The sequence below is a fragment of the Odocoileus virginianus genome, chromosome 11 (genome assembly GCF_023699985.2).
Source record: "Odocoileus virginianus isolate 20LAN1187 ecotype Illinois chromosome 11, Ovbor_1.2, whole genome shotgun sequence".
NCBI classification, from domain to species: Eukaryota; Metazoa; Chordata; class Mammalia; order Artiodactyla; family Cervidae; genus Odocoileus; species Odocoileus virginianus.
The window spans coordinates 40098068-40242246 of record NC_069684.1 but is presented as its reverse complement, the minus strand read 5'-3'; the positions used below and the strand labels follow the sequence as shown (position 1 = coordinate 40242246).

Below are 144179 nucleotides of genomic sequence, written 5' to 3'. Positions count from 1 at the left end.
GCTGGATGAGACTGAGAAGAATCCACTCTGCTTACACAGCCAGCTGGAACCTATACATCTCTTGTCCAAAAAGCCCAAAGAGGCATCTCCACAAGCGAACACAGCCCTGGGGAGCAAAGCACGGTGACTGGAAGGTGCCCTGTGGAAATCAGAATAAGACACTTTCTCCAAGTGGATGGAGCCCAGGACAAGGTCCCCAGAGACACCCACAAGCCCTGCCTGTTCAGCTCCTGATGGTTCACTCTTTCTAGTCTCTTAAGTTACCAAGATCTGTTGCTTCCCTCAAGTCTCTATAAATATCTCCTCAGACTCAGTGACATTAGACAATCTTTTTGACAGAAATTTTTAAATACAAATAGTCACAGGTGGTCTGTTGCTAATGAGGTCCTATATTTGCTCAAGATTACCAGGACAACTTTCCCTCTCCTTCCTATCTGCTGACCAACATCACAAGGGAAAAAATGTTACAGAGTTGTTGTTCTAAAACACAGCTGCTTAAATTTCCATCTTTCCTGGCCCCTAAGACCAGAGATACTGTACTTAATGCAAACAACAATCTTGCCTCTATCTTTGCTTTTGGAAAAACTTTTGCTTTGGAGTTCGATGGTGGCCCAGCAGTTAAGAATCCTCCTGCCAATGCAGGGGACACAGGTTTGATCCCTGGTCCGGGAAGATCCCACATGCCATGGGGCAACTAAGCCCATGTATTACAACTACTGAGCCCCTGAGCCCTAGAGCCTGTGCTCTGCAACAAGACAAGACACCGCAGTGAGAAGCCCATGCACCCCAATTAGAGAGTAGCCCCCACTCACTGTAACCAGAGAAAGCCCACATGCTGCCACAAAGACACAGTGCAGCCAAAAAAAAATATATGATTTTTTAAACTTTTGCTTTAAAACACACACACACACAGTGTGCCAAGTCTGTGCTTTACTAAAGTGCTGGTGGAATGTTAGAGGAAGTAAGAGGATCATGGAAGTCCTTTCAGACCAGTGAGAAATAAGTCGCATTTTTATAGGTAAATAAGGAGGGGAAAGCATCCTAAGTCAGGGAACAGCAGGAGAAAAGTGAAAAAAAGTCTGGGATGCCTGGAGCACAGAAGAATTAAGAGTTAACACAAAAGGTAGACATGAAACTCTGGCAAATTCTTGATCTTTATATGCCATGCCAAGTCCCTTCAGGGCTAAAGCTATTTAATGCATCCCTTTTCTTTAATGGTTCTAATACAGTGCTTTGCACATAACAGCAGATTATTAAATATTTGCTACATGAAAGAGCAAATGTGTGAAATTACATTTACTCACACATAGCTGAGTCAGGTAGTCTGACAAAGTATGAGAAGTCCCAGCAGATGGAGCAAGCTGACAGTCGAGCTAAGAAGTCTGCATATGAGTTATCCTTTCTTACTTGATGAGCTCATCAGATGAGTCAGAAGCCATTTTCCCAACGTTACTGTACAGTCAGATGGCAAATGCAAACTTTATTTGCTTCCAACAACTTTTCAAAAGAAAAAAAAAGTGCAAAAGTAAAGCCTGTTCATTTTAGAAAATTTACGACATACTCAGAAACACATAATACAGACAATTTATCCCTACAGTGTCACTGACTAATGATGTAATATTTAGCAAGAACATTTTTTCATGTCATTAAAGATTCTTTGAAAGTATGGTGTTCTGTTTTGGGGGTTTTTTTTTACAACACAATCTTTTTATTCAATTGTCGACCAGTAGCAGTTTTTTTAATTAATTTATTTTTTATTGAAGAATAATTGCTTTACATAAAACAGCAAAATTCTGTAAAGTATGGTTTTTATTGATGTAATTTTCTATGAATGAACACATTAAACTATTTTCCATGTATTTAACCATTCCTCTACTATTGAACATGTAGTTTTTAAATACTCACCACACTTGTGTAAATATATCTTTAACTACGTCTCTAATGAATTCCATACCCAAGAGTCCTAAAAATGTCCTACAAATCCTATTAAAGCATAAAAGGCCAGAAAAGAAAGAATACAATGTTCATAAAGAACAGTTCACCAGTAAAAATGTGTAAGTTCTTCTAAAAATTACATATACATTTCATATATTTTCAGTCAAAATTTCCAGCACAATTTTGAGAGGAATGTGACAAATTGATTCTAAAAAAGTACAAAGAATAGCTAAGACACAAGTAGCTATGGCAATTTTGAAAAAGAAAAAGATGGAGGACCTCTCTTACCAGATACTGACATATTACAAAGCCACAGCAACAAAAATAATGTAATACTGGCATAAGAATAGACAAATGGATCAATGGAATAAAACAGAAATCCAGAAACAGACGCACATGTATATGGAAACTTTCTATATGATAGTAGTAATATCTCTAACCAACAAAGAAAAGATAAATTATTTAGAAAATCATTCTAGGAGAGCTGACTCACTATAGGGATAAAAATTCAGTCAGATTCATACCTCATACTACATAGAAATGCTAACTGTAGTAGATTAGATACTTTAATCTGAAATGGAAACCAATAAAGATAGAAAATTATAGAATAATGTTTTTCTGACCTTGAAATGAGGGAGTTAGTAAGAAAACTCTAAAAACCACAAATCATCAAGGATGGGGGAGAATCTGTGGATTTCAGTATATAAAAATAGAATTTCTTTTCAAATAAGGGCATTATTGACAAAATTAATGGACAAATGTCAGCCTAGAAGAATATGTTTGCCACCTCTAAAACGCAAGGAATTGGGACTTCCCTGCTGGTCCAGTGGCTAAGACTATGAACTCTCAATGTCAGGGGCCCAGGTTCGATTCCTGGTCAGGGAACTAGATCCCGCATGCCACAGCTAAAAGATTTCATGTGCCGCAACTAAGACCCTGTGCAGCTAAATAAGGTAAATAAATAAAAATAAATATTAAAAAAATAATAAAACACAAGGAATTAGTATGTAGGAAGATAGAGAATTTCTGTATATCAACAAGTAAGAAGCAGGAAATTCAATAGCAAATTGGAGGAAGAATTAGAATAGGCAAATCACAAAAGAAGGAATCATAATGTCTAAAAAAAAAATCTATGAAAAGGTGCTCAAACTCTCTATTAATTGAAAATGCAAGTTAAAATAACAATGAGATAGCAGTTTTTAAAAAATTTTAAACTTAATATCAAGAATTGATAGGAATTTCCTGACAGTCCAGTAGTTAGGACTCCACACTCTCTCTGCCGAGGGCTTGGGTTCAATCTCTGGTCGAGGAATGGAAATCCCACAAGCCGCGCATGGTGTGGCCAAAAAAAGAAAAAGCTGGTAAGAATGCAGGGGAAGGTTACTCTCAAATGTTGTGTGTTGTGCTGTGCTAGATTGCTTCAGTCGTGTCTGACTCTTTGTGACCCTATGGACTCTAGCCTGCCAGGCTCCTCTGTCCATGGGATTTTCCAGGAAAGAATACTGAAGTGGGTTGCCATGCCCTCCTCCAGGGGATCTTCCTGACCCAAGAATCAAACTTGCATCTCTTGCATTGGCAGGCAGTTTTTTTTAACCACTAGCACTATCTGGAAAGCCCCACTCTCAAATGCTACTACAACTATTAGCTGATGCAGCCACACTGGAGAGTTTATTACCAGTAGTTACACAACTAAATATATCCCAGCAACACACTCCTGGGAATATACCCGGCGGAACATGCAAGCAGGTCTTTATGTGGGAATCTGTAAGAGGATGTGCATCTCAGCATTGTTTGCAACAGCACAGAGTTGGAAGCCACCTGGTGGCTAGTAGACAAGGAGCTAACTCTATCAGGTGTGATGTTTTCATTCAGCAGAAAACTAGGCAGCAGTCAGAATTAATAAACCAGATATATTCAGCTGTATGGTAAGCTCTTAAGACATAGTGTCTATCAAGAAACAGGTAAAAAACAGAGTAAAACTGACAGTGCTGTAACAATATAAATTTAAAACACTCATAATATTTAAGCCTCAAGCATACTGGCGGATGCCAATGAGAGATATAGAAGTAATGAGAATGGAGAGCAGGAAGAAAAGAAGTCCTGGTGTGGACCTAAAATGACTGACTGATGTCATTCTTTCAGTTGCTTAGGGAAAAAAACAAAACAAACTTGGAACTGTTAAAATAACCAAACAATAAGTCTAAGGTGAAGCTAATGCCTGGACAGCCTGTGCAAGCAAACCTAATCAAGAGTCAATCTTGTAAATGCCTCAGGGCTAAGAACAACCACCAATCGCAAACTGCCAACTAGCTGTTTCCCAAATAATACATCCCTTAAGTCAAAGCCGGGCTTCCCTGGTGGTTCAGAGGGTAAAGTGTCTGCATACAATGCGGGAGACCTGGGTTTGATCCCTGGGTTGGGAAGATCCCCTGCAGAAGGAAATGGCAACCCACTCTAGTATTCTTCCCTGGAGAACCCCATGGACAGAGGATCCTGGTAGGCTACAGTCCATGGGGGCGCAAAGAGTCAGACACGACTGAGCGATTTCACTTTCACTTTAAGTCAAAGTCATTCAAATCATTCCCTTGCTTTGCTTCCTTGTTGCCTCTGTAAAAAACCTTGCCCCTAATTCTTGCTGGTGGAGCACTCCTAACCACTTCCCATTCGGCGCTGCCTGATTAAAATCAGTGTTTGCTCAGATAAACATAAATATTTTAATATGTCATAGTTTATCTTTTAACAGAACTATCCCTGATCTCCTTTGTTCTTTCGCACATCCAATCCTTTAATAAATCCCTTATTTTCCAAATATATGCAGCATCCAATATTGTCATTCTTTCCATCAATAGCACCCTGGGCTTAGTCACCATCACCTCCCAACTAATTTTGGCAACAGTCTCTTAACTAGTCTCTTTGCTTTTGCATCTGACGGCCTTTGGTCTGTTTTCACCATGGCAACCAGAATGATCCAATTAAACAAGTCAGATCTCATCAATTTCTGCTCAAGATCCTCTGATTTTCCATTTCACTCAGAATAAAAAAGCAAAGTACTAACGATGCACAAAACCACATGAGCTGGATGCCCCCCTCCATACCACTCGTATATATCTGCCTCTTTGGCCATATGGCCTCATCTCTCCCCTGGGCCACTCCCTAATGCCACACTGGCCTCCTGCTCTTCTAGTACATACCAAGCACACCCTTTATTTAGGGCCCTTGTAGGTAGGTGTTTATCCTGCTTCCTGTAATGATCTTTCTTTAGAATTACAAACAACTCATGCCCTCACCTCTTTCAGATCTTTATTTAGAAGTCTTAGTGAAACCTTCTCCAACCACAGCATTTAAAACTTCAGCCCTCAAGTGAACAAAATATCTGAACAAAGTGGGCAAAAGATCTGAACAGACACCTTTCCAAAGAAGATACACAAATGGCACACAAGAAAATGAAAAGATGCTCAATATCATATGTCAAAAGGGAAATGCAAATTACAACAGTGAGATACTATGACACATCTGCTAAAATCCTAAAAAACTACCACCACCAAATGCTGGTGAGGAAGAAGAACTCTCATTCATTGCTGGTAGAAATGTAAGATGATACAGCCACTTGGGAAGACAGTTTGGCAGCTTCTTACAAAGCTAAACTTACAGTGACAGTGTTAGTTGCTCACTTGTGTCCGATTCTTTTCGACCCTATGGACTGTAGCCCACCAGGAATTCCGTCCATGGAATTCTCCAGGTGAGAATATTGGAGTGGGTTGCGATTTCCTTCTCCAAGGGATCTTCCCAACCCAGAAATTGAACCTGGGTCTTCCCCATTGCAGGCAGATTCTTTACTGTCTGAGCTACCATGGAAGCCCCAAAGCTAAACACAGACTTAAACAACACCAGCAAATACCCAAATGAATGAATGAGTTGAAAACTTCTGTCCACATAAAAACCTGCTCATGGATATTTATAACAGCTTTATTCATATTGACCAAAATTGGAAGCAACCAAGACATTCTTCAGTAGGTGACTGGATAAATTTATAGTATATGGGTACAATGAATTAGTATTCAATGAAAAAAAGAAATGAGATATCAAACCACATAAAATCATGAAGCAAATTTAAATGCATATTTCTAAGTGAAAGAAGCTAGTTTGAAAAAACTACATATGGCATAATTCTAACTATACGTCATTCTGGAAAAAGCAAATAATCTGTAGTTGTCGGAAGTTAAAGGGTATCCGACACAGCACCCCACCTCACCCACCCACTTACACACAAAGGTAAGTTCCACCAGACCAGGAAATTTAAGTTCTGTGATATGCTTAGTCGCTATGTCATGTCCAACTCTTTGTGATCCCATGGACTGCAGCCTGCCAGGTTCCCCTGTCCATGGGAAAGGCCAGAATACTGGAGTGGGCTGCCATGTCCTCCTCCAGGGGCTCTTCCCAACCCAGGGATCAAACCCAGGGCTCCGGCATTGCAGGCGGGCTCTTTACTGTCTGAGCCACCAGGGAAGCCCATTATTTTGATAAAACTTAAGTTTATAGAAAAGTTGCAAGGATAGATTGAGAAATTCTAGTATATTATTTACCTAATTTCACCAGTTATTTATATTTATCCCTTTGATCCCATTGTCTTCACCTTTCTCTTGCTCTTGCTCACATATGTGCATCTATATACATATTTATATACATATATAAATTTAAAGAATACTCTATATGATATATAGAAAATACATGTTAAATATATATTTAGCTATATATCATGTGTTATTATATATATTTTGTATACATATATAGAACTATAATACATGTAAGTACTCAAATCTCAAAACTAAACATTTATGCAATACTATTGTCCAATTCTGTCTTTTCATACAGTTCATGAGCTTCTCATGGCAAATATACTGGGGTGGTTTGCCATTCCCCCTCCAGTGGATCACTATTTGTCAGAACTCTCCACTATGATCTGTCCATCTTAGGTGGTTCTACACAGCACAGCTCATAGCTTCATTGAGTTACCCAAGCCCCTTCGCAACAATAAGACAGTGATCTGTAAAGGAGTTTATGGATCATAACAAACTGTGGAAAGCTCCTAGAGAGATGGAAATACCAGACCATCTTACCTGCCTCCTGAGAAACCTGTATGTGGGTCAAGAAGCAGCAGTTAGAACCCAGTATGGAACAACTGATTGGTTCAGGATTGGGAAAGGAGTACAACAGGGCTGTTTGCTGTCAACCTGTTTGTTTAACCTATATGCTGAGCAAATCATGAGAAGTGCTGGGCTGGATGAGTTACAGGAAGGAATCAAGATAGGCAGAAGAAACATCAACAACCTCAGATATGCAAATGATAACACTCTAATGGCAGAAAGCAAAAAGAAACTTAAAAGAGCCTCTTGATAACAGTGAAGGAAGAGAGTGGAAGAGTCGACTTAAAACTAAATATTAAAAAAACTAAGATCATGGCATCTGGCCCCATTACACCCATAGTAAATAGAGGGCGGGAAAGGTGGAAGTATTGACAGATTTCCTCTTCTTGGGCTCTAAAATCACTGCAGATGGTGACTGCAGCCATGAAATCAGAAGACAACTGCATCTTGGCAGGAAAGCTATTATAAACCTAGACAGTGTGTTGAAAAGCAGAGACATTACTCTGCTGACAAAGGTCCATATAGTCAAGGTTATGGTCTTCCCAGTGGTCACATATGGCTGTGAGAGCTGGACCGTAAAGAGGCAGAGCGCCAAAGAACTGATGCCTTCAAACTGTGGTGCTGGAGAAGACTCCTGAGAGGCCCCTGGACAGAAAGATCAAACCAGTCAATCCTAAGGGAAATCAACTCTGAATATTCATTGGAAGGACTGATGCTGAAGCTGAAGCTCCACTATTTTGGTCACCTGAGATGAACAGCCAACTCATGGGGAAAAGTCCCTGATGCTGGGAAAGATTGAGGGCAGAAGGAGAAGAGGGCACCAGAGGATGAGATGGCTGGATGGCATCACCGATGCAATGGACATGAACTTGGGCAAACTCTGGGAGATGGTGAGGGACAGGGAAGACTGGCATGCCGCAGCCCATGCGGTTGCAAAGAGTCGGACATGACTGGGTAACTGAACAACAACTGTCTAATTCACAGTCCATATTCAAGTAGCATCAATTATTCCAATACTGTTTTCTCTAACTTTTTTTTTTCCTAATCCAGGACTCAATCCAGGTTTACGCATTGCATTTAGGAGTCATGTAGCTTTAGTCCCCTTTAATCTGGAACAGCTCCTCAGTCTTTTTTTTTTGCCTTTCTTTACCTTGACATCTCTTAAGAGCTCAGGCCACTTATTTATAGTTGTCCCAAAGTTATCAATGCTATCTCCTGCCTTGTAAATTTCATTCACAGCTGTATCTCCAAAGCCTAGAATGGTGCCTGACACAAAGAGACTCAAAAAGAACATGCTGAACGAATGACTAAATGATTTCAACGCTGTGGAGTTGAGAAGACAAAAGAGGAAGTAGAAGAGAAAGGAAGGGAAAAAGAGAAGAAGTGGGGTCGGGAAAGCCGTAGACTTACAGAGTATATCATCAGTATGCACATTCTAGGTTCATAATTATTCAAAAGATTTCCAGGACATTTGTATTAACAATCATGCCATCAAAATTATGAGATTTCCATACTCATTATACTCTTCCTAGTATACCAAACATTATTTTCTAATTATTTCTTAATGATATAATTTTGTCCCCAGTAATGACCCATTTTAAGAATATCCCAATTCTTAAAAGTATTCTCAACTCTTTTAGGAGGAAAATCTCCAAAGTAATATAGTAGAGAATCCTCAGAGCACTGTTTCATAGATTATAAACTTCTGTTATAATAAGCAATCTATCCCTTATATAAATATAATTTACTATTTACCTCAAGACATCTCTAATTTGGTTTATTGTCTTGTGATTATAAAACAACTAGTGAAAAAGCAAAGATTACATGTTCAAGCAATGTGCTAACGGTATTGAAGGATATAACACAATTTCAAAAAAGTTAATTTTATTAATTTTTATCAACTAAAGAAGCAAAAGTCAATTTTGATTAGCTCAATGTCCACCAGCACTTACAAATAAGTGAAAAGAAAAACTGTATGAACCAATTTTTTAAAATCATATTTTAAAAGCTATGTTGAAAGTGAAAATTTTAAGCTTGATTTTTAACTATCAACATAATTAATAGGCTTTAGTCTGTGTAAAGAAGGATTCTTTATTTTTTAAAAAATTGACTGAAAAACTTTAATCATCTCTGCTGTCAACAGCTTTTCCCAGGTCCCCTCAATGGAAAAAAAAAGTCCTTATAAACAAGTCTGTGAAGTAGTCCTAAAATAGTTTTCAGACTAATTGCTTCAGTCCATCAAGGACAGAAATTCGTGTACAGTTATTTGCCTTATGCTTTTGGGACTTCATGATATAGACAGATAATGACACACTCACCAGACAATACTTAGCTGAATAATAGGTATGCTTTCTCTTATTTGTAAATTCTTTCATAAGAAAAGCGAGATTCTTTTTCTTTGACATAAAATTGGGCACCATAAAAGTGAAGTCTATTTGCTAATTTGGATATAGTTTCCTATTTTCTAAACGCTTCTTCAGAAAGGGAGCCAACTTGGAAGTGACACATCTATTTTTTAAAAAATTGAAATTCCAAATATTAGACATGGACATAATTAAAAGAGGCATTTCATTCATGTTCAAAAGTCACTGAGAGAGAAAAAAATCACCTATACATGAATAGTCTAGACTCAATGGTGACATCTCACCTAATTTAATGATTTTATGCTTTGATACACACCAATTTAATTTCTTATGCTTCTAATCTGTAGTGATGAGTCCCTTTCTAATCTTTCAGGCAGTGTTCCTGAACATTAACCATTCCTTCAACTTAAATATTTCAGGAAAGTAATTTGCGCAGAATTATCAAAAAGAATTAAAACACATTCAGAGTCAGAATGACCAGTGTTTCAATCCTGATGGGGTCTGTCAAATCCCAGAGTAGCATTACAGTTTTCCACTAAAGGGTAAGGACATCAAGGCAACCTAATATCAAGGGATCTTTCTTTCTACATTTTCCTCAAAAAAAAAAAAAAAAAAATTCAACCACTGCCATCCCCAGTTAGACACAACAAGCACTACCCTAACAATTTCAGCATGCCATTTTTATATACATACAGCCCACAGGGAGCGGTACATAATAACATCATCCACCTCCTCTCACCTCCCACTCCCTTCTGAGGGAAAATACTGAAGAAAGTGAACAAGTGGATAAGCCAATTTAAGAAATTGTGGGTGAAGTTAGAAACCTGCTTGAGGACGCAAAAGCTTCCAAACTGTGAGACTCCAAAACCAAGGAAAACCTTGGTGCTTATCTGAAATGTCTTGGCACTTGGAATCTGTACTAGCCAGTTTGCACTTAACCCCATTATTAACTGATATGGTTAGCTCTCTTTACATATAAATCTTCATGTTTTCTCAGTCATTAAGAAAGAGGAAGATCTTACTTTGCAAAGTAATTTTTTTCAGGAACATTTGTTTCTAAATTAGATTGTTCCCTGGTTGCTCCAATGGTTAAGTCTGCCTGCAATGCGGGAGACCTGGGTTCGATCTATGGATCTGGAAGATCCCCTGGAAAAGGAAATGGCAACTTACTCCAGTATTCTTGCCTGGAAAATCCCATGGACGGAGGAGCCTGGCAGGCTACAGGCCATGGGGTCACAAAGAGTCGGACACAACTGAGCGACTTCACTTTCTTTTTTTGTTTGTAAATTATATACATAAAACATAATTGAAATAAACTATTGGACCTACAGTTTAAGGATTCTTGCAATATCTTTAATCAATCCCTATTAAGTATTTAATTAGGTCCACTGGGTGCTTTGTACTCTACTGTCTGAAAACCTCTTTATATTTGTTCCCTTGTTTATTATCTGTTTCCCACACCAGAATAAAAGCTCAGGAGCATTTTTTTCATCATTTCCTCTGCTTTATCTACTGCACCTAAAACATAACAGGAGCTCAATAAATATTTGCTGAGTAAGTAAAAATATGTCAGCAACTAGTGAAATGTTTTTTCTCCCTCTAGAAAGCCACCTGAGTGTCTCCCTGCCGGCCATAAAATCCCAAACTGCTTTTACCTGAGTCGCTACCACATTGGTTTATGGAGTTTGAACAGCAGTTCACTAACAACTGCTTCAGAGATACTCCCAAGACTACAAATTGCTTACATCATCAAGGTTTTCCCTTGGGGGACTCATAATATTCTTTCTGTGCAAATCTGAAAGATACACAAGAGTGAGTTCAGGGTAGATGCTAACTCTTGGAAAACTTCACAAGTTTTTTAATTATGATGTTAAAACTAAGAACCAACAGTTACTCTGACATAGACTGGATTACCTCCAGTCCAAAATATAAGCGTCAGCAGATGTACAGCGGAAGTGCTGAGCTAAGCTTGGCATTCTTGAAAGCAAAGCCAAATAGGGATTTTCCGTAGGTACAGTCAGCCCGGAAATGGAATTGGGCAATTTTAATCCATCTATCTCACCCTCTCTCTGCTTGCTTAGGGACTCACAGAAGCAGGAGCTGCCCCGGCGGACAGTGCTTGATAGGAACAATTGGTTTCTCTGCATGGAGCCCGCTCACAAGCACCAGTCCTCTCTCTTGCCATCAATGCTTCTTCTGTTCCCAATCTCACCCAAATTTCTGAGTGTTCCTTCTCTTCTCAGAGACTATCCCTGATATTATTTTTGTTTCATTTCATTCAGATGGAAATGGTAAAAGCATGCCTGATCATATCTGAAATATTTATCTTTAAGTGTAGCTTCCAAGTGAAGTGAAAGTCACTCAGTCATATCCGACTCTTTGTGACCCCATGGACTATAAGTCCATGGAATTCTCCAGGCCAGAATACTGGGTGGGTAGCCTCTCCTTCTCCAGGTGATCTTCCAAATCCAGGGATCAAACCCAGGTCTCCCTCATTGCAGGCAGACTCTTTAGCACCTGAGCCACAAGAGAAGCCCAACTGTAGCTTCCAAGAGACTTCCAGAATAATCATAGCTGTGTAAATTAGCATCCTAAACCTCCTGGAAAACATACCGAAAAAAAAGAAAACAATAATAAAACATAAAAACTAATACATAATTTGTATACACAGATGTTCATTTCACTTTCATGCACTGGAGAAGGAAATGGCAACCCACTCCAATGTTCTTGCCTGGAGAATCCCGGGGGACGGCAGAGCCTGGTGGGCTGCCGTCTACGGGGTCGCACAGAATCGGACACGACTGAAGCAACTTAGCAGCAGCAGATGTTCATAGCAGCATTATCCACAGTGCCCCAAATTGGAAACAACCCAAATATCTGTCAAAGAATGAATGGATTAACAGAATGTGGCATATACACACAATGAAATATTATTCAGCCTTAAAAAGAAATGAACTTGATATATGCTACAAGATGGCAGAAACAAGTCAGACACAGAAGAACAAATACTGTATGATTTCACTTATTACCCAGGGTAGTCAACTTTAGAGACAGTAAGTAGAACAGTAGAACATCTTCCTTTGGGGCAATAGGAAGATGGAGAACTAGTGTTTAACAGGTTAACAGAGATGAAGCCTAGGAGGATGAAAAAGTTCTGCAGTGGATAGCTGCACAGACCCTTATAAGAGAGTTCAGAAAACTGCAGGGAAAAAAATTAACTTTCTGGACTTCCCTAGTAGTCGAGCGGATAACAATCTGCCTGCAAATGCAGGGAACACAGGTTCTACCCCCGATCTGGAAAAGATTCCACAAACTAAGAAGCAACTAAAGCCCATGCTCTGCAATTACTAAACCCAAGTGCCTAGAGCCTGTGCTTCACAACAAAAGAAGCCACCGCAGTGAGAAGCCCGTGCAATTCAACTAGAGAACAGCCTTCGTGAGCTGCAACTAGAGAAAGCCCATGTGAAGCAACAAAGACCCAGCACAATCAACAAGTAAAAAAAAAAAAAAATCACTTTCTGAAGGACTCACTTTGCAGCTTAGAGGCAATATCACTTCTTTGCAAAAAGAGTTGTGGAAATCTGGATGATCGAGGCTCTAATAGAAGCCCTCCTGGACACCATATGGTCCAGAGAAGTAGAGGTGGAGGGACTACCCAGAAATCACACAGCTAATTCAAATCTTTGGGAGCAGTATGTTTTTGTACCAACAGAGGAGGAAAGAACCTTTGGTTATAAAGCATGAAAGACCACCCTGACCTACTTCTCTTGCTGTGCAATAGTATGCAAAAAGATGATTTAAGAAAACCTAACTCATTCATTATTAGGCAATAAAAAATTTTCTGGCCCAGCACTGATACAAATAATTTTTTTAATATAAAAACATTACAAACTTATCAATGGGCAAATCATACCAACCAGGAGAAAAATAGCTATCGAGAAACATGAAACTAACCAAAACTTTCACCATTAACTTAAGAAATCTTAACGAAGTAATTGCATCTCTGGAAGACACAAAGTAGAAAAACAAGAATTCTGGAAAGAGATGATGAGACTATAATAGGAGATAAAATATGAACTGAAAGAAGTACAGGAAAAAAGTAAACCCAAAAGAGATGAGGACAATATAGAGCAACCAAAAAAAGAGTAGACACAGAAGGAAAACTAAGTACCACAGAGTATAACAATAAGAAAAGTTGCACTGGGTCTTTGTTGCTTCACAACAATAAAGGGACGTCCCTGGTGGTCCAGTGGATAGGACTCTGTGCTCCCAATGTTGGGGACCTGGGTTTAATCCCTGGTCAGGAAACTAGATCCCACATGTCACAACTAAAACCCAGCACAGCCAAATAAATACTGAATTTTTTTTTAAGCGAAATAAAGATTTTAAAGGAAGGCGAATTATACAGGAAACAAAGAAGCATCAACATACACATAATTTAAAACCTTGAAGAAGAGAATCAAAATAATGTTATAAAAAATAAAGATATCCAAGAAAACTTTACACATGGGAACATGGATGTACATTTTGGAAGAACATACAAAATACCAGAGAAAATTCATCCAAAAAAGCTGGTGATAAAAAATAAATCAGTCAATCTAAAAAAGAAATGGAAAATATTATTTGAGTCAAAGTTGAGGAGTATAACCTAGGAAGAACATATCAGAAAGCTCTGAGAACTCTGCCCATTAGAAGTCATAGTATAGTTAAAAAAGTCTTTTGAGATGGGGGCTGTACATCAAATGATGTATTATAGAGAGTCTGCATAACCCAGATTTAAGCACCATGTAAGTAATGTTTAAGGAGATGCCTTATTTTTTAAAGAAAATTTTTATTTTGTATTTGAGTATAGCCACAATATTGTGATAGTTTCAGTGGACAGTAGAGGGGCTCAGCCACACATACACACACATATCCATTCTCCCCCAAATCCCCTCCTATCCAGGCTCCACATGACACAAAGCAGAGTTCCCTGTGCTATACAGTAGGTCCTTGCTGGTTAGCCATTTCAAATATAACACTGTTTACCTGTCTATCTCAAACTCCCTCACTATCCCTTCCCCATATTCCTCCGCTCCTCCCCCCGGCAACCATAAGTTTGTTCTCTGAGTTTGTTTCTGTTTTGTAAGTAGCTCATTTATATCATGTCTTTTTAGATTACACGTCATACAATGTTTCTGCTTCTCTGTTTAATGTACTTCAGTATGACAATCTCTGGGTCCATCCATGTTGCTGCAAATGACATTTCTTTAATGGCTGTGCAATATTCTTTATTCATTTTTCAGTTGGTGGGCATTTAGGTTGCTTTCATGTATTAGCTACTGTAAACAGTGCTGCAGCCAACACTGGGATGCATGTATCCTTTTAGGCCATGTTTTTCTCCATATACATGCCCAGGAGTATATGCCCATGCATATACATGCAGGCCATATCGTGGCTTTATTTTAAGCTTTTTTTAAGGAAACTCCATAGAATTCTTCATAGTGGCTGAACCAATTCACATTCCCACCAACAACATAGGACAGTTCCCTTCAAGGAGATGCCTTATTGATGATAAAAGAATACTGTTCTCTGATAGATGAGCAGGTATTCCCGCTGCTGATGGGGAAGTGAGGTTGATGTTGCTTAATACAGACACACAATGCACAGTGAGAGAAGAGAGAAGGCCAAAGGGCAGGTAAATTTTTTTTCTTTACATTTTTCTTGTCTTGCTATGAAATACAGATTTTATTTCACAAGTATATCCTAGTAAAGTTACTGGGCTGAAAATATAAATTAAAATACTCTTTCTACAGTGAGGCAAAAGATTAAACCATTTGTAAAGGAGAAACAAGTCAGGGTAGCCCCAGACTCAGTTCAGTTCAGTCACTCAGTCATGTCCGACTCTTTGCGACCCCATGAACTGCAGCACGCCAGGCCTTCCTGTCCATCACCAACTCCCAGAGTTTACTCACACTCATGTCCATTGAGTGGGTGATGCCATCCAGCCATCTCACCCTCTGTCGTCCCCTTCTCCTCATGCCCCAATCCCTCCCAGCATCAGGGTCTTTTCCAATGAGTCAACTCTTTGCATGAGGTGGCCAAAGTATTGGAGTTTCAGCCTCAGCATCAGTCCTTCCAATGAACACCCAGGACTGATCTCCTTCAGAATGGACTGGCTGGATCTCCTTGCAGTCCAAGGGACTCTCAAGAGTCTTCTCCAACACCACAGTTCAAAAGCCTCAATTTTTTGGCTCTCAGCTTTCATCACAGTCCAACTCTCACATCCATACACGACCACTAGAAAAACCATACCTTGACAAGACGGACCTTGGTTGGCAAAGTAATGTCTCTGCTTTTTAATATGCTATCTAGGTTGGTCATCACTTTCCTTCCAAGGAGTGTCTTTTAATTTCATGGCTGCAGTCACCATCTGCATTCATTTTGGAGCCCCCCAAAATAAAGTCTGACACTGTTTCTACTATCTCCCCATCTATTCCCCATGAGGTGATGGGACCAGATGCCATGATCTTAGTTTTCTGAATGTTAAGCTTTAAGCCAACTTTTTCACTCTCCTCTTTCACTTTCATCAAGAGCCTTTTTAGTTTCTCTTCACTTTCTGCCATAAGGGTGGTATCATCTGCATATCTGAGGTCATTGATCTTTCTCCCGGCAACCTTGATTCCAGCTTGTGCTTCTTCCAGCCCAGCATTTCTCATGATGCATATAAGTTAAATAAGCAGGGTGACAATATACAGCCTTGACATACTCCTTTTCCTATTTGGAACCAGTCTGTTGTTCCATGTCCAGTTCTAACTGTTGCTTCCTGACCTGCATACAGGTTTCTCAAGAGGCAGGTCAGGTGGTCTGGTACTCCCATCTCCTTCAGAATTTTCCACAGTTTATTGTGATCCACATAGTCGATGGCTTTGCTGTAGTCAATAAAGCAGAAACAGATGTTTTTCTGGAACTCTCTCGCTTTTTCGATGATCCAGCAGATGTTGGCAATTTGATCTCTGGTTCCTCTGCCTTTTCTAAAACCAGCTTGAACATCTGGACGTTCTCGGTTCACGTTTTGTGAAACCTGGCTTGGGGAATTTTGAGCATTACTTTACTAGCATGTGAGATGAGTGCAATTGTGGGGTAGTTTGAGCGGTTTTTGGGATTGCCTTTCTTAGGGATTGGAATGAAAATGGACCTTTTCCAGTCCTGTGGCCACTGCTGAGTTTTCCAAATTTGCTGGCATATTGAGTGCAGCACTTTCACAGCATCATCTTTCAGGATTTGAAATACCTCCACTGGAATTCCATCACATCCACTAGCTTTGTTCGTAGTAATGCTTTCTAAGGCCCCACGTCCAAGGTAAGAGAAACCCAAGTAAGACGGTAGGTGTTGTGAGAAGGCATCAGAGGGCAGACACACTAAAACCATAATCACAGAAAACTAGCCAATCTGATCACACGGACCACAGCCTTGTCTAACTCAGTGAAACTAAGCCATGCTGTGTGGGGCCACCCAAGACGGTCAGGTCATGGTGGAGAGGTCTGACAGAATGTGGTCTACTGGAGAAGCGAATGGCGAACCACTTCAGTATTCTTGCCTTGAGAACCCCATGAACAGCATAAGAAGGCAAAATGATAGGATACTGAAAAAGGAACTCCCCAGGTCAGTAGGTACCCAATATGCTACTGGAGATCAGTGGACAAATAACTCCAGAAAGAATGAAGGGATGGAGCCAAAGCAAAAACAATACCCAGTTGTGGATGTGACTGGTGATAGAAGCAAGGTCCAATGCTATAAAGAGCAATATTGCATAGGAACCTGGAATGTTAGGTCCACGAATCAAGGCAAATTGGATGTGGTCAAACAAGAGATGGCAAGAGTGAATGTCAACATTCTAGGAATCAGCGAACTAAAATGGACTGGAATGGGTGAATTTAACTCAGATGACCATTATATCTACTACTGTGGGCAGGAATCCCTTAGAAGAAATGGCATAGCCATCATGGTCAACAAGAGAGTCCAAAATGCAGTACTTGGATGCAATCTCAAAAATGACAGAAAGATCTCTGTTCATTTCCAAGACAAACCATTCAATATCACAGTAATCCAAGCCTATGCCCCAACCAGTAACGCTGAAGAAGCTGAAGTTGAACGGTTCTATGAAAACCTACAAAACCTTTTAGAACTAACACCCAAAAAAGATGTCCTTTTCATTATAGGGGACTGGAATGCAAAAGTGGGAAGTCAAGAAACACCTGGAGTAACAGGCAAATTTGGCCTTGGAGTATGGAATGAAGCAGGGCAAAGGCTAATAGAGTTTTGCCAAGAGAACGCACGCAAGAGATGAGTGCAATCGTGCGGTCATAGCATCCATCCATAGTCCATTCTTTTATATGGTGTTAGGTGAAAGTAGGTTTTAATTTTCCCCATATAATGAGCCAATTTCCCCCAAATTATCTTTTTAACAGTCCATTCTTTCTCTTATTGGAAGCAAAACAGATTGGTTTTTTTTTTGTTTGTTTGTTTGTTTTGAAGTTAACTGGCAGTTCTGCAGGGAATAGAGATTAGAAGCAGGGATGTCCAGGTAAGAAATACTGCCACAGTCCAGACAGAAATAAGGATGTAACCAAGACAGTAGTGTGAGGGTTGCGGGTGGGGGTAGAGAGGAGTATCAGATTTGAAAGATGTTATCGGAGGTTGGAAATGTGGAATGAAAGAGAAAAAGGAGCCAGAAACAACTTCAGTTTTTAATCCAGCACATTCTGTGGCAAGAGGTGCCATTACGGAGATAAGGACAGGAGCATGAACAGGTTGTGAAGAGATGCATACAGCTGCAGAAATGTTGAGGCTTCAATGCCTGTAGACATATTTTGACCCTCACATTATTTTAAATGTGTGTAATTAAATAACATTATTTGATAGCTGGGAGGTCTTTTTTTTTTTTTTTTTAAGATCTACATTCAGCTTGTTTCAAAAGATCAGGATGACTGTAACATCAAAACTACATTTCTGTCTGGCCTCAGTTGAATAGAACCCATCAACAGCTCCCACTACTTAATGTAGCAGGAGTTCCCCAACTCTCCACCGTCTGAACTGGACCCTCATTCTCACAGACATCTGGGATTGGGATCCTGGTAAAAGCAGAGTGATGATGGAAAAAAAGCATGGATGCTTGCCATCAAACAAACTTAATTTGAATCCAAGGTTCAGCCATTTACTTTACTGTTCTAAACCTTTATTTTCTTATCACAAAGCAGGGAGAACTCATCTTAATTGTTTCTTAGGAGAATTTAAAGAGAAAATGTACATAAAGCTCAATATTAATTGCTAGCAATCACTAGCTAGAAAAATATCCAAATAAAAATTGGAAATACAATTACAGAACTGAGGAGAGAAACAGAACTATGAGCCGCTGATTGGAAAGGTAGTGGTACACAGCTCTGTCTTACAATTCATGGCTTTTTTTTTTTTTTTTTTTGCTGCATCTCTGGGCATGTAGAATCTTAGTTCCCTGATTAGAGACCAAACCTGTGCCCCCTGCAGTGGAACTGCGGAGTCTTAACCACTGGCCCATCAGGGAAGTCCTATAGCTTTCTTCATGACTGGAATGTCAGAACTTCCTCTCTACCACAACCCCATCTTCACTTCTTTAAATCCCTAAAACTTGACACATAGAAAGAATTTCATAAATATTTGCAGAAAAAAAGGAACAATGGGTGAAGGATCTATAAAAATAAACAAACAGGCATTTTCTTTCATTTGTAAAACAGAAAAATGAAGTTACCAACTTACCTAAGTTTATTCCTGTCAGCCCAGCTGCACATTTCCTGCAAATAAAAATGTTAACTAAGGCATACAGTTGCATTCTGTATTCCTAGTTCCCAGAAAAAGATTGTAAAAGGACATATACTTAGTCATGTTGGTTGCAAAATATATCTCTAATCCTCTCCAGTAAAATACTATTTGGAGAATATTTAAAAGAAGTATTTATTATATGTAATAATACCAACAAAACCCAACCAAAGAATACAAAGACAAACAATTCTGATTTACTGTGGAAAACTTCAAAGAAAAGATGGTTTGGGGGAATTGGTTTATCTTTTTCTGTGGTGACAAATACATACACACACATATATATATATAGTTAACTTCTGAATTCTCCATAGAGACTTTTGACTCTTGAGAGAGTTAATTCCTAGGCAGGTTGATAAGAAGTCCAGAGTCCCCAAGGAGGAGGAGAAAGGGGCCTGGGGTTCTCGAGGAGACGGGTCTGGAATTCTCAATGAGAAAGAAAGGACAAAGGTGGTTGTTGTTGTTTTCTCTACATTCCTAGTCACATAAAAGGGTATTTTTTTTTAAAAGCCTGGAACTGATGATTACACAACAAACAACTCAGATTAAACTCTGTACTAAGGATTATATAACAACAATGTAACCTGCTTGAGGACAGTTTCTCCTTCCTGGAAACCTTCTGGCTAATCCTGTTATCTTAAAATGTAAGTTATGGGAGGGTCTAGTAAGATCTTTACAACCTTGAGACATTCTTTTGATTTATTGTAATAACTAATTTAAAAAGTATATAACTCCCTTGCTAACACTAGCGAGGGGGGCACTCTCCATCCCCCTTTTTATGTCTATGTCAGAAGCTTTCTCTGCCCTTTTTTCTTTTTTTTCTTTTTTTTTTTTCCATTTATTTTTATTAGTTGGAGGCTAATTACTTTACAACATTGAAGTGGTTTTTGTCATATATTGAAATGAATTAGCCATGGATTTACATGTATTCCCCATCCCGGTCCCCCCTCCCACATCCCTCTCCACCCGATCCCTCTGGGTCTTCCCAGTGCACCAGGCTCGAGCACTTGTCTCATGCATCCAACCTGGGCTGGTGATCTGTTTCACTATAGATAATATACATGTTTTGATGCTGTTCTCTCAAAACATCCCACCCTCGCCTTCTCACACAGGAGTCCAAAAGTCTGTTCTGTACATCTGTGTCTCTTTTTCACTTTAATAAAACTCTGCTACACAAAAGCTCTTGAGTGATCAATCCTGGTCCCTGGTCCAGAAGCTAAATCTTCTTCAGAGATCATGAATCCAACATTGTTCACCATAAACTATCACCCTGTAAACCACATGCTTCTGCTAAACACATTTTCCACACTTACTGTGAATTCATTTCTTCAGGATACCCTTGTTATTTGTTCTTTTCATAGTATGTAAAATTGAAGTTTTAAGTTTTCCCAATGTCCTAATACCAGGATGTTACTGCATCCTGATCTCACTCTTTGCAGGTAAGGAAAATAATCATATTAAGTTTGAGAAAGTGTTAACCCTTATTAAAAAAAAAAAAAACTTGGCTAAATTTAATTATAAAAAGTTTTAATATATTTTAGAATGTCATGAATTTTGGAAGCTAGAACATAAATTATGTGGCAACAACTAGGTCATCTTCTACTATAAATAAATATTTATTGCCAGCTAATTCCAAAGATTCATCTAAGTAACATAAATATTGTAGGGTAGGTTCTTGAATGCTGAAAAACCCATATTATCCTCGAAAAGAAATGAGTATCAGAAGAGAAAATAAAGGGTGATTGGCAGGCAAAGGACTGCTATGAAGGGTATCCTATCACTAGATGAAGGATCAGGCACCTGGTTCCAAATCACCTTTATTAAGTGCAGATGTATATGAAGTCTAATTGTTTACACTGTCTCAACCAAAAGATCACTAGGGTCATTATTCCCAAGAAGCTAGATTCAAAGACACTTAGAAATGGAAGGAGATTATTGTGATCATCCAGTTTAGTTTGCTCATTTTCCAAAAATGAAACTGAAGATCAGAAATGTGATTTGCTCTCAGTAGCCAGATCACGTGCTCCTTTTGAATCCCCTAACCTCAGCAACAACTGCGCCAAGCATTAAGTTATCCAGTAAATGTGCTAAATTTATATTCATGAAAAAAAGGATGTGAAGGGTCATTCTCTTGATGTTTATATTCTAGCTGTTCTTTTGGAAGAAGGTTTGCCAAAAGAAAGATTTCTAAAATAAGGAAAAGCAAGAATATGACATAGAATGTGTCACTGAGAAAAACCTTAAAAAAATTTTTATTGTGGAAATTTTTAAAAATTAATGAAAAGAGAATACAATGTATGTCTATGTATCCATCACCACCTTAAATAATTATTGACATTCTGCCATTCTTATTACAATATGTATTGTTTTTTTTTTTCTTTTGCTTTGTTTGGCTAGAATATTTTTAAAGCAAAACTGAGACATTGTATCATTCTATTTGTAAGTATTTCTATATGTATCTATAACAGATGAGGATTTTTGAACAACATAACCACAACTGAAACAGAAGGTGGCTTCCTTGGTGGCTCATTGTTAAAGAATCCACCTGCCAAGGCAGGAGACACGGGTTTGACCCCTAGTCTGGGAAGATCCCATACGCCACAGGGCAACTAAGCCCCCTGAGCCACAACTATTGGGTCTGGGCTCTAGAGCCCAGGAGCTGCAACTACTGAAGCCCATGCGCCCTAGAGCCCATACTCTGCAAAAAGAGAAGCCCTCATATAGCAGTTAGAGTAGCCCCCACTCTCTTCAACTAGAGAAAAGCCCTTGAAGCAATGAAGACCCAGTGCAGCCAAAAATAAATACATAAATAAATAAATTTTTTTTTTAAAGAAAAGAAACAGGAAAGAAGGGGGCAAGGAACAACCTTTAAAGAATGACATAAAAATGCATGCATGCGGGCTAAGTCACTTCAGTCATGTCGGACTCTTTGCAACCCTATGGGCTACAGCCCGCCAGACTCCTCTGTCCGTGGGATTCTCCAAGCAAGAATACTTAAGTGGGTTGCCATGCCCTACTCCAGGGGATCTTCCCAACCCAGGAATCAAACTGGAATCTCCTGCAGTTCCTGCATTGCAGGCAGATTCATTACCCCTGAGCCACCAGGGAAGCCCGACATAAACACAGGACATGAAAAAAACTGGTTAGAACCAACTAGGTCCAAAATGGCAGAAAATCTGACTTGCAGTGGACCTTGAGCCTCATTATAAACTCATTAAAATACATTAGCATAAGTTAAGTGACACACCCACCATTGCCAAGACATTCCAAGTATAACCATCAGAGATCAAAAAACCAGTGATAAAAAAAAAATGCATGGCAGCCTAATTCCTGTAAATCTCTGCCCCTCCCCCAAAACAGTTGGAATAACCCTCCCATCATTAACCTATGAAATTACCCAGTCCATAAAAACTAACAAAGCCATATTTCGAGACCTCTCACTTTCTGAGATGGCCCACACTCTACGGAGTGTGTTTCTCTCTAAATAAATCCATTTCTTACTTATCACTTAGTCTCTCACTGAATTCTTTCTGCGATGAGACATCAACTGAGCTTTAAGTCATGAAACCAGGTGTGTGATCTCAGTTAAAAAACCATGGGTTCAGGTCCCAATTTGAATTGCATGGTTTCACAGTAATATCATCATACCCCTTAAAATTAACAATAAACCCTTAAAAGGCTAACATCTAGTCCAGGAGAAATTTAGCTGTATGGAAGTTTTCAAGAATGAATCAAGATTGCAAGTCTTTCAATAAGGCTTGATAAGCTTTCAATAAGGCTAAGAATTCAGCAGAAAAGAACTTCAAAACTAAAGATTGCAATCTCATTTTTTTTTTCTTGTGCTGCTCTGCAAATATAAATCTGGACACTCAGATTCCAGAAGAAGATAAAAATAGTCTATGAATCAAAACCATTAATCATATCCTGTTATTTTTAGTTATGCTTCTTCCTGATATTTTAACTCAAAATCAGTTTAATATGTTTAATCACACTTTTATTTCAGGGAAAAAATATTTTAGGTTGAGGTGGAAAATTCTGACCAAAAGATACATTGAAAGCTAAATCAGGGTGGTTGTCAGACTCTGTATCCACGACCTTGGATGAAGTGTTACTTAGTCACTTGGAAAGTCTTGTATTAATAATCTGTCCTATGACTCAACTATCTGCCTCAGAGAGAGAGCACAAAACACCCTCAAAATACTCACACCTAGAAATGTAAAAATGTCACAAAAAATTAATGGTAATTGGGTGAGAGGTCACATTACCTTCCATACTAAAAGCAGAGCTAATAACAGCAACTTTGAAATAGCTTGTAAAAAAAACTTTGGCCCTGAGTAAACTTTAGAGCCAAAGTACCAGTGTTTTACTTCCGTTGGAAGACCCCTCCATACACAGAAGGTGCTCAAGAATACCTGCTGACTGGGTTTAACGCTGGAACCAAACTTTTCCAACATAGTAACTATTAAATTTCTGATTATGTAAAACGCAACGGATATGTGTTACTTCACATTCTGGAGCCGAGTAGGAGAAAAGTTTTTTCTCATACGTGTTTTGCTCTGCATTCAGCACTTTTTCTGCTGTCCCCAATGTATACATTCATATTCAGGGTTCATGCTGAATTTGCATCTGTGTGGATGGAGACTGAAGCATCTCTACTTCAACCCCACTCCCAAATTTCAGGAAAGTCAGAGGACTATCCATGGGGTAGGTGATAATGGGGCATTTTCTGGACACTGATAGGAAGGTACTTGTCAACATTTATTTTTACACTAATTCTTCTGGATAGAAAGTCTACTTAGTAAGAATGTCAGACCTCTCCAGACAATTCTGCTTCATCTTTTCCTGACCTAGAATTCACTAGACCTAAGTAGACTTTACATTATCATGTATGCTTCTAATCACATACCAGCTTATATATAAACAGATTCCATCAGCCCACATATCAGTCTGGCAGCACACCTTTACTCCCAACAGTAACATGAATAAAACAATAATAGCACTTGGCCTCTCTCTGAAGCTGTAGGCTGAATTTTGCAGGAGGGATGATATAGGCAAAAAAATTTATATTACCCAGAGCCAAAATCAAACCAACCAACCAACCAACAAAAACTGATGTGGCTTGGGCTTCCCTGGTGGGGAGGTCTCACATGCTGTGGAGCAACTAAGCCCATGCGCCACAACTACTGAGCCTGTGCTCTAGAGTCCAGGAGCTGCAACTACTGAAGCCATGAACTCTATAGCCTGTGCTCTGCAATAAGAGAAACCACCACAATGAAGACTAGTCCCCGCTCGCTGCAACTAGGAAAAGTCTGCACACAGCAACGAAGGTCCAGCACAGCCAAAAACAACTAACCGAATAAATTTTTTTAAAAAAACTGATGTGGCTTGACTAAGGTTTTCTTTTTAGCTATGCTCCTTTCTCAGTCATCTTTGTGAACAGGAATAATGCCTTCGGTATATTTGCTTTCTTAGAACACTACATCAGAATCACAGAAAGAATTTTTTAAAAACATGAATCCCCAGGAACCCCCAGCTCTGTATCACAAATCACAAAGTGTGAGACCCAAGAATTTGTGATCTTAAGTTCCTCAGATGCTTTTTCTGTGACCAGCACCAAGAGTGTGTGAGAATCACGGCCCAGAATATCACTCTATATACAGTTACTTTATATAATTTTTTTTAATATTTATTTGGCTACACTGGGTCTTAATTGTGGCATGTGGTATCTAGTTCCCTGACTAGGGATCAAACCCACGTCCCAGGTCCCAGGTTCCCTGTTGAGGGTGGAGTCTTAGCCACTGGACCACCAGTGCTATAAACACCCTACAAATGTTTTATATATATACAGACACACACACACAAACATGTATTTGATGAATGAATAAGTCAAGATTGTGGAAATCAGCAACTCTCTGAGTTCTAACCACACCCAAGATCTACTGGTCTAGTCTCTTTTTTTTTTTTACATGTATGCTTTCATTTAACTTTCCTAAAGAAACTTTGATCTCATCCTTCCTGTACAGATAAGGTCTAGTCTCTTCTATCTTGCAACTTGTATTTTCTGACCTAGACAGATGCTGACTGAATTCTGATCTGTGTGACCTCACCCCATTCCATCCCAAGCAGCCACCAACAATCCTACTCAGCCAAAAAACAGTGATAAGAAAACCGCTTTATTTTTACCCCTCAAATGGTAAAGTAAATAGACTGAAATCATAAACCCTGGCCTCACAGAAATACCTCCTGATATTCAACAAAAGATCTTCATGACCCAGATAATCACAATGGTGTGATCACTCACCTAGAGCCAGACAACCTGGAATGTGAAGTCAAGTGGGCCTTAGAAAGCATCACTACGAACAAAGTTAGTGGATGTGATGGAATTCCAGTTGAGCTATTTCAAATCCTCAAAGATGATGCTGTGAAAGTGCTGCACTCAATATGCCAGCAAATTTGGAAAACTCAGTAGTGGCCACAGGACTGGAAAAGGTCCGTTTTCATTCCAATCCCTAAGAAAGGCAATCCCAAAGAATGCTCAAACTACCACACAATTGCACTCATCTCACACGCTAGTAAAGTAATGCTCAAAATTCTCCAAGCCAGGCTTCAGCAATACGTGAACCGTGAACTTCCAGATGTTTAAGCTGGTTTTAGAAAAGGCAGAGGAACAAGAGATCATATTGCCAATATCTGCTGGATCATCGAAAAAGCAAGAGAGTTCCAGAAAAACATCTATTTCTGTTCTACTGACTACACCAAAGCCTTCGACTGTGTGGATCACAATAAACTGTGGAAAATTCTGAAAGAGCTGGGAATACCAGACCACCTGACCTGCCTCTTGAGAAACCTGTATGCAGGTCAGGAAGCAACAGTTAGAACTGGACATGAAACAACAGACTGGTGCCAAATAGGAAAAGGAGTACATCAAGGCTGTATATTGTCACCCTGCTTATTTAACTTATATGCAAAGTACATCATGAGAAACGCTGGGCTGGAAGAAGCACAAGTGGGAATTAAGATTGCCATGAGAAGTATCAATAACCTCAGATATGCAGATGACACCACCCTTATGGCAGAAAGTGAAGAGGAACTAAAAAGCTTCTTGATGAAAGTCAAAGAGAATGGTGAAAAAGTTGGCTTAAAGCTTAACATTCAGAAAACTAAGATCATGGCATCTGGTCCCATCACCTCACTGGAAATAGATGGGGAGACAGTGGAAACAGTATCAGACTTTATTTTTTTGGGCTCCAAAATCACTGCAGATGGTGACTGCAGCCATGAAATTAAAAAAGACGCTTACTTCTTGGAAGGAAAGTTATGACCAACCTAGATAATATATTGAAAAGCAGATACATACCTTGCCATCAAAGGTCTATCTGGTCAAGGTATGGTTTTTCCAGTGGTCGTGTATGGATGTGAGAGTTGGACTGTGATGAAAGCTGAGAGCCAAAAAATTGAGGCTTTTGAACTGTGGTGGTGGAGAAGACTCTTGAGAGTCCCTTGGACTGCAAGGAGATCCAGCCAGTCCATCCTGAAGAAGTTAAGTCCTGGGTTTTCCTTGGAAGGACTGATGCTGAAGCTGAAACTCCAATACTTTGGCCACCTCATGCAAAGAGTTGACTCATTGGAAAAGACCCTGATGCTGGGAGGGATTGGGGGCAGGAGGAGAAGGGGATGACAGAGGATGAAATGGCTGGATGGCATCACCGACTCGATGGGCATGAGTTTGAGTAAACTCTGGGAGTTTGTGATGGACAGGGAGGCCTGGCGTGCTGCGATTCATGGGGTTGCAAAGAATCGGACACAATTGAGAGACTGAACTGAACTGAACTTATTGGTTATCCACTATAGACTGTATATGTGGCAGGCACAGTAGAGGATACAGAATGATTACAAGACTTGATACTTAACCTTGAATATTCAAGTTGATAAGACAGAAGAATGTGTCACATCCTGTGCTGGGAGCCTTTTGATATCATCTTATTCATTCCTCAGAGCAATTCTACAGGGGAGAAAAGTATTATCATCTCTAGGTTACAGGTAAAGAAGTTGAGACTTAAAGAGGTTAAATACCATCTCACAATTATTTACTGAGAGCGTTTGTATTTGAATTTCTCTTCTTTCTGACTCTAGAATTGAAGTTATAGACCCTAAACTACTATATATTGTTCAGTGGAGATTACTATCCATTCCATGTTATCCACTCCAGAAACATGTAATAAGCATTTACTATATACCAGGTCCTGGCATAGAGGCAGATACATAGGATCTCTGTCTTCATACAGTTTCTAGTTTAACTGGAAAAGGAGATATTTAACAGTAAATGCAGTAAATGCAGTAAATCCTATTATAAGGGAGAACTACAGGATGTTATTCAGGAGCGGATAACCAGGAACTTATTTTGGTCTAAGGATTCAGGAAGTAGCCAAATCCTTCTGAAGTCAGGAACTTCACTTCCCAGCTGCAGGATCTGGGGAGAATTACACTTTCTTATTTGCAAAATGATGACAGTAATACCAGTTACAGATTTTGTGAAGGTTAAGAGATACAGTGTATGTAAAGCACAGAACCAGACAAAAAGTAACCACTCAATAATCATTAATTAACAGCTATTTAAAATTTTCATTCATATTTAAGAATACACAAAAGCAGGGGTAAAACAGAGAAAAGAGCAGTAGGAGAAGGAAAATGCAGGGCAAAGGCTCTAAGGCAAGAGGGGCAAAGCATCACATAACTTGAAGATCCAGTCCTGGAGCAGGTCCCCAACCTTTTTGGTAGCAGGGACCAGTTTCATGGAAGACAATTCTTCCACAGGCCTGGGGAAGGGGGATGGTTTCAGGATGATTCAAGTGCATTGCATTTATTATGCACTTTATTTCTATTATTACTACATCAGCTCTACCTCAGATCATGAAGCCTTAGATCCCAGAAGCTGGGGTCCCCTGCTGTAGAGAGCTCTGCCAGAGAAAGCTGGACAGGCAGGTGGGGACCACATCAAGCCTTCAGGCAAAGATGTTTATCTTTGTACAAAGGCAACTGAAGCACCTAGAGGAATTTAAGACAAGAAGAGACTTGTTGAGATTCAAATTTTAAAAGGCAACTCCAAGGGAAGGTGGAGAGAATTTCTGTTTCATTATATATATAGGCTTCCCTAGTGGCTCAGTGGTAAAGAATCTGCCTGCCAATGCAAGAGACTCAGATTCTATCCCTGGTCCATGAAGATTCCCCTAGAGAGGGAAATGGCAACCCACTGAAGTATTCTTGCCTGGGAAATCCCATGTCTGGTGGGCTACAGTCTGTGGGGTCACAAAGAGTGAGACAAGTCTTAGCAACTGAACAACAACTATATATGCATGTGTGTGTATAATAATTTCCAATTAGTTTGCACACACAGCTTTAGTAATTTCAGTGATGAATGTGTTACCTTGATTGCAGTAATAGTTTCACAGGTATATACATAAGTCAAATTTTATCAACTTTTACACTTTAAATATATGCACTATGTCTAAGTGTGCTAAGTCACTTCAGCCGTATCCGACTCTTTGCGACCCTATGGACTGTAGCTTGCCAGCCTCCTCTGTCCATGGGATTCTCCAGGCAAGGATACTGGAATGGGTTGCCATGACCTTCTCCAGGGGATCTCCCCTACCAAGGGATCGAACCCATGTCTCGTATGTCTCCTGCACTGACAGGTGTGTTCTTTACCACTGGCACCACCTAGGAAGAATACGCAGTATATTTTATGTCAAACATACTTTTCACTTTGACCCAGCTTTCTGGAGCTATTAGTAATTGCCCTCCGCTCTCCCCAGTAGCATATTGGACACCTTCTCATCTGGGGGGCTCATCTTCCAGTATCATGATCTTTTTGCCCTTTCATACATTTCATGGAGTTCTCATGGCAAGAATACTGGAGCAGGTTGCCATGAACTTCAGCGGACCATGTTTTATCAAGACTCCTCTATGATCCGTCCATTTTGGGTGGCCCTGCACATAGCTTCATTGAGTTACACAAGCCTCTTCACCATGACAAGGTTGTGATCAATGAAAGGGATTAAACATAATAAATTATTTCTTAAAAAATAAGCAATTTTTATCAAAGATAGGAAGACAAATTAGCAGTGGCCAAAATACTTCGATGACGGATGGTGAGTTCTTTGATTATGATGGTGGCAACTGGAATGGAGAAAAAATCTTGATTCTTGATTGGATATGGAGGGTATGAAGGATAAAGTCTGAAAGAGAAGAATTTGGGGGTTTTCCAGATTACTAGTTTGAGCAAGCTAGGTAGATGGTGGTATTGCAAGTTAAGTTCCCTAGAGAAGAAACAAAAACTAGCATGCAGAACTTTAACTAGACTGCTCTTGGGATCAACACCAGTGAAAGGGGGAGAAGAAAGCAGAATTAGACTGAGAATTAGCCAGCCCTTTGGGAAGCTCTGGAACAGAGATGGCCCTTCAAACAGTCCACAGGGGAGGTGGAAAGGTCAGACCTTTACACCATCACACCAATGGGACAAGAAGAAGGAGGAGCAGCCTTGGGCAAAGCAGTTCTCTTTAGATGAGGCAATCCCCAAAGAGGACTCATATCTGCAGGCCACTGCCAGCCAGCCATCTCTCAGGAATTGGAAAAATAAGTCATTCCTTTCTAAAGGGAGATTTGGGCAGCATATATCAGGGTCCTCCACTGTCGGGGGCCCTCTCACTGAGAGACACAGGACACTTAGTTCTTAGACTGATAACAACTTTACATATAATGAAGGCACAAACAGCACTCAAGGAGGATTCTACAAATAGTTTGATAACAAAGTCTAAATCTGATGGTTACAAAAGGGTTTTAGAAGCCTTACTTTCTGAAATCACACCACTGCAGGAAAAACTCTCCAATTTGTTAAGATGATAATGATGAAGTTTCTTTGGAAATAAAAACAATCTAAGGAGACTGACTCTGCCTATTTCTCTATTTCTCTCCATCTACACTATAGGATTCAAACCCACCTCCCCACCCCAAGCCCTGACTACTCCCTTGATTATCATTCTAGCCTACTAAAACTGTTGCTCCTATGCCCAGCCAACCTGTTCTCTACATTTCAAATACTAACCATTTATACTAACTACTAACCAGCAGCTAGCACAGCACCTGGTGCATACTACCTGCTCAATTAATACTATTGAAAGAAAAAAAAATGACTAAGGAATAATAATATACATTACACTGTATTCAATGTGTAATGCCACGAAAATTCATGAATTTCACCTAGACTAAATAATATCCCAGTGTAAATTCATCCAAAGGCTCCTCTTGCCCCTGGGGTAGAATCTGACCCAGTTTATAAGGCTCTTGGCAGGATAGTCTCTGATCACCTCTGCAGTTTTGCTTTTTACTCCTACCTCTCCTCTTTCTCCTTAAGTCCTCAAGGAGTCCTCAAACATGCCATGCTCCCTTTGGTTTAGGGGTGTGTTTCCACATGATGTTTCCTCTACCTGGACCATTCTCCACCCTTCTCTATATACAAGCCAACCGCCTCTCTCTCCCTAAACACTGTCCCAACCAAACACTGCGATACCTCCCCCATCACGGACACACACTCACTCTTTACACCCACATAGGTGGCTAATTCCTACACAATGTTAGGCTCCATCTTCTCTGACCAGCCCTCTCTGCAGATCTGGTTTAGGTGCCCATTCTTTCAGCTCACATGCTACCTTTTGATTCCCTCATCAGAGCATTTATCACCATTAGTTATAACTGTTGTAATTTTTGAACCTCACCCCTTTCTCACCCCACTTGATTATACTCTCCCTGAGAGCAGGAGTTTAGACTGTCTTGTTCATTTTTATCTCCTTTGGGGCTGGCACAGTGCCTAGAATATCATGCATGCTCAGTCATGTCCAACTCTTTTTGATCCCTGGGACTGTAGCCCGTCAGGCTCCTCTGTCCATGGGATTTCCCAGGCAAGAATACTGGAGTGGGTTCCCATTTCCTTCTCCAGAGGATCTTCCCAATTCAGCGATCAAACCTGCATCTCCTGCATTGGCAAGCGGATTCTGCACCAGTGTGCCACTTGTTAAGTTCTTAATAAATATTTGTTGAAGAAAAAAGAAAGCATAACATATATTAAAAGTTACATATTAAAATCAAAGCAAATAATACAGAGTCATGATACACATCATGACATTTACAAATAGACAAATAGCAAATATGCCATTTGAGTAATGTATTAAGAATTCCCATTCCATCTATTTCCTGCTATCCACTCCAAAAAGGTGAATTCTTCCCATGACATGAGGTCATCTCATTGACCTAATGAAGTTCTATGCAACACTTACTTGCAAGATTGATGTCAATTCTTTAAAGCAAAATTCCTTCTAGGCTGATTTAGGGAAACTTTCTTCTAATACAAGGTGACAATAGTTAGTTATGATTTGTTAACAATCCACTTTATCTTAATAAGCCCTTAAACCCTCAACTATTACCAGGGGCTGGCTGGCCAGCCTAGAAGTCACATTGCTAGAGAACAGGCAACAAGTTGTTGCTCCTTGTTTTTTTTCTCCACTGTACATGGAAAAAACTTACCTTATGCAAATTTGAGTGAACAAAAAGTAATAATGATAATCTTGAGCCCAAATTTTCTTTCATACTTTGACCTTAGATAAAGGTCAAGAAGCTTTCCTGGTGGTCCAATGGTTAGAACTCCTCACTTCCACTGCAAAGGCACAGGTTCACTCCCTGGTCAGGGAACTAAGATCCTGCATGTTATGTAGCCTGGCCAAAAAAAAAAGTCAAAATGTCAAGCAAATAACTAGAACTTATATTTGCATGGTACCAAATAAGCATAAATACTTTCTCACTACCTCCTCATTTTATAACACTGGTAAAGCTGGATAATTAATCATTGCTGAATTGTTGATTCAACTTGAATTTTAAGGAAAATGACTGGGGATTTCACTCTCTAAATTGATAAGCTAGTTCCTTCAGTGTTTTTATTTGTATCAGACCCAATTACTGATGATGTATTACTTAATGATTTTAAGCAACAGTATTTCTTGCTTTTTGTGTTGACCTTTTAATAGTGAATAGTATTTGTTCATGCTTATTCTTTCTGTGCTTTTTAAATAATCACTTTAAATCATGTCCTGTCATTGAGTTGAGGGACATTTCACTAGCAATTGTCATGTGGCATAATGCTCTACTGGTAAGAAAAGAGCCTAATCTAGTCAATAGCATCATCACTTTCCCTCCAGGTTAGACAGCAAGTGATGAAGAGACACAGTCCTTGAGTGAAGGGTCAGAGAAAGTATGCAAAGAGCCTTCCAGACAAGCTGGAAGAATGATAGCATCAGCCTTGCTTGAAGCTAGACCTAAGTTCAAACACCAACTCTAGCACCGATCAGCACTGTGAGCTCAAAGTAAGCCCCTGATCCTTTTGAGCAGTTTTATAAACTGCATTGCCACATAAAATGATATGGGTAAACTACCGCATAATTGCACTCATCTCACACACTAGCAAAGTAATCCTCAGAATTCTCCAAGCCAGGCTTCAACAGTATGTGAATGGTGAACTTCCACATATTCAAGCTGGATTTAGAAAAGGCAGAGGAACCAGAGATCAAATTGCCAACATCTGTTGGATCATAGAAAAAGCAAAAGAGTTCCAGAAAAACATCTACTTCTGCTTTATTGACTATGCCAAAGCATTTGACTGTGTGAATCTCAACAAACTGTGGAAAATTCTTCAAGAGATGGGAATACCAGACCACCTGACCTGCCTCGTGAGAAATCTGTATGCAGGTCAAGAAGCAACAGTTAGAACTGGACATACAACAGACTGTTTCCAAATCAGGAAAGGAGTACATCAAGACTGTATGTTATCACCCTGCTTATTTAACTTATATGCAGAGTACATCATGAGAAATGCTGGACTGAATGAAGCACAGGCTGGAATCAAGATTGCCAGGAGAAATATCAACAACCTCAGATATGCAGATGACACCACACTTACGGCAGAAAGAGAAGAACTAAAGAGCCTCTTAATGAAAGTGAAAGAGGAGAGTGAAAAAGCTGGCTTAAAACTCAACATTCAGAAAACTAAGATTATGGCATCTGGTCCCATCACTTCATGGCAAATAGATGGGGAAACAATGGAAACAGTGACAGACTATTTTGGGGGGCTCCAAAATGAATGCAGATGGTAACTGCAGCCATGAAATTAAAAGACGCTTGCTCCCTGGAAGAAAAGTTACAACCAACCTAGACAGCATGTTAAAAAGGAGAGACATCACTTTGCCAACAAAGGTCTGTCTAGTCAAAGCTATGGTTTTTCCAATAGTCATGTATGGATATGAGAGTTGGACTATAAAGAAAGTTGAGTGCCAAAGAACTTATGCTTTTGAATGGTGGTGCTGGAAAAGACTCTCAAGAGTCCCTTGGACTGCAAGGAGAGCCAACCAGTACATCCTAAAGGAAATCAGTCCTGAATCTTCATTGGAGGGACTGATGCTGAAGCTGAAACTCCAATCCTTTGGCTACCTGATGCAAAGAACTGACTCATCGGAAAAGACCCTGATGCTGGGAAAGAATGAAGGCAGGAGGAGAAGGGGACGACAGAGGATGAGATGGTTGGATGGCATTACTGACTTAATGGACATGAGTTTGAGTAAGCTCCAGGAGTTGACGATGGACAGAGAAGGCTGGCATGCTGCAATCCATGGGGTCGCAAATAGTCGGACACGACTGAACAACTGAACTGAACTGAATTGAAAGGATTCAGAATAGTGCTGGTCCCCATTAAACATGTGATAATTTTTTTAAAGTTTTTATTGAATTTGCTACATATTGCTTGTATTTTATGTTTTGATTTTTGGTCACGAAGCATGTGGGATTCTGACCAATGATCAAACCCACACCCCCTGCATTGGAAGGTGAAGTCTTAACCACTGGACCACCAGGGAAGTCCCAGCATGTAATAATTTGCAGCTATAACAGGCTTACATGCAGTAGTTAATGCAGCACTAACAGCCAAGTGAGAAACACAGCACTGATGTGTTCAGTTGCTGCCAGGGGCTCCTCAGGCCAAACTTTTTGGTTTTCTGCAAACTGGCTAACTCCTCAAGATTAAAAGAACCTTCTCTGTTTATCAGACAAGGTTCCCTTCCTTTACATGCATACATGCTAAGTCGCTTCAGTCATGTTTGACTTTTTGAGACCCAGTGGGCTGTAGCCCACCAGGCTCCTCTGTCCACGGAATTCTCCAGGCAAGAATACTGGAGTGGGCTTCCATGTCCTGCTCCAGGGGATCTTCCAGACCCAGGGATCAAACCCATGTCTCTTATGTCTTGGCAGGTGAGTTAGTGGTCTCCAGAGAGGACATCTTCTCAGCAGATCATAGAGATCAAAAGGAGACTTTAATGTAGAAGAACTTTAGAACTAAGATCTATGTCTCTGCTTCATTGTGGCCAGCATAGGGTAACTAACTGCCCCATTCTGCCCTGGACTGTTTCCTGGATACATGGGACCTTCAGTACTAACACCATGACAGTCTCATGCAAACTGAGGTGACTCATCATCCTGGCATTTTCCAAGGTTGGGCAGGTGGCCTGATAATATGTAGCCTAACAGATGGTGGGATGGTTAGGTAGCATCACTGACTGAACATGAATTTGAGCAAACTCCAGGAGATAGTAGAAGACAGAAGAGCCTGGCACGCTACAGTCCATGAGGTTGCAAAGAGTCAGACATAACTTAAGTGATCGAACAACAACAACAATAAATTGCATTAATACTGTAATGATTAAGACTTTCCAATTAAAACTCTCATGTAGGTAATAATGAACATTGAAATGAAGAGTTTCATTTCATTGCAATTTACCCAGGCTGTTAAAAACTTTGAGAAGTTTTTTCTCAATTCTCTTTGAATCACTATTCCTCTTTTCTTTATAAAGTTAACAATGGTCCAATCCTTCGAGTATTGTGCTTACTATTAATTCCCATTTGAAGCAATTAACTCACTGATACTCTCAGCAACACAAAAAACCATTTCTGAAATAACTGTTTAATTAACCCCAGCAGAAATAAGAATGGAGAATACAAAGAAACAGAATCTGAACTGGGCATGAAATTTTGTACCACATGAAATTCTCTTCTTCCATAGAAGCCTAAAGGTTATTCAAAATATCTAGTTTTAGTGCTAACAAAGAAATGTACTATCATGAAACAATGCCATTTGCAGCAACTGTGGATGAAATTAGAGATTACCATACCAAGAGAAGTAAGTCAGAGAAAGACAAATATCATATGATATCACTTATATGTGGAAGCTAAAAAAAAAGATGCAAGTTAACTCATTTTCAAAGCAGAAACAGACTTAAGACAAAACAAACATGATTACCACAGTGGAAGGGGTGGGGAAGGGATAAATTTGGAGTTTGGGATTAACAGATACTTACTACTTTATATAAAATAGATAAATGAACTATATCTTATAATAACTTATAATGGAAAAGAATCTGAGAACACAGATGCATATGTGTCAATTAAAAAAGAGAAATATATTATCAACCTTACTTCTTTTCATTACTATGTGGCAATAAATGATTTGAATTCGTGGTTTCATTTACACATTTTATATACAATTGGTTGGGCAACAAAAAAGTTAAAAGTGACTTATACTTTCAGAAACCTTCAGGTAGCAACCAAAGTTTAAATTTTAGACATGATAACTGAGTACTGTATTTATGTTTATCAGCAACATCTCAAGTTTCTCTTATCTGGCCTAAAACATTTAGAAATCACCTTTTCTGTGTTTTCAATTACCACCTGCCTAGCTTCTTTGTAATCATTTCTACTTTGCATTCCCTAAATCTCTCCCTTTCCTTTTGGCCTCTGGATCCTTGCCCTATAACATTACTCACTTCCTGACTTCAGTGAGTAACTTCCAACCTGAGGCAAAACTGTAAACCAGTTAAGTCTCTTTTCTCCATCTCCTTCCTGTTCCCCTCCTTTTTTCTCCATGATATTCTCAGTTCATTAATGACATACCCTCTTGACTTAAATTCACTGCTCCAAGAACTTAGTTTCCCTTCTCAGCTAAGAAAATTCTGGGGGGTGGACAGTAAATCCCAATTATTCAAATTTCTTTGACACACAACTTGCAATAAATGAACAATGCGTTTAGCCAAAATGTACCTTTTATTCCATTATAAAAAAGTGCCTGCTAAGCAAATTAATAATAGTCTGATAAATAATGAAAATCTTTAAAGTAATATTCCATTATTTTATACATAATGGAATATTTTTATATAACATTCAATATATTTAGTATATAACTTCTTATAAGTTCACAAAAGTAATTTTTCAAAGTACTAGCAATATATTTTCTTTATTGGCAAAATTACAATATCTGTTGAAGTTTATAAAATGAGCTTACAATTTCATTCAGTATTTGGGAATTATGGTTTTCATTACATCAGGCTCATACTATTTCACAATTTACTAAATATGATTTGCTGGTCTATTGGTGAAAGGAAACTAAAATTTTCAGGTGCACACAAACATTTAAGAAACACCATTCCTAATGAAGCATGAAACCTTCACTGGTTCTTTTATTTTTCATCTCATACCTCATAAATTTTCAGTATCTACAGGTGTACAGATTCAATCCCAATGAGAAGGGGAGAAACTCAAAGAAACCATTAGCAAATAAGGCTGGACAATCACAAACAAAGTAGGTCATACTGTCTGGAGAATCAATTTGTTTTCAGTAAAAAACTAGACTGCCCTTATTTCATATATCAATTGGCAATTTGATAATGTTATCTTAATGTTTAAAAAGCAGAACAGAAAATTAAATGTATGTTTTCATTCAAACTGTCACGAAAACATTTTTGTTATGACAAATTTATCTACACACCAAAAAGGTGTTAGGGGAGATTTGCAAATAATCCAAAACAAAATAAAACTTTTTAAAGAGTACTATTTGGCTTTGGACATTGTACCCATACCTAGTAATGGCAGTCAGATTTTCCCCAAGATATTTGAAACAGGGAAAATAAGACCGCTTCCTGAAAGTTAAACTTTAAGATTATATACAATGGATATAAGCAGAAGTAGACAGAGTCACCTTTAAAATGCAAACTTGCCTGACTTGACTGTGACTTGATTTTTATTGAAGAATATTGTTAAAAGGTTTGGGTAGCCATGGAAACAGAGAAAAGAGCATACAGAGGCACTTGAGGGCCAGTGTCCATCCAAATGCTGTCAGGAAAGAAGCAGCCCAAATCAACAGAGCAGCAAGATGTCCCTGCTGTACTGGAGATCAATATATAAAGCTGCAACTATTGGAAACTGAGTATTTCTATCTTTGGGACAAAACTGTCCTGTCATGGAGATAGATGAATCAAGAACAGTCTATATACACAACTCAGCTTGTTCTGAATTTGTGCTCATCAAGCAACCTTCTGATAATGTCTTTGGTTTCCTGAGTAAGTTTGTCTACATAGAAAATGCACTGGCTTTCCATGAGTATTCAGGTATACAAATTACAGCTCTTGGAAATGAATAACTGTTCTGGTTGCACATGACGGTCTTGTGATCTTGGTTAAGGTAAGTTCATCTGATTGCTGGAGCTGTTCCATGTTGCTAATGAAAGATACTTCCATTCTAACATACCCCAGACAACATTCTAGAGTATTCTGGAAAATTCACCGATGGCTTCTTGTCTGCTTGAAGGCAGCCAACAGGCCTTTCCCTGGCTACACCAGCCAAGCACTTCCATTTCAAAAGATCATTGATATCAATGGTGTGTGGGCTGAATGCCTGTGGTTTACCTCTCATTATTTTATTTGTTCCAACACTGCTACAGTGACAATTTCATAATCATAAAGGTGTAGAAGACAGCTAACCTGTTTGAGCTTTATTTAAAGCCTAAAAATGCAATCTTTTTAAATCGGAAACACAATGCTACATAGTTACCCATGCATGCACACTATATATACATATATATGCACTGTATATATGTACGCACACATTTATCATTTGTTTCTCATAACAATTTTATGAGTCATGAATTTTTTTTCATTATACATTGAAACTCTTTCTGAGACTTCTCCTGTGGTTCAGAGATTAAGACTATGCCTTCCAACTTAGGGGTAAGGATTCAACCCCTGATGGAGTCCCACACGGCCGTGAGTGCAGCCAAAAATTTTAAAACATAAAAAACCAAACCATTTTTCTGACTGTAAAATCTGGGTACTATAGAAAGGTGAACATGACATTTTTTTAAAAATCTGATGGCTCTAAAGACTATTAATATGTTTGCCATTACAAATAGTTCAGAATACATTTTAAAGTTTTTTTCTATAAATATGCATATATGTGTGTTTTTTTAATATGTGTGTTTTTATAGCATATTTACGGCATAAGCATATTACGGCTTAAGCATTTCCCTTATTTTTAGACATTACTCAGAATTTAATGGCTTCCAAATATTTCATAAAATAAATATAATGCATTTATCTCTATATCTTTATCAATACACAGGTTTTGGTGTTTTGAGTACTGAGTGTTGTGTTTGCACCTTTCTAGAAAATACCAACATATTGTCAAATATCAAGGTTAAATTTCATGCATACTTTAAACTGCCAAACTGCTGTTTGAACCAAGTCACACAACTATCCAGCACCTACCAAGAGTGCTCACTTCTCTGAGGCCTAACAACTTGTAATTGAGATCTCTTGAAGAGTTCTTGGAGAGATCTCAGACAAAATCTTTACCCTGCAGCGCGAACTCTAATCGTAGGAACTCCCTCCGTCCAGCAAGAGGCGCCGCAGGCTTCCGCCGGGGTAGGGCCGCCACGGAGTCTTCACGTGATCCGGCCGTCTCCGCGCCGTGGGGGCGGTCTTGCGGGGATTCGCCTTACGCACGCCGCCGCATGACGTCGTACGTAGGGGCTGGCTAGCCGCCATCTTGCTTCTTTTTCTCGCTCGCTATCTCCCTCTCGGGCGGCAGCGAAAGTGCTTTGGCGGTTTGTCCATCCTGTAGCTTCGGCTTTCCGGGTCCCGTGGTCCTTTCAGCCGCCCCCTACCTTTATTTCCCCCTCCCCTTTCCCCGTATCGGAACTCGGCGGAACCCCTCGAAGTGCGCAAATCCACTCAGCTTGACACTCACCCTGGCGGGTAAGAAAAGCGAAGGCGTAGGAGCTGCGATCAAAGCGGGCCCCATCGAGGAGGGCTGGCGTGGGGCTGCCCGGGGCATGGGAGTGCACCCCGACACCGGTGCCCAGCTTTGGGGGAGCCGCTTGCAGTGAGGCCTTGGGGTCGGGCATCCCCTTTTTTCTCGTTTACTACAATCGTCTCTGCTTCTAGGGGAGCCTCGGCCTCCTGCTCGGGGAGCGGGAAACCGGAGTCGGATCCGCCCCATGTGGTCTGCAGCGGGAGTTCCGGACCCGTCGGTCTCCTCCCACTCAGGCCTTAGCTCAGGCCCTGCAGGGGGATTACGCGTGTTGCCAGTTAAGGGAAGGGAGTTTTCCTTCCCGCGGGATAGACGGGTGCGCGGTCTCTTTTAGTAGTGTGGGCACGCGTCCCCCAGACTGAAGGGCTTATGTAGGCCCTTTAATGCCTGCCTCTTCTTCGCGTTTAGTGAGAGTGAAATTTGCAATGAGTCGTGTGCGGGAGAGACCGGGTTAAAGATCGGCTCGATCTGGGGCTCTTGAGGGAATCGGCACCATTCCTACTTCCGCTAGGGACGTGCTGCCCCTACTTGAGAGGCGGGTTCGGATAGCCTTTTCTCCCCTTAGGCCTCTCCATCCCCTAACCTGCAGGGTGAATCCCACCCTGCAGCTTCCTGTCTTTGAGATAGCGTTAGTGTTGGTGTTACGGTAAAGGCCCCACTTTAGGACTTGAAGAAAAAGGCATGGCGGGTGGGAGCAGGCAATAGGAGTCCTGTTAAATTCTTCCTTTCCTCGAGGGGAATGTGTCTAATTCCTTTAAAGGGGTGTATATTTATTTTTACCTGATCTGAGATTCTTTTGAGGTTTCTGACCTGCCTGATGTTTGCTGGCTGCTAAGGCTACCCGGATTTCCGCATTGACCGTTCTTTAGCCTAGGTCCATAGATTAATGTCTCGCCAGGGTACTTGGAACTGTACAGTAGGCTGCTGTGCTGTAGGATTTTCATTTGGAATGCCCTCAGAAGAATCAGGATTCTCGATTTGAGGGCTTAATAGCTTTCTCCTGCAGATAGGAATGATAGGATGATAACTTAAGCGCCCACCAAGTCCAACTCCAGCATTTGTTAAAAGTAATTTAACCGCCCCTGTTGGTAATTAAGATGCTGCTTTGACTGGAGCCATTTTTAGGTGTGTGCCTTCAGATGCACTGCAGCATCTTTTCTGGCCCACCTCAGATGCATTGATCTCCTAAAAAGAGGAGGAATAGATGGAATTAGAGTTTCTAGCATATAGTCAACTAGTAATTCTCTTCTTTTCTGTAGTGGAATTTTCGGAATATAGACTTTTAATTTTACTTTTTTATTTTGGTCGAGTGAGTTCTATATATGGTTGTTTTCCCACCTCCACTAGTTGACCTTTACTGAGCACAGAAATATGCTCTTTACAGACATTCTCTTTGTTAATCTTACAACAAGCCTTTGAGGGAGGTACTACCATCATCCCCATTTTACAGATGAGGAAATGAAATTTGAGAAATTAAAGTGGTTTGACCAAGGTCACACCGCAGTTTTTGATGGTGCTGCATAGATTCAAACCCAGATTGTCTAAACAGAAAGGGGATGCTCTGAGCTGTCAAGCTGTCTCCCTGTTCTTTGTAATTTTGTAAACTATAGTAACTAAATAAGATACAATATTATTAGCCTAGTTTTTGTTTTGCTTGAGTCAGTATAGAAACATTGTTGCATGTGAAGGTTAAAGTGTTGCAAGATGTAAAAAACAGATTACAGCTATTCTGGGGATGGGCTAGAAGCTAATTTTTGTACTTGGTATGTTTCAAAGGCCAATTGAGTAAAACTCTATGGTATAACATGAGTTTTAAATTCTGATATCTGGCCTTTATAGATAAAATATTTTCTCATCTGTAAACTGGAGATGATGATAATAACTCCTTCAAAGTCTTGCTATAGGATTATCATAGATAATGTATGTAAAGGACCTATTGCTGTGCTCAGTACATACTAAGAGGTAACTAGCAGTGGAAGGAGAATGGCAGGATAATGGTAGAAGAAAACACTCTCAGCGGAGGGTAACCTGTATATTTTCAGAATAGGGTAAACCTTCTTTGAGAACTTAATAGTCCTCCCCCCCCCCCCCACTTTTAAAGATATTTTTAGACCTAAATATCTTTCTTACAAAGCACTTGTGTGTTAGGTTTTTTTTCTTAAAGATTTCTTCATGTTCTGGAGTGAGTACACCTGGTATCAGTATATTGGGCATGGCTGAAAGTACAGAAGTTCTGGCTTATCCCAGTTCCTGTCTCTCCTCTACCCTTACCTGTCTGTCTTTACTGGTATCTTTGAAGACTACATTATGTCCTCCAAGACTGTATTAAACCTCCAGGTGGTTTCCTCCTCCCTCTGTCATCCCCCAAACACCACTTCAGTATGTAAGTCACTTGAGTAACTTGTGTTTCAAATTCTATTTACGCCATATTTGTGTAAGGCAAGGATTGATCACTGATAAAATGTTAACACAAATTGGTATAGAACCCTATTCTTACCATGAAGGAGATCCACAAGTTGTGTCTGCTTGAGTTATGACTAATATACCTTCAGTAAAGCAAAACTTGTCACTTTATGAACTGGCTAGCCCCATGAAAATTTATCTATGTTAACTGTTGTTTAGAAGTCTTGAGAATTGATATGTTAGTTTTGAGTCATAACATTTAAAAATTCTCAATAATGCCATTGATGCCTCAGTCAGTACATCTTTTGGGGTAAAAGCGCTCTCTGGGGAGGCTAACTTCAGTAAACTTTTTATTGTGTGTCCACCACCACCACTACCCTCCCCCCAGGCTAAATATAGTTTGACCTTTTTGCCAGTTATATTTCTAGTCATTATTTTGCTCTTGATTGACAGAATGCCTATCACATTTTGGGACCTGTGTGTGAACATATTTGCTGGCAAATCAGAAGAAAGGCTGTTACTGAGTTTCAACAGTTGTCTGGTTGGCAGAAAAAAACTTGTATGTGGTTAGTCTGTACCTAGAGTTGAACACAAGATAGCAATGAAATTATTTCTGTCAGTGTAGTATACTGATCCATATGTGGTGGTGCTAGGTGTTCTACATTAAAGAAGAGTAGGACATCATCAGCATTTGTGGAGCACTTCTAGTTTTAAAAACATTATTGGGTATTATTTACATAACATTATCTAGTAGTACTCTGTTTACTTGTCTGTTCTGATACTAGTCTGTTTTCCTTTACTAGACAGTTTCTGTGTTCTTAATCACTTTGTACAATGGTTGGCATATTCCTAGAGTTTACTATATGTTAATGAATGAGATTAGGAATCATAAAGATTAGACCCACAACTAAGGTTCAACTGACAAATAGTGGGGCAAAAGAATACCCCATCATCTTCCCCCCTTTATTTACTTATTGGAATCAAACGCTTTCAGGTGGTTTGTGTTTCTGTACTATACCTTGTGAGATTTACTTGAGTCAGATTATCCTTCCTAATTTTTAGATTTATTCAACAAACATTACAGATTCTTTTAATTTTGTAACTCACAGTGCATCAGAGGAAAATGGCTTTTGGTTCCTACTGCCAAGATGCTCACAGTCTTTAATATTAATTACTGTGTGATCTTTGGATTCATACTAGAAAATTAAAAATATACAGGCAGGCAGTGAAAATTTGGGCCAAAAATTCATATATGGAAAACTCTCTGTAGTATAGGTCAAGTGTCCAGTTGATTACAAGTAAAGACATGATGGCCAGAAGAGACTAACTGTAATTATTAATATTCAGTGAGCACTTACCATGCCAGGCACTGAACTAAGAACACTTTGAGGATTCTCTCATTCCATACAATAAGCCTACAATGTGGATTATTTTATAAACATGACACAAGTAGAAAACTGGGATTTAAAGAGATTTAGTAATTTGTTCAAAGTTACTTCGCTAGTAAGTGAGATTTAAATCATTGACCCAGGGCCTCAGTGCTTAACTTGTATACTACATGAGTTTCCCAGTGGCCAGTGTTTCCCAAACTTTAGTCATTTACAGTTTTTGCTTTATCTTCAAACCATCTGTCAACATTTTTCTTTAATTCAGCTTACTGTCTTTTAATTAAATAAATTTGAAAGAAAAATTTACATGATTATTTGGTGTTAGAGTTTTCCCTCAACATGTGTTGAAGTAAACATGTAATTTTAAATATTCCTCTATGGACCACTTAAAATCATGTGATATACCATCAGTAGTCATTTGTATTCCACCCTTTGGAACAAAACTGCTGTAAGAAATAAATACTGCATAGAATCAGGCAGCAGTTAGAACTTAATGAAGGCCAGAAGTGATGAAAGTCTAGAAATAGATTCATCAAACAGGAAATAGTAGCATTGCAGGAGTAGAGATATAAATTAGAACCTTAGCTTCATACTTGGGTCAGCCATGACTAGGATAAACTGCAAGGTGGAATGGGTTTATTTAGACAGAGAAATGTAATAGGATGTCTAAGACAATCTATAGCAAGAGAAGGAGAACACTAATGAGTAACTTGTCACTACAGAAATCAAAGTGGAAGAGAAAAGTCTGAAAATTAGGTTTTGTTAGAGCCAAATGTAGCCAAGTTCAGAAAAATATGTGGAAACTGGCTCTTGGCTTTGGCTTGAGTGATTGGTGGTGGACCCTAAGAGAATATAGGTCAGGTAATGAGGTTGAAAGGTTAAGCATGGAGGAATTAGTAGTGAGACTTCTTAATTTTTAGGTGGGTTGAATATTCAAATGAGCTCTGGACTAGGAGTTTTAAAACCTAGGGTTAGTCCTTTTGTCACTTTGTGCCAAAAGCTGTTAAACTTGGGGCAAGTAACTTGGCTTCTTCAGATTGTAGATACCCTGTATTCATCTGGAAAATAAAGAGGATGCCTGTTCTCCCTGTCTTAGAGGATTGTTAGAAAGACCCCATTAGATGTGTCCCTTCGCTTTTTGAATGTAATGTTCTTTGATACCACACCAGTCCTCGCTGATGCTCAGATGGTAAAGAACCCACCCGCTGGAGATCCAGGTTGGGAAGATCCCCTGGGGAAGGGCATGGCTGCCCACTCCAGTATTCTTGCCTGGAGAATTCCATGAACAGAAGAGCTTGGTGGGCTGCAGTCAGTGGGATCGCAGAGTCAGACACGACTAATGACTAACATGAGTCTTAACTACATTTAAAACAGAAAAACATGAAAAATAGAAATTTGAAGTCTTCCATTGAGGATATTCTCAATGAGACTGGAAGATCTCCTCATGGATGTATATGTAGTTAGAGAATGGGTGTTTACAGAAGTTAAAATTGATCTTCCATCCTCATTCTTTCCTGATGTATAATCTGAAAGTGCAGGGCTGCTGTATATGGTCCTACCATTTGGGTACTGCACAGAGATGCCAGGCTGAGGGAGGTAGCAAGGGCTGAAGTCCATCTCATAATCTGCTTGCAGAGTCCTGTGCCCTGTGTAGGCCTCCTAGGGGAAGTTGTGCCTCCTCTTCTCCCTCCCAAGGCATCGACCCCCTCACCAAGAGGGAGTACCTGTTTCTTCCCAGAGGGTGTGTTTTTCTGTTTGCACAAAGGCCCTGTAAAGGCCAGTGCTCTGAAAGGCTCCTTAAGGAGAGATGTTAAGGATTCATTTAGAACAACGTCAAAAACAATTGGGTGACTGGAGATATGGTCTCCAGGAACAGAAAGCTTAGAACTTATTACCAAGATGGATTAAGTAGTTGTGCAACAGCAAGTACAGAATTCCAGTTTATCTAGTATATTTTAAAGATGGGCACTGTAGCTTATTAAATATTTGTAGTAATTTGGGAACAGTATATTAAAATATGCATAGATTATCAGCTTTCAGAGAGGAAAGAGCATACATGAGTAAAACTATACTTACTATTTAATCTTTAAAAAAACTTAAATATTTTGGCAATATGATTATTGTTGCTTGACCTGTACTTTTAAGTAACTTAATGTTTGGTTTAAATTTTGTAGATCTTAACTGAAGAATATTACATGAAAAATTTCTTCTGAAATGGGACAGATAGAGGAATTTTATTTCAAAAGCAGGGAAAGGATGTTATTGAAATCAAACTTTTGACAGAGATATGGAAGGTTGGTTATATTGCTGTGTAAGTGTTAAAATTTAGATTAAGGAAAATTGGATGTTTCAATGTACAGTTCTGTAAGTTTTGATATGTGTAGTTACGTGTAGCCACACAATACAGAATGTAGAAAGGTGAGATATCTCCCAGCTGTAGAATCAGAGGCTTCTGACATTTTGGAGACAGACAGATTATCTCTCTTGATGAAGAAAGAACTGTTGAATATGGATTGAAAAGTCAGGAACAGCTTACTTGTGCTGATTGCTTGAAATCCTGACCTCACCATCACCACCACCACCACCCCCCCCCCCACCACCACCACCAATTTTTTTCTTTGGTTGTATTTGTCACAAACATGAAAACAGTACAAAAATGGAAGTAGGAAGAGCTGGGTAAGTTAACATGTCTCAAGACAGATCGTTTTAATGGTGGAGGAATAGAGCCAGTGCTTGATGGGGAGGGATGCTAACCAGTTTTCTACACTTAAAAATTTAAACTTTAAATTCCAACCCTTAAAGACAGCTTTTTAGACATATGAAAAGTTTTGAATAATTAATGATGTTGGATGACCATCTTAAGAGAGTGCTTCTCTTTTTCTTCCATAATACCCAACATACTTAGCCTTGCAAAAAAAAAATTGACTAATTATTTATGTGTTAGTTTTTATTTACTACATATAAGTTTGAAAGTGTTAAATTACCATTTATCAAGCTCATTATTAAGTATTAGACACCATTTAACAGCTCTATACACACTATACAGGCCAGAAGATGTAGTCTACAGATGGGGAAAGAAAAATTCAGAATTACATTTAATGACAGAAAATGCTTATGCCATAATATGTATATGCCACAATTATGCTATAAAAATATCACCCAGCTATTAAATGTTAGAGCTGAGATTTAAACTAAATCTGTTTTTAAGAGAAGTAATTGTGTAATAGGAACGATTTTAAAATATTTCAGATTGTCCAAAAGAGTGCCCTGACAGTCACCTAACAGAGGAAGTGATAGGCACACAGCTTCACTTTGCTGGTTTATAGTAGTTTATAGTACAGAGGATTTGATAGCTACATTTCTTTTCTGATTCTTAAGGCTTTCTTGGCTCCAGAGTCTTAATTTCACGTTTCAGTTACTAAGAACAGCCTGAGTGCGTCTACCATTTTGATTAGAATGCCAACAGATCTATTTATGTTACACTTTGTTTTTTAAAATGACAGTTTTTAATGCTTTTGCTGTAGTGATATTGTAGTAGAGGCATTCACCATATGGCGATATTCTTAGCTTTACCATTACAGAAGCAGATGATCTTAAGAAATATTGGCTGTCACTCTTTGCTTTTTTTTTAAATTTATTTTCTATCAAAATGTTGATTTACAATTTTATATTAGTTGCAGGTGTACAGCTCAGTGACTCAGTTATACATATATATTCTTTTCTATTATAAGTTATTACAAGATGGTGAATATAGTTCCCTGTGCTATACAGTAGATCCTTGTTTATTTCTTTTATATATAGTAGTATGTGTTTGTTAATCCCAAACTCCTAATTTATCCCCACCCCCAAACTCTTTTCTCATTGGGAATCATGTTTGTTTTCTTTGTCTGTGAATCTGTTTCTGTTTGGTAAGTCAGTTCGTTTGCTATTTCCCTAGGTTCAACATATAAGCAGTATCATATCCTTGTCTTTCTTATCTGAGTTACTTAGTATGATAATCTCTAGGCCCATCCATGTTGCCGCAAATAGTGTTATGTCATTCTGACTTTAGAATTACTGATTATGAGCCTCCCTGGTTGGCTCAGTGGTAAAGAATCTGTCCGCATTTCAGTTGATGGGAGTTCAATCCCTGGGTCAGGAAGATCCCCTAGAGATGAAAATGGCAAGCCACTCCAGTTTCTTGCCTGAGAAATCCTATGAACAAGAGCTACGGGGTCACAAAAGAGTTGGGTACGATTTAGCGACTAAACAACAACAAAGTGATTATAACAATTAAAAAATGAAAGTGACCATAGAACTTGACCAGTTCAACCTCTCATTCAAACCAGAAGTTACCTTTTAAAATATTTTTGATAAAGGCTTATCTTGCTTCTGCTTGAATGTATCTGGTGCCCATGAAGATGCTGTAGTCGACCTTTAACATTCATATTTTAAGATCAAAGTTTCAAATATTTGAACACTGTAATAGCATTCAGACCTCTTCACTTTCTCTTGGCTTCCATCATCTGCACCAGGATTTGGCTTTCTTTTCAGAGCTCTTCTTCCCCTCCCCCCGCCCCAAACACTTATGTATCTCTTCACAAGAGTTACTGTTTCTCTGAAAACCAAAACAAACCATGGGCATGAAAGAAACAACAGGGGAGATAGAGAATATCTTAGGTTTATTTCCTAGAAGCACCCTTATCTCACATACCTCATGGTATTGGATGCACATTTTGTGCCTCAGCAGAAATATGTATCACTTCATTTCACAGCTCTTTGAGTTGCTTGGCTAATGGTGGAAGTAGAGAATGAATTTAAGTTATAACTTGTTCCACCTGTGGATAAACTGAACAGAAAGTTTTTCTTTTATATCCAGTTTAGTTTGTTTTTATTGCTTATCTTAATGAAGACAAGATTTGAGGAAATATTCTATAAACAGTGTGATAAGCACAAGATTCAGTAGAACTGTCACAATTCCAGAGTTGTACATTAGATTTCTGTTAAAGTAGCAGTTGTTTTTTTTAAAGTAGCAGTTTTTATAAAACAGTAGTATCACACTGCTAGCTGTCACTAACTGTCTTTTTTGATATGAACAGACTAGATCTGTATTCTGTATTTATGAAAGTCAGTTCTTGAACTATGACTGTATAGCTATTTATTAGATCCAGTTTAGTTCTCAACATTTGAAGATCTTTTTAAATCTTAAGAAAGTCATTTAATGCATTGTTACTCTCTCAGATGTATGTGTCATATGTGGTATCTACTTTCCAGGTCTTTATTGAGGTTTTTGACAAATAAGGGAAGAAAGGACAGGGTCCAATATATTCACATTTCTGGTCCCATTAATTCATATTGACTGTTCAAATATAAAATAATTTCCAGCCTCAAATATTCTGTGAGTCTCATTTGTCTTGTATTTAAGGAGTACATAAAGATTTGTACTTTGATTAGTGTGTTTAAAGTCAAGTAACTGGAGGAGGGATTAATCAAAAGTAAGCTTTTTAGAAAGATAGTATTTTACAACATTGTAAATCAACTATATTCTAATAAAAGTTAATTTTAAAAAAGAAAGGTGGAATTTTGTGAATGCTAGTTGACCTGGAACTCAAGAGTGTGGTGAATGTCTTGACTCCTTTACTTTAAATAGAAGATCTAGTTAAAATTTGAGTGATGAATGCTGTTTTCTGAAGTTCTATATCAATCTTCTCTATCTTTGTTATCTCCAGCTACCATAAGAAAAATACCATAAGCAAGGTGGCTTAAACAACAGAAATGTGTTTACCACAGTTCTGGAGGCTGGAGGTCCAAGACCAGGATGCCAGCATACCTGGGTTCTGGTGAAGTCTCCCTGGCTTGCACATGGCTGAATGCCTTCTAGCTGAGTCCTCACATGACTGAGAGAGAGAGAGCTCTAATGTTTGCTCTAATGTTTCTTCCTCTTATAAGAGTTCAGTTCAGTTGCTCAATTATGTCTGACTCTTTTTGACCCCATGGACTGCAGCATGCCAGGCTTCCCTGTTTATCACCCACTCCTGGAGCTTGCTGAAACTCATATCCATCGAGTCGATGATGGCATCCAACCATCTCATCCTTTCTTGCCCCCTTCTTCTCCTGTTTTCAGTTTTTACCAGGATCAGGGTCTTTTTCAGTGAATCAGTTCTTTGCATCAGGTGGCCAAAGTATTGGAGCTTCAGCTTCAATCCTTCCAATAAATATTCAGGACTGATTTCCTTTGGGATTGACCTCCTTGCAGTCCAAGGACTCTCAAGAGCTTCCTCCAATACCACAGCTCAAAAACATGAATTCTTCAGTGTTCAGCCTTGTTTGTGGTCCAACTCTCACATTCATACATGACTACTGGAAAAACCATAGCTTTGACTAGACTTTGACTTTGTTGGTAAAGTAACGTCTCTTTATTCATGCTGTGTAGGTTTGTTTGTCATAGCTTTTCTTCCAGGGAGCAAGCCTCTTTAAATTTCATGGCTGCAGTGATTTTTGGAGCCCAAGAAAATAAAGTGTCACTCTTTCCATTGTTTCCCCATCTATAGGCCATAAAGTGATGGTACTCGATGTCAGGATCTTTGTTTTTTGAATGTTCAGTTTTAAGCCAGCTTTTTCACTCTCCTCTTTCCCTTTCATCAGGAGCCTCTTTAGTTCCTCTTTGCTTTTTGTCTTAAGGGTGGTGTCATCCACATCCCTGAGGTGTTAATATTTCTCCAGGCAATCTTGATTCCAGCTTGTGCTTCTTCCAGCCTGGCATTTCGCATTATGTACTCTGCATGTAAGTTGAATAAGCAGGGTGACAGTGTACAGCCTTGATGTACTCCTTTCCCAGTTGGAAACCAATCCGTTGTTCCATGTATGGTTCTAACTATTACTTCTCAACCTGCGTATAGATTTCTCAGGAAGCAGGTAGGGTGGCCTGGGATTCCCTTCTCTTTAAGAATTCTCCAGTTTGTTGAGATCCACACAGTCAAAGGCTTTAGGGTAGTCAATGAAGTAGAAGTAGATGTTTTTCTGGAGTTTTCTTGCTTTTTGTATGATCCAACAGATGTTGGCAATTTGATCTTTGGTTCCTCTACCTTTTCTAAATCCAGCTTGAACATCTGGAAGTTCTTGGTTCATGTACTGTTGAAGCCTGGCTTGGAGAATTTTGAGCATTACTTTGCTAGTGTATGAGATGATTGCAGTTGTGGAGTAGTTTGAATATTTGACATTACCTTTCTTTGGGATTGAAATGGAAACTGACCTTTTCCAGTCCTGTGGCCACTGCTGAGTTTTCCAAATTTGCTGGCATATTGAGTGCAGCACTTTAACAGCATCATCTTTTAGGATTTGAAATATCTCAGCTGAAATTCCATCACTTTCGCTAGTTTTGTTCATAGTGATGCTTCCTAAAGTCCGCTTGACTTCTCATTCCAGGATGTCTGGCTCTAGGTGAGTGATCACACCATTGTGCTTATCTGGGTCATGAAGATCTTTTTTGTACAGTTCTTCTGTGTATTCTTGCCACCTCTTCTTAGTATCTTCTGCTTCTGTTAGGGCCGTACCATTTCTGTTCTTTATTGTGCCCATCTTTGCATGAAATGTTCCCTTGGTATCTAATTTTCTTGAAGAGATCTCTAGTCTTTCCCATTCTATATTTGTCCCATTCTAACCCACATATATATATGTTCCCATTCTATAGTACTTATAAGAGTACTAATTCCATATGAGACCCTCTCTCATCACCTCAGTTAACCCTAGTTTCCTCCCAAAGGTACCAGCTCCAAATACCTTATATTAATTGGTGTTTAGGGCTTCACCATGTGAATTTTGGGGAGACACAATTCAGTTGGTAGTCACCCCTCCTTTTACAGTCTATAGTGTATTGATTCTTATGCTTTTTGCGTTAATATACTTCAAAATGATGTTTCTACAACAGTTGAAATACATTTGTTGATTGAGATATCACTGTCTTGTTGCTTTAACTTTTTATCCTTGATATTCAATTCTATTGTAATAGAGTAAGTTTTTATAATAAAAACTTGAATCTTTTAAAATCTCTTAACCTCAAATGATATTATTACATATTTTAAATGGTATTTATTATTACATGTTTGATGTTTATTTCTTCTGTAATGAAAATTTAGTTCTTATTTTCATATGGTGAGTTTGCCTTGGTTACTGGCTTTGACATCAAGTCATCACTTCCTACATTATGAGTTTTATTGAAGTTGTTTCTTTATCAGTAAGTTTTGGTGACTTAGGCTTTGAGTTCTTATATCCAACCTGATATTTTTACATTCTGCATCTCTATAACTCAGATTTAAGTAACAATTTGGCTTCAAGAGACATTACCAAGTTAGAATGTATAGAACTTGGATCCCTCTTTATGTTAGAAATGGGAGACATAAATATCAAAGATTACTCAGGGTTTTAAACTAGAGGTTAGGGGAAATGGTTATGGTAAAATCAGGGAGAAGAACATGTTTTGGAAAGCAGATAAACTTGTTTTGAAAACTTCTTTTAGGGGAGGGCGAATAATCTTAATCTCCCAAAATTGTGTAAAAACACTTCCAAGAGGGACTTCCCTGGCTAAGACTCCGTGTTCCCAATTCAGGAGGTCTGGGTTTGATTCCTGGTCAGAGAACTAGATCCTCCATGCCTCAGCTAGGAATTTACATGTGACATAAAGATCTCAATGCCACAGTGAAGATCTCAAAGATCCCACATGCTGCAGCTAGTACCTGGCGCAGTAAAATAAATAATAAATATTTTAAAAAACAGTACAAAGAACTTCCAAAAAGTCTCTGGAAATGTTTGCAGTTTCTTTTTAATGTTAAACAATTTAAATGAGTGGGAAGTCGTGCTTTGTTTCCTAAAGAAACCAATCACCATTAAGAACAACGAGGAAAGAGAGGTAAACAGATCTTGGATACCTAGAGGCTCATTGAGGCCAGAAAGATTATAATTCTGTCATTTAATTGAATTTTGCAGGTTGGTGATTTACAAAAGTATGAGGTTCCCCCCCCCCAATGTACAAGATGTTAAATATCAGTTAATATTTTTGGTATGGAATACTTATAAATCCTTTTGTAATTATAAATCAAGTCACCTTAGAATCTTACAATTTTTGGCACTGAAGAAATGGCACCTAATCTCTTGATGTGTGAATATCCCTTAAGATTTTTTTCCCACAAATGTTCAGCCTGCAATACCTGTCCTTTCATGAAAACCATCTTTGTGTTACCATTGTTCCATTCTTTCATTTCAAAAAGTTGTTGTTTATATTATGGTAAACTGCTGCCTTTCAAATTTCCCTTAAGACTTTTTGAATACAGACTGCTTTGAAAGCACTGGCTTCCTTTTTTTCCCCACTCTCCTCCATTTCTTCCTTTCATTTTAACTTTTTTGGTTTTTGTTCAAAAAAGGTAACATATTCACTGTTCAAAATTTAGAAAATGTACGTGCATGGTTTGCTACATCTAATTTCAGTGGGAAAAACAAGTAGTTTTTTACCAGCTTTGTTCAGAGTCATAGAACTTTGAATTTAAATGTTTACTTTTTCTTTCCTTAAACAGAGAAAAAGGATATATTATTCACACAAGCTTTGTTTTTGCAGACTGACCCTCAAATCATAATGATTTAGATTTTTAAGTACATAGTAGACAGGGTAGTGATAGTTTATATATATATATATATATGTATATGTGTGTGTATATATATATATATATATATATATATAAATTTTAAACATCAGTTTTAAGTCCAGAAAATGCAGATATTCGTGGTTTATGATGTATAAACCATATAAAATATGTATATATTAAATATAAATATGTATGTATATTTGTATTTTGGCCTCACTGTGCAGCTTATGGGAAACTCAGTTCCCTGACCAGGGATTGAACCCAGGCCACCATGTAACTAAAAATTATTCATTTATAGTATACAAATGATAAAAAACTTTCAAAAATAAAAGGGATACAAGTAGAGGATATAGTTCTTTGGTCTCTCATAACTGTCCATGTGTTTTTTTGAAATCAGAAGATAGCAAATTTGAAGAGAGTATTCCTCTTGAGCAGACAGCTTCAAAGTTTTTTTTTTTCCTTAATTACTAATTTATGTAAATTGTACCCTTTTGTTACTCAAGATGTGGGTCTGCTGAATGTAGCCATGCATTTACTCAGAAATTGAAAAATTTTTTTGGATTATTTTCTCCTCGATTGGAGAAGGAAATGCCAGCCCACTCCAGTATTCTTGGTGGGCTACAGTCCATAGGGTCTCAAATAGTTGGACACAACTGAGCGACTTCACTTTTTCTTTCTTTCTTCATGGCATTTAGAACAAACACATGGGCAATACTGTTTATCTTAGCCTAAAATATTCTGCAAAATTTGACGTCTGTCTGCTTGACTTCCTCTCCTGCCTTGTTTTCAAGATCGGAATTGCTTTGTTTTTCTGGTGGTTCCCAATCATAACTATCCTTTAGAGACACTTGGGGAGCTTTTTAAGGAATGCCATTGTCAGACCTAGCCCCAGAAATTCGGATTTAGTTGGTCTAGCACTGAGGCCTGGACATATATTATCTTTCAAAATCTTCCTGGGTAAGTCTGTGCAGCCTACGTTGAGAACCACAGGTGGATTTTCTTAACTCATGTCGCCTTGTGCATAGAGGTCTTTCAAACCTTCATCATGCTGTGTAAACTCTCTTTCCTCTCTTTGCTATCTCTTTACCCAGTTTTTTCATTTCCTTGTTTTCATTTACTTGTTTATTGTTACAAGTTCCATGAACACAGGGGCATCATGGGGAGTTGGTAATGGACAGGGAAGCCTGGCATGCTGCAGTCCATGGGGTCACAAATAGTTGGACACAACTGAGTAACTGAACATTTAAAACATTTAGCAGTTTCTTAGTTCTCAGCACCTTTGTTACATAAATGTTGTTCAATGGGTATTGTCACTGCAGCAATCAGGAGGTACTTCAGAAGACTTGTTGTTTCTGGGTAACCTGTAGAGGGTTGCTTTGCTAAATTATATTTCAGACTATACTAATTACTCCAGCAGGCTTTAAGAGAACATAGGCTTCATTATTTCAGGTTTTAGTATCCAAGGACAAGAGCACACAAGAGAGAAGATATGTCATCCCTTGGATACAGTGTTGTTGATGTGGGTTAGGTTCTCATGCCAGTGCTCAAAAGGTAGAGGCAATTTTCATTACCACACTTGGAAGCACCTTTTACGATATAGGGAGGAATAATGACAATGGTGTACTCAATGAACACAAAGTATTTTCATACATGTATTTGGATATTACTTTTTTCTGATTTTTATTTGTTGTGTAAACTACAAGGCAGATCAGGAGAAGTCAAACAAACTCACCAGCTTCTTTTGCTTTCTTCCCCTGTGCATGCATGGTAAGTCGCTTCAGTCATGTCCAACTCTCCACCAGGGTCTTCAGGCAGGAATACGGAGTGGGTGGCCATGTTCTCCTCCATGGGATCTTTCCAACCCAGGGATTGAACTCACATCTCTTAGGCAGGTTCTTTACCATTAGCATCACTTGGGAAGCTTCTTTCTTCCCCCATCTCTAAATCTAGTCTTTCCAAAAAAAAAAAATTTGTCTTTCCACCTTACTTAATGTCTAGCTTTTCATGCTTATCTTTTTCATTCTTCTCAGTGTTAACGTAAAATTTGACTCACTGACTCCTTGTCCTTGGCTCCTCTTTCCTACCCTCCTGTGTCTAGTCTCCATTTTTCAGCCATAGCCTATCATCCCTAGGCTGTGACAGTCTGGTATCTTCATATTCCACATATGGGCCCTTGCAGTCCATTCTCCATGTTGGTGCCAGAATGATACATTTATACATATATATATATATATATTTTTGGCCATGCCAAGAGGCTTGTGGGGGTCTTAGTTCCCCCACCAGCGATTGAACCTGGGCCACGGCACTAACAGTGCCAAATCCTAACCCCAGGACCACCAGGGAACTCCCAAAACATCTTTAAAACAAAAAGACAGCCTCAGGGTTCATTTGCTTCAAAGATAATTTTTTAAATCCTAATGGTAAAAAAATAATAATAATAATAAAAAATAAATCCTAATGGTCATCCAGCCAACCCTCCCTTTCTTAATAGCTTCCACTTCACCACTTTTTTGTTTTTGAACATGATGATCAGTCCATCCTAAATGAGATCAGGCCTGGGTGTTCATTGGAAGGACTGATGTTGAAGCTGAAACTCCAATATTTTGACCACCTGATGTGAAGAGCTGATTCATTGGAAAAGACCCTGATGCTGGGAAAGATTGAGGGCAGGAGGAGAAGGGGACAACAGAGTATGAGATGGTTGGATGGCCTCACCGACTCAATGGACATGGGTTTGGTTTGACTCCGGGAGTTGGTGATGGACAGGGAGGCCTGGCGTGCTGTGGTTCCATGGGGTCGCAAACAGTCAGACACGACTGAGCGACTGGACTGAACTGAAGCATATCAGTGTGGGAGGGCCTTTGCATTTGTTTTTTCTTAAGCCTTGAAGCTGCCTGCTTCTCTGTTAGATTCAAGTCAGAAGTTCTCTCTCTAGGAGAGGCTGATAATGATCCACTTATCTAAAGTACTTTAGTTCTACCCTTTCATACTTTCTCATGTTGTCCTATTTGGTTTTATTTATGGTATTTGTCACCATGTGAAATGATTTTATTTACATTTGTGTTATCAAACTGAAAAGATTTGTGAGAGTAGATTCTTAGCTCTTGTATCTCCAGTCCACAGAATAATATACATATTAGATATTCAGTAAATGTTTCAACATTCAGAAAACTGAGATCATGGCATCTGGTCCCATCACTTCATGGCAAATAGATGGGGAAACATTGGAAACAGGGGCTGACTTTATTTTTGGGGGCTCCAAAATCACTGCAGATGGTGACTGCAGCCATGAAATTAAAAGACGCTTACTCCTTGGAAAGAAAGTTTTGACCAACCTAGACAGCATATTAAAAAGCAGAGACATTACTTTGCCAACAGAGGTCCATCTAGTCAAGGCTGTGGTTTTTCCAGTGGTCATGTATGGATGTGAGAGTTGGACTATAAAGAAAACTGAGCACGGAAGAATTGATGCTTTTGAACTGTGGTGTGGGAGAAGACTCTTGAGAGTCCCTTGGACTGCAAGGAGATCCAACCAGTCCATCCTAAAGGAGATTAGTCCTGGGTGCTGATTGAAAGGACTGATGTTGAACCTGAAACTCCAATACTTTGGCCACCTCATGTGAAGGAGTTGACTCATTTGAAAAGACCCTGATGCTGGGAGGGGTTGAGGGCAGGAGAAGAAGGGGACGACAGAGGATGAGATGGCTGGATGGCATCACCGACTCGATGAACATGGGTTTGAGTAAACTCCGGGAGTTGGTGATGGACAGGGAAGCCTAGCGTGCTTCGATTCATGGGGTCACAAAGAGTCTGACACAACTGAGCGACTGAACTGAACTGAACTGAAATGTTTCAAAATACGGATCACTTAATGACTGACTTAGGTTATAAATAAATTTTATCACATACCATATCATAGTGAATATCCTTAAGTGTGTGTGTATTTTGCACATTAGTATTTTTTTAGGATAGATTCTTTCTTTTTTTTTTTTTCCTTTTTTCCCACTTTTTTTTCCATTTATTTTTATTAGTTGGAGGCTAATTACTTTACAATATTATAGTGGTTTTTGCCATACGTTGACATGAATCAGCCATGGATTTACATGTGTTTCCCATAGGATAGATTCTTAGACTTCGGTTTAGAACCCAGCAGCACAGCTTAAAACATTCTTGGTTCCCAAGCCTTAAAAAACAGGCCACAGACTGGATTTAGCCATAGGCCTTAGTTTGCCAAGGCCTGCGTTTAGTTCACTGTAAATAGCATGTGAATTGTCTCTGTTTAATGTCAGAATTCTCTTGTGAAATCACCTGGGCCAGACACTGTTTAAGGATGGGCAGTTTTTGAACAACATTGATTTTTTTTTTTCCCCCTTATTGTTTTTGCCTGTTTATTTTGAACCAAATCTGGTAATTTCTGTTTTCCTAGAAAATACTCCAGAGCATTCTCGTGTGTGTACTTTATTGTATTTATCTCATTCTTCTTAGTGTTAAAATTAGAGTGATTCAGCTAATTTCTATATTATTTTTTCCAAAAAAGCCAGCTCTTGAATTTATTAGTTGTTATTATTCTGTTTTATGTTTTTATTTGATTTTTCTTTTCTGCTCTTTTTGAGGTAACTTAAAATGATTTGGTAACGAAAGTACTTTAGAGCATTCCTTTCAATTACATGATGTATGCAACATAGTTTGACAAGAGTTGTGTTTATTTTTCATTTCCAGTTGATTTTCTTGTATGTTTCTAGTTTTGTCCTTTGGCTATAACTTTATAGCCACAAGAATCTTAAAGTGCTTTCTTATCAATCCCAGGAACAAAAGCAGTTTGTTGATTTCTTGCTTATTATATTCTGACATTTTCTTTTGCTCCAGTTCAGTTCAGTTGAGTTCAGTCACTCAGTCCTGTCCGACTCATTTGCGACCCCATGAACCACAGCACGCCAGGCCTCCCTGTCCATCACCAACTCCCGGAGTCCACCCAGACCCATGTCCATTGAGTCGGTGATGCCATTCAACTATCTCATCCCTTTCCGTCCCCTTCTCCTGCTGTCCTCAATCTTTCCCAGCATCAGGGTCTTTTCAAATGAGTCAGCTCTTTGCGTCAGGTGGCCAAAGTATTGGAGTTTCAGCTTCAACATCAGTCCTTCCAATGAACACCCAAGACTGATCTCCTTTAGGATGGACTGGTTGGATCTCCTTGCAGTCCAAGGGACTCTCAAGAGTCTTCTCCCACACCACAGTTCAAAAGCATCAATTCTTCCGTGCTCAGCTTGCTTTATAGTCCAACTGTCACATCTATACATAACCACTGGAAAAACCATAGCTTTGACTAGACGGACCTTTGTTAGCAAAGTAATGTCTCTGCTTTTTAATATGCTGTCTAGGTTGGTCATGACTTTCCTTCCAAGGAGTAAGTGTCTTTTAATTTCATGGCTGCAGTCACCATCTGCAGTGATTTTGGAGCCCAGAAAAATAAAGTCTGACACTGTTTCCCCATCTATTCCCCATGAGGTGATGGGACCAGATGCCATGATCTTAGTTTTCTGAATGTTAAGCTTTAAGCCAACTTTTTCACTCTCCTCTTTTACTTTCATCAAGAGGCTTTTTAGTTCTTCTTCACTTTCTGCCATAAGGGTGGTGTCATCTGTTTATCTGAGGTTATTGATATTTCTTCCAGTAATCTTGATTCCAGCTTGTGCCTCGTCCAGCCCAGCGTTTCTCATGATGTACTCTGCGTAGTAGTTAAATAAGCAGGGTGACAATATACAGCGTTGACGTACTCCTTTTCCTATTTGGCACCAGTCTGTTGTTTCATGTCCAGTTCTATGTGTTGCTTCCTGACCTGCATACAGGTTTCTCAAGAGGCAGGTCAGGTGGTTTGGTATTCCCATCTCTTGAAGAATTTTCCACAGTTTGTTGTGATCCACACAGTCAAAGGCTTTGGCATATTCAATAAAGCAGAATTAGGTATTTTTCTGGAACTCCCTTGCTTTTTTGATAATACAGTATTAGCCCTATTTTTTACATTGTTTTCATTATTCCTTATCAGGCCTACTGATTTCTCCAATTTCATATCTTGCCAGCCTATTTCCCTCCCTGCTGTCCCCGTCTTCTTCCCTTGTACAAATTAAAAACACTATTTTATGTCTCCTATACTTTTAATATTCTATTTTACTTCTGAGATTTCTGGTTGCCTTGTGGGGTAGGGGGAGAGTCCCCACACCAAGCAATTAGATTCTCCAGCCATTATCTGGGTATCTTAATATCTAACTCGTTTCTGACCTAAGTACCTGGAGATGGCATCAAATCCCAGAGATTAGCACAGGCTCAGTCCCACAGGACTGTCCCTCACCCCCCCAACACTTCAAATGCTGGTCAAGAGTCCAGATTGTTACCCATGCATCTGACAGGCGGGCTGGCCAGGAATCACACCCAGGTCTCCTACTTTGCAGGTGGATTCTTTACTGTCCAAGCCACCAGGGAAGCCCTCTCTTCCTTAATTTGCCCTGGTAGGTTTGTATGGTAATATTCTTGTTTGCTTTCAATCTAGAGGGTCTTGATCTTTTTAAAAATATTTTTTATTGACAAGTAATTAACTGTATATACTTAAAGTGTACTATTTAATATGTTGCATATACACATCATGAAACTTACCACAGTCAAGTAATGAACATATCAATCAAAATTTCCTTCTCTTCCTACCCATTCCCTGTACGTTTGCATTTTGTATTGTCAACTGCAACCTGAAAGTTGAGAATTACATTTTACTTGGTGGACAAAACTGAAGACTTAAGTCTGGAAGTTAGCTTCTCAATTGGCTCTTAGAAATCAATCCAAAGAGGTAAAGGAGGTGCCAGGATATATAGAAATCTTACAAAGAAACCCAGGTAGTTGGAACATCAAAAAACCACTGTTACTGGCGTGCTGCGGTTCATGGGGTCACAAAGAGTTGGACACGACTGAGCGACTGAACTGAAAGAAAACCAGACATCTCAAGTTAATGATCGTAGTGTTTTTCTATGTGTGATTCAAGGGTCTGGGCTCATTGAAAGCGTTCCTTTCATATGCACCTTGGCTATCTTGGGCAAGTGTCCTCCTTTTCTTCATGCTGAATCCCCTCAGGGTGCACAGTTGGCGTTGGCAGCTGTAGCTGCTGGCTTGATGGCAGTAACATCCTTTGTTTACTGATAGTGGAAGGCAATATTTTTCATCTGGAGTTAAATTCTGTATATAGTGTATATTAGAGATCTAGCTTCTTTCAGCATAATCACGTTGAGATTTATCCATGTAGTTACATTTATCAGCAGTTCATTCTTTTTTACTGCCTGGGTGTTCACTTCTTTTATGTATATACACCAATGTGGTTTTCCAGTCACCTGCTGAACAGTTGGGGTATTTCCAGTGCTTGCCTGTTACAAATAAAACTATGAACCCAGAGTACAAGTCTTAAGTCTTCATATGGACATATGTTTTCATTTCTCTTATATAAACATTATTAGCGGAATTGCGACTGTATGGTTGTTGGGTGTTTTTTCTTCTTTAAGGACCTCCAGACTGTTTTCCCAAGTGGTTATGACATTTTACACCCCCATGAGCAGACTTTGAGAGTTCCAATTCTTCCACATCCTTATCAACACTTGATTTAATCTGTAGTTTTAGCCAGTAGAGTAGAAGTATAGAGGTATCTTACTGTGGTTTAAATTTGAATTTCCCAAATATTAATGATACTGAAATGCTGAGCATCTTTTATTTGCCACCTGTGTATCTCTGGTGTCAAATCCTGTGCCCTTTAAAAAACCATTGGATTGTACTGTTATTAGGTCTGAGAGTTCTGTACATGTTCTAGATAAAAGTCTTTCATCAGATACATGATTTGCAGATTTTTTTCCCCAGATAGTGGCTTGCGTTTTCATCCTCAACAGTGAGAACTTTCAAAAGGCAAAAGTCCAATTTAGAAATTTCACCTTTTATGTATTGTGTTCCCCATCCCCCACCCCCACCTGCCCATGTGGCTTGTTCCCAGACCATGGATGGAACCCATGCCCTCAGCAGTGAAAGTTTAGAGTCCTAACTACTGGACTGCCAGGGAATTCACTATAGATTATGCTTTTAGAGTACTAAGCAGTCTTTATATAATGCAATCCAGGGACGCAAAGATTTTCTCCTCTGTTTTCTCTAAGAGTTTTATAGTTTCAGGTTTTACATTGTGTCTGTGGTTCTTTTTTTTTAATAGTTGTTATTGTCATATGATATTGTGTAAGTTTAAGGTGTATGGTGATTATAGTTGTAGCATTAGCTAAACCCTCCACAAATCACATGCATAATTATCATTACTCTGAGTGTGGTGACAGCATTTAACATCTTAGCAGCTATGCAATACATATACAGTATTGTTGACTATAATCATAATGCTGTACATTAGCTCTCCAGAACTTAACCCATCTTCTTTTTTTTTTTTTTTTTAATTAAATTTTATTTGTTTTTTGCTGCACTGGGTCTTCCTTGCTGCCCATGGACTTTGTCTAGTTGCAGTGAGCAGGCTTCTCATTGTGGTGTCTTCTCTTGTGGAGCCCGGGCTCTCGGGCACGAGTGCTTCAGTAGGTACTGCACGCGGGCTCAGGAGTTGTGGTGCAAGGGCTTAGTTGCCCTATGGCATGTGGGATCTTCCGGACCAAGGATCAAACTCACGTCCCCTGCATTGGCTGTTTGGTTCTTGACCACTGGACCACCTGGGAAGTTCACAATTGTATATATAAGTGACATCATATGGTATATGTCTTTTTCTTTCTGACTTCACATAGTGTGACATTCTCCAGGTCCACCCACCCATGTTGCTGCAAGTGGCATTATTTCATTGCTTTTTATACCTGAGTAGTGTTTCATTGTATGTATATACCACATCTTTATCCATTCATCAATTGATGGACATTTAGGTGTCTTGGTTATTGTAAATAGTGCTGGTATGAAGTCGAGGCGGGCGGGGGGGGGGGGGGGTGTCTTTTCACATTAGAGTTTTCTTGGCATATATGCCTAAGAGTGGGATTGCTAACTGGCAAACCATTATGGTGCAGTTGGCTTTTCTCATGTATCCAGCATTGTTTATGGCTACAAATTCTTTGTCTTTAGAAATGCATATTCTCTTATAGAAATGGATACATTGTGATAGTTTCATCTTGGAATTATCTTTTGATAGTTATCATTTGCACTAGCTTCAATCATGTGTATTTACGATTTACTTTTTGGGAGAGTTAGTTGGTACTTTCTTGGGTTTTATATTAGAGAGACTTATATGCATATAAAAGAAAAAATTCTCTGTTCTGTTCTGTTGAGAATCTGACTCTGTCTATCTTTCTTACCTCAGAATACACCCAGTATGTATTTGGTTTATCTGTTTGGTGAAAGAGCATGCACTGAGTACCATATAGGCAGTAGTTTATTAATAGTGAAAGGAGAAACTATTCAGAAGTTTGAACCTTAAAAAGAACTTAACTACTCAAACAGAATTTTTTACATATATTTTCAGGAATTTTTCTTTTTCTTTGTATTTGGAAATTCCTTATAATTTATAAGACATTGTTTTATTTCATTTTACTTTTAAGTAGGAAAATTAAAGTTCATTTTGTGATTTTTTTTTTTCCCCCCAAGCTCTAAATGTTTTGTGATGACTGAATTGAATTAGATATTCTATCACCCTATGGTAAAATTGTGTTATGTTACTTTGTTTTTCTTGTATACACATATGGACAGGTTGAACTGCCCTAACTTGTTAGTTTTGTTTATTTATAAAATTGAGCATTTCAATACATTTGCTTAGTGGTATTATTTCTCTAGTGAATTATCTGTTAACATAGCATTAATAATTGGGTTTCTTTAAGCTTTTTCTTCAGTTTGTGAGTTCTTGTATAACATTTGCATTTTGTCAAATGTTGAGATATTTTTCCTGTTGACTCAGCTTTTGGGGGGGTTAAACTATGCTGGGTCTTCACTGTAGTACATGGGCAGTGAGTGGACTTAGTTGTCCTTTGGCATGTGGGATCTTAGTTCTGCAACAAGAGATTTACACTTGTCCCTTTCATTGGAAGGTGGATTCTTAACCACTGGACCACTAGGGAAGCCCCCCCAACTTAATTTTTTTTCATTTATTTATTTTTAATTGGCGGATAATTGCTTTACGTTACTGTGGTTTCTACCATGTATCAACTTGAATCAGCATATGAATCAACATATGAATAGGGATATGTTCCCTCCCTCTTAAACCTCCCTCCCATCTCACACCCCACCCTATCCCACACCCTCTAGGTTGTCACAGAGCACCCGTTTTGAGCTCCCTGCATCATACAGCGAATTTGTGGTAATTGTATATGTTTCAGTACTACTCTCTCAGTTCATCCCATCCTCTCTTCCCCCCTCTACAGTTCCTCACATGCTTTGTAAACATTCGGTTGGTCTGCATCTGAAACCTTTAATGTGAAATAGATACCTGTGTTCCAGGTAAAGTTGAAACACTGCTCATAACAAAGGAGAAATGTAAACAGGCAGTGGGATTCTTTAGGAACACAGAATTCTGGGCTGGAGATATAAATTTGACATACGCAGTTGGTGGTTGAAGCCTTAGAAGTGGGTGAGATTTCCTGCAGAGACAAATTTAGAAGGAAAAAGAAAGTAGTGACAGGATGGGTAGCACAGAAAGAAGGATTGGTCTTCGATGGAATGTAAGGAAAGGTACACTTCCTTTATTGCAGTGATTCTGAAGACTGCTTACATGTTTAGAATTGCCTGAGGAGCATTTTCAAAATAAGAATTGATAATCAGATCCCACCTCACAACTCTAGAAACTGGTATGTTTCAAAATCCCCAAGTGATTTTAATTTGCAGCAAAGGTTAAGGACCACTGCCTAGCATATATATGAAGGTGAAAGTCGCTCAGCCATGTCACCTGAGCCACCAGGGAAGCCCATGAAGACTGGAGTGGGTAGCCTATCCCTGCTCAAGTGGATCTTTCTGACCCAGGAGTCAAACAGGGGTCTCCTGCCTTGCAGGCAGAATCATTTACCAGCTGAGCTACCAGGGATGCCCTAGCATTTATATATGCTTGTAGTAAATCATTATATTTTGAACTTCTGTGATTTTTCAGTCACTGGGAGGGCTTTCTAAGGCACAGTGGTCTTATCCTCAGTTTGATTCAGTAGGTATGAGTTGGATCCTGAGAATTTGCATATCTAACAAGTTTCTGGATGATCCTGAGAAACACTTTCAACAACAGGTGAAGGAAAGGCAACCCTTCAGAAAGATGGATGTAGATGCAAGTGGTCTTGTAGGTTTGCCCTAAGGAAATTTAAGTTTCTTAATGTTACTGCTTTTTTTATGATGTAGACAGATGAGGGTCCATGAGTAGTTGTGTTATTGAGAATGGTTTGCAGATGATTCTTAGATGTTAAATTGCCATCAAATGAGGGTGAAACAAGAAGTTGACAGTTACCTTATTTTCATCTGAAGAAAGATCCCCTTGAATCTTAACTTTGTCATCTAGTGAATATGCACTGTCCTCTTTTTGTCATTGGAGAGGAATATTTTTCCTGTATATCTTTGTCCATGTTATTGGTAAAAATGTGTCAACGAGAGAGATTCTGAGCATAGCTGTCTTCACACTGTCATCATTAGCACCCTTGGGATAAAATTAATTATATACATCCTTCCATCTATGATTGCAAGCGATCTATATGTTAATGTAGTTCTTCTGGTTGCAGGTGAGTGGTTTACACAATTTATTTCAAAGAAAGATGCTCTATTGTAAATGTATACTTGGAGAAGCTAAGTAACTACAGTTATAGGAGGCAGCATGGTATAAACCGACTGGCCCAGAAGCCATAATTTCAAAGCCAGTCTCGTTTACCTATGAACATCAGTTTCCTCATCTGTAAAACCAGAATACTAACTATATCATAACGTTTTTCGTCTAAAATGAGATAATAGATGTGAAGATTATGGATAAACTTCTTGGAACTACATAAATACTGTATGTTAGTTGATATGAATGTAAAACCATACCTCTGGATGTGATGCTTATTCTGTAATTGACAAATGTAAAACCAATACATGAAAGGATCTTTATGATGATAGGGTCTACTCGGGCATTCCTTGACTTTGAATGCTTTTTGCATTATATCCTATTCTGTGTTGTCTTTAGCGCCCATTCTTTTAGCTTTTGTTGGTTTCTTGTTAGATTCACTACCTCCTGCCCTACTTCTACCCTCAAAACAAATAAAGCAAACTCGCACAAAAAAACAATTCCTAAGATTGTTAATGTATACCTTATTAAATTGAAGAGAAATAGTATGAGAGCTAATCTGTATCTCCTCCCTTGTGTATTATTAGGCTAGTTTTTAATTAGGGTATATTAATTCCAGAGATGAACATTCTCTTTGTATATGAATGTTCATTAAAATACTCTTTACTTCTCATATATACAGAGACTTTTGACAGGTGTACACTATTTCTTGAACACTTACTCTGTAGTGAAATAGAATATTGTTTTTATGTATCTTAGGTTTATGAGGGAGTGTTCTACCCTTTGCAGAATGCAGAGAAAATAGAATGTTCTTTCTATTCTAGACTGTTAAATAGATTCTTCTTAGACATATATTGCCTGAAAACACAGGCATGCAGTTTATAAGAAAAGGATGTTATCCTTCTGTCATGTTTGGATTCCATATGTGTAAGCTAATTATGCCAGTCATCTCAGTCCTATTAACTTAAATAATATTTGTTTATTAAACAGAAAGACAGTCTCCATCAATTAACTGTAGTTCAACTCTTCATCTCAGTATGGATTAAAACCCTTATTCTCTACAGAATAGTTAAGTGGTTACAAACCATAAATAATATACTCACTAAGCACATGGCAGTTTATTTTGATTAACTTTGTCGCATGTTGGTTGTTGGACTTTAACAGTATTAAACAGGCTCATGAAATTATTATTAATGTGAGTTATTAAAGATTGATTTAACTTCTCATTTTTATTTTTCAGAATTTCTGTGAACATTTGAATTTACTAAATTTTTAGTAAACTAATTCTAAAATGTTACTCTTTCTTCTGTTAATCTTACAGACTGATTTTAAGGGGTGTGGCAGAAGGTTCTAGACTCGATGAGTTTCCACCGAAATGTCGGAGAAGTCAGGCCAGAGCACAAAAGCAAAGGATGGGAAAAAGTATGCGACACTCAGTTTATTTAATACTTACAAGGGTAAATCATTAGAAACTCAGAAAACCACAGGTGAGTAAAATCAAGTGGCTTTTATGTTTTTTATAATTTTCATGGCTTCATTTTATTACTATAAGTGACATACTAGAGCTATTGCTGTTAGGATCTAGGCAAACCTGTTTTAAAGCAGCTGTGTTTGCATTGGGCTTTTTATGTACATACACATCTTTGAGGGGCTATGAAGTTTTTAAAGTTAAAATTTTATAAATGTATTAAAATATGTTTATTTTTTTCCAGTTTGTTGTCAGCAGAAAATAAGTTAAACTATATGGTCCCAAAGGGGAGACTTGGTTAATGAGATTAATAGGTATAAAGCTAAAATTATTTTAATCAAGTGTAGTTGATGTACAGTGTTTGTTAATTTGTGCTGTATAGCAAAGTGATTCAGTTATACATATATATACACTTTTTTAATATTCTTTTTCCATTATGGTTTATCACAGTATATTGAATACAGTAGGACTTTGTTTATCCATTCTATATATACTAGTTTGCATTTGCTGATCCCAAACTACCATTTCACTTCCTTCCCCCACTTCCCCTGGGCAACCACAGGTCTGTCCTATATGGCTGCGAGTTTGTTTTGTATCATATTTATTGTTTCATGTATGAAGTTTTGAGTTTAAAATCAATTCCTTGGAAAAAAGTACAAAACAGCACTGTCAATGTTTTCTTTTTTGTAGTTTATAGAGTTAGTTCAGCTGTTAGAATTTTTCAAGCATCTGTTCAGTGACTTGATAGTTAATTTGAATACAACTTCTACCTTGGGTTATGTTGCAGATTTGTGGCTTAGTTTAAAATTCTTTTTCTTAAAATATTAGAAAATAATAACTCAAGATTCCATTAATTCCTATTGTCTTTTATGCTGTTTTAAGAATAAAATAGTTACTAAGAAAGTTGATATTACTGATCTTTAGTTGCAGCTCGCCATGGATTACAGAGTCTTGGAAAAGTTGGTATTTCTCGGCGTATGCCTCCACCTGCTAACCTCCCAAGTCTCAAAGCAGAAAACAAAGGCAATGATCCTAATGTGAACATTGTACCTAAAGACGGCACAGGATGGGCATCAAAACAAGAGCAACACGAAGAAGAAAAGTAAGTCAGAGTCTGCTAAAAATGAAATCATTCCCCATGCTTTATGTGTGAGTCCCTTCTGTGTGCTAGGTGTTATGCTATATGTATTCCATATATCATACCCTTTAAAATGTTTTATATATAGTCAACTCTTGTGTAATTTTTACTGTGAGTGGGTTTAGTGGCAGTATTTTCAGGTGTCAGGGCAGAACAGATGACAGAAATACTGATCACAACTTTCCTTTTTTTGTACACTGTGTTAGGCTCCCTCCTATTTCCTCACCAAATCAGGCATTCTCTTTCTATGATTTAAGAGTTGATTCTGTTAAAAGTTAGAGTTTCTGTCTGCCTCATTCATTGAAACTACCTGATTGATATACATCATAGGTAATCAAGTAATACTATTTGAATGAATAAGAAATTAACAAGAAAACTGGCATGGAATTAGTAATGTCCTTCTTAATCATAATTCATTCAATAAATAGTCAAGAATTATTCAGGGCTCTTGGTTTATTGAACAGCCAAGCCAAGTAGTGGTAATTTTTAAAAATAAGACTAGAAAATGAGTACTTGATACTTTTTGCCTATAACTATTACTAAAGCTCTGTATTCTGGGGAGCTTTATATGATAAATGCTACTACTTGGGTGAAACTTATCAAAGGCTTATTGTTCTCTACTTCTTAGTTAATAGAATTATTTTGTAGTAGCAAGTCAGTTTTAGGTCTGAGTATACCAGAAATATATTGCATTTCTTAAGTCTGTTAACTATTTTATTTTTAAGCCTTAACTCATTGCAAGGATTGAATGAAACTGTAGACCCTTGTAAAACACCTTTTACTCGTGGGGACATCAGGCAGGTTGCTATGACTTCTTTTGATTAACAGTAATATGTAGTGGTGAACCTATTGACTGCTGAATGGAGAGCTTGCTTGTTAGCCTTAGTTCCTGGCTAATCCCACCAATCCAGACTGTATGTATGCCTATAATGTTATTTCTAATTATAAATGTTTACTTCTTCAAAAGTAGTTTTTTGGTAGCTATATTCAATAATGAGTACTTCTGTTTTTTCTCTCTCTTCCTTCTCTCTTCCCTTCCTTTCCTTCCAAAATTAAAAACAAAGCTGTCATCTCCTTGGGCTATTCAAGTGTAGAAATAAAAGAGGACAAAAATAGCTGCACTTCATTTAGAGGCATGTTGCAAAAGGAAAGCATGGGGGGTGCATCTGAGTAAATATATAGCCAAATCATTTGTATGCAGATTTAGCTTAAATGTAATATTTATTTTGTTTAAACATATAATATCTGAAATAATGGATTCATATTTTTTTAAGAGCACCAGAAGTTCCACCAGCACAACCAAAACCTGGGGTTGCAGCTCCCCCAGAAGTAGCACCTGCTCCCAAATCATGGGCCAGTAACAAGCAAGGTGGGCAAGGAGATGGTAAGTAGACCTTAGCTGGAGAAACTGGTTAGGCTTGATAGTTACTGAACAGCCATACAGAAGATAAGGGACAAATTATACTGTTTTGGCAGGGGCAGAGAACACTGTCAAAAGATATTATTAAACCCTTAAAAAAAGGGATCTTTTAAAAAAATCTCTTGGGCTAGTTAAGTTTCAGTGTTAAGACCTATCTATGAGCCAGTAATAGGAATCAAAGAAGTAGTCTTTAAGATACCCCAATCCCTACATTACTCTGGCTTTACCCTTTGTAACCAGACAAAATCTTGTGCCTTCAGGTCTGAGACAGAAAATACCCAGACATTAATGTTGATTGCTGTAAACCATATTAATCTCCATCCGTGCCCTTCAACCTTTTCTGTTTCAAACATGCTACTCACAGTTTCCACGGTAGAGCAGATCTAGGAGAATAGCCATCAAGCACAGTAGCTGTAACACTTCCCTCCCTGCTAGGAATGATGGACTCCCCAACAAAATTTAGTTTTCCCACTTGCAAACATGTCTGTAAAACATTATATAGAGAAACTCATCTAGGCCCTCAAGCTAATAAAGTCAGTTCTTTTAGTTTATGGAAGTATAAAATAAACAGGCAGGCAGATAGATGGACAAATGAGTGAATAGTGAGGTGCCACCAGTATCTCAGCAGTTAGTTAAACAAAAACATCTTAACCTCACCATATTTGTAGTGTTGATTCATAAATTCTGTTTTAGTAATGTTGTTTAAACTGATTCTTAGTGTTATTTATTAGCAAAGAAATTTAACTTGTGTTGAAAATGAAAGGAGTCATAATAAAAGAGAAACAGAAGTGAAACTCTCCTCGTTTGCCACACCAATTTTAATGAGTCTGCCAGAATGATGTCTTTTCTCCTCATGGCTGTTCATTAACTTTGCAAGGGATTCTAATTCTAGATAAATTGAAAAGTTTATGGATATGAACAGTCACCATTGCAGTGTGGAATAAATTACCAAAAAAAGGAGAGAGCTCTATCCTGGGAGGATTTTTGAATTATCTTCAGTATTATATGTATTTTTTTTTAATCTGTAGGAATCCAGGTGAATAGTCATTTTCAACAAGAATTTCCCAGCCTACAGGCAGCTGGGGATCAGGAAAAAAAAGAAAAAGAAGCAAATGATGACAACTATGGACCTGGACCCAGTTTACGGCCACCAAGTAAGAATATTTTTTCTTAATAAAAATATGGAGTGAGATTATATTTGTGTTCTACTTCGATATAACCTGCCTGCTGCTTGTATGTAGTTTGAAAAAGCAGACAGTAACTGTAGTTGATTGCCACTCAGGTATGGTTTTTACATGAACAGCATTAGTTTAACTTGAGAACTTGTTGGAAGTATGTGTCTTGGCCCTCACACCCAACCTACTAAATCAAAAGTTAGCATTTTAACAAAATGACTAGGGAACTTATGTAAGTATTTGGTTATTTTTACAATAGTAAAAATGTTTAGCAAACCTCCCCAATATGCAAATGTTTGTGTATAAATTTTATCCATTCATTTGCTTTCTGCTAATATTCAGAGATCCCTTGCTTTCTGAATTCAAACTGAGGAGCTAATCAGTTTGGATGTAAGAGATACTTGTATTATGTGCATTATAAAGCAGAAACTAAAAATAGAAATGTAAAATCTTTGAGAGATTAATTAATGTTTTATTAGTTATGTTGGATTCATAGTGTTGTTACCAGACATCTCAAAGGACCCTGGACCCTGTACAGGGTATTACTCTTTACAGTAATAGTTACAAATCCATGTTTTTTTATAACCTGATACATTTTGTATTTCTTTGGCTCATTTCTTGTCAGGTCTGAGTAGATGATTTTTTTTTTTTAATTATTGTTATGTGGTTGATGAGTTTATATTCGGAACAGAGTGTTGGCTCCACAATTTTCTTGTTTAGTTTCTTGTCACTAGTTATCTGTTGCTGTGTAACGTATTTGGCAGCTTAAGATGACAAATTGAAATGGACATTTCAAACAGCTCTGAGGGTTAGGAATCTGGCAGCTACTTAGCTGGGGGTTCTGCCTCAGGTTTTGTTGGTTCTCTCTCATCAAAGTTACAGTGAAGCCCTCATCTGATGCTGACTTGACTAGGGCTGGTGTGTCAAGCTCTCGTGGCTCATTTGTGTGTGAGCAGCTCACAACATGACTTCCTCAGAAAAAATAAGGAGGGACAGATAAGGAAGGACAGACAAACATCTCTCACCCAAGATGGAAACCTCTAGGCTTTCATAGCCTGTTTCCAGAGAAGACCGCCAACACATCTGTCTTACTGTGCAGGTTACACAGACCGATCCTGACACACAGTTGGACTACACGGGGTGTGAATAGGAGGAGATAGGGACCACTTGAACCAAACAGGTTTTCCTTGTAAAACCGATTATCTGTTTTATTTGGTTACGTGTGGTTGAATCAGGTTACACAGACACTAAATCTGTGCACTTGGGCACATGTAATAGGAAGTAATAGACAGAAAATGAATCATGTGTCACTATCAGTCCTTTTGGGTTATAGAACTTTCCCTCAGGACTGCTCTGGTATAACTGCAGTTTTAATCTCTATATCAAAAACTGGTGAAGCTAGATAGGGAATTCCTAATATTTTCTTCCCCAACCCCAGTGTTTGCTTCTGGAGGTACCCTCTGAGGTATATCCTCTCTATTTTGGAAGCCACTGCTCTGACTACCTAAACACCTTCTATGCTTACTTGATTTCTAGTACAGACTAGATTAGACTACTATTCCTTTACTGTGCTTACTTGCTTAAATATTCTTGAAATATGCCTCACTTAGTTTCACTCTGTTCCATTTTGAGATTTCCTTTGTTTTCTTATTTTCCTGTCTCTCTTCATACCAGATGTTGCTTGTTGGAGAGAAGGTGGTAAATCTACTAGTTCATCTTTAACATCTGACCAAGATGAAAAGCCTGGCCAGGATGAAAGCACAGCTGGAACATCAGAGCAAAGTGATATCCTCAAAGTGGTGGAAAAGAGGATAGCTTGTGGTCCTCCACAGGCTAAACTGAATGGACAACAGCCTGCCCTTGCTTCCCAGTACAGAGCTATGATGCCTCCTTATGTGAGTGTTGTTGAATCCACAAAGGGTTAAGAGGTTTTTGGTCTGGATTCCAAGGAAAGAATTGGGATGGGAAAAGTTTAGGTCTTTATTTTCATTAACATCTAACTAAAAATTAACATTTCCTTTGATTATGAATTTAGGAATCAATCACAGCAGTACCTGAGTTTTACCCTTAATAGGCATCATAGATATTTTCATATAACATTACATTGTTTTAAGATACTGCAAATATTTTTTATACTCAGCATAACTTCAAAATAGTTATTAGTGTTACTTACTGAAGCATGCATGTTACTGTATCAGAAATTTTTTTTTATAATATCATGGTGACAATTTTAGTATAATTAATTTCTTAGTAATCCTGTGTTTTCAATTATGCATTTAAAAACATTTTTATGAGACGAGGGCCATAGGATTTATCAGACTGCTAAAGGGATTGTTCATGGCACAAAAAAGGTTAATACCTGCTTTAGTTCTAAAGTTTTTATTAATATACCTTTAAGTATTTTTAAAATCTTTTTATGATGAAATATTTTTAACATTCAAAAACAGAAATGATTAAAAGAAAGCATGAACTTTCTTCCTCCCATATCTGCCATACATCTTTAACAGTTATCAATTTGTGGTACATCTTGTTTCACTTACATTTCTCACCACCTAGGATTACTAAACAAGTCCTAGGTATATCATTTCATCCATATATATTTTAGGCTAGATTTTAAAACAGAAAGACTAGGGGGAAACTTACAGTGCCATTATCACACCTAAAAAAAATTACTCTTTAAATAGTTCCAGTTTCCCTGATTATCTCTTAATTATGATCCAGATACCACCTATTCTTGAGATTGGTTGATATTTTTCTTAGCAATTTTGTTATCTGTGGGTACTCCTTGTCCTCCATCTCTTATTATTTTCTTTGGAGCGTATCTATTACAGTTTGTTGCCCTATGGAGTTTCTCATAGTCTGGATTTTGCTGATTCTGTCCTTGTAGTTTCACTTAATATATATTTCTCAGGGGACTTCCCTGGCAGTTCAGTGGTTCCATACTCCCAGTGCAGGTGGCACAGGTTCGATCTCTAGTCAGCGAATTAGATTCCACATGCCACACATTGCACCCCAGCCTCAAAAAAAAGAAGCTAAGAATGGCAGGGGAAATTTAATTTTTAAAGTATATATTACTAAATATACTTCTGACCCCCATATTGCTCATAACTTTGATGCCCTCTTTTTGTTTGCTCTTAGTCTGCTGTGAAATTACATGGCGAGTTACATGTGTTCAAGTAAATAAATTTACATTTTATTTAACCATTCTAAGATAGAGGGAAATAAATTGTTAATACAATTGCTTATTGAATACTTTCATTAAAAATTGGGGTGTATGATAAGATCAGTCTTAAATGCTAACCTGACCTTGAATAATGATTTGCATCCAAATACTTGTCTCCTGATGTTTTTCTTTTTTTTTTTTTTTTTTCTCCTGATGTTTTTCAAGTTGTGCTTCCAAGGACCCCTGAATTTCCAGATGTGGGGGTGGGATAAGGGAAGGGAAGAGGGAAGACCAAGTGATCTTTGTTACCAATTTCATCAATGAATTTATTCAAATAAAGTGTTTCACTAAACAAACATTTTAAATATTATATATTGAGAACTTACAGTTGTTTCTACAATGTTTTTGAGGCAAATTCCTAAATTTTAAACATTTAACACCACACGAATTAATATCTATGCCTAAGTAATCAGCAGAAAGATCTAATGCAACTTAACCTATTAGTATTTGTCTCCAATTATCTATTTGCAAATTTCAGTGTGGAAGTGGGATGGAACCAAAAATTCTCTGGAGTATTCCCCAAACACAAAGCTTCCCCAGTTGAGTTTCAGCTGTTGCTTATCTTAATTAACTTTTGCTCCAACCCTGCTTAGAAATTTCTTCTTTACATAGCACAATCATATAAATAAACATAGCTTCTCTTCAAGTATGAAGTAATTTCCTCATCTAATGGTTTTTTTATTTTTAAAGAAAACCTACTCTATTTCAGGATCTAAATTATGTATTTAAGGTCATACTATTTCATTTTTTTAAAACATAATTTAACCTGGATATAAGCAGAGCAAATAACCAAGCACTGCTTGACATTTCTTCCCTTATAAATCATAAGATAATTCCCTTGGTATTGCTAGTTGTCTTCATAATCTATCTTACAAATTCTCCTAAAGTCAGATACACAGAGCTAAGTTCTCATGAAAAGCATCATCTTTGGGCCTTTGTATATAACTACTATCTGTGTAATAACTTGACTCAGAATCCACTTATGCCCTACCCATAGAAAATCTCTCAAATAGCTGCCTGCCCACTTCCTCCCTCACCTTTCTTGGGTTATGGGCTATCCTTGTATCTGAACTGAGTTCTTTACCAACAAATCTGCTCTCAGTTAATCTACTCTTGTGTTAGGATGAGGTTTCACATTATATCCTTTCACATCCTTAAACTTGGTTAAGAAAATTGAAGTTTTCTGAAGTGCATGCATGTTGTGTTTGTTATATTTTCAATTCAGTGCACAGTTATTTTTATGTAACTTTGTTAATGAGATAACAAGTTCTTAATATGATGTGTCCTAGTTCTTACATCTTTGTAATGACTTGGTAGAGGCAGTAGTTTTATAAATAGCTTGTTATTGACAGTGAATGATAATCTATACCAGTAGATAAAGTTTGATATTCACAGTGCTATTTATTTTAATCATTTCTATTTATTATAATTTCAGGCTTGGGGTAACATTTTTTTTTTAATAACTTGGTAACTAAATTTACCAATTTTTGTTTCCTTTATACAGATGTTTCAGCAGTATCCTAGGATGGCCTATCCTCCTCTACATGGTCCCATGAGGTTTCCACCTTCTTTATCTGAAACAAACAAGTAAGACTATTAAATGATTAAAGTTTGCAGGGTATAAAGATTTTCAGGAGGTTGAGTAGATTGTGAGGATTTATTATTCTGTCCTCAAGGTACATTTGTCATCAACAAGTAATTGGTTAGCTTTCATCAAGATAGAACAAATATACTTTATTCTTCTAAAACATTAAATCACTTGACATAAAATTCTGAAAACTAAAAATTGTGGCCCCTGAAATAGATGGTACTTGCTTACTCCTTCTTCCATGACAGTGATAAAACCCCCTTTTTTTCCCCTTAATTGTAAGCCTTGAGCATCCTCCTGAATGATGATTTTCCTTCAAGTTCTTTATTTTGAGATGAGTAGTACTCTTAGCCATGTAGACTTCTAATGTATATTTGTTTTATTTTAAATGCTTGAAAATTTTGCTGTTAAATATCTGCATGAGAAATATCGTTACATATTGTCTTAAATTTGTGTGTTAATCTTATAGTCTCTTCATGTCGATAAAGAATACTTTGTATATCACCGTGTAGAAAGTTTACTAATGTTGAACTGAAATTAACTAAATTCCAAGCTTTTAATATTTTCCTAATTTAGTATCATTAAAACTTGGTATCCTTTTTCTCTCATAACCTGTCACTGCTTAGAGGCCTTCGAGGAAGAGGCCCACCTCCTTCATGGGCCTCTGAGCCTGAACGTCCCTCCATCCTTAGTGCATCAGAACTAAAGGAGCTTGATAAATTTGATAACCTAGATGCTGAAGCTGATGAAGGTTGGGCAGGTAGGAGACAAGATTAATAAAGCACTTTTAGATTTTATACACTTTGAAACAGTCAGTCTGAATTCTCCTTAACTTAATAGGTGCTCAGATGGAAGTAGATTATACAGAACAGCTGAATTTCAGTGATGATGATGAGCAAGGAAGTAGTAGTCCTAAAGAAAACAGCAGGTAAGTTGTGATATCTGTTACTAATAATAGTGTGAATTTGTTAATGTAACATGGACTATTTATTTAATTTTATTTTTGCCTGCACTGGGTCTTTGTTGCTGCTCACAGGCTTTCTCTAGTCATGCACAGGCTTCTCTTTGCGGTGACTTCTTCTGTTGCGGAGCACGGGCTCTGGAGAGTGCAGGCTTCAGTAGTTGTGGCCTATGGGCTTAGTTGCCTCTTGGCATGTGGAATCTTCCTGGACCAGGGAGTTCAGGAAGTGAGTCCATGTCCCCTGCAGTGGCAGTTGGATTCTTAACCACTGGACCACCAGGGAAGTCCCATGTAAACCATTTATGCAAAGAGTTTTCATTAACAGTTATTTCCTCCCTGCTTATAGAATTTCTTTGTTCTACTCTGAGGATTTTTATTGAATGGGAAGTTGATTGATGAGCCAGATTTTCAAAGTATGAATAATCAAGCAATTAAGGGTCTGATATTTCTAAAGAGAATACTTATTTTTTAAAAAGAAGCTGTTTATATGGCTGAGTCCCTACCCCGTTCACCTGAAACTATCACAGCGTTGTTTGTTAATTGGCTATGAAGCCTGTATGCAGATCAGGAAGCAACAGTTAGAACTGGACATGGAACAACAGACTGGTTCCAAATAGGAAAAGGAGTACATCAAGGCTGTATATTGTCACCCTGCTTATTTAACTTATATGCAAAGTACATCATGAGAAACGCTGGGCTGGAAGAAGCCCAAGCTGGAATCAGAATTGCCGGGAAAAATATCAATAACCTCAGATAAACAGATGACACCACCCTTATGGCTGAAAGTGAAGAGGAGCTAAAAAGCTTCTTGATGAAAGTCAAAGAGGAGAGAGAAAAAGGTGGCTTAAAGCTCAACATTCAGAAAACTAAGATCATGGCATCTGGTCCCATCACCTCATGGAAAATAGATGGGGAGACAGTGGAAACAGTGTCAGACTTTATTTTTTGGGGCTCCAAAATCACTGCAGATGGTGACTGCAGCCATGAAATTAAAAGACGCTTACTCCTTGGAAGGAAAGTTATGACCAACCTAGACACCATATTAAAAAGCAAAGACATTACTTTGCCAACAAAGATCCATCTGGTCAAGTCTATGGTTTTTCCAGTGGTCATGTATGGATGTGAGAGTTGGACTGGGAAGAAAGCTGAGAGCCAAAAAATTGATGCTTTTGAACTATGGTGTTGAAGAAGACTCTTGAGAGTCCTTTGGACTGCAAGGAGATCCAACTAGTCCATCCTAAAGGAGATCAGTCTGGGTGTTCATTGGAAGGACTGATGCTGAAGCTGAAACTCCAATACTTTGGCCACCTCATGCAAAGAGTTGACTCATTGAAAAAGACCCTGATGCTGGAAGGGATTGGGGGCAGGAGGAGAAGGGGACGACAGAGGATGAGATGCCTGAATGGCATCACCAACTCGATGGGCATGAGTTTGAGTAAACTCTGGGAGTTTGTGATGGACAGGGAGGCCTGGTGTGCTGCAATTCATGGGGTCACAAAGAGTCGGACATGACTGAGCGACTGAACTGAATACAAAATAAAAAAGTTAAAAACTACATAGATGCTTGTCATCTAATGGAGATACTTTGAGAGACAGTATCAGGGATCATTTAAAACTTGTTCCTTGCTTGACCTGATCCATATTTATAAAATTGAAGAAAAATTACTTGGATTAGAACAGCTGCTTCAAGTCTTTGATTTTTTTTTTAAACTTAGCAAGGAACAATAAGTTCTTGGGAAATGGGAGCTTTTCCTCTTTTTTTTTTAACATAGGGGCAGTGAGGTCAGGAATATGTGGGTCATAAAGCATAAAAATTGGGCTCTTAAACAGGAGTCTGCATGTACACATTGGTATAGTTTTTCAGCCATAATATTATAATACCTTGCTGTTTGATGATCAGCTGTGAGATGCTTGTGATTTGTCATTACTTTTAAATACTATAGCTTGATTGCTCTTTTTCATTAAATCAGAACAAATTAGAGTAAATGAGAATACATTAATTATCTGGAGTATTAGTTGCATTCAGATGAGAGTTTTGGGTGGGAATAATAGAATAATAGAAAATGATGGAATCATATCATGTTTCAAGTGTGAGTGTCTGTATTTGACAAGTACTCTGTTGCACCTTATATCTTGTGATAATCTGGCCAAGCCCAGGCCCCATCACATTATAGATAATAGCGTATATTTCTTGAATGAATAAATTAGCACTGCTCAATTAAAAAGCCACCTCATTCCTTGATGCATTTTCCCCTGAAACTGTATGAAAGTAATGTCTTTTTAACATTGAAAAAATGCATTTACTTAACATTTATATTTTGTCTGTTCTACTTATTATTTCACTTGGGTTTTGATTCTTCAGTGAGGATCAAGGTTCAAAAGCCTCTGAAAACACTGAAAACCGAAAAGAACCAGATGAAGTTTCCAACACCAAATCATCATCTCAGATACCTGCCCAGCCATCGGTAGCAAAAGGTCCCTATGGGAAAGGACCACCATTTAATCAGGTTTGTTGGAATCATGAGATTCTTGTCACTGCAGACAAGGGACAAGGATGAGTTAATATTATAATCATAGAGTTGAAAAAAGACTTAGGAAATGGAAACTATATATTTTTTCTTAAAGAGACATAAACCATAGATTTATTGCATATGAACAGGAACTATCAATACTATAGTAGCTAAAAGTATCAAGTAGAAATTAAAGTTTCACTCTTTTCCTTCTTATAGCAGCTTGGTCAGGTCAAAGTGGAAGGATAAATTGTTTTTCCAAACAAGCGTAGCTGAAGTGCTCTAGAGTTTGTTGGATGCTTTGTAAATCCTAATTAGTATTCGTGTGTGAAATTATGTTATCCCAGTCGGGAAATCACTCTCGGGAGTAAAGAAATCTGTGAAGTCTGAGCTATTTTGAAGAACTTTTTTTTTTTTTAAAGAAGCATATGGGCAATAGATACACTTGATCTTGCTTCTAAAATGTAGTAAGAACTACATTACAATGCGAGAATTTAAAGGGGCTATCTTCCAGAAAGCCTACTTTAGTAATTTATGGTATATTCAGCATGAATTTGTTGAATTCATACAAAACAAATGGAGGAATGGTGCCCTCAGGGAGGTTAAAAATAAGTAGCAGTGATAGAGTGCACATAGTTCTTAGAAACTTCTATGTAAAAGATTTCATAAAAGACTTGCTACTTAAAGCAAGAGATAGCCAGTACAAAAAGGGAAGGGACCAATTCCTACTTCAGAGTAGAGAAGTATGAAAACTTCATGGAGAAAACATGGCCCTTGAAGAAGTCCCCAGCAGTACGATATCAGAGAGGAGTAAGAGAGCTGTGTTAAGAACTAGTAGTTTTTAAGTATTATATGCTATACCAGAAGTTTGAATTTCATAAGCCTTTAGTGAGTCACTGGAAAATAAACTTGTGAATTCTGGAAAAGCAGGTTTTTTAAAGTAATTTTTAAGTAAAACCTGTATTTTGTGTGACTTTTAACTGGCATAATAGGGAATGATGAAAGAACAGAAAAATATAAACAATATCTTGATGTATGTGTGTGATACTGATATATAAAAACAAGTGAATAGCCTATTCATATCTGGTTCCAATGTTTTAGATGTTTCTTTTCTTTACATAAACTTAAAAAGTTTAGTCTGCCACTAGGAAAAAAAGTTCCATAAAAAGAATTGGGCCTGTATAAATAAAAATATGAAATTAAAGGCATAATTCTCCACAGCCGAATTACTTGGGCTACAATTCTAGAATTTTTACACTAAGAATCTACTCTTAACAAAGTTATTTTGTGACTGTAACCTTATTGAAATACCTGAGTGATTCTATAGAATGTAGTTATATTATAGGGACTGATGTACTTTTATTTAAAAAGGAAAAGAGTAATGATGTTTTACTTTTTGCAGTCTTTTGGTCTCACTGAAAAACATTACAGTCAGAAATATTTGAAGTAGATATTTTTTATCTTATTTTGTAAAAATTCTTTTCTTTATAATAGGAACGTGGACCATCGTCACACTTGCCACCACCTCCAAAGTTGCTTGCACAGCAGGTAAATCTTAACTAAATGCTTGTTAATGGTCTGTAGGTATTATTTGCCCTTTTTGTTACAGTGAAAGGGTTCTGTGTTTATTATTGATAATTTTTATGAGATAGTTATTGACTTTACTTTGTAGCTGCACCTCTTTCTTTAGCCTTTCCCTCTTCCCTCTCAGCTGATTAGCATGCTCCTAATTTTTCTAAGAAAATAAGAAGCACCTGTTCTTCCCAATCAAGTACCTTTCCTGTTCTTACTTTTTTCTATTGTCCTTGTTCCTTAGGACCACCTTTCTACTTGTTCCCTGGATCCCATCTTTGTCAATTACCAGTAATATTGTCTCACATTTAAGAAATGTTTTTTTAAACACCAACCCTTCTTCAACTTCTACTATACTCCACACCCCACACCCCCCATCACCACCACCAGTTTCTTCCCTATATCTCTGTTCTCCTTCATGGCAAAATTGTTTTAGTGAGTTCTTTACACTTACTGCCATCACTTTCTCATTAACCCTCTCCAGTTATACTTTCATCTCCCAGTATACCATTGAAAATGTTATTATCAAGGTTAGTAATGACTGTTCCATCTTGCCACAATCAGTTCTCTTGTATTCATTTACTTAATCTCAGCAGCAGTTAGTATAGGTAATCTCTTCATCCCTCCATCCTTCTAAAATTTTGCTTTTGAGATATCACAGATATTAGCTGTTCACAGGCCTTCTTTCCCTGATCACTCTGCTATGATAGGTGCACGTACCACCACCATCATCTCCACTAGTCATTTTCCTTTTAACCACTGCATGGTCTTTGAAGCATTTCTATACACATACAAGCTAAAACTAAAATATCTATCAGAAAATGTAGAAGAAAGTCTTTATGAACTTGGGCCAACAAAAATGTCTTGGATGAGACAAAAAAGACATGAATTAGAAAGAAGAGATTGATCAGTTTGATTTATGAAAAACATCTCTAAGGCAAACAAAAGATATCACAGGAAAAATACTAGTAATTCATCTGGCAAGGAACTTATATTGGGCGGGGGGGGGGGGGGGGTGGGAGGGTGCACGTACGTGTATTTAAAAACTCTTACAATTCAACGAGACCAAGAAGTCCAACAGAATGATTTGAACATTGATTTCATAAAAGAAGGTATACAGATGGCTAATAAGCACATGAAAAAAATGTTCAATATGTTTAGTTCCCAGCAAAATGAAAAAATAAAACCACATTGAAATTTTGTTACACGTCCAAAATTTTCAAGGTTGATGGTACCAGATGTTGGCAAGTGACACCAAGAGCAGGTGATACCCTCATACATTGCTGTCGGAGCCTTAAAACCTGTAATCACTTTGGAAAACAGTTTGGCAGTTTCTTATAAAGTGAAATACATAGTTGCTATATGACTTGGCAGTTCCATTCCTGAGTATTCATCTAAAGAAAATGAAAAGCATGCATTTACACAATACTTAAGCAGGAATGCCTGTAGCTGTCTTATTCCTAGTTAAAAAACCAGAAGCAATCTGAATGTATGTGCATCCATAGATGAAACAGTATGCCTGTGATGCCATGGTATTCAGCAAAAGAATTGAGCAAGCAGTTGTTGCACATAGTGACCCAAAAAACCGTTACCCTGAGCACCAGAAGCCAGATACAAAACAGCATAACTTATTGTATCCATTTTTGTGAAACTTTAGGAAAGGCAGAACTACTCTATACTACAGAAGTAGATTACTGGTTGCATAGGGTCAGGTATTCATACAGAGGAATACAGAGGACTGAGGAAAATGCTCTATATGTTGAATGGGGCAGTAGTTACATAAGTTTATCATTTGTCCAAACTCATAAAACTATACAGTTAAAATATATGCATCACATTTTATGTAAATTACATTTCAGTAAAGTTGCTTTTCAAAAAAATGCTTACCCTGTGAGTTTACAGTATACATTAGGTGTGCTTATATAATTACTTTGTTTTTGCAGCTTGTCTTTGAGGTATAGATTAACAATACCAGAGAGATGAAGCAGTTTTTCTAAGATATCACTGTTAGTAAATGGTAGACTCTGGATTCATGGTTTGGTTGGTTGTTTTTAGTATTCAGTCCAGTGTTTTCACCACATCATTGTTTTCTCTTTTGTAGGAATTCTGAATGGTTACGTGGCTTTTAAGGTTTCTTCACCTTTATAGCTATTAAAAATCAGTATTTTTAAAGCACATTTTTAAGTTCCTTGGTGTTTCAGCTCTTCATGTGCTTTTTTTCATTCTGCTTGTCTTTGCAAAGTTGCTGGCATTGATTTTAGACTTTGTGGTAATTGTTTTAGAACACATTAATTGAAAATTAAATTAGTAAAAAGTCTCTCAGGTGACCCCCTCTCCACCATGGGCTCTAGATATGAATCTCTGTTTAAACATAGACTTCTCAAAAAAAAAAAAAAAGAATTCTCTACCCAGGCTGCTTTCTAGGAATTTCCTCTCCTTTGGCATGTCAGCAGCAGTGTCTCTATGTTCTTCACTTAGCATCTTTGACTATGCACTCTTTCCTTATAACTGTACCCCGATCTTGGCTCATGTGATGCCGTGTTGCATCTATGGACTTTTCTCCCTCTTTAAGCATTCTGTCTATAGCAGTTACTACTAAAGCACTCGTATTCTAAATTTCCTTTGTCTCTAAATTTAGATTTTGAAGTACATGTTGTGGCAGCTTCTAATTTTACTCAGCAAATACTGAGTGAGCAGTAATGTCTGGCACAATAGATAAGTACATGCTCAGTAAATATTAGATGGCTGGATTAACTATTCTAGAAACTTATCTAGATATACTCTCTTCCCCACATTGATTTTGCATTTAATGTGTATATTTTCCAGGGAAATTTCTGATACTCTGTGGAGAGTTTTGCTCCTGCTATATGTCTGTGATATATCCTGTGTTGTCATACTCATCTGAGAATTTATTTTAAAATTTCAGCATCCTCCTCCAGACCGACAGGCAGTACCTGGAAGACCAGGCCCTTTCCCCCCCAAGCAGCAGGTCCCAGATGAAGATGAAATATGGAAGCAAAGAAGAAGGCAACAGTCAGAACTTTCTGCAGCAGTGGAACGTGCTCGTAAACGGCGTGAAGAGGAAGAGCGAAGAATGGAAGAACAAAGGAAGGCCGCATGTGCAGAGAAACTTAAACGACTGGATGAAAAGCTTGGCATAGTGGACAAACAACCCTCTCCAGAGGAAATTAGAGAAAGGGAGCGAGAAAAAGAACGAGAAAAGGAACGGGAACGTGAGAAAGAACTTGAAAAAGAACAAGAGCAGGAGCGAGAGAAGGAGAGGGAGAAAGAAAGGGAAAGGCAACAGGAAAAGGAAAAAGAACTGGAGCGAGAACAGGAAAAACAGAGAGAAATGGAGAAGGAAAGAAAGCAAGAAAAAGAGAAGGAGCTAGAACGGCAGCAAGAAAAGGAAAAAGAACTGCAAAAGGCAAAAGAACAGGAAAAGGAATGTGAGTTAGAGAAGAGAGAGAGAGAGAAAGTGGACGAAAAAATTGAACACAAAGAACCTACTTCAGAACCTATGGTAGAAAAACCAGAAAGTGAAAACAACTGTAACAAAGGTATGATAGTCTTGTTTGTCCTTATATAAGCTTTGCAAAAGGCTTCCTATTACTTACATTGTGAACGTTGAATGTTCGTGTATTTTTAAAATATGTAATCCAAATAAAAGTGATTGATGTGTTTTGGTTATAGATTGAATTTAATTGGATACTTTTTTTAAATTGAATTCTTGAAAATGTGGGTTGTTTTCTGTAATATTTTTATTATGATAAAATTCATATAACATAAAATTTAGCATCTTAACCATTTTTTATTAAAATGGTATTAAAAGCACTCATAATGAACCATCACTGCCATCTATCTCAGGACTCCTTTCATCTTGTGAAATCAAAATTCTGTATCTGTTAAACAATAACTGGGTGGTGATTCTGCTTCCTTCCCGTGGGTCTGATTGTGACTGTTGTCAGTGCCTCATGTGGGTGGAATCATACAGTATTTGTCTTTTTGTGACTGACATTTTTGTTTATCATAATGTCCTTAAGTTTCATCAGTTGTAGCATGAGTGAAAGAAAAAAAGATAGAATTTCCTTCCTTTTTAAGTCTACTAATTCATCATATAAATGCACACACACACCATATTTTGCTTACCCAATCTGTTGATGGACACTGGGGTTGATTCTGTGTTTTACATATTTTGAATAATATTGATGTGACTGTGAGCGTACAGATATTTCTTTGAGACCCTACTTTCATTTCTTTTCAGTCAGGCATACCTCAGAGATGTTGCAGGTTTGTTCCAGACCACAACAATAAAGCAAGTCATGTAAATTTTTTGATTTCCCAGTGCATATAAAAGTTATATTTACACTATTCTACAAGGAGGCCTGGCATGCTTCGATTCATGGGGTCGCAAAGAGTCAGACACAACTGAGCAACTGAACTGAACTGATAGACTCTTAAGTGTCCAGTAGCATTCTGTTTAGAAATATGTATATATGTGTATATATATATAGTAGGTACATACCTTAATAATACTTTATTCCTAAAAGTGCTAACCATCACTAACCCTTTAGTGAGTCATGATCTTTTTGCTGGTGTGGGAGAGTATTGCATCAGTGTTAATGCTGCTGATGATCCGGGTGGTGGTTGCCAAAGGTTGGAATGGTAGCTGTGGCAAATGTCTTAAGATAGCAATGAAGTTTGCTGCATCAGTTGGCTCTTATTTTACAAATGATTTGTCTATAGCATCAATGCTGTTTCATAACTTTTATCCACAAAAAATCTTTCAAAATTGGAGTCAGTCCTCTCAAACCCTGCTGATTCTTTACCAAGTAAGTTTATGTAATAATATTCTAAATCTTTTGTTATCTTTTTAACAGTCTTCATAGTCATCCCCAGGAGTAGATTTCCATCTCTAAAACTACTTTCTTCATTCATCCATTGGAAAGCAGCTTATTATCTATTCAAGTTTTATCATAAGATTGCAGCAATTCAGTTGTATCTTGGCTCCACTTCAGATTCTAGCTCTCTCGCTGTTTCTACCACATCTGCAGTTACTTTTCCACTGCAGTCTTGAACCCCTCACCTCAAAATTGTCCAATACTAAGTTGAATAAAAGTAGCAAGAGGAGGCACCTTTGTCTTCTTCTGATCTTGCAGATGATCTCAGCTTGTCAACATTGAGTGTGGTGTTAGCTGTGGGTTTCTGATAAGTGGATTTTATTATGTTGAAGTAGTTTCCTTCTATTCCTAGTTTGAGTACTTTTATCATAAAAATGTGTTGAGTTTTGTCAAAAATCCTTTTCTGTATTAATTTTGATGATCATGTTATTTTCCCTTCATTCTGTCAATGTGTAGTATATTGATCAATCTGTATATATTGAAGCTGGAGAAGGCAATGGCAACCCGCTCCAGTACTCTTGCCTGGAAAATCCCATGGACGGAGGAGCCTGGTAGGCTGCAGTCCATGGGGTCACTAGGAGTTGGACACGGCTGAGAGAGTTCACTTTCACTTTTTACTTTCACGCATTGGAGAAGGAAATGGCAACCCACTCCAGTGTTCTTGCCTAGACAATCCCAGGGACGGGGGAGCCTGGTGGGCTGCTGTCTGGAGTCGCACAGTCGGACATGACTGAAGCGACTTAGCAGCAGCAGCAGCATATGTTGAACCATCCTTGCATCCCAGGAATATGTGCCACTTGGTAATGGTAATTAGTATAATTTCAGTATATTGCTAAATTCTGTTTTCTAGTATTTTGTTGAGAATTTTTGCATCAGTGTTCATAAGAGGTATTTGTATTTATCTGCAGTTTTCTTGTGTCCTTGTTTGGCTTTGGTATTATGGTGATGCTGGTCTTGTAAGTTAATTAGGAAGTGTTCCCTCCTCTTCAGTTTTTGGAAAAGTTTGAGAAGAATTGATGTTAGTTTTTTAAATGTTTGGTGGAATTCATCAGTGAAGCCATCAGGTCCAGGACTTCTCTTTGCTGCAAGGTTTTTGATTGCCAAGTCAATCTCCTGACTAGTTAAAAGTCTGTTCACATTTTATATTTCTTTGCGATTTTTAGTCTTGGTAGATGTTTTTGTTCTGGAGACTTTGTACATTTCATCTAGGTTATCCAGTTCGTTGATGTACAGTTGTTCATAGTTCTCTCATAATCCTTTTTATTTCTGTAGAATTGGTAGTAATGTCCCATTTTCATTTCTAATTTTAGTAATTTGAGACTTTTTTTCCTTAGTTTACTCTCCCAGCTAAATATTTGTCAATTTTGTAGAGCTTGTCAAAGAACCAGCTTTTGTTTTCATTGATTTTTCTATATTTTTCTGTTCTCTATTTTCTTGATCTCTGCTGTGAATTTTATTTCCTTCTAGTAACTTTGCGTTTGGTTCTTATTCTCATTCCTTAAGTCATAACTCTAGGTTATTGATTTTGAGAGCTTTCCTGTTTTTCTTTAATGTAACCATTTATAGCTATAAATTCCCCGCTTCACTTTTCCTGCATCCTGTAAGTTTTTGTATGTTGTGTTTTTGTTTTCATTCATCTCTTAGGTATTTTCCAACTTCCCTTACACTTTCTTTTTTAATTTTTTGGTTGTTTAAGAATGTTATTTAATTTCCTGGAGAAGGAAATGGCAACCCATTCCAGTGCTCTTGCCTGGAAAAGTCCATGGACAGAGGAGCCTGGCAGGCTGCAGTCCATGGGGTTACATGACTGAGCATACATGCATGAGGGTGGAGAGAAATGGGTTAGTAGCAATAAACTGGTAGAACTGAAAAAAAAAAAGTAATTTCCACAAATTTATGAATATTCCTCACTTCTCTATTGGTTTCTAACTTCTTTCCATTTTGGTTAGAGAAAAAACTTTCTGTATATGTCTTTTGAACTCTTGAGAGTTAATTTGGGTCCTAACATTGTCTATTCTGAAAATGACCTTGAAAAGAATGTGCTGTTTTTGGGTTGAATGTTCTGTATATGTCTGTGAATCTAGTTGGTTTGGTGGTGGTTTAGTCACTAAGTCATGTCTGACTCTTGCGACCCCATGGACTATAGCCTGACAGGCTCCTCTGTCCATGGGATTCTCCAGGCAAGAATACTGGAGTGGGTTGCCATTTCCTTCTCCAAGGGATCTTCCCGACCCGGGAATCAAACCTGGGCCTCCTGCACTGTAGGCAGATTCTTTACCAACTGAGCTATCAGGAGAGCCCAAAGTTGGTCTAGTTGGTTTATTAAGTCCTTTTTCCTTACTTCTTTGTGGCTGTTCTGTTCATCATTGAGATGGGGTTGTTGAAGCCTCTAAATGTGCAAGTAATGTATCCCCCAGTATTTTGCATCATAGGTTTTTTTTGATGGTCCTGTTACTAGGTGTGTAAATGTTTATAATTGTTGTATCTTGCTGTATTGAACCTTTTATTAGTTTTTAATAACCTTCTTTGTCTCTTGTAAAACTTTGATTTAAAGTCAGTTTTATCTCAGTGTAGCCACCCTGCTCTCTTTTAGTTACTATTTCTATGGAATATCTTTTCATTTTCAGTTTATTTATATCTTTGGATCTCAAGTGAGTTTATTGTAGACATCATATAGTTAGATGACCTTCAGTTCTATTGTGTCAGCAAAATAGTATTGGCTTCATACTTAGATGCTGATTCTTTTACCCTTTTCTGATTCCACAGCATCTAGCTAAATGAAATCTCCTTTGTTTATACATTGGCTAATACCTCTAAAATTTAAGTTGAATAGAGCTTAGTGGGAATTTTGGATTGTCATAATTAAATGACTGCTCTGTTCATAATTTCATATTTGTTTTTCTATCAGCTTAGATATATAAAAGCTTTCATAGGTCATCTATATGCTTACCAAAATGCTTCCCACCCCCCCCCCCAAAAAAAAAAAAAAAAACTTTGCTGGACTTCCCTGGTAGTCCAGTGGTTAATACTCTGTGCTTCCACCACAGGAGGCATGGGTTCATACCTGTTGATGTGTGGGGCTCCCCTCCCCCACCAAAAAAAAGCCTTTGCTGGCTATAATTAGCTGATGTGTTCTTCCCAAAATTGGCTCATAAACTCTAAATTAATAGAACTATGCTCGAAATTTAAAGTTTGGTCTTAGTAAACAGTGATTTAAGATAGAAATAGTTTTATTTCAGTACATTTCTGTTATGGAAATACTGAAATTTTTTTTAACCATGAAACCCATGCTATTTCTATAAGACAATGCTGCTTGAAGTTCTAAAGCTATTTAAAGTTTTCCTTTAAGTTTTTAGTCTATATTCTGAGTTACCTTCAAATTTGATCCTTAATGTCACTGTAAAGAGAAGTAAGAGTGTTTTATCTCAACTTTTTCTTTACTCAACTTTTTTAGAAAATGAGATATAGCCCGTGCAGATTGTTGAGTTACCAAATCTCACAGATTTCTTTTTTTTTTTTTTTTTTCAGATTTCTTATATTAAGCAGTCTAGAGATAATATGATGTTGATTATGGGCTTTTATTATGTATCCTAAGCACTTAGCTCGAAACACTTAAAAAAGGCAAAGCAAAATTTCTCACCACAGAAATGAAAAATATTTTTATACTTTAAAATTGATGAATTCTGAAAGAACAATCTTAGAGAATTTTATTCGCAGTTAATGAGAAAAGACCATGAATTAGAAATAAGGAAATTTATTTTAGTCATAGTTTTGCAAGCAAATACTTGTATTGACCCTGATTAATTTACTGTCAACAGCGACTATATATTATACATGAACTAATTTTGGTTTTGTTTTTAGTGATCATTATTTAGTGGCATTTTTCTTTTCATTCGCATTTTATATGTCCTCTGATGGCAGTTTAACTCTAGCTGGGTTTACCAGTAAGGTGTACACATTTCATTTTTAAATGTCGCACCTTCTTGGCTCTCTTTTTCCCTCTAATATTTTATCATTTTTAAAACATTTTTAATATTGAATGTAATACAAAGTGTGACTTTTGATTCTTTACTGCATGGTTTTACACTGTCTTTACGTTAGCTTTCCCCTTAAAATTCACCTCTGGTTCTCTGAGAAAAGAATTTATAACATAACATGGCTTTGTAGTTGTAACAAGTGGCATTTTCTAGAATGAATATAACTCTGGTTTTCTTTGGGATGAGAACTTTTTTTGGGTGAGGGGATGTGTATGGTTCTGCTTTTTGTATATCATAATTGATACCCTTTACATAGAACAATGATTTATATATTTGAAGATACTGTGGTGATCATTCGGTTGTCATGATCATTCATTTTATGATCATTAAAATGAATGATCATAGTTTAGATTCATTCGTTTTCTTTATAGATAATAATCCCCTGATCAGAAAAATTTTATAAACCATGTTCTATTTTAAGTATTTATAGACCATTCTTGTTTTCATCTAAATGCTAATGAACCACAAGTAAATGTTGACAGTAGTTTTAATATTTCTTGAAACAGTGAAAAATAGATAGAACTTGAAATGGTTTATTATCACAAAATATCAAGTACAGACTTTTGCATGATCAAGCATCTGGGCATGTGAGTTCTATCTTAAGAATCCAGCTTTGAGAAAATCTGAGGTTTTGTTAAACTAATGTTACCTCATTACATTGATGGTTACCAATATTAAAATACAAAATGGTGTTTTGGAGTAAGGATACTTTCTTCCTCATTAACTTTTAAAATATATCTGATTATGTCACTCCAGTATGAACAGCATGTATTAATGTTAAGTGTCATAGATGAGTATCATTATCTTTCACCTTTTCTTTGGGCAGAGGATGACCCAGTTTTCACTAGACAAGATAGCAATCGCAGTGAAAAGGAGACCATGCAGATAGCACATGAAACAGAACCAGAATCAGGATCTCAGCCTCGGCCTGCTGTATTATCTGGCTATTTTAAACAGTTTCAAAAGTCTTTACCACCACGATTCCAGCGGCAGCAGGTAACAATAAAAACATTTTATCTTGTACATGTGATTTAAAAGGTTGATTGTTCAGTAGCATGAGAAATAATTTAACATAAAATTCAAAATACTCAAAACATACAGATTTCCTCTGAAAAGTTTGCCTCTTTTAAATTAGTAAAAGTTTGTTGATATGGGCTTTATACGTTCCTTTTTTTCTTCTGCCTCATCTTCCTTTCTAGGAAATGGTTTCTTGCAGTATAATTGATGAGTGATTAGTTGCTGAAGTATAAGGCAGAATGTCATAACTGAACCTTTGTTCTCTTGTCTTGCCATCTCTCACTGTCAAATGTGTTTTGAGTTCTTTTCCCTCAGAGTTTCAAAAAAGCCTGTTTTCCTATATGATTGGTTGTATTAATTTATCACATGGAACCAAAGGCTCAAAATGTGAGATCCTGCCTATATTTTCAGGAACAGATGAAGCAGCAGCAGTGGCAGCAGCAGCAACAGCAAGGTGTGCTTCCACAGACGGTTCCTTCTCAGCCGTCCAGCAGCGCTGTCCCTCCACCACCACATAGACCTCTTTACCAGCCCATGCAACCTCACCCCCAGCATTTGGCTTCCATGGGTTTTGATCCAAGGTGGCTCATGATGCAGTCATACATGGATCCTCGAATGATGTCAGGTAGACCTGCTATGGATATCCCGCCCATTCATCCTGGTAAGTTGGAATGGCATCGTCTCCTGGCTTACTTGCAGTTGTGGAAGTTTAGAGTTTTTCATTTTCCCCACAATTTTGGTCTTACTTCCTTTGAGAGTTAAAATCTAGTAAGAACTTATATAGGACTTCTTAGTCATAAAATGATGTATCTTCTTTCAGCACAGAGTAGTTAAATTCCAGATACTGTACCAACAGTGTGGTAAGACTGAAATACTATACTCTCTGTTTTGTGATTATTATTTCAAAAATTTCAGATGGTAAATTACTATCTTAGTTATAATATCTATTGTTTGCTGCATTGTTTTCATTCTTTGAGGCGTTTCAGCATTTTAATTTTATCCATATGTTATATATTACAGCTATCTCCTCTGTCATTTACCAGCCTACCACCTGAATTTCCTAATAGGTTAGCTAAAAACAAATAAGATAGCTGTGTTTATCAGAATAAATTCAGATAATCCAGTACCAAGATGGTATAGAGGAAAATTTAGAGGTGAATAAAAATATGACCAAGAATTACATTTTGATTTTAAAATTTATACTGAAAATTTTATTTTTTTTGATTTATTTATTTTAGTTGGAGGCTAATTACTTTACAGTATTGTAGTGTTTTTTGCCATACATTGATATGAATCAGCCATGAGTTTACATGTATTTCCCATCCTGAACCCCCCTCCCCATCCCATCCCTCTGGGTCATCCCAGTGCACAGCCCCCGAGCCTTCTGTCTCATGCATCGAACCTGGACTGGCGATCTGTTTCATATAGAATAGCATTGAAACATGTATATTATCATATATGAAAATTTTAAATTTAAGAGACATAATTTATGGCATACTGATCCACTAATTAAATTAATAGAATTTTCTATGGAAGATGTTTTTCTGAAAATTCATCACTTAGTGTAATTCTGAGAACATTTAACGTGCACAGAGTCATGGTACTTGGGTACTTGTTATCTGATTTTTATAGGCATTTCTTTCCTTTAAAGTAAAATAGGCTGTTCTTATGGTTTTGCTTGTGTTGCTTCCTGGATTTTTAAATCTGTTTATTTAATAGCAACAATAAAAATCTCATTCACAGAAAGATTCCGTTTTCACTGATGATTTTTTTGAGTTAATCAGTTTTACTTGCCAAAAGTATTTCTCTAAATATAGAGATGTCCAAATAGTAATAAAGTATTAACCTGGATTCTGTGTCTATAATGATTCTGTTTCCTTTGTTTTTTCCCTGCACTCCCATCTTTTTCTGATCTTTTGTATAGGAATGATTCCTCCTAAGCCATTAATGAGAAGAGATCAGATGGAAGGGTCACCAAACAATTCTGAGTCATTTGAGCATTTGGCTCGCTCTGCAAGAGATCATGCGATTTCGCTCTCTGAGCCTCGAATGATGTGGGGGTCAGATCCCTATCCTCATGCTGAGCCTCAGCAGGCCACCACTCCCAAGGCAACAGAAGAGCCTGAGGATGTAAGGTAATTATTAAAGTCATTAGCAAGCCAACAGAATATTGTTGGGAAATGAAAACTGTATAGTCTCCCTGGAGATCATTCTGACTTAGGGCTGAGCCACAGATCCGATTTTCTCCCGTTTAATATGCCTTATTTCATTCTAGGATGTATTTTCCTTTTCCCGGCATTTAGTAATGATTGATTAGGGCATTTTGTAACATAGTTCTTTCTGTACGCTTATTTAAATACTGAAATTTAGTGGTAGCTGTCAAAATTGTCAAGATTCTCCAGCACTTGACATATAGTCTGATAAAGTGTTGATAGAATTCTTCCACTTAATGAGAAATATTAGGCATTTAATTATCAATATCTTATGAAAGTTTTCTAAGGTCAAGTTAAGGATAAACACTAATTTACAGTTATTTTGAAGTATCAGACAATTGGTAATCTTCAGTAATTTATAATGATAAGTTAGAGCTTTTGCCCTTTTAAGGAATTTGTTTTATGATGTTTTAAGATTCTGATTCATTGGGAAAGATGGACCTATTCTAGTGTACTCTGCTTATAAGTGAAAATAACCAGTTTTGATGGATATAACTTTCACATAAGCATGGTCTAAACTTCTTTTTCTTAAGGACTGAGTTTCATTTCTTTTTAATTGAGGGGAGTAGAAACATTAACACAATATCTACTCCTGTCAAAATTTTAAGTATATAGTACAATGTTAACTATAAGCATAACGTTGTATAAAAGTGGGATCATATAGTATTTGTTCTTCTATGACTGGTTTATTTCACTTAGTGTAATCTCCTCATCTCTGATGTAGCATATAGCAGGATTTTCTTTCACTAAACAACATGCTGTTGTATGCACATACATGTTCTTGACCCATTCATCTGTAGTAGACATCTAGGTTGTTTTGGTCTCTTGGCTCTTACGAATAATGTTGCACTGAACTTTTTGTAGAGACATAAGGTTCTTTAGGATCCATTTCTTGTTTTTAAATTGGAGGGATTATTTTGCTGTACATGTGAAAAAGATTTTTGCTGTGATGGCTATTATTTCTTTGAATTCTCATTATCGTAGGCCTGAAGCTCCATTGGATCAGGAACAGATAACTGCTGCTTATCCTGTAGAACATGGTCAGTTAGAGGCTCATCCAAAACCAGACTTTGTCAGAGAATCAAGTGAGACAGACATACAGAAGTTTTTAAGCAAATCAGTGGAAGACATTAGACCTCGTCATACTGACACAAATAGTCAGTCTACTTGTTTTGATGTACCTGATCAGAAGACTATAGCCACTCCTCAAGAAGAGCGAATTTCAGCTGGAGAAAGTCAGCCTGCCCGGAAAAGAAGTGTTTGCCATGGATCTAACCATACTCAAAAATCAGAGGAGCTGAGGAATGAGCCGTCTGCAAGTATTCCTAAAGTAACTAGCAGAGGTATTGATTCAAAAGAACCAGCAGAAAGGCCAGAGGAAAAACCAAAAAAAGAGGGCTTTATCCGATCTTCTGATGGACCAAAACCTGAGAAATTGTATAAATCTAAATCAGAAACTCGTTGGGGCCCAAGGCCTAGCTCCAACAGAAGAGAAGAAGGTAACGACAGGCCTGTGAGAAGATCAGGTCCTATTAAGAAACCTATACTGAGAGATATGAAAGAAGAACGGGAGCAAAGGAAGGAGAAAGAAGGAGAAAAGGGAGAAAAAGGAGAAAAGGTCACCGAAAAAATGGTGAAACCTGAAAAGACAGAAAAGAAAGAACCTCTTCCTCTACCAACCGCACCACCTACAGCACCAGTTCAGCCACAGTCAGTTCCACCACCACCTCAACCAGAACCAGAGAAACTTCCTTCAGTGGAAACTTCACCTTCAACTTTGATACAAAAGCCACCTCAAGATACCGAGAAGCCTTTGGAATCTGTAAGTAGTGTTGAGGTAGAGCCTGCAGTTAAAACTGTGAACCAACAAACTGTCACAGCACCAACAGTCAAGGAAGAAAAGCAGCCTGAGAAAGTCATCAGCAAAGACCTTGTTACAGAGAGAACTCGACCAGATTCAAGACCAACAGCTAAAAAAGAATCCACTTTACCCCCTAGGACCTACTGGAAAGAAGCTAGAGATAGAGATTGGTTTCCAGATCAAGGATACAGAGGTCGAGGTCGAGGTGAATATTACTCCAGAGGGCGAAGCTACAGAGGCTCTTATGGAGGACGTGGCAGGGGTGGTAGAGGGCACACTCGAGATTATCCTCAGTATAGAGACAATAAGCCACGAACAGAGCATGTGGCCCCAGGACCCCTCAGGCAGCGAGAAGAAAGTGAAACACGAAGTGAGAGCTCTGATTTTGAAGTTGTTCCCAAAAGAAGAAGACAGCGAGGTTCAGAGACTGACACAGACAGTGAAATTCATGAAAGTGCAAGTGACAAGGATAGTTTAAGCAAAAGTAAGCTTCCCAAAAGAGAGGAACGGCCTGAAAGCAAAAAACCTATAAAGCCTCAATCTTCTTTCAGGCCTGAAAATCATGTCCGAATAGATAGTAGACCTCTAGAAAAACCTTTTGTAAGGGATGATGATAAATCTAAACCAGGCTTCCTTCCTAAAGGAGAGCCTACAAGGCGAGGCAGAGGGGGAACGTTCAGACGTGGTGGAAGAGATCCTGGAGGTCGCCCATCACGCCCTTCTACCTTACGAAGACCTGCTTATCGGGACAATCAGTGGAACCCAAGGCAGACAGAAGCTCCTAAACCAGACAGTGGGGAGCCACCAAGGAGACATGAGCAGTTTATCCCTATCCCAGCAGATAAACGGCCTCCAAAATTTGAGCGAAAATTTGACCCAGCTAGAGAGAGGCCCCGAAGGCAGCGTCCTACACGACCACCAAGGCAAGATAAACCTCCCCGATTTAGACGACTAAGGGAGAGGGAGGCTGCTTCAAAAACCAACGAGGTGGCAGTGTCCACAAATGGCACAGTTAATAATGTGGTTCAGGAACCAGTTAATACTGCTGGGGATATTTCTGGGAATAAGACACCAGACTTATCTAACCAGAACTCTTCAGATCAGGCAAATGAAGAATGGGAAACAGCCTCTGAAAGCAGTGATTTCAATGAGAGGCGTGAGAGGGATGAAAAAAAAAATGCTGATTTGAATGCACAAGTGGTGGTAAAGACGGGAGAGAATGTTGTACCTCCAAAGAGGGAAATAGCAAAGAGAAGTTTTTCTAGTCAGCGACCTGGCATAGATCGCCAGAATCGGCGTGGTAACAATGGTCCACCCAAATCTGGAAGGAATTTCTCAGGTCCTAGGAATGAAAGGAGAAGTGGCCCACCATCAAAAAGTGGAAAGCGAGGGTGAGTATTTTATGTTACATATAATTGCTTCTGCATCTTTTTGGGGGGAGGTTGTGGGTCATGTGACTCAGCTTGAGGGATCTTAATTCCCCAACCAGAAATTGAACCCAGGCCCTTGGCAGTGGAAGCACAGGGTCCTAACCACTGGACCGCGAGTGGCTGCTTTTGCACCTTTAGAGAAACTAGAAGTATACTTCTTGGTTGAACTGTGCAAAGGCAGCAGTCACATTCTTCTCCTGTAGGTTTTTTTTTTTTTTTTTTCTGTTCTGAAAGTGTAAGAGTGCTTGAGAAAGAGGTTAGTGGATCACAGAAGTCCTTGCCTATTGTTTTGTTACATCTCCCAAAGGAGTCCTGTTACAAATTTGTAGCTTTGGGAAAATTGACACACCCCCAAGGACAGGACATATACAGTGTCTTCCGTTTGGTAGACCATCTTACTGATGATGAGTAGCCTGTCTTTCTTGATTTCTCTCTGGAAAACTGTGGTACTCACAGGTGCTCTGGGACTTAAATTAGTATCTTGTAATCATATTCAGTCACTCTGTACTGGTTTCTAGAGAGTGAATGTTGAAATTTAAGGAAGGATACATTATATTCCCCTCTCAAGTTGCAAACCTACAATAAACCATCTAGCTTACAGAAAGGCCTAGGAAGCAAAGTCCTGCCCCACCTCCAATAACACACATAGCATGTCATTGGTGTTTTTAAAAGAATTTTTCTCCGAAAAAAGAATTTTTCTCAACTGTGCTAGATTTGGTCTGTTAAAATGCTGGTTATAGCAAATTACTATTTTATAATACTAAGAAAATTATAAAGTAGCATTATTTCTAGTTTTAAATCTAGGCTCTGGTACTTCTATATATAAATTCTCTGCTTCCTCACCAGTAAAATGAGGAGAAAGCAGTAGAACTTTAAAAATGTGTGAAGATTCAGTGACATATTTATGAAACAATGTAACACCTGGTAGGTATATAGCAAGCAACTATCATTATGATGTGCCCATTTTTTAAAAAAACATCTCCAGATTTGCAGCCTGAGGTGATAAAAAATTTATTCAGACAAAATATTATCTTAATCTGCATTGTTTAGTTACATTTAGCATGGCAGTTTACTATATCAGTCGGTAAAAAATACTTTTGCTTCCTGATAATTTAGAAAAAGGTTCCAGGGAAGTAATACTACCAGTTGTGTTTATTGAGTACCAGTTTAACACAGAATTTAAACCTCCCTTTAAAAGTCAAAAGAATAGGATAATATATATAGTTACATTAACAATGTAGTTGTTGACTATAACCAAGCTATTCGAATTTCAAGTAGTAATACTCAAGGTTTCAGCTACTTAGCAGCTCTTTTGTACCATATAGATGGTAGCAACTTGAACCTGCAGACATAGCAGTTACCAGCTATAGATGAATGTTTTCTAAGTGTCACATTTAGAAGAAATGAATTCATAGTTCACATGTTTGAGATCATGCTTTTTGAAAGGCTCTTGATAAGCTTTTAGCTTGAGTAATACTATAGATTGAGCTGAAAATGAATTGATAAGCCCATTTTTCATGGTATATGTTCTTGAAGTTTTTATAAAATGAACCCAAGAAAAGAATTTGTCAGCAGGACAAAACCCTGTAGAAATACTTTTGGTTTGTGAAGTGAATCATTTCCATATTAAAACTGGTTTTTAAAATGTTTTTATATATATATATATATATATATATATATGTATGCATATGTATAATCTGACTGAACTTTTAAGACAAAGACTTGTAAGCATAGAATTCTTTACACTTATTTTCCCCATATTCCGCCCTCTTGTGGAGAAGATCCACCAGTGAATACTTTGGACTAGCTTAGATCACAGAAATTTTCTGGTATGAACAATGTCGATTAGCTCATTTATAAACATAATGAACATGGTAAGAAGAGACACAGTAAGGACCTTCTGGGAATAATTAGAGTTCTAGAATTTAATTGCTGGAAAGAACTCTGAAGAGCTAGTCTTATTTCCTTTATTGGGAAGCTCCATCTTAGTAAAGTTGTTCCCAACAAAATCACTAAGACATTTCTATCCCACTATTATTTCTTCTTAGATTGAACTTTAGAAACTGCTACTAAGGGCATTTTTCTTTTGATCAAGTATATGGAAACAGTAGGCTTACCAGGTTCTTCAGTGGTAAAGAATTTACCTGCCAATGCAGGAAATGCAAGAGACACAGGTTTGACCCCTGGTTTGAGAAGATCCCCTGAAGTAGAAAATGGCAACCCACTCCAGTATTCTTGCCTAGAAAATTCCATTGACAGATGAGCCTGGCAGGCTACAGTCTGTTGAGTCAAAAAAGAGTCGGATATGACTTGAGCAGCTAAGCCATACTCCACGCACACATGTGAAGCTAGTTATAAAATCTCATATTATTATTTTGTAGACCATTTGATGACCAGTCGGCAGGCACAGGTGGTGCTGATCCTGTCAGTGGCAGCTCTGCACACCATCAGGAAGGAGCACCTAACAGTACAGGGCAAAAGAACTCCAAAGATTCTACTGGGAGAAAAAGAGAAGACCCCAAACCAGGCCCTAAAAAACCCAAAGAGAAGGTGGATGCCCTGTCACAGTTTGATCTCAACAACTATGCAAGTACGTTTCAGGTCATCTCTGTCTGTCTGTCTGTCTGTTGTCTGTCCATCTGTTACATTTAAGTAGATACTATAAATAAACAAGTCATCAAAAAAAGAAAGTTAGACTTAAGTAGAGGTAGAGACTGATTATGAATCACTGATAGAGCTTTAACTGAAATAACACCAACTTTTACCATACCTGTGAGTGCTTGATAAAATTCTTGTTAAAGATAATCCACAGTTTCACTTCTCTGAAGAAAGTAAATTAACCACTCTTCCTTGCTAAACAAATGTGGGGGACGCACAGAAAACCAAATGAAGGTGCTTTGTATATATGTGTTTGAAAGGAGAGACGTGTTAACCTCAATAAATTATGATCTTGAGAAAATTGGTATCTAAGATATGGTAAATAGAGAATAAATAATAGGATGGGAGGTAGTGTTGCTGTGGATAAATACTTTCAGAAAGCCATGGAGTGATAGGATGTCAGATGTGAAGGATAACACAGCCAGAAGGAAATATGTTATGAAGACGTTAACAAGGAATCTCTAAGAGTAGACACTTACACAGACGAATATTGGAATTTTCCATTCATTCAGATGAGACTTAAGCTTGAAATACTGAATAAGATTGAGAGATTTACTAAGTTGAGACTAGATAGTAGTAATGGGAAACTGGTTAGGTACTGTTGTTATTGCGTATGAGAGATGTAGATGAGAGTTTTCTTTCATCTAGTTAATGGTTCGGAGAAGGCAATGGCAACCCACTCCAGTACTGTTGCCTGGAAAATCCCATGGATGAAGGAGCCTGGCAGGCTGCAGTCCATGGGGTCGCACAGAGTCGGACATGACTGAAGTGACGCAGCAGCAGCAGTTAATGGTTATTTATACATATTCAATTTGATTTGGTCCCAGGACCTCGACAGTATTATTTCTAGACCAGCTATTTTCAAAATGGGGTCCTCAAACCATCAACATCACCTGAAAGTTTGTGAGAAAAACAAAATCTTGGGCCCTACCCCAGGTCTACTGAATCAGAAACTCTTGGCATGTGAAGCAATCTGTGTTTTAACAAATTCTCCAGGGGATTCTAATTCCAGTGCACGCAAACTTGAGAGCTAATTCTGGACTACCATTTTAGGATTCACATGGAAAAGAAAGAATCTTAGCTGTATGTTTTAAGAATTTTTAGATTCTTTAGAACTGTGGTTCTTAATAGGGATGATTCTGTTCCCCAGGGGCATGTGACAGTTTCTAGAGACATTTTTGGTGTTGCAGCTGGTGGCTGGATGCCACTGACATTTATATTTATATATATTTGTCAGCCTCAGGTCTTCTCTGCAGCGCGTGGGCTTCTCTCGGGTTGTGGTGCACCGTCTCTAGTGCTCGATGTCTCAGTAGTTGGTGCTGCACAGGCTTCGTTGCTCCCTGACATGTGGGATATTAGTTCCCTGACCAGAGATTGAGCCACCCCCCCTGCACTGGAAGGTGGATTCTTAACCACTGGACCTCCACAAAAGTCACCTACTGACATATTTGTGGGTTTAGGCCCAGAGATGTTTTATTGTGCACAGAACGGCTAACACAATGTTAATAGTGCTAAAGTTAGAAGGCTTTGATTTAAAGTGGTTAAAGTAAGTCCATAGGAAATTTGGATGCTTATCTTGTGTGGTCCATGAGAAGAAAGACTAGCATCCATCTAGACATCACAGTTGGAAAATGACAAGTGAAGATAACAAAGTCCACAGAACATGGCAGATTTGTCTTCTCAAATATTCGTTTACTAGTTTTTCCAAACAATTTCTGGAATATTATTAAGTATTATTAAGACAATATAAAAAGGTAAGTATTTTTTCTGAATTGATAATGAAAATTGAGCTATTAGTTTTAACTTGTTCAAGTTTTGCATTTCTTTTTTTGCAACATTTAAAAAATTATTTTTGGCTGTGCTGTGTGTGTCTTCATTGCTACAGACACCAGCTTCTCGTTGTGATGGCTTCTCTTATTGTGGAGCACAGCCTCTAGGCACACGGGCTTCAGTAGTTGTGGGACACTAGTTTAGTTGCCCCACAACATGTGGAATCTTCCTGGACCAAGGGTCCTTAAACACGTGTGCCCTGCCTTGGCAGGCAGCCTCTCAGCCACTGGACCACCAGGGAGGTCCTTTAATTAATTTTGAGTCATCTTTAGGTTCTTTAAAATAATCTAAGTTTCCTAAAATTAGTTCCAAATGTTACATAGCACCAGACAAGAACAGGGTATTGATCACAAAGTATTGTTCTCTTGTCCATAAATGCTTCATGTAGTTGAGTGAACTATTCAAAAGGTTTCTAAAGGAGCTCTTTGGCAAGAAAATGAAAATAATGATGGTATGACTATGAAGACAAGCTTTACACACACTTTCTAGTTTAAGTGAAAAACCAAGACAAATTTAGAATTATGAAGAGATCTCTTAGAGTGCATAACACCCTTTGAAATGTTGAACTAAAACCTTTCATTGAGATATGCATATGCTCTGTTTTACACAGTTAATGTCTTAAAGGATGTAAAACACAAGTAGAAGTGCCATAGATAAATCAGAATCAATATTTTTCCCTTTAAATCAAATTTTTATTAACAAGACTAACAGTAATAGGTTCGTAAAGAGTGAAAGCCAGTCTTAGTATTTTTTTTTCCCTGTAAGTATTTCTATGAATGTGAATTTTTAGCTATTTAAAAAGAACTGTTTGCAGGTAGGTTCCCTTTGATCTGCTCTGAGTCATATTCTGTTGCCAACCCCTGCAATTATCACCATTCTGAATGGTGTGTGTATCATCGCCAAGCAAATTATGTGTTCCCCAATCACAAAATAGTATAGGACTTTCCTAATGGTACAGTGGATAGGAATCTGCCTGCCAGTGCAGAGAACATGAGTTCGATCCCTGGTCTGGAAAAATCTGACATGCCCTGGAACAACTAAGCCCATGCACCACAACTACTGAAGCCCTCATAGAGCCTGTGCTCTCCACAGCTAGAGAAAGCCCACACACAACAGCAAAAGACCTCGTGCAACCAAAAAATTACAATAAGTTAATAATATTAAAAAAATCCACCTGCTAAAGAAAAACCCATTGGGGTGGAGAGAGAGGTGGGAGGGGGGACCGGGTTGGGGAATACATGTAAATCCATGGCTAATTCATCTCAATGTATGACAAAAACCACTGCAATGTTGTAAAGTAATTAGCCTCCAACTAATAAAAATAAATAAAAAAAAAGAAAAACCCATATATTTATCTTGTTTGCAAAATTAATTTATTTGAATTGCCTCACCCTTTTCTTATATTCATTGTGTAAGCTTTATACCTGCAACCCCAAATCACATCACCTGGACTGTTTTTTTTTTTTCTTTTACGTGTTAATGGGTCTAAATTTCTTATACTCACTAGAATGTATAGGATAATTTAACAAGGTAGAATAATTGTTAGACAATGCATTGAAAGTATATCTTGAATTATTCTTCTGCTGGGTTATTATGATATATATATGTCTATATCACTTTACATTCCCATGGAACTTTAACATATATTTCATGTTTTTAACTGCTCCACACTGTAGACAATAGTCTATGTAAACTAAAGGCATTAAGACTCAAATAGCAGCTTAGCTTGTCAGCAGCATGCTGTTAGCAAATCAGCCTCTCAGAGCTTATTGCATCCTTTGAAAAGGGGAAACAATAGTAATGCCCACCTTTTAGAATGGTTAGACACAAATAAGATAAAAGTGCTAACATAGATCTTTACAGCACTATACACATCTTGAGACTGGGAGAGAGAAAGTGATCTGACTATAAGATAAAAGATTTTTTTTTTCTTTTTTTTAAAAAAAGGCATTACCAGTTCATTGCTTAAGAAAAAAAAAACATATATCATTCACAGCAGGTAGTTTTAGGACTTGATCTCATAAACAGGGTTAAAAATAAAGTCCCAAAACTACCTGTTGTGAATGATATACATCTTTTTTTCATATATCTATGAAATCTTCAAATTTTAATAATGGCTATTTTATGGTGTGGAAAATGGGTTATTTTATGAATTATAAATATTAGATTTTTGCCTTTTTTCTTTTATTTTTAATCACTATTGGATTAAACATTTCTGTTTTATCTTTTCAGTTGAAAAAAAATTTCACTTTAAATCTTATTCTATTCCTATAGGTGTTGTTATAATTGATGACCATCCTGAAGTAACAGTGGTTGAAGATCCCCAGTCAAGTTTGAATGATGATGGTTTTACTGAAGTGGTATCCAAAAAACAGCAGAAGCGTTTACAGGATGAAGAACGCCGAAAGAAGGAAGAACAAATCATACAGGTTTAGTGTTTCAATTTGTTGCTGGTTATTTAGATTATTGCCCAAAATATACTAGGAAATGGTTGAGGTTTCTTCCCACCTATAAGGTCAGGGCTGTGTTTATTATTCAAGTGCTGAGAATGACCTGATTTTTCACAACTTTAAACTGTTTTTAACTGCAGTGAGATCAATTTTAAATAAAATGTAATTACTATATCTCACTATTTGCCTTAGAGAAGATCATCTTTATTTCAGAGCAACTTATTTGCCCCGTCTTATTTCATTGCAGTGTTAAAGTTTTTAAATCATCTTGGAAATCTAATGAACACAACAGCCATGATCTCTAATAACTTGAAGATTCTTGACCTATATCAGTTTCTCTTATAATCTAAATTAATTTATTTAAATGCATAGTATGAATCAACAGTAAGTTAAATTTTTCTTTTATCAACCCAAACACCCATTTTGCTAAATGCCGAACAGGTATAAACATAGAGCACATGGGTCACAGTGATAAAGAGCCCTGATAGATTAGAAGGCTTTAAAACAGGAAGCACTGTAAAAATCCTGTGTGTGTGATTGTGTTGAGTTTAATTGAGCATAGTCCTTGAACTAGGTATCTTCAGAAGTTATTTATTGTTACTGTGTTTTAAGAAGGTAAATTGGTGTGTGCATTCTATATAGCATAACACCCACCAACACTCCCAGAATTAATGTTTCTGTGGCAAACAACAATTGAGTGGAACCAATAATTTTTTGTCAGGTAGAATCAGATTTTGCTGCCAAATGAAATTAGTGCGAATTTACTTAATTTCTTTAATTTCAAAATTGGGGAAAAGAGTTTGTGGACCTGTGTATCAAGAATATATGTTTTTTCCTCTATAGCGTATTGGCTTCTCATAATTTAAAATCTCATTAGCAACCTTGATGTTTTTATTCTATTGAGAAGGTATTTTGTAAAGTAAAGGAACTAAATTAGCAGTAGGTAACTTTGTTGGAAGATCTGTTCATGAACTATTACATTTCAACTATGTTATTGACACAAATGATTGCTGCAAATTTTTTAAGGTCTGGAATAAAAAGAATGCAAATGAAAAGGGAAGAAATCAGACTTCTAAGCTCCCACCAAGATTTGCCAAAAAACAGGCTACAGGAACCCAGCAAGTACAGCCTCCAGCTTCAGCTCTGACCTCAGCTCCGGGTCCAGGGTCAACTTCAGCTCCAGTTCCAGCCACAACCCCAGCTCCAGTTCCGGCCTCAACCCCAGCTCCCCTTCTAGCATCACCCGCAGCTTCTGTTCCAGCCCCCACTGCAGTCCCAGTCTTAACCTCCACCTCAGCTCCACTCCCAGCCTTAGCCTCAGCCTCAGCTCCAATTCCAGCCTCCACCCCAACTACAGCCACAGCCTCTTCTCCAGCTCCGGCTCCAACCCCAATCCTTGCCTCAGCTTCCTCTCCAACCTCTGTCCCCATCCTTACCTCAGCCTCAATTCCCATCCTTGCTTCAGCCTTAGCACCAGCTTCAGCTCCACCTCCAGCCATCTCAGCCCCAACTGTGCCTGCCTCAGCCCCGACAGCCCCAACCCCAGCCCCAGCCCCCGCCTCAACCTCGACCCTAGTGCAAGTCCCAGTCCCAGCTCCCACTGCCCCAGGTCAGACACAGGGACAGACACACAAACCAGTCCAGAGTTCACTACAGACTACAACACAATTGTCAAAACAGCCACCTCCTTCAATTAGACTACCTTCAGCTCAGACACCTAATGGCACAGATTATGTAGCCCCAGGAAAACCCATCCAGACCTCGCAGTCACACAGCACTCTTACAGCCGAATTATGGGAGAACAAGGTGGCCCCACCAGCTGTGCTGAATGAGATTTCTAAGAAATGTAAGTGTGCAACAGAGAAGTGAGTGGTGGGGAGTGGTGTGGGAATTGAGAGTTTGTTTTCAATTTTATCTGTGAACTAGATAAACTAGCTATCTCTTTTTTTCTTAGTAGGAAGCAGTAACAGTAATCTGTAATCTTTAGCTTCGTTTCTTAAAACTTTTATTTCTAAGACAAGTGTGTTAAACTTTTAACAGCCATATTTTATGGACAAAACTTTTTGTTGATAAAACAATGTACAGTGTTTTGGGGGAATCATATTTATTTTGGTGTGCAAGAATCTCTTTAAATACCATGTGAAAAGTCATTCTTTTATTGTCTAGCTACCATTAAAAGAAAGGGTTAAATGGATTATGAAGTATTAACCTCTAAATTTTAATGGTCATATTTCCTGTGACTTCTTTTCAGTAGGTCCCATTAGTCCACCACAGCCACCTTCCGTCAGTGCGTGGAATAAGCCCCTAACATCATTTGGATCAGCTACTTCATCAGAGGTAGGAGCAGATTTAGTAATGGCTTTTGTGGGGTTATTGTGGCAGTTTTCTTAAAAACAGTTACACTTTGGCCTGTATCAGAATCACCTGGAGAGCTTAATTCCTGATCCTCAGACTAGATATTTGCTCTGCAAGAAACACCTTCCACTAATCTTGTATTTTAGATTCAGTTTCAGTGTGACCTCTTAGGGACCTTTTTCTAAGTGATTTAACCATATTTTAATTGTTGCACATCTTTTATCTAAACTTGTTACTTAATTTCTTTATCCATTATAATGCAAATTCTGCAAGTTAGATTGGTAGTATCTGCCTGGATCAGCACCTAGCACAAACAAGGTGTGTTACATAAATTAGAAGTTTAATTGATAAATTCCTAGGGTGTGTGCACTCCATTGCCAATCACAAAGTGCTTTCATGTATGTTAATTTTTATTTTCAGAGCAAAAGTGGGTGACACTGGGATTCCTGTCTTTTTTCTGCTCTTCCATTAATTCATTCATCTATTTGTTGCTGATTTATTGTTTTATATTTGTTTTAAATGATTTTTTACATTTAAGTTGAAGGTGTGATTTGCCTTACAGTTCAGGGCAATTAAAGCCAAAACTTTAAAACTTAAGTCTTGCCCTAGTTTTCATTTTATCAGTTGTTTTCTAACTACTGATCTAACAGATCAGTAGTTAAAGGAATACTTTCTTAAAATGTAACTAATGTCAGTTATGGGACTTTCCAGATGGAGCTATAGTAAAGAACTTGCCTGCCAGTGCAGGAGATGTGAGAGACATGGGCTCAATCTCTGGGTTGGAAGGATCCCCTGGAGGAGGCCATGGCAACCCACTCCAGTATTCTTGCCTGGAGAATCCCATGGACAGAGGAGCCTGGTGGGCTACAGTCCGTGGAATCACAAAGAGTCGGACATTACTGAAACGACTAGCATGCATGCATTTTCAGTTAATCTCAATTAGATGTAGATTGCTTCAAACCTTCTATTGTACTTTTAAAATCTGTAGTATTACATAAATCATTCAGTCAAATTTGAACTCTACTTTGAAGCAAGTTTTTAAATGTACTTTTACTAGGGAACAAAGAATAGCCAAGAAAGTGGAGTTGAAATTGGAATTGACACAATTCAGTTTGGTGCTCCAGCTTCAAATGGGAATGAAAATGAAATTGTTCCTGTGCTTTCGGAAAAAACTACTGACAAAATATCTGAACCTAAAGAACAACGGCAGAAGCAGCCACGGGCAGGCCCTATCAAAGCCCAGAAGGTAAATACCGTTCGTGTTCCAGATATAATTGTATGAAAGCCACTAACACATAAGGAGAGTAAAAAAGTTTTTTAATTGGATTTAGTTTTCGATGAAATGTCTTTGATCATGACATGTTTTTGTCATAAACGTTGAATTTAGCTCCCAGATTTGAGTCCAGTTGAAAACAAAGAACATAAACCTGGTCCTATTGGAAAGGAACGTTCATTAAAAAATAGAAAAGTAAAAGATGCCCAACAGGTAGAACCAGAAGGACAAGAGAAACCAAGTCCTGCTACAGTCAGAAGTACAGATCCTGTGACAACAAAGGAAACCAAAGCAGTTTCAGAAATGTCTACTGAAATAGGAACAATGATCTCAGTTTCATCCACAGAATTTGGCACTAATGTGAAGGTAAGCAACAGGCAGTGATTACCAAGTCAGTTGATGCAAGCCAGGTCTAACATGAATGGGGAAAACAGCAGCAATACACTTTTTTTTTTTTGGTTGAGGCATGTAATTCTGTAGCTTATGTGGGTTATTATTTCTACAGAGGTTTTATTTCATGGTGTGCATATGTAATCTAAAATTCCTTACAGTAAATTATTTCTTTCTGTGGAAACTAACTCCTAATTCTGGACTATTGAGTAGTTTAAAGTGAAAAATTATTTACACAATATTAGAATGCTTTTCAGTGAGTTTATAGACTTTGAAAGAATTGCTGTGTATTTCTTTTTATTTTGTTAATGGAGTTGTAATGGACCACCTCCTTATCTTCCACACTAATGAGATTCTGAGGTCAGGAAATAACATAACTCCAGTTACTAAGAGAAGGAAAAGGAAATGGCAACCCACTCTAGTACTCTTGCCTGGAAAATTACATAGACAGAGGAGCCTGGTAAGCTACAGTCTATGGGGTTTCCAAGAGTCGGACACGACTGAGCGACTTCACAAGCCAGAGTAACTCCAGTATAGCCAGTTTTCTTCCAGAGTTGGAACAAGTCTTGTTTTATTGGTTGAGCACCAGAGGAATGACTGACTTGCATTTAGGGTCTACATTGAATGGAAAAACATGTGTCTTTAAAAATACTCATTAAGGCAAGATAACACTGAGTGACTTATGGGGACTGACACTTGTGGGAGTAGCAAATTTATATCTGCCATTTGGTGTTCACTCTGGAACATGCTCACTGAAAAGAAAGGTGGATGGAACCTTTCATGTTACTTGAATATTTTTCTCTTTTTAATTGCCATGCAACTCAGTTCATGGAGGTGAAAAGCTCATGTGATCTAACTCTGCCGTGTTTAAAGGAGAGATTCATGATGATAAACAGAGTTTATCCTAAAATCTAATTGTGACAACTAAGATCTTGACATTCATTTATCCATGTTTTATTCTGAAGAAAAAAATCAATAGTTGAAAGTAAGCTATAGATTTGAGTATAAAAACCACACAGAGTTATGTTAGAAATCCACAGAAATATTTGATAGTATTGACAGCCTCCTATATTGCAGTATATATTTTAAATATATAGGACTCTAGCAGTGGTTGAAATATGGTAGGTCCATGTTTGTTTTATCCCACTGTTGGTCTCTAAGATTCAAGTGTTTTCTGAGTGTTCTCCTGCTTTCTTTCAAAATAACTTTACAACTGTTAGGCTGTCATTAAAAGTGACTAATACAGTTTAAAACGCTTTTTTTTTTTTATCTCTTATCACTCCACAGGAGTCTGTAACAGACTATACTACACCTTCTTCCTCTCTGCCTAACACTGTGGCTACTAATAATGCAAAGATGGAGGATACTTTGGTTAATAATGTAAGTAATCAACTGGAGACATGGCAGGTTTGAATAGGAACCTGGCTATTGTACCTAAAACACACTTTATGATTAGTATTTAACTCTGCCTCAGAGTTGTTCAGTAAGTTTGTATTTAGGACCACTGTAATGTAATTAGGGGAAATAGTCAAAGCTGAGTTGTTATTTTTCCCCTGAAAGTTATCACTTTATATTTAATATCCAGGTTTGTGTTGCTTAGTCTTGGTTTCATATCTACTAATCATGTTAACCTGGCTTTGGTAAAAAAAAAAAATTTTATTCTTAGTTTTCACATTCTACTGATTCAGCATTTAATTTTGTTGGTAATTTTGTTCTTAAATGACACCTTTTTATAATGCTGTGAAAGGTCGTTCACTTAAAACAAGAAGACAATTAGATTATTACTGAAGATTTATGTGTTTCTTTTTTAATTTGAAAAATGATACTGAACATTAACAACTTCATTCCTCTTGTGAAGACTGAAGGGTTTATCTTCATAAATCCTTGAATACTTTATTAAAAGATGACAGTAAGTTACACAAATCTAGCTCTCGCCTCCCAAAGCAACCATATTATAATTTAAGAATCTGTTAAATATGGGTACAGTCCAGTACTTTGCCTAGTTCACAGACTGACAGGTGAAAAATGGGTAAGAAAAAAAAAAAAAGAAAAGCATTTAGAAGTTACATGTCTGGCTCTTGTTTTGGAGAGCAGATAACGGTGGAAATTTGGTCATCTGCTCTCTGTTTAAATATAGTCCTCTATAAACAAAGGCTTTTCTTTAAAATAATAATAATAATGATAACCTTTACAGATATATTTAGAGAGCTCTTAAAAGGCTTCAATTATATAACTTTGAGAATAAAAACTCTGAATTATGTTTTATTACAATGTCTTTGCTATGTTTTCTGTTTTTCTCTTTAGTGTCAGGTATATAGGCTTTTAGGTGAAACACATTAGGGATCATTTAATCCAACTTTTGTTGTCTGGCTGAAGGAAAAGGTATAGAAAGGAAAAAGTCACACATTTTGTCTTTGTGATAGGAGAGCACTTTTGGAGCTGATGAATGTAATTTGTCCAATTTCCTCTTCCCCTGACTTTTTGAGGAAAGGTTTATTTAACTTTCTGTTGTAAGCAATGGAATACTAGGGAAAGGCAAAAGGGCTTAGTCAGTTTAATTCCGAGTGTCACTACGTGGATTATCAAGTATGATAACTGAAATTGAATCAGTAAGGTTTAATTATATTTGAATTGTGGTGTCTTTTCTCATTTTAGAAAAATATAGAATGTTACCTTTTGCAAAGTATTATGATGTCTTCTGCCAAACTACTCTTTTCTAAAAATTTAATTTATGAAATATGAATATGGAAGGAAAGATCATTAATCTCAAAACCCTTAAAACTCATTGAAAATATCCTCATGAACATTTTAATGCTTTCTGTCTGATCTGCAAGGCTGATTAACATAGTGACTTGTATACAGAGGACTACTGAAGGGAAGATGCCCAGTCTTGTGTATAAGTAGTCTGTTTGATTTTTAGCAGTGTATTCAGAATATATTTGAAAACAAGCTCAGCTTGGGTCAGGGAGCATTTATAAAAAGTCATCAGTTTGAAATGATTTCACAGTGTTGCTTATTTGTGCCAAGTTTGGTGGTGATTCTGAGCTTAATATAGTGTTAAAAACAAACATCCTACATGGGGAAATTTTTAGGACTTTTTGAAATGTCTGTTTTTTATTCATTAAGCTAGGGGTTCCATTTTATGCATAGAACTGTGGTCTCTTTAAAAATTAAACTGGGGAATTCCTTGACAGTCCAGTGGTTGGGACTCTGCACTTCTAGAGTACATGAGTTTAATCTCTGGTCAGGGAGCTAGGATTCCCACAAGCCACTTGGTGTGTCTAAAAAATTAAAATTAAACTGAAAGATGGCTTATTTCCCTTGTTGAGACTTAACACACTTTTTTTAAGGATCTTAACTGATTTATTGGTTGTAGTACCTAATATTACAGTTGTTTTGAATCTTGAATGATTCAAATCAATTTAAATATTGAAGATTTAAATGCTGGTGGTCTTTTTGATCATTATAGCACAGCTATTTTGAAGATTTATCAAATAATTTCTGTTAGATTGCCCATAGTATCACAAAGTGATCATCTTAAACCCCTCCCCAGCATTTCATTTTATTTAAACTGAGTGAACCATCAAAATCAGTCATGTAGTAGTACATAATAAAATCCTAAGATCCAGAGAATTAGTTGGAAAAAAGAGATAAAGGTAGCAAGTTTCCAGTATCTTCAAGTTTCTATTAAATAACAGCATGTACCACAATTATGTATTGCTATCACAATTTGTTTAGTGTAACAAGGTGGAGGTGATAATTATATCCTTTCCTCCCAACATTACTTTTGTTCTTGAATCTAGTTATAAGTTGACTAGGTTGCTGTAAAGAGACTTTCTTATATTTACTCTATCATGTTAAATGCTTCATATGGAACCTGTGGGTTCTATAAATGGTAGAAATTATATTCCCTAGAGCTTTGCTTTACAATGTATGGTCCAGGGACCAGCAGCATCAGCATCACCTGGGAGCTTGTTGAAAGGCAGAATTTCGTGCCTTCCCCAGACCAAGTGAGTCTGAATCTGCATTTCAACAAATACCCCAAGTGTTTTGTATATACATTAAAATATAGGAGCATGGCCTTTAAGTTTATACCTTTTATATGTGATAGATTCTTTTTTCTATCAGTGATGTAAGCAGATAGTATTTCTTTTCAGAAGTTTGATCTAAGGTGTCCAGAGTTATCAATTAGTATAACTGCAGTGTAACTTCAGTCAAATATTCCTGTTGGCTGTAGTGAAAATAACCTTAGAATACATTGGCATTATCTTTAATGGGGCTTTTGTGGCAGACTTAGTTAGATTGTGATATGTGTTGCCTACCTTTTCAGGTGCCCCTGCCCAACACCCTCCCCCTCCCTAAGAGGGAGACTATACAACAGAGCTCCAGCCTAACTTCAGTTCCTCCCACTACTTTCAGCCTCACCTTCAAGGTATGTACAACATCCATCTCTAAAGGTCCTTGATTATTGCATGCAAGGGAACATAAGTTAATACTCTCGGTATTCTTACTAGTTTTGTGCAATAATCAGCAATACTAAGCTGAGGGAATGGAGTGATGTCAAATTACACCTTAGTTTTTAACACCACATAGTAGTAGCTTGATACCTTCATATTTAAAATGAGGCCTATGCTTGTGAATTTTGTCTTAAAAATACAAGAGAGCATTTTATATTTGGTTTGTGTTGGGTTCCTCTTAGAGACTGTAATAGTTACTGGAAACATTAGTTGTGCAGAAAGCAACTAACCTGGTGTTGCATGTTTTTTTTTTAATCATAAGTACCAATAATGGTTAAGAATGCTGGTTTTTTGTCTTTCCTGTAAGTCATGTGTGAATTGAATGAATGCATAGTGGTAGTTCTGAAGATGTAATTGATTTAAACAAGTAATTTTTTATTTGATTTGTGTTGGATAATTTTTGAATAAGAGTCCAAAAGAGATTTTACACAACACATGCTTTTTGTTGTCAAGAAATTTAGTCTTATTTTTTTTAATCTCCTATTATACTTAATATTTTGAGCTATGCTACATGTTACTAATACTCTTGTACAATTGAGTTATTTGAGAGTATTTTATATCAGTTGTTCACCCCAAGAGTAGTCAGTGGTTAAAAAGAACAGATGCACAGATATATATTTAAGTGAGGATTATTTTTAACTGCATTTATTTATCTCTTTGGTGCTATGTATTTATAGTTTTATAACCTAGACCAGTATTTATCCTCTATTATAGCAGGACTTTCTGATGCTGCACTGGTTGCCAGTGAATCTTTTTGATGATGGTCAAGAGAGGAAGTAACTAAGTTGTTTTATAATGTGGTCAATGTTTGTTTCTAGACTCTTGGTGTTTGATTCTCCAGCCTCCTGACCACTTGTCCCCTTGACCCCCACCAACTTCTTTTTTTTTTATATATATATACCCCCAACTTCTTTTTAAGAAGTTGCTTAAGTTTGAGAGAAAATTTTTACAAGACAACCACTCTGCTTGTAACATCTCCATCTTTACCCAGTCCTTACTGTTTACTGCCAGTTCCTCCTACTCAAAGTCAAAGCTGTGGTTTTTCCAGTAGTCATGTATGGATGTGAGAGTTGGACTATAAAGAAAGCTGAGCGCCGAAGAATTGATGCTTTTGAACTGTGGTGTTGGAGAGGACTCTTGAGAGTCCCTTGGACTGCAAGGAGATCCAACCAGTTCATCCTAAAGGAAATTAGTCCTGAATATTCATTGAAAGGACTGATACTGAAGCTGAAACTCCAGTACTTTGGCCAACTGATGTGAAGAACCAACTCACTGGGAAAGACCTGATGCTGGGAAAGATTGAAGGCAGGAGGAGAAGGGGACAACAGAGGATGAAATGGTTGAATGGCATCACTGACATGATGGACATGAATTTGAGTAGGCTCCAGGAGTTGGTGATGGATAGGGAGGCCTGGCGTGCTACAGTCCATGGAGTTGCAAAATTTGGGCACAACTGAGCCACTGAATTGAACTGAACCTCATACTCAGCCTTTTTTGTTGTTTTTCCCCTTGAATGACTGTCTCAACCTGTGTTTCATACTTATATCTTACATTTGCTGTCTCAAATAAGCAAATATAATATATTAGTTATTCTTTAGGCTAGGTGTTGATTCTTCACATTGCCTTTCACTGGATGTTTTTAATACCCCCAAAAAATACAGTTGAATTAAACTAAATTTAAATTGTATTAGCTTAAGACTTTTTCTAGTTTCTTTATTTTTATTTTTTTAGTGTAATTTTATTTTATACTGGAATATAGTTGATTTATAATGTTAGTTTCAGATGTACAGTGAAGTGATTCAGTTCTACATATGCATATATACATTATTTTTCAGGTATTTTTCCCTTATAGGTTATTATAGAATAGTGAGTAAAGTTCTCTGTGCTGTACAGTAGGTCCTTGCTGATTATCTGTGTTTACTTTTTTTTTTAATGCCTCTATTTGAGAGATTTATAAAGTATGGAAATCTCTATTAATATATATGGGTATTACTGACAGTATATTTGTCAAAAGGAAAAATGAATATAGTTAAGTAATTATACTTTCTGGGTTCTTTGAATTTCTAAAATTAGAATCTAATTTTTCCTGCTTAAGAAAGGAAACTAATGTGTATGGCTTAAATATCATGTAAAATTGGTAAGTATAATTTTATTTCCAATGCAACAAAACTGGTTATAAAAGGCATTGTAGTCTTTAAAATTGCTCTAAATCATAAAATCTCAATACTAGCAAATTGCATTTTGTTGGACTTCTTAAGTGGTAGTATGTGGGGGTTTTTTACTTTTGTTTCTTACCCTCTTAAGACTTCCATTTTAAAATAAAGCACATTTGAAATCAGCAAGGTGACTGTGAGGAAAAGGAAAGAAGCAAACCTAAAAGTGTCTTATAATTTGAATTTGTAGTAATGATATTAGCCATCAAGGTTAAATTGTATATAGTGTGTGTTTTAACAGGGAAGTAGGGAGATATGTAATATTTCTCAAATTATTAAAGTTAAAATCAGGTTGAATTTTTTATAAAGTTGGTACTTCAGGGACCTTCAAACTTCCCAACAGTGATATTTTAAAATCTTATTTGTGAAAAGTGTTCTCATGGGGCTTACCTGGTGGCTCAGATGGTAAAGAATTTGCCTGCAATATGGAAGACCCAGGTTCGATCCCTGGTTGAGAAAGATCCCCTGGAGAAGGACATGGCAATCCACTCCAGTATTCTTGCCTGGAAAATCCCGTGGACAGAGGAGCCTGGTGGGCTAGAGTCTATTCAGTTGCAAAGAGTCGGATACAACTAACACATAGTATACGTATACACATGTAAGTCATTGCTGCTAAATTTTGTAGATTATCCTGGATTTTTCCTTCCCACTCAATATTTTGACTAGTAGAACAAAAAACTTCAAAATTTCTGTTATCTGTTCCTTTCCTGTTCAAGGAGCCTCAGGGTAGTTGAGGATCTACATCTTTGCTCTCCAATTCATTATCCACACACCACATGTAGTTACTGAGCACTTGAATGTGGCTAATCCAAGTTGAGGTGTGTGCTATAAGTGTAAAAGGAAATACAGAGGCAGGAGACTTAAGCCCAAATCCTGAGAAAACCAGAAAACTCCTGACTACACGGAACTTTAAGGAATAAGAGACCATCCAAAAGCTTCCATACCTATACCAAAACCAACCACCACCCAAGAGCCAATAAGCTCCAGTACAAGACATACCACGCAAATTCTTTAGCAACGCAGGAACATAGACCTGAGTGTCAACATACAGGCTCTCCAAAGTCACACCTAACACAGAGACCCATCGCAAAACTCATTACTGGACACTCCATTGCACTCCAGAGAGAAGAAATCCAATTCCACGCACCAGAATGCTGACACAAGCTTCCCTAACCAGGAAACCTTGACAAACCAACCGTCCAACCCCACCCACTGGGTGAAACCTCCACAATAAAAAGGAACCTCAGACCACAAGAATACAGGAAGCCCACTCCAGACACAGCAATCTAAACAAGATGAAAAGGCAGAGAAATACCCAACAGCTAAAGGAACATGAAAAAAGCCCACCAAGTCAAACAAAAGAGGAGGAAATAGGGAATCTACCTGAAAAAGAATTGAGAATAATGATAATAAAAATGATCCAAAATCTTGAAAACAAAATGGAGTTACAAATAAATAGCCTGGAGACAAAGATTGAGAAGATGCAAGAAATGTTTAACAAGGACTTAGAAGAAATTTTTAAAAGTCAATTAAAAATTAATAATGAAATAAATGAGATCAAAAACACCCTGGAGGGAACCATGAGTAGAATAACAGAGACAGAAGATAGGATAAGTGAGTTAGAAAATAAAATGGTGGAAATAAATGAAGCAGAGAGGAAAAAATAATCAAAAGAAATGAGGACAACCTCAGGGACCTCTGGGACAATGTGAAACTCCCCAACATTCGAGTCATAGGAGTCCCAGAAGAAGAAGACAAAAAGAAAGGCCATAAGAAGATACTCGAGGAGATAATAGCTGAAAACTTCCCTAAAATGGGGAAGGAAATAGCCACCCAAGTCCAAGAAACCCAGAGAGTCCCAAACAGGATAAACCCAAGGCGAAACACCCCAAGACACATATTAATCAAATTAACAAAGATCAAACACAAAGAACAAATATTAAAAGCAGCAAGGGAGAAACAACAAATAACACACAAAGGGATTCCCATAAGGATAACAGCTGATCTATCAATAGAAACCCTTCCCTTCAGGCCAGAAGGGAATGGCAGGACATACTTAAAGTAATGAAAGAGAATAACCTACAACCTAGATTACTCTACCCAGCAAGGATCTCATTCAGAAATGAAGGAGAACTCAAAAGCTTTACAGAAAAGCAAAAGCTGAGAGAATTCAGCACCACCAAATCAGCTCTTCAACAGATACTAAAGGATCTTCTCTAGACAGGAAACACAGAAAGGTGGTATAAATGTGAACCCCAAACAACAAAATAAATGGCAACAGGACCATACCTATCAATAATTACCTTAAATGTAAATGGGTTGAATGCCCCAACCAAAAGACAAAGGCTGGCTGAATGGATACAAAAGCAAGACCCCTATATATGCTGTCTACAAGAGACCCACCTCAAAGCAAGGGACACATACAGACTAAAAGTGAAGGGCTGGAAAAAAATATTCCACGCAAACGGAGACCAAAAGAAAGCAGGAGTCGCAATACTCATATCAGATAAAATAGACTTTCAAATTAAGTCTGTGAAAAGAGACAAAGATGGACACTACATAATGATCAAAGGATCAATCCAAGAAGAAGATATAACAATTATAAATATATATGCACCCAACATAGGAGCACCGCAATATGTAAGGCAAACGCTAACGAGTATGAAAGAGGAAATTAATAGTAACACAATAATAGTAGGAGACTTTAATACCCCACTCACAACTATGGATAGATCAACTAAACAGAAAATGAACAAGGAAACACAAACTTTAACGGACACAATGGACCAGCTAGACCTAATTGACATCTATAGGACATTTCACCCCAAAACAATCAACTTCACCTTTTTCTCAAGTGCACACGGAACCTTCTCCAGAATAGATCACATCCTGGGTCATAAATCTAGTCTTGGTAAATTCAAAAAGACTGAAATCATTCCAGTCATCTTTTCTGACCACAGTGCAGTAAGATTAGATCTCAATTACAGGAAAAAAATTATTAAAAATTCAAACATATGGAGGCTAAACAACACGCTTCTGAATAACCAACAAATCATAGAAGAAATCAAAAAAGAAATCAAAATATGCATAGAAATGAATGAAAATGAAAACACAACAACCCAAAACCTAGGGGACACTGTAAAAGCAGTGCTAAGGGGAAGATTCATAGCATTACAGGCCTACCTCAAGAAACAAGAAAAAAGTCAAATAAATAACCTAACTCTACACCTAAAGCAACTAGAGGAGGAAGAAATGAAGAACCCCAGGGTTAGTAGAAGGAAAGAAATCTTAAAAATTAGGGCAGAAATAAATGCAAAAGAAACTAAAGAGACCATAGCAAAAATCAACAAAGCTAAAAGCTGGTTTTTTGAAAAAATAAACAAAATTGACAAACCATTAGCAAGACTCATTAAGAAACAAAGGGAGAAGAACCAAATTAACAAAATTAGAAATGAAAATGGAGAGATCACAACAGACAACACTGAAATACAAAGGATCATAAGAGACTACTACCAGCAGCTCTATGCCAATAAAATGGACAACTTGTAAGAAATGGACAAGTTCTTAGAGAAGTATAACTTTCCAAAACTGAACCAGGAAGAAACAGAAGATCTTAACAAACCCATCACAAGCAAGGAAATCGAAACTGTAATCAGAAATCTTCCAGCAAACAAAAGCCCAGGACCAGATGGCTTCACAGCTGAATTCTACCAAAAATTTAGAAAAGAGCTAACACCTATCTTACTCAAACTCTTCCAGAAAATTGCAGAAGAAGGTAAACTTCCAAACTCATTCTATGAGGCCACCATCACCCTAATTCCAAAACCAGACAAAGATGCCACAAAAAAAGAAAACTACAGGCCAATATCACTGATGAACATAGATGCAAAAATCCTTAACAAAATTCTAGCAAACAGAATCCAACAACATATTAAAAAAATCATACATCATGACCAAGTGGGCTTTATCCCAGGAATGCAAGGATTCTTTAATATCCGCAAGTCAATCAATGTAATACACCACATTAACAAATTGAAAGATAAAAACCATATGATTATCTCAATAGATGCAGAAAAAGCCTTTGACAAAATTCAACATCCACTTATGATTAAAACTCTCCAGAAAGCAGGAATAGAAGGAACATACCTCAACATAATAAAAGCTATATATGACAAACCCACAGCAAGCATCACCCTCAATGGTGAAAAATTGAAAGCATTTCCCCTGAAATCAGAAACAAGACAAGGGTGCCCACTCTCACCACTACTATTCAACATAGTTTTGGCCACAGCAATCAGGGCAGAAAAAGAAGTAAAAGGAATCCAGGTAGGAAAAGAAGTGAAACTCTCTCTGTTTGCAGATGACATGATCCTCTACATAGAAAACCCTAAAGACTCTACCAGAAAATTACTAGAGCTAATCAATGAATACAGTAAAGTTGCAGGATATAAAATTAACACACAGAAATCTCTTGCATTCCTATACACTAACAATGAGAAAACAGAAAGAGAAATTAAGGAAACAATACCATTCACCATTGCAACAAAAAGAATAAAATACTTAGGAGTATATCTACCTAAAGAAACAAAAGACCTATACATAGAAAACTATAAAACACTGATGAAAGAATCAAAGAGGACACAAACAGATGGAGAAATATACCATGTTCATGGATTGGAAGAATCAATATTGTCAAAATGGCTATACTACCCAAAGCAATCTATAGATTCAATGCAATCCCTATCAAACTACCAACAGTATTTTTCACAGAACTAGAACAAATAATTTCACAATTTGTATGGAAATACAAAAAACCTCGAATAGCCAAAGTAATCCTGAGAAAGAAGAATGGAACTGGAGGAATCAATCTGCCTGACTTCAGACTCTACTACAAAGCCACAGTCATCAAGACAGTATGGTACTGGCACAAAGACAGAAATATAGATCAATGGAACAGAATAGAAAGCCCAGAGATAAATCCACGAACCTATGGTCACCTTACCTTCGACAAAGGAGGCAAGGATATACAATGGAAAAAAGATAACCTCTTTAACAAGTGGTGCTGGGAAAACTGGTCAACTACCTGTAAAAGAATGAAACTAGAACACTTTCTAACACCATACACAAAAATAAACTCAAACTGGATTAAAGATCTAAATGTAAGACCAGAAACTATAAAACTGCTAGAGGAGAACATAGGCAAAACACTCTCCGACATAAATCACAGCAGGATCCTCTATGACCCACATCCCAGAATTTTAGAAATAAAAGCAAAAATAAACAAATGGGACCTAATGAAACTTAAAAGCTTTTGCACAACAAAGGAAACTATAAGCAAGGTGAAAAGACAGCCCTCAGATTGGGAGAAAATAATAGCAAATGAAGCAACAGACAAAGGATTAATCTCAAAAATATACAAGCAACTCCTCCAGCTCAACTCCAGAAAAATAAATGACCCAATCAAAAAATGGGCCAAAGAACTCAACAGACATTTATCCAAGGAAGACATACAGATGGCTAACAAACACATGAAAAGATGCTCAACATCACTCATTATCAGAGAAATGCAAATCAAAACCACAATGAGGTACCATTATACGCCAGTCAGGATGGCTGCTATCCAAAAATCTACAAGCAATAAATGCTGGAGAGGGTGTGGAGAAAAGGGAACCCTCTTACACTGTTGGTGGGAATGCAAATTAGTACAGCCACTATGGAAAACAGTGTGGAGATTTCTTAAAAAGCTGGTAATAGAACTGCCATATGACCCAGCAATCCCACTTCTGGGCATACACACCAAGGAAACCAGATCTGAAAGAGACACGTGCACCCCAATGTTCATCGCAGCACTGTTTATAATAGCCAGGACATGGAAGCAACCCAGATGCCCATCAGCAGACGAATGGATGAGGAAGCTGTGGTACATATACACCATGGAATATTACTCAGCCATTAAAAAGAATTCATTTGAATCAGTTCTAATGAGATGGATGAAACTGGAGCCCATTATACAGAGCAAAGTAAGCCAGAAAGATAAAGACCATTACAGTATACTAACACATATATATGGAATTTAGAAAGATGGTAATGATAACCCTACATGCAAAACAGAAAAAGAGACTCAGATGTATAGAACAGACTTGTGGACTCTGGGAAAAGGCGAGGGTGGGATGTTTCAAGAGAACAGCATTGAAACATGTATATTATCTAGGGTGAAACAGATCACCAGCCCAGGTTGGGTGCATGAGACAAGTGCTCGGGCCTGGTGCACTGGGAAGACCCAGAGGGATGGGGTGGAGAGGGAGGTGGGAGGGGGGACCGGGATGGGGAATACATGTAAATCCATGGCTAATTCATTTCAGTGTATGACAAAAACTACTGTAATGATGTAAAGTAATTAGCCTCCAACTAATAAAAATAAATGGGAAAAAGAAAGGAAATAGATACTGGATTTGAAATGTTACTTTTTAAATTAAAACATCTTAATTTTTATATTGCTTATAGGTTTTAATTATTATTGTAGATATATTGGGTTGAATGAAATATGTTACCAGAATTAGTTTTACCTCTTTATTTTTTAAAGTGTGGCAACTGGAAAATATAAAATTACATATGGCTTACATTTATGTTTGTTGAACAGCTCTAAACAGATTAAATAAGACCCGTTTCTACTATTTAAAAAACTAAGACTACAGGTAAAATCAGCACCCACAAATACAAATGGTGGCAGTAAGAACCTGAAATGCTTAATGGGGTCTGGACATGAAACAAAAAATATTTCTACTGTAACCAAGCCTAAAGCCTGCCTGGTTACATTGCCTTTAAAACACTGTGAACATAAAATAGCCAAACAGAAGATACATCTCACTTGCCTCAAGAAATGTTGGCTTAAAGGCTTAAAAAGAAAGATTGGAGAGAATGGATATTTAATGGAGGACCTTTAGTGTCTTGCTTACTAAAATCCTTAAATTGGTCCAAAAGAACATGGTATTTACGTTTCCTTATTCACTGGTAGGAATAGGGACTCATATTTAGATGATTAAAGCTGTCTCTATGTTTTACTGCCCTGTTTGCCAGAGCCTTTAACAAACTCTATAGAGACAGAATTAAAACCCATTGCAGTTTGAGTAAAGGAGCAGAGATAAAGAGAAAATGAAAGGTTTAAAAGCCTTGTGGTCCTAATCTGAAAGATTGTATTTGGAATACATTTATGTATATATATTTGTTTATGTATGTTAAAATTCTGTGTTAGGATAGTGATTTTTTGTTTGTTTGTTTGTTTTAAAAAATGTTCTTTTTGTTCCAGATGGAGTCTGCTCGCAAGGCGTGGGAGAATTCTCCAAATGTAAGGGAAAAAGGATCCCCGGTAACTTCCACAGCACCTCCAATTGCAAGTGGGGTCAGCAGTAGTGCCAGTGGACCAAGCACTGCTAATTACAATTCGTTCTCAAGTGCATCGATGCCTCAGATTCCTGTTGCTTCAGTCACTCCCACAACTTCACTATCAGGTAGAAATCCTCGTGTACCTTTTCTTTAACTATCTTAAATTATTTAAAATTTCTTTGAGATCTTTTCCTATTTACTCTCCCCAAAAATATATTTATAAAAGATGTGAGATTGTACATGAGATAATTATCAGCTCTTTTATAAACTTACTGGTTGCCTTCTTCCCCTCTTTTTACCCTCTCCCAATTTTAGCTTGGTAAATATTTAAGGATGGCTTACTAAAGTACTTCAATTGATCTTCCCTTCTTCCCACCCCAGTTGTCAATACAGATACCCAGAAGTAATTGGTGGGAAATTTCCTGTCTTGTTCCTCTAAATTTTTTTATAAATTTTACCTTTTGATTTTTATTATTTAACTCATACAGCTAATTAGACCCATTCAGAAATAACACAGAATCACAAAGCTTTTAAGTTTTCTGTGATCTGTATCTAATTTGAAGGAGCTCTTGGCTTAAGTCTATTGATTTGACATATTTTCTGGGGAAGAGTTACAGGGTAGAGACTTCCCAGTCTGTTATTTGAATAAATGATATCCATTGGCTTTGGTGTTTTGGGTTATGTTGTTTTTAAGGAGTCTGTCAGCACCCCAAGTTAGAAGGTGTTTTTCTTAAATGTTTCACTAGTGTGTCATCCTTTATCTCATATGGGGCTTTATCATTCTTAAAGAACCAGAGATGTTTCTGAAGTATTTGACTCTATGAAGGTACAGCCTTTTACAATATGCATAACCATGTTTCTTCTGAAAATAGAAGTTTCATTTTAAGCTTTCCTAATACTGTCTATATTTCCAAAACAGTGGGAAAGTCCTTTTCCGACACATGTAAAATGTGTACAGCACAGAATTTACTTTCTCTGGCTAGTTTTCATTGAGTGATGGCAGTAATGATTTTCAGTATTCCAGCTTTCTGTGCTAGTTTTAAGCACCAAAAGGAGTATACTTTGGGTTGTACTATAGTCATTTGATATTATCTGGAATCAGACATATGTATTAAGACAAACCCAGAGGTTCACATCAAAGACAGTATTCAACTGTACCTCTTCCACCACCCATTTGCAGGACATCTTCATTATATAAATATTAACAGCTTAGGCCCCAGACTGCTTGGGGATAGGGAATGATGCTGTAAAGGAACCAGGAGGAGAGTACTGTAGGAAGATTAGGAAATAAAGAGATTGAGAAACTTTCTGCTTTTTTCTTTGGAACCCAACTACTTCCTTTCCTTGGGGCTAGTTTCCCTACACTTCCCTCAACTAGGATAAGTTTTTAACAAGGACCTTCTTGCCTGGTCATCCAAATGGAAGAATAGAGATACCTCAATCTTAGTCCTCTCTTAGAACATCATTTGATGTCTGAAAATAATAATAACTATTAATCTGACTTTTGAATCAAATACCTGTACTGTTATTTACTGCAGTATTATTAATAGTTTGTTTTGTTTTTAAAGTATTACTAAATACAAGGAGAGAATAGTCTTAAGTTTGTGTGTCTTTCTAGGAGCAGTTTACATTAAATTTTTATATTACGTTAATAATAATTATTCTTAAGGTACAGCACTTTTTCCTGTGTTTCTTATGTTTATGCCTAGCCTTTAATAGATGTTCAAATATCTATTTGATGTTCTAAAGCTCCTTAAGGTATTTTGCCACAAAGAGGAAAAAAATCTAACCTTAAGTTTCTGTGACATTCAGGGAGCAGTTGTGGTCTGTCAGGGCCTAAGTCCTTGTATTTATGTCTCACCTAAATGAATAAGTTCTTTATTATCCTTTGTGATGATTGAAAACTACGTATTATTTTGACACTAAGCTGTGACAATGTTGTAGACTCTCAGCCTTCTTGTTTTATGAGTTTATATTTAAATTTTCTATTTATCTTTCTCCAGATTTTGTAGTCCTGTTGCATGATAATTGTTTCATCCTATTATAAGCCACTTCATATCCACTTTTGGTCTGAGATGCAGTATATAAGTACATAATAAGTACTTACTCTGCATAAATATTAATTTTCCACTTTCCAATTGGTGAATTTACTTGAATTTGCTTGAATTTACTTAAATATATTACACTTCTCTCATTTTATCCCTCTCCCCAATGTAGGAGCTGGTACATATACTACCTCTTCTCTGAGTACAAAATCTACAACCACATCAGACCCTCCTAATATCTGTAAAGTGAAACCCCAACAATTACAAACGAGCAGCCTGCCTTCTGCAAGTCATTTTTCACAGTTAAGCTGTATGCCTTCCCTTATTGCTCAGCAACAACAGAGTCCACAAGTCTATGTGTCTCAGTCTGCAGCAGGTAAGATTTTTTTTTAAGATTTGAATATAAGGAATTTAGAAAATGAAGATGTTTTAATGCTTCTGCTTTTTTTCTCTTTCCCTTTTCAAGTTTGTGTTTATTTGCTTTGCAAATTTGTTTCCTCATAGAATTGAATGCTGTCTCTCTTTGGTAAATCTTCAAGGGCTTGTGACAGTTGTTTCTTATACATGTGTTACATAGATAGTAGACAAATTAGTGTACCCGTGGATTCCAAGTCTGCAGATTTAATCAGCTGTGGATTGAAAGCATTTGAAAAAAATTTCACAAAGTTCCAAAAAACAAAGCTTGTATTGTCTGTGTATGGATAACTATTTATGTAGTATTTACATTGTATTAGGTATTAGAAGTAGCCTAGAGATTTAAAGTATATGAAAGGATATGCTTGGGTTATATGCAAACAATGTACCCAATTTTACATAAGAGACGAGCATTTGCAGATTTTGGTATCTGGGCCAGGGACAGTGAGGGTAGTATCCTGGAACCAACCCTCTACAGAGAACCAAAGTTTGTTATCTGAAACCTGACAAATTGATGATAAAGTACATGAGGGAAGAATAAACCTAAGAACAAGAAAGAAAGAAATATATATATTGGGAGGGGTAACATCCTACTAAATTCCACAACATTCAGTTCAGGAACTCAGTTGTGCTGACTCTGTGACCCCATGGACTATAACACACCAGGCCTTCCTGTCCATCACTAACTCCTGGAGTTTATTCAAACTCATGTCCATTGAGTCGGTGATGCCATCCAACCATCTCACCCTTTGTCGTCCCCTTCTCCTCCTGCCCTCAGTCTTTCCCAGCATCAGGGTCTTTTCAAATGAGTCAGCTCTTCGCATCAGGTTGCCAAAGTATTCCAGTTTAAGCTTCAACATCAGTCCTTCCAATGAACAGCCAGGACTGATCTCCTTTAGGATGGACTGGTTGGATCTCCTTGCAGTCCAAGGGACTCTCAAGAGTCTTCTCCAGCACCACAGTTCAAAAGCATCAATTCTTCAGAGCTCAGCTTTCTTTATAGTCCAGCTCTCACATCCTTACCTGACTACTGGAGAAACCAGAGCCTTGACTAGACAGACCTTTATTGACAAAGTAATATCTCTGCTTTTTAATATGCTGTCTAAGTTGGTGATAACTTTCCTTCCAAGGAGTAAGCGTCTTTTAATTTCATGGCCGCAGTCAACATCTGCAGTGATTTTGGAGCCCCCAAAAATAAAGTCAGCTACTCTTTCCACTGTTTCCCCATCTATTTGCCATGAAATGATGGGACTGGATGCCATGATCTTAATTTTCTGAACGTTGAGCTTTAAACCAATTTTTTCACTCTCCTCTTTCACTTTCATCAAGAGGCTCTTTACTTCCTCTTCATTTTCTGCCATAAGAGTGGTGTCATCTGTGTATTGAGGTTATTGATATTTCTCCCAGCAATCTTGATTCCAGCTTGTGCTTCATCCAGCCCAGCCTTTCTCATGATGTATTCTGCATACAAGTTAAATAAGCAGGGTGACAGTATACAGCCTTGACATACTCCTTTTCCTATTTGGAACCAGTCTGTTGTTCCATGTCCAGTTCTAACTCTTGCTTCCTGACTTGCATACAGATTTCTCAAGAGGCAGGTCTAGTGGTTTGGTATTCCCATCTCTTTAAGAATTTTCCACAGTTTATTGTGATCTACACAGTCAACGGCTTTGGCATAGTCAATAAAGCAGAAGTAGATGTCTTTCTGGAATTCTCTTTGCTTTTTCAATGATCCAGCAGATGCTGGCAATTTGATCTCTGGTTCCTCTGCCTTTTCTAAAACCAGCTTGAACATCTGGAAGTTCACGGTTCACGTATTGCTGAAGCCTGGCTTGGAGAATTTTAAGCATTACTTTACTAATATGTGAGATGAATGCAATTGTGCGGTAGTTTGAGCATTCTTTGGGATTGCCTTTCTTTGGTATTAGAATGAAAACTGACCTTTTCCAGTCCTGTGTCCACTGCTGAGTTTTCCAAATTCGCTGGCATATTAAGTGCAGCACTTTCACAGAATCATCTTTTAGGATTTGAAATAGCTCAACTGGAATTCCATCACCCCTTCTAGCTTTGTTCGTAGTGATGCTTCCTAAGGCCCACTTGACTTCACATTCCAGGATGTCTGCCTCTAGGTGAGTGATCACAACATCATGGTTATCTGGGTCATGAAGATCTTTTTTGTACAGTTCTTCTGTGTATTCTTGCCATCTCTTCTTAATATCTTCTGCTTCTGTTAGGTCCATACCATTTCTGTCCTTTATTGAGCTCATCTTTGCATGAAATGTTCCCTTGGTATCTCTAATTTTCTTGAAGAGATCTCTAGTCTTTCCCATTCTATATTTTTCCTCTTATTTCTTTGCACTGATCGCTGAGGAAGGCTTTCTTATCTCTCCTTGCTATTCTTTGGAACTCTGCATTCAAATGGGTATATCTTTCCTTTTCTCCTTTGCATTTCACTTCTCTTCCTTTCACAGCTATTTGTAAGGCCTCTTCAGATAGCCATTTTGTTTTTTTGCATTTCTTTTTCTTGCGGATGGTCTTGATCCCTATCTCCTGTACAATGTCACGAACCTCCGTCCATAGTTCGTCAGGCACTCTATCAGTTCTGGTCCCTTAAATCTATTTGAACCTTCCACTGTATATTCATAAGGGATTTGATTTAGGTCATACCTGAATGGTCTAGTGGTTTCCCTACTTTTCTTCAATTTAAATCTGAATTTGGCAATAAGGAGTTCATGATCTGAGCCACAGTCAGCTTCCGGTCTCGTTTTTGCTGACTGTATAGAGCTTCTCTGTCTTTGGCTGCAAAGAATCTAATCAACCTGATTTTGGTGTTGGCCATCTGGTGATGTCCACGCATGGAGTCTTCTCTTGTGTTGTTGGAAGAGGGTGTTTGCTATGACCAGTGCATTCTTTCTTTTTTTTTTTTTTTTTTTTTTTACAAAAGTTTATTCTTAAATGTACAATAGGTTCCAAGACAGCACTTCATTATAGCTATAGGCAGCAACAGATATCATGGCAGGGAATCCAGGTGTTTTAACAGGAATGGAACTAAGGGTCATCATTGCCTCAGGCACAAGGAACAGCTTACTTTTTGCCAGATTTCTTAATTCCACCAGTGGCCAGGGGGCCTTTCCCCACAGCCTTTGCTTTTAGCTCCTCGAGTTTCTTCTGCTCCTCTTTCTGCTTCTGCTTGAATGCCTTATCTTACTTGTCCATCTCCTTGGCTTGCTTCTTGGGCTGCTTCAGGGGCTTTTCTTGCCACCTTCGCGGCCCGATATGGCGCCTGCTGCCCCTTCCCCAGACCCTGCCACCAGAAGCGGAGCTGACCATTGCATTCTTTTGGCAAAACTCTATAGCCTTTGCCCAGCTTCTTTCTGTACTCCCAAGGCCAAATTTCCGTTACTCCAGGTGTTTCTTGACTTCCTACTTTTGCATTCCAGTCCCCTGTAATGAAAAGGATATCTTTTTTTGGATGTTAGTTCTAGAAGGCCTTGTAGGTCTTCATAGAACCATTCAGCTTCTTCAGCCTTACTGGTTGGGGGCATAAACTTGCATTACCGTGATATTGAATGGTTTGCCTTGGAAACGAACACGTTAAGCAGAGTTAAATTGTAAATAAATGATTGAAAAATATTCAGGCTCACTCATGATTTAAATTCAGAATAAAGGACAGTGAGGCTATTTTTTGTCTTTCTATTTGGGAAATACTAGGATGATTGATAATACTTAGCATATTTAATGCCCAGTATCTGTAAGGATCCATAGGTATTATTCCTAGGTTCTTAAAGCACATTGCTAGTGAGTGTTTAAGTTGGCATAATTCTTTTAGAAAAGTATCTCAGAATGTATTATGTGTTCATCATCACTGTCTGTGGTTTGAAGGCTTCTCATTGCAGTGCCTTCTTTTGTTGCAGAGCACAGGCTCTAGGCACTTGGGCTCAATAGTTGTGGCACACAGAGGCTTAGCTGCTCTGTAGCATGTGGGGACTTCCCAGACCAGGGATCAAACCTGTGTCTCCTGCATTGGCAGGTGGTTTCTTTACCACTGAGCCACCAGGGAAGCCAGTGTGGAGTCTTATCGTATAGATAAACCTACTTGTTAATCAGAGATATATGTATGAGGGTGTTCATTCATTGCGGGACTGTTTATAATGATAATGAAAGCAATATGGAAAGTTCTTCCAAACATACTGTTATATAAAAACAACACAAAGCAGTGAGTATCAACATGGAGAAGAAATCTGTTAAGAATCTATACCAAATTCTTTCAGTTATTAGGCTTTTAAAGCATATTGCTAGTGAGCATATAATTGGCATAATTCTTTTGAAATATTTTGCCAAATTCTAGTTGGTTCAGTTCACTCCAGTTGCTCAGTCATGTCCTACTCTTTGCGACCCCATGGACTGCAGCACGCCAGGCTTCCCTGTCGATCACCAACTCCTGGAGCTTGCTCAAACTCATGTCCATTGAGTCAGTGGTGCCATCCAAACATTTCATCCTCTGTCATCCCCTTCTCCTGCCTTCAGTCTTTCCCAGCATCAGGGCCTTTTCCAGTGAGTCGGTTCTTTGCATCAGGTGGCCCAAGTGTTGGAGTTTCAGCTTCAGCAGCAGTCCTTCCAGTGAATATTCAGGACTGGACTTCCTTGAGGATTGACTGGTTGGATCTCCTTACAGTCCACAGGACTCTCAAGAGTCTTCTCCACAGTTCAAAAGCATCAGTTCTTCGGTGCTCAGCTTTCTTTATGATCCAACTCGCGCATCCATACATGACTACTGAAAAAACCATAGCTTTGACTAGATGGACCTTTGTCAGCAAAGTAATGTCTCTGCCTTTTAATACGCATCTAGGTTGGTCATAGCTTTTCTTCCAAGGAGTGTATAAATTGGCATAATTCTTTTGAAATATTTTGCTAAGTTCTAATTGGTAGATTTAAAATTAGAGTGGATTTGCTGGTTCATTTTCAATTTTTGTGGATTATATAAAATTTTGCTAGTTTATACCCCAGTGGCAGTATATGAGTGTTTTTTTCCTACCTTCCACAAGTATGAGAGTGTCATTGTTTTAATTTGCATATACCTGTCAGGTAGAAGTGTTACATCTTTTTCCTTTTGCATCTTTTCACATTTCTAGTTTTTCCTTAGCTATATGAATTTTCAGAAGGCTCACTTAATATGAAGTCTTCTTTAAAATTTGGTTTGGCGTTACTGTTTGGAAGATTCTGAAGGTGAGACACTCATTGCTTGTTTTTCCTGCTAATCTGTAGCTCAGATCCCAGCTTTCTACATGGACACAAGTCATCTATTCAATACCCAACATGCACGACTGGCTCCACCATCCTTGGCTCAGCAACAAGGCTTCCAACCGGGTCTCTCTCAGGTAAATATCACAGGCTTCTTTCACCCTATCATGTTTATGGTGTAGTAGTATTTGGGGGTTCAGTTTAGAACTGGTAATGGATTGAAAAGGAATTTTAGATGTTTACATTTTGTTTTGTTTTCAAAAGGAAGTGATATGTAGCATTAATGTTTTGTTTCATGTCTCACATTTTTATTTTCCAAGTGTGTCGCTTGTGTATATGGTGTTCACATACTGTTTTTACATTGCATTGCAGCCAGCTTCAGTTCAGCAGATCCCAATCCCTATTTATGCCCCACTACAAGGACAGCATCAGGCCCAGCTGAGTTTGGGTGCTGGGCCTGCTGTTTCCCAGGCTCAGGAACTATTCAGTTCTTCACTTCAGCCATACAGGTAAAGCTTTAAAATTATGTTTGTGATGATGTTGGAAACAATGTAATTGCTGAACCTTCTTGCCATATCATGTCTGTTCCCTCCTTCCCCCCAAAAGCAAGATGAACTTCAGCCTCTGGTAATTTCTCTCAGACTTTATTGAACAAAGTGAAGCTTCAAAGCTTCTTGAAAAAGGAGCTCACAGCAGCCCCATAAAAATTAGAAATCACAGAGAAAAACTACTTAAGGACCTAACGGTGTAAGTGCCACCTCGCTGCTAACAGCTGTAAATCAGACTTGCTGTGTGTGAGAGCTGAGCTGAGGTACGGCGGATGATAGCAGTGTGTAAGGAGGCAGAGGCCAGGATGGAGTGTAATAAAAGCGAGAGAAGTAGAGTGTCTAAAACAGGAAGCAGAAGTATTAGTGATGAGTATATTATAGAAGAAACCATTCTTTTTAAAGGTTTATCCTGTTATCTTTGCAATTAAGCAAGTAATAAAAATTGATCTTTATCGAACTTTATATATATTACTCAGCCCTTCACATACACTAACTTAGTTAGTTTTCCCAAAACCAGATAAAGTAGATTAAGTCATCCCCGTTTGACATTTGAAGAGGTTGTGGGTTTTGTTTTGTTTTTATCCTAATGTTACAGTACAAATAAGTGGCAGGTCCTGGATTTAACCCAGGTGTCTCTCATCTCCAACTTAATGAGACTGGCAGGGTGGGGTAAGAGTTGAATGATAGCAGTGATCATGGCATAACTCAGTCATCATCATGGTACACTTGTCCTCAGTACTCATGGTAATGGCTCTGAACCATCAAAAAGAAAAAGAAATCCCTTTCAGGACATTTAGTGCATAACCTTGCAAAATTAGGCGTTTCCTTTTAGAGATTTGCCTTTTAAGTGATTCAGGTAGAATTTCCATACTTTATAGATTAAAATTGGCATCAGTTGATGCAGCTCATTTCTGCAGATCACATTTCATTCCTAAAGAAGTTTGTCTCAGCTAGTCACACTTTCTCAAAGGAGCAGAATTATTAGTAAACTTAATAAATGTGGCTCTCGCTTTTGTTTTTTATTAAAGATTATTCAGTAGCATTGAGTACATCTGTATAATTAATACTAATTTATGTAATTCTGGTATTACTCTTGTCATTTAGTTTGGTTATTCCAAAAAATTCTCAGTACATGTAAAATTATTTACCCTAACTATAACTATAGGCAGTCTCTTTCATGTTGTTAAATTTGAGATTTTACTGAAATCTGGAGTAAAACTTGAAAGTTGAGCAGAGGGACTTCAGTGGTTAAGACTGAAACTCAAAACAGCAGCGACGAAAACCCCTCAGACTCCACAAGTGCAAACGTCCAGAAAATACATGTTTATTAAAAGCTTTAGTGGATTTAGAAATATAGCAAATAGATTTAATATCAAAACCAATCTCCTTTTAATTGTCTGTTTGAAACAATGTTGAAAAGTTCGCTACCTTTGAGCTATGTTAAACAGTTCAGTAATTAGTAACGTCTTCAGTAGTCATGGGAGATGGATTTGCACTGCACTGACATTCTGTATTTGTAACTCCCATTTTAACAATTGCCTTGGAAGATGAACTTTTTAAGTATATATGTGTAGTGTGTGTGTGTGTGTGTGTGTGTGTGTATAAATGTATATGTAATTGTGACAAATGGCTACCTGGAAGGCACCAGTTTCAACTTTGAAAGTAGTTGTTTGTATCCCTCCCACGTCATTCTGCAGTTTGATGTTCTGAACCTAATTAACGTAGTATTTATTAACAGGGAGTCGTTGGAATTAATTTCTGCCAGGATGGGGTAATTTTAACTGTATCCTGACGTTTTCGCATTTTATGTTTGAAGCATTATAAGTAGATGTTGTAAAAATTAGTTGCGTCCTTAGAAAGATGTTCCTGCTTAATGGGTTTTGTTCCTGCCTCCATCCCAGAAATAATAGGGTAGTCTGGGGTTAGATTTCAGCATTGTAAGTTTTTAAAAACCCTTCAAATATGCAATACAGTATTATTAACTATAGTCACCATGTTGCACATTACATCGCCATAGTTTATTTTATAAGGGAGTCTTATACCCTTTAACGGTAATACTGTTTTGAATATTTGAACATTGCTAAGAGAATAGATATTAAAAAGTCTCTCATCATAAGAAAAAAAATGTGTAACTATGTGTAGTGACTGATGTTAACTAGACACATTGTGGTAATTATTTTGCATATGTATGAACACCAAATCATTACATTGTACACCTGAAACTAGTTATGAGTCCATTATGCTTCAGTTAACAAAACAGAATTTTGTGGGTCCTCCTGTGGTTAACTACTACTCTGCTTTATTCCATAGAGGTCTTGAAATATGTGTACTATATGTTTATATATGTATACTATGTATATATTATCTGTAATGAAATACAGATATTAAAAATCAGAGCTGTTGGTGCTGTAAATTCGAATAGACTGGTAATATCAAAGAGAAAAACAACAGATTTGGTTCTGAGCTTGCTAATGAACACAAGAAAATAGAATTATTCCCATTGTTAAAGAGAAAAAAATCTTAGCATTTTCTCAGCAAGAGTAATAATAAACCTTTTCCCAAAAGTTTAATGTGCGGAGCTTCACTGTATATAGGGCTCAATAAATCTTGAAACAAGTGCTTTAGACAGTCTGTATTCTCTGCCTCTTTAGTTATGCTAAGTAGAGTATTTGGTCTTTTGAGATAGTCATTCTTAAAAGTCCAGATTAAAACATGCCTTTTCTCTTTAATACTTCTGTAGATCTCAGCCAGCCTTTATGCAAAGCAGTCTGTCCCAGCCATCTATGGTCCTTTCTGGTACTGCCATCCACAACTTTCCAGCTGTCCAACACCAGGAACTTGCTAAAGCACAGTCAGGTCTTGCCTTCCAACAAACTTCAAATACTCAACCTATTCCCATATTGTATGAACATCAGCTGGGTCAGGCATCAGGACTAGGAGGTTCTCAACTGATCGATACTCATCTTCTCCAGGTAAGGCAAGAGCTAGAATCATGCACTGTTTTTGTATTCCTATTCAGCAAATTATTTAAGAATGAGTTTTGAAAGAAAAAGAAAAGTGTTAAAAGACACAATGAAAAAAACAAGATCTTCCTTTCTGTCTAATGCTAAGAGATTACTTTGAAGTCATAACCTTTGATACCTGAACTGGAAAGTATTTCAATCTTACTTCTTGCAAAATATTTTCTAGGCTAGAGCTAATCTCACCCAGGCTTCAAATCTTTATTCTGGACAAGTACAACAGCCTGGTCAGACAAATTTTTATAACACTGCCCAGTCACCAAGTGCTCTCCAGCAGGTAAACTATGGCATGGTAAATTTCCTCAATTTTCTTTATTATTATTGTTGTTGCTGTTGCTTTTGTTGTTGTTGGGGATTTAAATAGAACCAAGATGGGGAGATGGTTCTGTGGCCTTAGGCTTTTTTTCTGAGGAATTTAGGAATTCTCTGGGGTCCACTGGCAGTAGGACATGTTTCAGTCTTACACCACCCCTCTTCCCACCCCCACTTCCCATAAAATCAGTAATGCTCTTTACCTCTTTTTATAGGGGACTTCTTTTTATTTATTTATTAATAAATATTTATTTCATATCAGTTGCAGCACACAAGGTCTTTATTGTGGCATGCAAGATCTGTAGTTTGGCATGTGAGATCTAGTTCCCTGACCAGTTGTCAAACCTAGGCTCCCTGCATTGGGAGCATGGAGTCATAGCCACTGGTTCACCAGAGAAGTCCCTAAAATGGATTTTTATATATAATCAATTATTTTAACAAAAGATTCCACAAGTCTAAAGATTTGAAAACCATTGTCCAGGACATGCAGTTACATGTAAGTGTGGTAAATGCTTCACCCATTCATGCTAGAGGTGAAGGAAGACCCTAAAGACCACCCACACTGGTTAATATAATACATAGGACTGTGTAGCAGAGTATGATAGAGTAAAAATAACAAAAATATTTCTGAAGTATATGAATGTAATAATAATTTTCAGTGAAATGTATATTTTTATGAAACTGTCTCCTGACAATCTCATAAATCGACTTACTCTTTAAAAAGTTGGTGGGAAAAAAAAAATAAATAAAATTAAAAAAAATAAAAAAAAAATAAAAAGTTGGTGGAGGGCTGGAGGAGAGAGGCAAGCCATTAGTCATTTTCTCGTAGCTATTTTTGGTGGGTATTTTAGGGGGTGAAAATTAAGAAAATATCACCATATTGACATTCAAATTAAATACCGTATGACAACAGAAAGGTGTGGGGTTTTTTTGTTTTTTGTGGTTTTTTTTTTTGGTCAAAGCTCATTTGACCTTAAAACAATATAAAAAACGTTTATTGTAAAAATGAAAGTTGTAACTACTTTTTTAAAGTGTATGTTCATGATTTTATTGTATTCTGGGGTTATTAAGACATACTGTGGATTAATTCAAAGACAGTTATAATTATTTCATACAGAGTTTCTCTACTGCTAATCTGTTTTATTGTTGCACATTTAATAAAAGAATGGAGGTAGTCACTAATCAAGATATTTATTTGTGAAATATATTAATAGACTGAAGTGTTCTGTTTAAAATCTTACTCAAAAGTATTTGAAGAGTCATGTATATAGTTAAAGAGATATTTGTACAACAGATTAAGCAAATTGCTGCAGTTTCTGTTTGCTTATTTTCTAGGTTACAGTACCTTTACCAGCATCCCAGCTTTCTTTGCCTAATTTTGGATCTACAGGGCAGCCTTTAATTGCTCTGCCTCAGACTCTTCAGCCCCCATTACAGCATACTGCCCCACAAGCACAGGCCCAGAGCATGAGTCGTACCGCACAAGTAAGCCAGCCTTTCAGGGGATTGATCCCTGCTGGAACACAGCATAGCATGATCGCAACCACAGGAAAAGTAAGTGAAGAGAAACGTATGCAGTTTCTTTGAGAATTTAAGGCCATGAGTTTAGATTTATGTATCAGTGTAGTCTATAAGAATCAAGTCCATCAGCTTCTTCCACTCCCCAAAAAAATGTCAGGCTCAGTATACTTATTTTTTAATCTACTCTCTATTAATGTGTTTAGGCCTCTTATAACAAAGAAATCATAAAATCTTGTTCTAAGGTTCTTTGCTCTGTGCCAGATGAAATTATCATAGATAAAATACTAAACACAGCACTTTAATTTATGGAATTGCAAAAATGTTAAGTTTATTTTATGCTCTTCCTCAGATGTCTGAAATGGAACTAAAAGCCTTTGGAAGTGGCATTGATATAAAACCAGGCACTCCTCCAATCAGTGGCAGAAGCACCACACCAACATCTAGTCCTTTCCGGTAAAATGGGCATTTAAATTTGCTTACAGAATTTCCAAATAGCTGGGTACCATGTTTCTGTTAGGTACTTAATATAAGCATAAGACATTCTCATGGTTTTACCCACAATGTTAAGCTGTTATTTAAGCTTAATTATAATAAGGAATGTATTTGTTATACTATATTTTTAAGGGGGAAAAAATTTTAACCCTGGGAAAATCAAGCTAGTATGCTTTCTCACATCTGCACTTTCATTCCCAGCATAATGTTTGGTAACTCCAGTAAATTTTCATCAACTACCAAGTATGATGAATCTACCAAAAGCAATGTGTCTAAAAATCTAGCATTACTTTTGTGGCACTACTGTTACTGACCAGTGATGGCTTCTTTCCAAGGGCTACTTCCACAAGTCCGAACAGCCAGTCCAGCAAAATGAACAGCATTGTCTATCAGAAGCAGTTCCAGTCAGCGCCTGCTACTGTGAGAATGACACAACCATTTCCTACACAGTTTGCACCCCAGGTGGGCAGATATAAATGAGAAATGAGTATTACTTAATTGCAAGTGATTGCTAATCTGGCTAATTCTCTGATTTTATAATCCTGCCATATTATAACCAGTTTAGAAACAGTTTTTAGTATATTTATGACATTCAAATATATTCTGTACAGTTTTTAGCTAGACACAAGTAGTAACCATATAGTTCTAAAGCAGACAATTGAAATATAGTCAAAAGATTCCCCACACAGCTCTAAAAACTTATTTCAGTCCCAAACCTTTTATCTTTTGAAGAAGTTGACTTTTCAGAGAAGGGTCCCAGTGCTTAACGTTTTCTAGTTTTAAAGTTGGGGAGGGGGTTTGGTTTTTGTTTTCTAAAGGTAACTATATGCAATTGATGTAGAAATTCTAAAAGACATTCTAATATATGTGTAAACGTGTTGGCTTCTCTTCCCTTCGCTAATCATATGGAAGGACTAACTAAAGTTGATAAGAACTCTCATATATTTGTTGATTAGTACTATTTTCATTTATCTTCAGATTATATTTGATATATGTGCCTTTTCTGCAGTTATATCTTTTTAAAAGATCCTATTTAATAGCTTTTCTATTTCCCCTTCAGAATTTGTAGCTGAAATGCTAGAACCAACTGAAGTACCATAGCAAGCTTTGCCTAATTTTTGTTAGATTCTCCAAGCATGGAGAATGTTTCTTCTTGGTCCTGTAATAGAATGGCACAAACCCATACACTTCCTTTCACTGGCAGAATGGGCACAGATTTACTCTGAGATAAGCCAACCTAGTCTAGTTGGCTTTTTTTTTTTTTTTTTAACAGCTCAATGTTGTATGTTTTGTTTTTTTCACTCAGATTCTCTCTCAACCTAACCTGGTCCCTCCATTGGTAAGAGCCCCACATACTAACACCTTCCCAGCGCCTGTTCAGAGGCCGCCAATGGCACTGGCCAGTCAGATGCCTCCTCCGCTGACCACAGGCCTCATGAGCCATGCTCGTTTGCCACATGTAGCCAGGGGTCCTTGTGGATCACTGTCTGGAGTCAGAGGTAATCAGGCCCAGGCTGCGCTGAAGGCTGAACAAGACATGAAGGTTAGTACAGTGTTAACAGCCACCAGAGCACGGATCTGTCTCTGAACCATGTCTTAAGATGCCTCTGGACCCATAACTGCATATCCAGGCATTCATTGTCTTAGCAGACTTAACGAAACTAACTACTTTTGTTCATCCCCACCTCCTTTTTTTAATTTAATTTTTTTTCTTCTTACTCCCCCCATTGCCCCCACACACACACTTTTCTTTTTCTTTTTTATGTTTTTGTTTTTTGTTTGTTTCTTGTTTTTGCAACTCTAGTCAGCAAAGAAGTTAACATTTTAAAGTGTGGCCAAATAAATTGTTTATAGAATAAATATTTGAGATCTGAGTTTAGCTGCTACATTTTTTGGGAAGAGCAAATAAATAATATGTATTATTACAGGATTCCCCATATTCTTTCTTTTTTTTCTTCCCTTCCCACCTCCACCCCCATCCCAAGATATAAATCATTGTTATGTGAAAACTCTGGAATGGGTAAGGCATGTTATCTTGATTTTTCTTCCTTCATGAGTCATCCAAGCATCCAAGTAAAGTTTTCTTCTCAAACTGGTTTCACATCTTTTTTTTTTTTTTTTTTGCCTGCCATCTGAGGCTTCCGTATTCCACAACTGATTGTATAGTTGTAAGTGAAGAACTCAAAAAGCACTTTGGGATCCTTCATGATAAAAGGCACTGATAAACATGAGGTTTGCTAAACGCAGAAGGGTGCCTTGAGGAGTCTGTGTGGGGACGGTTCTTGCAGCATAAACTTAACCTGTCTGCCAGTACAGCTAGCTGAATAATTTATTTCTGTTTCTATATTTACTTAGACTTGACTTTTGAAGTCTTAGTACTTTTGCCAATTTTGTCACTATATATATCAGGCAAGATGAGAACAAAGAAAAGCTTACTGCTCTCAAATGGGAAATGTCCATAGTCATGCTTTATTCTGAATTAGAAACATGTTTAGGACAATCCTGTTAGAAAATTCAGTTGATTCAATAAAGTTTCTTTCTGGGTTGATGTCCCTTGTTTGTGATCCTGAATAATCAAATTTAAAGATTACCCTGCAGTGAAACACTTGTTGAATGTTACCTACTTTTATTAAGGCTGCGTACTTAGGATTTCCATCCATTTGTAACTATTAAAAATACTATATGTGTAGAAATCTTTGGAAACCATTTGGCCTTGGTTTCCAGTTCTGTTGCCTCCTTGCCACTTGATTTTCCTACATCCGCATGTTGGAAATGACATTAGAGCTTAATAATGGGGTGGAAAAGGATACAGATGTCATGAAATTGCTTCAGATCTTTGAATAGTACAGGTTACCTGTAGAACATGAAGAGCTTTTGTTATATGCAACAGGTGTAGAAACTTTTAGTCTTAATTGTGTGTGTTATGGTGATATAATTTACAGATTGACGTAAGTATATTCTTTGGGGGCACAGCATCAATAAAACTAGGAAATTATTTTACCAGCTCAGAATGTGGTAGGAGCTATCAGAACTTAGTGATCAAGTGAAGTTGTAGTTACTAATTTCTGATGCTCTTCCCCTGCAGAAGAGAGCTGTGGGAAGAGGACTCAGCCACAAGACATTTGGTCCTAGGTGTTGGTAATGCCACAATATAAGTGCTTCCTTTTCATTTTATTGTAGACCACATATTGATAAATAGAAGTTTTAAGTATTAAATTTATATGTTTTCAAATTTGCAAGCAGGCTCCCTAAATAAAATTTGATATCAATAACTTTTCTTCCAGAAAAGATACAAGCCAACAGCAATTTATATTTTATTATTTTTTTACAAGGGCAAACTTTGGAAAGATGGTGGGAGGTGGTCCTATTCTTTTCAGTTTTTTTTTGGTTTTTTTGTTTGTTTGTTTGTTTGTTTTAAATCACATGGAATGTTTTCAAAAATAGGAAGAAATCTATCCATTAAAAGCTGACAGATCAATGAGGTACTTTGGGGCCAAACCAACGTGGGGAAAACTGATTTGTGATTGGTAAAAAAATTTGAACTGAGATTGATTGACAGGCTTTGGTTATACTGCAGCATTTTCAGTTGTTGTTTCTCATTTTTTAAGGCAAAGCAGAGAGCAGAGGTTCTTCAGTCCACGCAACGGTTCTTCTCTGAACAGCAACAGAACAAACAGATAGGAGGCAAAGCCCAGAAAGTGGACAGTGACTCAAGTAAACCTCCTGAAACCCTGACCGACCCTCCTGGTGTCTGTCAGGAAAAAGTAGAAGAAAAGCCACCCCCTGCACCCACCATAGCCACCAAACCTATTAGAACTGGACCAATCAAACCTCAGGCGATCAAAACTGAAGAAACAAAATCCTAAAGGCTGTGGGTTATTGCAGGGGGTAGGGGAAGGGAGAGGGGAAAGAGGGAGAATGAAGTTAGACAATGCCATCAGCCAAAGGGGTAAAGTGGTCTCTGGCATTATCCTGTCCAGAGCTTGGAGGTGCACAAGGGACATAGGAGCAATTTACACTGACACACACAGCTGCTGCACCAGTAGAATGAGGCTTTGCCAGCTTGCACCTGTATAACATGCACTCTGTCGACGGCCATGTGTCTTCAGTCAGAATTTGTATGTGAATATGTGCACACATTCCTTGAGTGCATGCAATGTAGAACTGAAATCCTTATGGCTAGATGAAGCACCAGAAATGTGAGGGAGATAACACCGCAGAGGAATAGCTCAGCCTGAGCCGTGTGATGATCCCAGCTAAGACATCAGGTGTGGTTTCTTTGCTCCCTCGTGTTCTTGGGATATGGTTATAGCATTTAGGGGCTTGGTGGTGAAGAACAGAAGATAACTGGTGCTGGATAGAGGAGCCTTATTTTTTATTATGGCAGCTTGCTATTTTTGTAACATGGTGATTGAGTTGAACACAATCAAAGTACAGTAACTGATCTCCCCTTCTTCCTGGATGAGTGAGCAGATGGTGAAATACTGACGTCAACATCCTTGAACATATCCAAGTGGGCAGTGTTTGGCTACTGCTTCTGTTTGAAATGATGCTGTGTTTTGGTTGTGGCCCAAAGCTTTGAAGTGCTACTTGGCATCTCCTTTCTTCCATGAAGCTCTTAACCATTCAGACATGACGGAGTTGGTCAAATACTACTTAGGTTGAGTCCTGCTTGCCTCTCCTCATTCATCTTTGTATGAATCCAATGGTGGTTTTTTGTTTATTTTTTTAAACGGTTTTTAGCTGATGTTCATGAAGAGCAGTGAGTACCTAGAACTATGCCAATAAAGAAAGGAAATCCTATCTAAGAAGGTGCTTTTATGTATCAGATCTGTGTCATAACCATCCTTTGGGCCCTCTGCTGGAAAAGTAGAATCAAGTCTGAAATAATGCCTTTTTAATTATATCCTCTAGTATTATAGATGTAGGACAGTACTGTATCATACCTCTGTGAATGTAAAATATCTTGTACCTGCTTTATGATACGTAGTAGTGACCGTGCTTTATCAGATCTGTTTTTAATGACGTTATTCTAGAATGTTTTCTTTCCAGATGATGATTGAGAAATGTAATTTAAAAAAAATGGTGCCAGGTACCACAACAGTAACAGAAATTTGCTGTTTTCTGAGGTTTTGTTTTTTTTTTACCTTTTTTTTTTTTAATGGAGTGTGCTGGATGTCTCTATAATTTTGTTCAGATGACTGCAGAACTTGGAAAAGCTGTTGCTGCTATTGATGCATAACATACTGCTATTGGTCTTTTTATATAAATAAATAAATCTATATATATATATACATATATATATATAATTTGAATTTTTGGAAACTTTAGCTGTGCTGTCAACTTTGGAAAAAGTATCCCAGTTGTACCGTGTTGGGTTGGCATTGTACAGAAATTAACAGCCATATTGGTCTAGAAATGTTAAACATAATTTTTTCCATTTGTACAGGGGTAACGCACTGTATTAAATATGTAAGGTCTTATCTACATGGGTTTGATTACAGAAACTAATAAAGTATTCTCTAAATAATGAGTCTTGAAGCTTCCTGTCGATTTCCTAAAATCTGAAGTAAGAATACATTATGCTCTAGGGGGGAAAAATACCACCCCAAAACTTGATTTCTGACTTTGAAGAACTATAAAACTTATTCAGTCAAAGTAAAGATGGTCTTTTGAGGATAGTATTTATGGCCCCTGTTCTCGAGGTAGCCATGTTCATTTGAAAACAATCTGTCAAGGAAGAGGAGAGTCATCTTTCTTGGTCTTGTAAACTGCTGAATGTAGAGAATAGAATCACCATTCTTCTGGCTGGAAATGGAAGGACCCAAAATAAATCTTAATAAAGTTTGGATAAGACTCACTAATTTACTCTATATACCAACATAGAATTACTCCAAAGAATTATTGTCAAAAACACACACATTTCCCTGGACAGAGAAATATCAAAGGAGAAGAATATTTTACCTGAACCAGAGTTTAAGCAAGCGATGAGGCTTTGATATAATTTAGTCAGCTGATCAAGTACATATATGTGGCCAGTGCTGAGAATGTAGAAGACAGTTCATACCTGAGCATAGTCTTGTGGTGGCTCGAAGTCTTGAGGTTGCGGTCACTGATACCTGACCTCTGTTTCCTGGAACCATTTTCCAGTCACTCTGTCTTCCCCCTGCCTATATATGACCATACTGCTTAACTTGATTGTATGATTAAAACCTTCTAAAATTATTTGGGTAGTACTAATCAATTATTGACACGCCAGCTAATAAGTAGATTTATATGTAAATTTTGGTCTTACTGGTTTCTGAGCAAAAAAAGCAAAGTCAACAGTTTATTCACCTGAAATGAAAAGGGAGCTCCCAAATGCATTAATATTCAGTGGAGAATTAAAGGAAGGAAGTTTTGTTAATCAGGCTTAAGATTCCAGATGAGAAAGTCCTAGGTTCAAGGATGATGTAGAGGGACAGAAAGAGGATGGATCAATGTATTCTGGCCCTTTTTTGCCAAGAGATATGCTCAGTTGTGTCCAACTATTTGTGGCCTCATAGGGACTGTAGCCTGCTAGGATCCCCTGTCCAGGGGATTATCCAGGCAAGAATACTGGAGTGAGTTGCCATTTCCTACTCCAGGTGATCTTCCCAACCCAAGAATCAAAACCACTTTCCAAGCCTCCTACATTGGCAGGCAGGTTCTTTATACCACTTAAACCACTTGGGAAGCCCTTGCCAAGGGGGAGTGTTCAAGTCTCACGGGGGAAAAACAACTACTCATAGATATTACCAACTTTTCTTCCTCAGCAGCCCAGAATGACGTGGTTTTTTTTTAACCTTCCTGCCAAAGGTACATTGAGATAGAATAGAATGGCCAAGTAGGCCTCCCCGACAAAGCAGTCACTTTCTTAACCATAGGGAAAGGCACATGGGTACTGCTGTGTATTCCAGGAATATCCAAAAAAAAGCACCCAAGGCAGAAGTCACAATCTTTTTATAACTTGGTCTTGGTAGTGTTCAGTCAGTAAGTCATATCCAACTCTGTGACCATACATATGCACCGCAGCACACCAGACTTCACTGTCCTTCACTATCCTTGGGAGTTGCTCAAACTCCTATCCATTGAGTCGGTGATGCCATCCAACCGTCTCCTCCTCTGTCCCCAATTTCTGCCTTCAATCTTTGTCAGCATCAGGATCTTTCCCAATGAGTCGGCTCTTCCTATTAGGTGGTGAAAGTATTGGAGCATCATCATCAGTCCTTTCAATGAATATTCAGGACTGATCTCCTTTAGAATTGACTGGTTTGATCTTGCTGTCCAAGGGACTCTCAAGAGTTCTTGAGCACCACAATTCGAAAGCAGCAATTCAGTGCCCAGCCTCCTTTATGGTCCAACTCTTAAATCCATGCAAGACTACTGGAAAAACCATAGCTTTGTTGGCAAAGTGATGTCTCTGCTTTTTAATACACTCTAGGTTTATCATAGCTTTCTTCCAAGAAGCAAGCATCTTTTAATTTCAGGCTGCAGTCACCATCTGCAGTGATTTTGTAAGCCCAGGAAAATAAAGTCTGCCACTGTTGCCATTTCTTCCCCATTTATTTGCCATGAAGTGATGGAACTAGATGCCATAATCTTCGTTTTTTTAATGTTGAGTTTTAAGCCAGCTTTTTCACTCTCATCTTTCACCTTCATCAAGAGGCTCTTTAATTCCTCTTCACTTTGTACCATTAGGATAGTATCTGCAATATTTTGGCCACCTGACGTGAAGAACTGTTTCATTGGAAAAGACCCTAATGCTGGGAAAGATTAAAGGCAGTAGGAGAAGGGGATGATAGAGGATGAGATGGTTGGATGGCATCACCGACTGGATGGACTTAAGTTTGAGCAAGTTCCGGGAGTTGGTGATGGACAGGGAAGACTGGTGTGCTGCAGTCCATGGGTCGCAAGGAGAGCCATGACTGAGTGAACTGATCTGCATATCAGGTTGTTGATATTTCTCCCAGCAGTCCTGATTCCAGCTTGTGCTTCAGCCAGCCAGACATTTTGCATGATGTTCTCTGCACTTAAATAAGCAGGGTGACAATATACAGCCTTGATGTACTCCTTTCCCAATTTTGAACCAGTCTGTTCTATGTTCGGTTCTAACTGTTGGATCTTGACCTACATACAAGTTTCTCAGGAGGTAACTAGATCAGATATTTCCATCTCTTTAAGAATTTTCCTGTTTGTTGTGATCCACACAAAGGCTTTAGGGTAGTCAGTGAAGCATAAGTAGATGTTTTTTTGTATGATCCGACAAGTGTTGGCAATTTGATCTCTGGTTTCTTTTCTAAAATCTGCCTTTTCTAAATCCAGCTTGAACATCTGGAAGTTCTCGATTCACATACTGTTGAAGCCTAGCTTGGAGAATTTTGAGCATTACTTTGCCCGCGTGTGAGATGAATACAATTGTGGGGTAGTTTGAACTTTCTTTGGAATTGAAATGAAACCTGACCTCAGTCTTGTGGCCATCGCTGAGTTTTCCAAATTTGCTGGCATACTGAGTGAAGAACTTTTACAGCTTCATCTTTTAGGATTTGAAATAGCTGGAATTTCATCACCTTCTACTAGCTTTCATCATAGTGATGTTTCCTAAGTCTGCATGGCTTCATACTCCAGGAAACGTGTGTGTGGACTTCACACTCCACATGCTCTAGATGAGTTATCACACCATCATGGTTATCCAGGTCGTTAAGACCTTTTTTGTAGTTTTTCTGTATATTCTTTCCATCTCTTCTTACTCTCTTCTTCTGTTAGATCCTTGCCATTTCTGTGATTTATTGTGCCCATCTTTGCAAGAAATGTTCCCTTGGTATCCGTAATTTTCTTGAAGAGCTCTCTAGTCTTTTCTCTGCATTGTTCACTTAAGGAGGATTTCTTATTTCTCCTTGCTAGTCTTTGGAACTCTGCATTCCCCTTCGTGCTTTTCACTTCTCTTCTCAGCTGTTTGCAAGGCTGAGAGATACCCTTGGTCTATGTTCCACATAACTAAGGGAGCCTAAGAGAAATTTCAGTGCCCTTGCTGTAAAGTTAGTAATAATATTGATAGTTGTACATTTTTCTATTACATTACAGAGAATACATGTTCTCGTTTTATTCTGCGTTGTGAGTGGAAAACTAGTCATTAAATTTGTGAGGATTTGTGAGGAGAAGCTTACATTCACGGTAGTACATGAGGGGCAGTATACATATATGTTCATATTCATCCTGGGTTTTATATATACATACACATATGCATATATACAGATATGTTTATATAAACGTGCATTTAAATACTTAAGACCAAAACAGGGTTAAATTAGGGATTTTTGCAAATATTTTCTTGATTCTCACAACTGCCCTGGGAGAGAATATTGCTCCTTTTTTGTAACTGCAATATACTTGATTTATAGTGATAATCTCTGCAATACAGCAAAGTGATTCAGTTATACACCTATATGTTCTTTCCATTATGTTTTATCAGAGGATATTGAACATAGTTTCATATGCTGTACAGTAGGACTTTATTGTTTATCCATTCTTTACATTATACAGTGCTTTGTATCTGCTAACCCCAGACTCCAGACCACCCCCTCCCTATCCTCCTCCTCCTTGGCAGCCACAGTGTTCTCTATGTCCGTGAGTCTGTTTCCTAGATGGGTTCGTTTGTGTCATATTTTAGATTAGAGTGATAGCATATGGTATTTATCTTTGTCTGACTGACTTGGTGTGGCCATCTCTGTGTCCAGCCATGTTGCTGCAGGTGGCATTATTTCATTCTTTTCTGTGGCTGAGTAGTATTCCATTGTGTTTGTGTGTGTGTGCCCCACGATGGACCTTTAGGTTGTTTACATGTCTTGGTTATTATGAATAGTGGTGCTATGAATATTACTCCTCTTTTACAGGTAGAAAAACCTAGCCTCATAAAAGCTAAAATTAAGGTCTTCCCAGATAGTCCAGTGGTAAAGAATCTGCCTCCCAATGCAGGAGACACTGGTTCAATCCCTGCTCGGGGAACTAAGATCCCACATGCCATGGGGCAACTAAGCCCCTGTGTCACAACTAAGGCCTGATGCACCCAAATAAATTTAAAAAATAAAAGCTAAAATTACTTGCTCAATATCTTTTGGCTCAAAAGTGAGAGTCATGAAATCAATCAACCCCTTTTATTTGAAAGCCAAAGCACCTGCCACCTCCACAGAAGTGCTGAGTCATCAGGAAGGAGGGGGAATCAGTCATGATGCTGCTGCTGGGAGTGGGGTGGACATGAATTAGTTTTTAAAATGTCAGTAGGTAACAGGTCGAGAT

At 37.8% G+C, this 144179-nt stretch overlaps 1 protein-coding gene and 1 pseudogene across 12 annotated transcripts; one reads left to right on the top strand and one right to left on the bottom strand.

The window, feature by feature from the left end:
* The first annotated feature begins 39254 nt into the window (after positions 1–39254).
* PRRC2C (proline rich coiled-coil 2C) lies at positions 39255–139400 on the top strand. Of its 12 annotated transcripts, XM_020872095.2 has the most exons (36): positions 39255–39447; positions 66011–66176; positions 67082–67259; positions 68570–68679; positions 69744–69869; positions 71565–71785; positions 74618–74700; positions 75328–75461; positions 75542–75629; positions 78025–78169; positions 79667–79720; positions 82671–83304; positions 89509–89678; positions 90111–90360; positions 91624–91834; positions 92897–95164; positions 97585–97793; positions 101966–102120; positions 103168–103987; positions 104393–104478; positions 105554–105742; positions 105884–106135; positions 107447–107539; positions 110490–110591; positions 120196–120397; positions 122490–122693; positions 127997–128109; positions 128345–128481; positions 131261–131492; positions 131710–131832; positions 133188–133406; positions 133723–133826; positions 134201–134327; positions 135172–135408; positions 136951–137003; positions 137474–137725. In XM_020872095.2, the coding sequence occupies exons 2-36, from the start codon at positions 66065–66067 to the stop codon at positions 137544–137546; spliced, it is 8514 nt and encodes a 2837-aa protein (XP_020727754.2). In that variant the 5' UTR covers positions 39255–39447; positions 66011–66064; the 3' UTR covers positions 137547–137725. The 12 variants fall into 12 exon arrangements, with proteins under 12 accessions (XP_020727754.2, XP_020727737.2, XP_020727715.2 ...); XM_020872078.2 differs by lacking the exon at positions 136951–137003 and having other exon boundaries at positions 68570–68664; positions 137474–139400; XM_020872056.2 differs by lacking the exon at positions 136951–137003 and having other exon boundaries at positions 104396–104478; positions 137474–139400.
* On the bottom strand, positions 125775–126066 carry LOC110123897 (translation machinery-associated protein 7-like; annotated as a pseudogene).
* Positions 139401–144179: the final 4779 nt, after the last annotated feature.

Coding starts and splice junctions, on each gene's coding strand:
- PRRC2C (XM_020872042.2), top strand. CDS start 66,065: ATGTCGGAGAAGTCAGGCCAGAGCACAAAAGCAAAGGATGGGAAAAAG. Junction 95,165..97,584: donor TCAAAAAGTGGAAAGCGAGG/GTGAGTATTTTA, acceptor ATTATTTTGTAG/ACCATTTGATGACCAGTCGG. Junction 105,743..105,883: donor GCCCTATCAAAGCCCAGAAG/GTAAATACCGTT, acceptor CGTTGAATTTAG/CTCCCAGATTTGAGTCCAGT.